The sequence below is a fragment of the Perca fluviatilis genome, chromosome 5, assembly GCF_010015445.1.
Source record: "Perca fluviatilis chromosome 5, GENO_Pfluv_1.0, whole genome shotgun sequence".
NCBI classification, from domain to species: domain Eukaryota; kingdom Metazoa; phylum Chordata; class Actinopteri; order Perciformes; family Percidae; genus Perca; species Perca fluviatilis.
Window position 1 is genome coordinate 14,904,020 of NC_053116.1, and position 144,179 is coordinate 15,048,198.

Genomic DNA, 144,179 nt, shown 5'->3' on the forward strand with positions numbered 1-144,179 from the left:
GTAGGGAGATGTGGTTAAAGGGAGGGGTTGTTTGGGTTCACCCAAAGGCTCGCTATTGCTCATGTTTGATAAGAAATACATTCATTTATCTTCCACTTTCTTCTGTTCTTGTGCATCACAGCTGATAAACTACAGCATGACTCCACCTACATAACAGTTAAAGAATAAGTCTGGTAAAATTCTACATTTTTCTTAAGGTCAACAAATCGCATCAAGTATTGTCTGTGCAGCCAAAGCCTGATTAATCTTACTCTTCTGTACTGTAGAGCGCCATTGTTGTATAAAAACTATAAATAAAAGACACCAATGAGCCACACTGTTGCACTGGATGACTGCCCTGGGCACTGTGTTTTATATTAAGTAGATCCCACATACACCAACCTGCTGGTGGAAATCACAGAAGCACCAAATGCGTATCAATCTGCAGCTGATAATGGTCCCAAAAATACAGTATTTGCTCTTATTTGAGAAAAGTTTGATATGTTTATAAATGTTTGTTTACTGTTTTTAAATTAGACCTATTATGCTTTTCCATATGTTCTGTCATAATGTTTAAATGTCAGGTGTTCATATTAAACGTGCCAAAGTTTCACACTGTTCTGAACTCTTTGGTTTCAACAGTTTTTTCTTCTTCTACTCTTGGTAGGCCTACAGCTATATGTAGCTACATGCTAACATCAGGGAAAACTGTAGTCTTGGTTGCAGATGGAAACAGCCTGGCTCTTTTCATGGTAACAAAATCAGCTTACTATCATCTCTAAAGATCCCTTATCAACAACTTACTGTATATCTTGTTTGTTTCACTACAAGAGTTTATTATATGGATCCCCGTTAGCTGTGCCCTTAAGCACAGCTACTCTTCCTGGGGTTTTACCAGTCCTTCTGTTTAAAGTATCTCAATGATGCAACTAACTCTAAGTCTAATATGACTCATGTGTGACTCTCCAGGCTCCTGGTAGTTTCATGCAGCAGCTGTTTCCCACAGATTTTGAACCACAATTACTGTAATTCGACCACACTCAGAAAACATCTTATTTAGAAATATTCATTTTATTTTGCATATTTGTTTTAAATGTGATGTATGGCTTGGTTTATGACTTTACTAAGGTGGTGTCACAGCACCGTGAGCTTTCAGTATCATCGCTAAAGCATCTGTCTGTATTGTACAGCTGGAAAAAAACAAACAAAGAAACAACTCTGACCAGTACAATGGGCTGGAAATGGAGCTCGGTCCTGACACTGGCATATACTGCATCGCTCTATTTCTCTCTTACTCAACTAACGCACAGAGAATCAGACACCAAATACACTCACACACATTCAGTAACATCATCACCTACATCCAAACACATTTACTTGATATGTATTGACAACTTTGTAATTTAGGTATCATAAAAACCAAACAATCCCCAAATACCAAATCCAGACACTCCAAAAGTTACGGGTCAAAAATAGCCTAATAAGCCACTGCAGGTATTTCATGTGATGACTATTGTGTTTTAAGTGTTAACAAAGTCTTTCTCTCAGTAATGTTCTAGCAGTAGCAATACAAAAACAAAATACCAGTGTTGTCTACCTCATTCATGCTTATCCTTTATCATCATAATTGCATATTCTGTTAAACTGATGATCACCGTGTTATGACTTGCCAGCGGTAGATAAAAGGAACAAAAGGGAGCACATTAAACATTTTGTTCATTTGAGATGAGCGTCTAATAAAAAAACACAAACTGAACCAGGTACAGAAAGAGAGAGAGAGAGATCTCTAAGGCCATAGACAGAAAGGTAACCTTGAAGAGGAGGAAATTGGACCTTCGTTTCTGAAAGAGGAACTGGCTCTCAGCTTGGCTAATATCCAGCATTCGGCTCAGTACCTTTAGAGAAACTGCAGCCGCAGCATCATGTCAAGCAGACATATTTCTCAACGTCTTTACCTGTCCGCTCTCCAGCAGTCGGCCCTGCCACCAACCTCAGCGCTGAGGGTCAGTGGTAAGACAAAAAAGGTCCAGAAGATTACTAGTGGTCTAATTCCAGTCCCAGACATCTACCACTTGTGAAAAACATTCAGATCATATGCTGATGACAGCAGCAATAGAACATTTTTCATCAATTATTACAACAACAATGATATATATATATATATATAAAAAAACAGGAATGTGAGTGCTTTCTAAAAGCCCTTTTGATTACATCACACTCTCTCCCTGTTTATCCAGTCTTATCCTGATGATGTCACAGGTCAACAGTCACGCTGCTTTGAATCATTAGTTCAGCAGCTGCAGCTACACTAAGAGCTGCTCACTGCATGCGATCCGGCTGGTGCAGAGGATAGTGGAGGAAGGCCTGTGGGGCGGCAGACATGGTGGTGAGTGCAGCCAGAGAAGGTTGGATGGCAGCCGGAGGGGTCGGGGATGCGGTGAGAGTGGGCGCCGGCGTGCCGGGGGAGAAGCTGTAGCTGAGGTAGCCAGCAGAGGGCGACGGGGAAGGTGTGTAGGGATACTGCTCCAGTCCTGTGGGGGCGTAGTGGCTGTAGGCGGAGCTGTAGTCCAGGTAAGGGGAGGCGAGTGCTGCAGCTGCGGGGCTGAGCTGGGACTGCAGCAACAGGCTGGGCTGGAGGAACGCCTGGGGGTAGACGTACTGCTGGGCAAATCTAGACAGACAGAGGACCAGGGGTTAGAGATTAAATAATCTGTCAATAACTGATGAGTTGAGAAGAGAAAATTCATCAGCAACAATTTTGATAATAGATACATCATTTCAGTCATTTCTTAAGCAAAAACACCAAAAAATGTCTTGTTCCAGCTTCTCAAATATGAATATTTGCTGGTTTACTTTGATTGTAAACTGAACAGCTTTTAGTTTTGGACAGGTGGTTGGATAAAACAAAACAAAACCTACTGTGCGTTCACAGATACACAACTCCACATAAGAGAGGACAAACGTGCTAAGTTAAGCCCTAATAATAACAGAAGTGTAATAGAGGAGAGTGATTTATAAAAATAGAAGAAAATTACCCACAAAGACCTGACCACATCCATATGTGTCTGAATATCAAAACTCTGATTGTGTGTTCAGAGCTGCCACTAATCTGATAATTACGTGTAATTTAAACAACAGTAACCAGGGACAGGCACACACACTCAGAGACATGCAACTGCAACAGACTGCAGTTTCTTCAAGAATTGCTTCTTTTCTTTATATCCCATTAAAACATTAAAATCGGAGTCCTATAAAGGCGTCCTCCTCCCCCTCCTTTAAGAGCAATTATCAGCACTGTTGCCTTAAAATAGACTTTCTCCCCTGTGTTTAAGTTTAATTAGCACACTGAGAAATGTTTAAAAAAACATGCTTTGTTCCAAATAAAATATCACCCATTCAAAAACAAAACCCTTAAATAACAAGAAATGTAATAACAATTGTTATTTCTGAAATGAATAATTTAAAATGTGGTCTTTCAATTGAATGCCTGTGCACTCTACAACAGACGCAGTGTATGAGACTGTTGATCCTCACAGCAATAATGAGAGAAAAAAAGTGCTCTACTGTCCTCCTGTATTCACTCATGCCCTTGCCTAAGGCTGCCCACTTAACCTGAACTGCCTCAGTTACATCTGGCAACAGCAACAGCGATCATATCAGAGGAACTGGGTTATGCTGCTTAAGTAAAAACAACAGAACATGACAGTGTTTAACACTTACACTCCCAACGCCTACAGCCAAACCCATTAACCTGACAGTAACCTTGTGATTGAGTCTAATGGGGTGATCAGAGCAGCAGGAGGTGGCCTGCTGCTGCTGCTTACCCCTAAACAGAGCCAGAACAGGGATCAGGTGTGCTTACACAGCAAATAGTGGCAGTGGGTCTGTTCACACCCACTCTGCTGTATACACAACACACACAGGTAAGTTACAGTATATACATATATCCCAAATTACCCATATGTTAGTTTTAATCTTCCTTGACTCTTCTGTGTGCGTATTTAACCCCTACTGTGTCTAACTGAGGAACCCTAAAGTCCCACAAATTCCTGTTAAATTTCTCCTCCACTAACTTCAAAGTTGGAGACAACATTTTCTGTATCTGCTTATTTTCATTGAAGCCAAACTTCCTACAACCTATAAGTGAGCCTTGTCCTACTTTAAACCAATGAGAAAAACACATGAAAAAAACCCAGTAATTCAGAAATATATTGTATGAAATAACCAAAGATTCTGTGTTTATGTGGAGAAAATAGGTTTACAGGCCTGGTAAGGGAGGCCTGGCCAAGAAAGCGACATAATGACGAAAGGGAAACCCGTAGACTAATAACATAAACCAACACATTAAGACAAAACACAGCAAAAGCTAATATCGGCTCCCTCCTCGACCCCTCTGTATCCCATCTCCTCTCACTCGAGCTCCGTCAGCCTCTCCCAGAGCAGAAGTGCAGTGTCATTCCCACGGCTGTGTGCCGCTGCTTGTGCACTGGCCTGACTGATTCAATGTGACAGCAGCATCGTATGAGAGGGAGCTGCGCCTCGCCTTTCTCCTCCCCATGCCTGGCATCGTTGCTGGCTGTCAAATACATATTTATATACACACACACACACACACACACACAGGGTTTATAGACACACATGCACGCAAACACATCAATTACAAAGCACACATGCCGGAAAAGTGAACATGCAAGTCTGAAAGAAAAGAATGTATTACACATTTAAAAAGGCTGTGTGTAGTCAGTTAAGCAGCTTAGAAGAGGATGTGTGTGTGTGTGTGTGTGTGTGTGTGTGTGTGTGTGTGTGTGTGTGTGTGTGTGTGTGTGTGTGTGTGTGTGTGTGTGTGTGTGTGTGCGTGCGTGCGTGCGTGTGTGTGTGTGTGTGTGTGTGTGTGTGTGTGTGTGGTAGATGGGGGGTTCAGACATAGCTGGGCTAATTGGCACAGCTGCATGGGTGTATACGCTCACTAACAGACCCACGAGAGCAGAATAACCTCCACCGACTCCACTCTCCCTCCCCTCTCTGGATTTACTCCCTCACAGCCAACTTCCTCTGCACTCCCCCTCACTGTCCTTCCTCAAAACCAGGCAGTTGGATAAAAGAGATACAGATAAATGTACTGAATGAGAAGAGGGTCGAGGTCGGGACCCCGTGGGCGAGGAGTGAGCGGGAGGGAGAGGAGAAGAGGGAGAGATGCTGAGAGTTGAAGGATCTGCCATCATATCCCTCATGCCTTAGGACAGCCATGCTTTTAATAGTTCAGTTCAGGGATGTGAGGAGGGTGAGTCAGTCAAAGAGACAAACACACACTCATGGAGACGCACACACATGACCCTCCGTCCTCTCTTCCTCTTTTGATAAACACACACACACACACACACGCACACACACACGGCTTGAGGGAGGGTGAGAGATAGAAAGGCCAACATCAGCACTGGACACTAAGCTCTCATATCAGCAAGCAGGAAAGACATTTTAATTAACATATTATACAAACAGGGCGACATGATGTAGAGAAAATGTGCAATAAGTCACATAAATATAAACATGAATATTATCATGGCAGTGTAAGACATGATACTTTGTATATGTGCTTTAAACCCTACACACAAAAAGATTTGTTTGTTGTGTTAACATACTGTCATCTAAATAATCTCACTTTCACCTGTTGCATATCAACAAGCATTTAAAAACATCCAGTTCTAATTCATCAACTAGAAACTAACAAGAAAAGATCTGAGCTTAGATTTAGATCACTTCATCAAAGTTAGGAGTTTGTTAAACATCAAGTATCTGCAGCTGCTTCGGAGTAAAGGTCAATAACCCTTTATTTTAACTTCCTTTTTTTGAATTCGCAAGCAGTATGTCAAAAATTAAATGGTTTATAATGCACTATAATGCAGTTGTAATCAGTTAAAAGGACATGTATTAATGTAGTTGTCAAACTTCTCCTGATAAAGCAATGTAATTTGTGTATAAACAGTTAATGATTATTAGACAATATATTGGTGTACAGTCTTACGTTGTCATACGTGTCTGCATGACACACAACATATTTATTCTTTATATTTATTAGATTGATTAATACATATAATACATAGACATATTTAAGTATTTAAACCTTCCTGCGAATGATTTATGATTGTGTATTAACAGTTAATAACACACTGTGAGGATTTGTTTGTGTGTAATTATAAATATTCGATATGATTGCAGCAATATTATACTGTGTTATCAATCATTGATCAACTGTTTATACAGAAGTTGTAGTTGTTGACAAATTCAATAATAAACATCATCATATCTGCTTACAACTACATTGTAATGTATGAATAAATAATTTATGGCGTGGTGTGTTAATGCTACATGCTTACTCATTACTGGCAGTCAAGAGGTTTTTACTGTGAAGCACCTGATGTCTACATGAAGTGTTGAGTTAGCCTGAAGTCACAGTTTGTAATCTTGCAATCTAGATTAGTATATTTTTATACAACAAAGCACTAAAATCCGGGAGCAGGAGCTGCCTTTCGACTCAAAATTCACATCACACAAACAACAAAAGGTAAGAACTTGAAAAAGAATCCAAATGCAAATCAAAATGTGTCATCTTTTAACAGACAACTGAACAAAATGGGAGCTTTCTGTGCAATGAAAAGCTTCCAACATGACCTTTTTTCATTGTTTTTCAAATTAGGCTTTTCACGCGACAGAAGTGCCTCTCCTAATTGGGTCCCTGGTTAAGAGAAATATACACTTGAGGATTCACTGTGTACCTAAATCCCCCAAGACAGAGAAGAGTGATAACTTCAGGCTGAGACAGAAAGATTATTTAGAGAGGGAGGAAGGCAGCCAAAACGGAAACAGAGGAAGAGTGAAAAAAAATCAGAGACGTAGAGAGAAAACGGTCGAAGATGTGAACGCATCAAAGGGGTCGACATGTTGTTTTATGTTTCACTGAGGAACATTTTTCTCTCAAACGACACAGCGTCACATGTACCACCAGCCCTAAAGCTTCACTGCACCCAGCCACAACTACACCCGGCCACAGGTGTGCTGTTAGTCTGTGCCACCCCTCCTCCCCCTCTCTGTTCCACTGCTTCAACAGGAAGTACTGCTATCCCTCCACATTTAACAGACTCACCACACATTCATCTCCTTTCTTTCTCTCAAAAAAAAAATAAACACGAGAAGGTTTTTTAATTTTTTTTTTTTTTGGAGCGCTAAAGGCAGACAGCAGGCAGCAATGGGCAACAGCCCTCCTCTTCCCTACTCTCCCACAACTCAGCAATACCTTAAAGCCACATTTGGCATCAGCCCGTCCTCTGTCAAATACGCCAAAGCAGAAGACAGGGCTGTGCTTTGTTTGAGTTTGTTATTTGTTTTTTACTGTGTGAGTGTCAGACCCTGAAGACCCCTGGGATCCCCACAGCGGTTAAGACGAAGGGGAAACAGCAGCAACAAAAGACCTTATAGATATTTAAAGGTATAGTTTGACATTTTGGTAAATATTCTTAATCGCTTTTCTTGCTACGGAATAGACCTGTCTGTTAAACATGAAGATACTGCCAGCAGCCGTTTAGCTTAGCTTAGCTTAGCAAAACAACTGGAAACAGGAGGAAAGAGTTAGCCCGGCTTTGTCCAAAGGCAAAATCCACCTACCAGCTCCTCTACAGCTCGCTAATTAAAACGTTACAGACATTAAACATCATCAGAGAGCTTTAGAGGTGTGATGAGGAGGATTTTGTTATGACAGAGTGGGATCTAACCATTTATTTGACATCAGTTTGGTATAGTATATGAGTGCTAAAAGGCACAGGAATAATTGATTATCGTCCATCCATCCATCCATCCATCCATCCATCCATCTTCGTCCGCTTATCCGGGGTCGGGTCGAGGGGGCAGCAACTCCAGCAAGGGACCCCAAACTCCAGGTTGGAGATATAATCCCTCCACCTAGTCCTGGGTCTTCCCCGAGGCCTGAGCTAATTGATTATAATGTGCTTTTTCAACCCCAAAACACACTTGACTCATTTCTATAATTGTTGGAAAAAATTTAAATTGGGATAAAAATATGAAGACTTGAAATTTCATTTTAAACCACATGTAGTGAGATTAAGTGTGAATTCTCGGGATGTACCAATATCAGGACTGATACTGACCTTATTAAGCGAATATCAGCCAGATGTCCATATTATAGTACATAGTTTGTTTTTAATTCTGTGTTTCAGTTCAGTTTTCTTTATCAATTTACCTGTTTGTTTCCTCCTGTATGTACTGTGCATGTTTTTTTTGTCCTTGAAATGTTTTGAATATTAGTTTATGTCACAATTAAAACCAACAACCTATGTTAATAATATTCATGTATTTATATGTGAATGAATGTAAAAAAACAAAAACAACAACAATCGCTGATGTCTTGTCACCTTACATAAAAATGTAAGTGTAGTATAAACATTTTAAATTAGGAAAAAGATAGCACTGGTTTCAGATAATCAGTAATCTGTATTGTGAGAGAAAAAGCTGGATCGGTACATCCCTGGCTCCTGTTCTTTACCAGCTGCACAGGCCTGTTTAAAACCTAAGATATAGCTTCCTAAAATAAAAGTCCTTCACTTTGCCAAGAAATGTTTGAATCTGACTGCAGTCATACTGATCATCTCAAAGACACATCTAGCCTCAGAGCAGAGATATTTGAGCGAGACAGCATGCACTAAAACTGGAAAAGAGAAAGATTTGACAGGGTGTACGGTTTATTTATCCCTTATTTAAACATGTAATTCGTGTCTACTTTGTAGAAATTAAACGACAGAGGGGTGCCAATTAATTTAAAGAATTAATAATGCCTCAGGTCTCCTTTAGACAAAGAATAGATATTGATTAGTTGGCTTTTCAATTTACATGTAGGTGGAGAGACAAATAACAACAGTGACAATAATTTAACATGTAGAGAGAGTTTCCTGTTGAGAAAAAGTACTCTTTCATTCACTCAAAGCTCAACACATCTCGCAGCTGTGCAGTACTGAGATCTCCTGAGGTTACAGTTATTGCCAAAACTGGTATCGCTTCTTCTTCTTCTTCTAGATTTTCACCCAAATACCCAAAACGTCAAACAAACTGACTCAGTTTTACAAGATACATCATACACAGATTTTGCCTTCAGAGTGTGTTGTGTTGAAAAGAAAAGCTAATTAAATGATTAGTTGATTAAAGCGGAACTCCATCCATTTAGCATTGCAATGCCACAGAGTTGTTGGACATGTGAGAGATAAGAAAAAAAGTTTGAAATCAGAGCAGCAGAGGAGCAGATATCCTGACTTTTTGTTCCCTAGTATAGGTCAAAATCTGAAAACACTGGTTCCAACAATACAACACAAGTCTTTAGGTGTGTGTTAATGATTTGTTTTGAGGATTTGCTTCTTTTCTATATTTTACATATTTGTAAATTGAATATCTTTGTGTATTTTGGACTGTTGTCCGAAGATGTCACCTCAGACTCAGATTTTTTACTATGTTCTGATATTTCATAGACTAAAGGATTAATCAATGAATCAAAATATAATTGACAGATTAATTGATGATATAATCAATCATCATTAGGTGCAGACCTAAATGTGTTTCCACACTGATAAACAAAGAGCCACCTTCTGTGTGTGTACGTTGGCCTTACAGGTGTGTTAGTTAGTTAGTTAGTTAGTTAGTTAGTTAGTTAGTCAGTTAGTTAGTTAGTTAGTTAGTTAGTTAGTTAGTTAGTTAGTTAGTTAGTTAGTTAGTTAGTTAGTTAGTTAGTTAGTTGTCACTGCATGAGACTATCAATCAACCTATCATCGCTCATTTATAGACTCATCTGGGTCAGCCTCAATTCCCTCATCACTCATTCAGAAATTGAGGACTGCAATATTAATAGCACTCAGAACAGTTGAGGTTTTTAATGGACTTCTCTGTAACCGCTGGATGAGAATTTGTCATCCTGCAGAAAGTCAGTGTACAGAGCTCTTTTTCCATAGCACCACACCATGCATATTCCTTAAAAACGCCTCTAAAATATAGAAGATCCAGGCTGGAAAACTTTTAGACCAAAACATATTTTGCACTCTTTTCCCCAAATAGCAGATATTTCATTGTGAAAGACAACACGCCCACATACACAGAACAACAGACAGCTATGATACTGGTTGACAATATCCTCATCTAAAAATCACATAAACAATACTCATAGACCGAATATCTGAGTCAAGCCTCAGTAGGTGTTGTAGGGTTCAACCTGCAGTGTTTCTCTGCTGTCTGTAACAGCCCTGGGAATGAATCATCCTCCATGTTTCACTCAGCAACTGAGTCATTAAGGTTTCCTTTTGAGTTCACACTGAAAATTAAGAAAAACTGGATGAGGAGGCAGAACGCCGGTCACATGTGGATTACAGCAGGATTCCGGGAAAGTCAAGATCCTGAGAAAACCACCAGCACCTCCAATGATGCCACTGTTTCGGCTCTCCAGAACATTAGGAGGAAAAGATCCTCCATCATGGTGAATGTAATGCAGTGGCAGCCTTACGCATCTGGGGGGCCCGTTTCAAAGATTAATATGGGGCCCTACCCACATAAAAGAGCAGAAAAAAGCGAGGATTCCAGTTGGTTTGTCTCAATGGAATATTTTCGTTATTCTGTGCACTTTCAGCTCCATGAACAGGCAGCTCAACATAGAAATAATACAACCTAGGCCTACTCCTTTGATTAAAACTGAAACAATTATACAGTGTCTTGCTTTGGAATGAGCCTCACCCTTCTCGGACTGCAACTACTCTGCTTAATTGAATAGCGCAATATGTATCTATCAGCTGTCTGAGCTGACATAAAACAAAACAGCTCAAACGTTCCCCTCAACTTAAATTAACAAACAAAGCAATGAAAGAAAAGTGTCTGAATGAAATTAAACTTAATTACAATGATGTGCTCCACGCTATTTCAGCACCATTGGGGGAACGCTGTAACAGTCAGCTGCAAACCGGTCTGCAATGTTATACTGCCATTGCCATACTGACATATATTGTGATGTAGTACATTTTCTGGGAAATCAATTGAGAGACTGTTTTTGAATGAAATAACCAGACAGGAATGTATGTTCTTTGACAAATTAAATACCTGACAAATCAAGGTGATGTATTTAAATTGCTTATTTTGTCCGGCAAACAGTCTAAACCCCAAAGATATTCAGTTTGCTGTAATCAAATCGTTACATATGAGAAGGTGGAACCAACAAGTGTTTGGTATTTTTGTTTGAATAATGACTAAAACGATTAATTGATTATTAAAGTATAGTTGCCTGATTGATGGACTAATCATTGCAGCTCTAATAACATTGCTGCAAAACTCAGGTAGAAATTTAGTATTTCCATAAAACAGTCCTGATCATTGATTTTCCACACTGCCTGCCTACAGTGGAATACAGTGGTTCCCAACTTTTTGGTTTTGAGTCTTTAACACAAAGTAATATATACTTGTGATCCCTCATCACAGGTTATCTGTGTGTTATCAGCAGGTAAATCGAAGAGTGGTTTTCCATTCTCAGATTGTTTGATTTAAATCCTTTTTCAGAAACCCGAAGAGGTAAACTATGCAGTATTTCACAACGCAGTTGATAGTCTACTGTTGGATTCCACGCATTAATAGGACCACTGCAAAGCTACAGACACAGGTAGCTTATGTGATCAAGCCGTGTTGTACTTTAAGAAGGTTTGCAGTGAAAGTGTCTTTCCTAGTTGTGTGTTACTGCAAAGGAGAGGACAACTGAGTCTTCCTTAACAGTTTCTTCCAATCAGAATTCTTCATGGGCATTAGGAGAAACCAAAATGTGACCAATCACAGTTATTGTGGTCTCCGTGTCGTACTATATCTCAGTGGCGGCTTTAGCCCTGGTGTGTAGTTACCTTTATTAGGCCTACATCTGTAACCCATTAACACAGAACTATGAACTATGAAGATATGATATAATGTCTCTGCGTGCATGAACATGAAGAAAAAAGAGTAGAGCGATAATGGCAGCAGTGAGTGTGTGTGTGAAGCGGGATGGGAAGGGATGCAGGGAAGTTTGACTAAATGGCTTGTTGCCTCAGTAAAGCCCAAGTCATGCGCGAGAGAAATTCAGATTTGAGCGTCTTGTGTGTTTAATGGCCCAGAAAGAGAGAGAACAGAAGACAAATCAAAAGGCACAGATAACACATCTTTGAAGCATCACGTGCGCTGTATGGCATGGCTTTTTGTTTTCTTTCTTTCACATTGCAGACTGGCATTAACTGTCACATCCCGAGTGGAGAACAGGAGCGAGTGCTCACAAATGTCAAGGACGGAGGAGTGAGATGTATTGTGTTGAGGAGGAGGCAGGTGAGAGAGAGAGAGGTTGAAATAGAGGTATTGATTCTTCTCCGTCTTACCCATATTGCCTCTGAGCCCACGTAGGATGGACTTGCTGAACTCCAACAGAGAGACCTGCAGACAAAGAGAAAGAGAGGCAGCAGTGAAGAGGGATATTTTAGCTACTGGCTGCACAGACAACGGGAGAGACGGGCAGACAAGGACAGAGCCGATTCTCTCTGCCTCTGCGCCTCTGCTTGTTTGTCTCGCAAGTATACTGAGGTATCTGTTATTCCCTTGGCATACACACGTGCTCGACACACTCAATAGACACACAATAATAATGCACTCTATTGAACACAAACATCTGTGACATCCCTGCCTCCAAAGTTCAACAGGAATCAGCTGAGGCTGAGTAAGAAAGGAGAAACGTATCCTCCTCCTCTCTGCAACCTTCTCTGACTTCATTTCAACATTCCTCCAGATATTCATTCCTCTGTTATTCCTCCTCTTACTGTACAGCCATGACTCCATCACCACGCCTCTTTTTGTTCAAACGTATATCTAAATGCACAGTTTTCTCCTTCACCAGCACAAAGAGGAGACAGTGGTACTGTTATTTCTTGCTCTTGACAGTCCCATCCCCTCCTGCTCTTCTTATTCTCTCCCTCTCCTATTCTCTCTCACACACAATAACAAAATACCAAGCGCTGCCATCTCCCATCAGCTGCATGCTTGGGGAATTGCATCGCAGCGTTGGCCACAGAATAAGGACACACAGTCAGTTGTTGTTGGCGCCAGTGTTTGTCAATCACACCTACACTCGACGGTATTTCAGCCAGCGAGCTTTAAATGAAGCAGCGAGGGAGAGCTGCTGTCAAGGTCTGGTGTGCAGCGAGATGTCGGAGGGGAAGCATAAAGCGTGTGTGCTGGTGGTTAACACTGAAAAAGCCCGGCGGCATGAAAGCTGTGCATAAAATCAAGTACACAAAGAGTGAATGTATGGTGGGAATGAGCAGAGCCAGTTGGCTGAAAGGAGCATACCAGTGGTTTTGCATGTTTAATCACACTAACCACAAATGTGTACACACAGTTTTTAGATTGATTGATCTTCCAGGCAGCTGTTGGTTTCCATTCATTTTAATGCTGCATGAAAACCACCATCAACAGAGACTTGAAGAGACTCAACACTGACCATTTGGCTTCCTTTATTTTTTCATCAAAGTTAAACTATCATCCTTCAGTAATGTCTCCACAATTAAAAGAATATTTTGATTACTTTCCTTGTGTTTTCCTGATGCGATATTTGAGATTTGAGAGCCAGCTTCTGAACACCAAACCTTTTTAATGCAGGAATCTATAACATTCATCCAAAGACATCCAAGCTGTTCCAGGTTGTCTTCCAGATTTAGTCTCCCTAGACCATGCAGTAGTTTGTGAATGCAACACTTTACCATTTAACAGTAGAAAACACTATCTTTAACTTAAAAAATACAGAAAACTTCAAGTTTACTGCGGTAGACTATGGCTCTTGAGTAAGCCTCAAGTCTCTGTAAGCCATTGGCTACCTGGATGTTAGGACATCAATTCATCAGCCCTATAAAAAAGGAAACTACATATTTTATAGATTTCCACTAGGAACCAATGGGGTTTGGGACTGAGTGCATGTGCCACAAGGTAGGGAAGCCAGAAATTATTCAGAAAAGACTATCGTTTGGGGTTTGTTTACAATAAAAAAGTAGAATATCACCACCAGCCTTTACATGATTTGTAGGTATTTGGCTAAAACAGAAAGATGTCCAGAAAAAAACTGACATGATTCTTTACGTCCTGTGTGTTTAGCAGTAATTTAACACACTTACTTGTCTGCGAGCTGCGAGGCTTTGCTCCCAGGTACGCCAGGTTCACATTGGCCTTCCTGCCGTCGATGATGGGGTTTGCGTCTTTGCACGCCCGCTCTGCTGCTCCCCTGTCCACCATGGTCACCTGTTGACGGTGTCACGCCATTACTGATTAATAATCACTCTTTAAGCTACATAATTGCATGTAAAATCTTGTCTATCCAGTGTTTAAGTAGGTATTCCAACATAATGAAGCACCAGAGCTAGAGCAGGGAGGGGCGGCCCTGAGGTAGCTGCTGTCCTTGTCTCTCCTCGAATGATTCAATCTTTTTGCTAAATGCGTGAGGAGACACTGACTTCACCACATGAAGACAGCCATCAGTGTGTTTTAATGCTTCCAGTGGAGCTTATGTAGGAGGCAGATTTTTTTTTTTCAGACTGGGCTGCCAAGGATGAGATACTGGAATCTACCTTGAGGGAGTGAGTTGAGGAGTGGGCAGATAGCAGTGGGAAGGGGTGGTGAAGGTTAACACACACACGCACACACACACACACACACACACACACACACACACACACACACACACACACACACACACACACACACACACACACACACACACACACACACACATCAGTTACATTTAATGGTAAACTACAGCTCCACTACCAATAAAGGGGACACTAAAAGTAAAACCAGTCCCGCTTCCTTTCGTTTTGCAGCATCAGACTCAGGACTCTTATGCAAACAGAGGCAGCGGATGGTTTAGGATTGCCGGGGTTCAAGAAGCTGCTGCAGGGAATTAAGACAGTTAAAGGGGAAGTCAGGGATGAAATGATCATGCTGTCCTAAAACAACTCAACACAACTCTGGTCGCCTCAGCTGGCTATAGAGGCAGAGATAATTTGAACTGCTTCATGTAAGTCCAATCACACATCAATAATGTCTTCTTATCTTTTTGTCTTTCACACAAACTCACAGTCACTCATAGAAACAACCAAACACATCCTGGTAGAGGGGGGAAGGGGTGCATGGGAGGAAGTCAAAATGAAACTACTGCAGCCTTATCTTGCAGAGCCAACTGACATGTCACACCTCTGTGGCCAAGGACACCCTCTCTCTTTCACATTTTCTTCGGCACATAGAGCAGCTCAGTGTGTCCTTATGCTGTCCACTTACAGTCCTACTGTCTGTATACGTATACTGTGCGTCTGTCTGCGTGCTCATTTGTTGCTAGCATTGGGACCGTAGAGATAATTGATGACACACTTATGAGAAATAATCTGCTACTCATGCTTCAAGCATGTGACTGCCACCACCAGACACACTGCACATGGCTGCTGCTGCTGCAACAAAGTGGCAGTGTGTCCATGGCAATATGGAAAATATAGCCTAATACAATTAACCATAAAGATAAAGTCGGTTCAAACTCATTACCGGCTGCTACAGACATGATCTAGTGCAGTGGTCTTCAATGTTTTTTAGGCCAAGGACCCCTAGCTGAAAAAGAGACGGAGCAGGGACCCACTACTATATATATTGTATAAAATAGTGTTGCATATTAAACTGGGCCTACAATAACGTGTAGGGCAGACTAAAGACTTTAAACATACATTGTTATGGTGCATACAGTACCAAGCTTTTAAAAATAAAAATTGTTGGCATATTCATATATTTATACATCATGTTTTAATGTTGAAATGTGGCACAGTGAATACTTAAGCTTAACTGTCTGTATCTGTGGATAACTACCTTAGCTATAGGCCAGTAAGCCTATCATCAATGTTGTGTACATAAAAAAAAAACATTTATCTTTAATAATAATATTTAATACTTTACTAGTAATAATGTATATTTTCAGACATATTTTCTTTTTAAACCATGGATCAGTAATTTGGTGGCCCACTGCAGCAACTCTGAGGACCCCCTAGGGGTCCCGGACCCCCCTGTTGAAGATCTCCGATCTAGTGTGTTCTCAATCCCATGGCTATCCAATTCAAGCCAGAGTGGCTGATAAAACCTTAATTAAACCCCATATTTCACTCTACATTTGTTCAACTCTTGATTTATTCTACGAGAACACAGCAACATAAATTAACTCACAAAGCCATATCCTCTGGACTTGCCCGTCTGTTTGTCTGTGATAACCACCGCCTCGTCGATGTCCCCGAAAGTCTCGAAATATTTCCGAAGTGAAGCGTCGTTGGTGTGGTACGGCAACCCGCCGACAAAGATCTTAGTGTAAGTCGTGTCTTTCTCCATGGTAGGGTGCATTATTTCTAACGGAACCCCGACCAGCTGGCCTAAAAACAGCGGTGAACTCATGCGGCTTGAGGAAATAAAGAGGAATAACACAAAGAAAACCAAGAAAGCAGCAGAATAACTTTACGCTCCTTGGTCACCGAGAGGCTATAATAACGATATCAGCGCGCCCATGGTTAAACGGTAAAAGACGCAGCCTCCAGTTCGCACACAGGTTCTGGATGTGTAGTCCTCCTGACAGGTGTCTTGGAACCTCATGTCGCCTGTCTCGGAGAAAAAAAAAGCAAAGTCTTGCCTCGGTAGGCGCGTCTTGCATGCGCCCACTTCGCGTCTGGCCCAATAGACGAGCGGTGCGTCTTTTCTATTGGCGCATCCCGCCTCCTGCTACACCCTGCTTCGCGCACGCGCACGCGGACACACACACACACACACACACACACACACACACACACACACACACACACACACACAGGAAACCCCCACATAGCAACTGAAACACTTCTGCCAATAACATGTAGACACAGTTTATTAATTTTATATCTACTGTAGTGAAGAGCATGCCCCAAATGCCATTGTAAATATTGCAAAAATATGAGTCATAAGAGATTATTTATATATATATATATATATATATATATATATATATATATATATATATATATATATTTCACATGGTTTTGTGGAGAAACTGTCTCGACTGTAGCCACTGTAGATTGGGAGGAGGCAGTGAAAGCCCGGATCAAAACAGCTGATAGAAATTCAATTAAAAAAAAACATTTCCAGGACTCAATATTACTGGTTAAAATTACACAGTCCATGCCTCAATCTTTATGATTTTATATAGGCTAACAGTAAAACCTTCATCAGAGGGGTTTCTGCCAGATTAGCTGATCATGAGTCTGGCAGGGCACAGCTACATATGGGTAACTCTTGATATAAAACAAAATATTCTGAAAGTTATCTATTCATTAACAAAAGGGTTGTTTTTATTTTTGTCCAATCTTTAACTTTCAAAAATTGTTAAGGCCCATGGAGACCAAACAGACAGAGGAATAGGTTAGTCTCAACTTCAGAAGAACGTCAGCTAGATTGTGTAAAATGTCACCATTTTCAGTATTTGGCAACCTTGGTGTAACTGGGGGTTTGCTACTACTACAACAAGACTGAGTCTACAGCTACGCTAGCAGCATTTGCTAATTACTGCTGAACACAAAGCACAACTGAGGTTGGTGGTAATAACATTGGTTTATGACCAAATACCTGCAAAACTAAAGTATTGGGACAAATTGAAATTTAAGTTAGCCAATTATATTTGTTGTTGTTTACCACCCACCAGGTCCGTATTCAGAATTTTTATCTGAATTATCTGAGTTCTTATCAAGCATAGTCCTTCAATCAGACAAAGTACTTATTGTAGGTGATTTTAATATCCATGTGGACGATGACCGCAATAGCCTTAGTACTGCTTTCAATTCACTACTACATTCAATTGGTTTCAGTCAGAATGTGCATGAGGCCACGCACCGTTTTAACCACACCCTCGACCTTGTGCTAGAATATGGAATCAAAATTGAAGATTTAATAGTATTTCCGCAGAATCCTTTATTATCAGATCATTTTTTAATGACTTTCGAATTCCTATTACCAGACCATAAGAAATTAAATAAAAGTTTCTACACTAGATGCCTATCTGACAGTGCTATAACTAAATTTAAGGAAGATATTCCAACAGCACTTAACTCAATGTCGTGCCTTAATATAACAGAGGACCTTTATGTTAACTTTAGTCCCTCCCAAATTGATAACTTCGTAGACGCTGCTACGGCCTGCCTACGGACAACTTTAGACTCGGTCGCTCCTCTAAAAAAGAAGACGATGAAGCAAAGGAAATTAGCACCTTGGTATAACTCCCAAACTCGCAAATTAAAACAAATCTCACGAAAAGAATCTCGTGTGGATTGGCAAGATAGTCTGAAAACCTATAGGAAGGCCCTCAGAATTGCCAGATCAGACTATTACTCAACACTAATAGAAGAAAATAAGAACAACCCAAGGTTTCTTTTCAGCACTGTAGCCAGGCTGACAGATAGCCACAGCTCTACTGAGCCATCGATTCCTGTAGCTCTGAGTAGTGACGACTTCATGACCTTCTTTAATGATAAAATTATAACAATTAGAGATAAAATTCATCACCTTTTGCCCTCAACTTCTAACAGCTCACCATTGGGCGCAGGACGACTGGAGAGAACAATAAGACCTGATACATACTTAAGCTGCTTTCATCCTATGGACCTTCAACAATTAATGTTAAAGTTCTCTTCAGCCAAGCCAACTACCTGTCTCTTAGACCCTATTCCAACGAGGCTACTTAAAGAAGCACTACCTGTGGTCAACACCACAATATTAAACACGATCAATTTGTCTTTATTAACAGGTCATGTACCGCAGTCATTTAAAATAGCTGTGATAAAACCTATTCTGAAAAAACCTACCCTCGATCCTGAAGTCTTAGCCAACTATAGACCTATATCTAACCTTCCCTTTATCTCCAAAATCCTTGAGAAGGTAGTCGCTAACCAACTATGTGACTTTCTACATAGGAACAATCTATTTGAAGATTTTCAGTCAGGATTTAGAATGCATCATAGCACAGAGATGGCACTGGTGAAAATTACTAACGACCTTCTAACTGCTGCTGACAAAGGACTTGTCTCCATACTTGTTTTATTAGATCTTAGTGCTGCATTCGACACTATTGACCATACCATCCTGTTACAGAGACTGGAACACTTAGTTGGCATTAAAGGAATCGCACTAAGCTGGTTTAAGTCCTATTTCTCTGAGCGATCCCAATTTGTTAACATTAACGATAAACCCTCCAAGTACGCTAAAGTTAGCAATGGCGTTCCACAAGGCTCAGTGCTTGGACCAATTCTATTTTCCTTATATATGCTTCCTCTAGGTAATATTATTAGGAAACACTCAATTAACTTTCACTGTTACGCAGACGATACCCAATTATATCTGTCAATTAAGCCAGACGAAAGTGGTCAGTTAGCTAAACTTCAAGCGTGTATTAAAGATATAAAATCCTGGATGACCCACAATTTCCTGATGTTAAACTCAAACAAAACTGAAGTTATTGTGATGGGACCAAAGCACCTCCGAACTTCATTATCTAAAGATATAGCTACTCTGGATGGTATTGCCCTGGCCTCCAGCACTACTGTCAGAAATTTAGGAGTTCTTTTTGATCAGGATATATCCTTCAATGCCCACTTAAAACAAACCTCAAGAACAGCCTTTTTCCATCTTCGTAACATTGCCAAAATTAGGAATATCCTGTCTCAAAACGATGCTGAAAAACTAGTCCGTGCATTCGTTACTTCTAGACTAGACTACTGCAATTCCTTACTATCAGGTTGCTCAAATAAGTCCCTTAAGACTCTCCAGCTGATCCAGAATGCTGCAGCGCGTGTTCTGACGAGAACTAAGAGAAGAGATCATATTTCTCCTGTATTGGCTTCTCTGCACTGGCTTCCTGTGAAATCTAGGATTGAATTTAAAATCCTCCTCCTGACCTACAAAGCTCTAAATGGTCAAGCGCCATCATACCTAGAAGAGCTCTTAGTACCTTATTGTCCTAGTAGAGCACTACGCTCCCAGAATGCAGAGCTACTTGTAGTTCCTAGAGTCTCTAAAAGTAGACTGGGGGCCAGAGCCTTCAGCTATCAGGCTCCGCTCCTGTGGAACCAGCTCCCAATTTGGGTTCGAGGGGCAGACACCGTCACCACATTTAAGAGTAAACTGAAAATCCTCCTCTTTGATAAAGCTTATAGTTAAGGAGTGAGGAGTTGCAGCGTCCGCCTAACCAGCCCATCTGCTCCTCTTCGTAGTCATCAGTTTTATTTATCATATAATCAATAATATAGCGAGAGTAGAGGGAGGCAGGCCAGTACAGCCCGATCCGGTTGGGGAGAGTTCTAGCCCGACCAGGCACCTCTCTTTAACCTGCCTCTCTTAGTTATGCTATTATAATTCTAGATTGCCGGGGAAGTTCCTTCCTTCCTATGACACACTGAGCTGCTTTCTCATCTCTGTTTTCACTTGTTTCCTTTTGTATGCATCCTGTCCCAAAAATGCTTGTTACTAATCTAGCTCAGGGGAGTTTACTCCCTGGAGTCCATATGTTTCTTCTTCGCAGAACTATGCTCTGCAATTCCCTGCAATTCCCGGCCGCGTTCTGCTGCTTCCTGCTGCGTCCTGCTGCGTCCGCCGCATCCACCCATGCTCTGCAGCGCCACGTTACATCCCGCAACGCCCTGCTGTGATGTTCGTACGCACAGAGTAGTCAGGATCCAGTATAGGAGACTGCACTACTCGGTATGACACAACGTGCCCTGCTATGACATGAACTTCCATGATGACCTTCGAAGTCACTGTTCCATTTTCTTTAATGTGACTATTATTTGCCACTGTTCATCACACTTCCAACTGGCCACGTCAGACACCGCCTACCAAGAGTCTGGGTCTGCCGAGGTTACTTCCTAAAAGGGAGTTTTTCCTTGCCACTGTCGCAATAGCCACTGCTAATGCTTGCTCTTGAGGGAATTACTGTAATTGTTGGGGTTTTGGAATTTATAGAGTGTGGTCAAGACCTACTCTATCTGTAAAGTGTTTCGAGATAACTCTTGTTATGATTTGATACTATAAATAAAATTGAATTGAATTGAATTATGAAAAGTCAGAGATCACATAATGGGTTTCAGGTCATCCTGAGGGGAACATGACTGTCTGTACCAAATTGTATGACAACGCATCCAGAGTTGTCGAAAACTTTAACTATAAAAACCCAGAAATGTGAACCTGCTGATGGCACTAGAGGAAAAGTCAGAGGATCACCAAAGTCAGTAGGATTCATCGTCTGGGGAACATGAATGTCTGCACAAAATTGTATGGCAATCCATCCAGTAGTTGTTGCCGCAGATGAGGCTAAAAAGAATAAAGGGTTACACTTTACTTGAAGGTATCTACATAAGAGTGACATGACACTGTCATGAACGTGTCATAAACATTATAAACCAGTCATAAACGTTTATGACATAACGCTTCTGTCGTTAAGTGTCATTCGGTTTTTGTCATGACAAATTAGGGTTAGGGTTCATGTGTCATGACAGTGTCATGTGTTCATGACACTGTCATGTCACTCTTATGTAGAGACCTTCAAATAAAGTGTTACCAAATAAAGATCAAATGGTTTTCATTTATTAAAAAAAATTCAACACATTTTTCTTTCCCATAAAACGCATAAAATCATCACAGCATAAAACACAGATGAAAGACAAATTGCCACTGAATGTCAAACCATGTGTCCAGCTACAAAGGGTTGAGTAAGTCAGCCAGTAACCTGGCTGCCGATGCTAAACTGACAGACACGGTAATTTCGATACAAATCACACTCAAGTCTAAAAAGGAAAGTTATTTAGAGATAGACTGAACGGGCCGACGGGGTTCTGTAGGTTTGGTTACAGTAACAGCAGCAGCAGGGTTTGGACAGCCTGGAGGTCTTAGATCTTTCCATGGGGAGCAAAATCATTAAAAGAAGGGGAAGAAATGGGGGATGATTGATGACAAAAGCTCTCACAGGGAAGGTGACCAGTTGCAGGGAACAAACAGCAGATAAAAGCCAGTCTGCAGATGGCAGCCGTCACTGACAACAGTCGTCTGCCACACAGATGTCCTTCACACTCTAAACTTCCTCCACACACACACACACACACACACATCAAGTCATGTACAAAATGTACAAATGCACGTGCAAAAAGACAACAGAGACACTGTAATGTTTAAATATAAATTTGTATTTACATAGATATTAACATCAACAAACAAGGTAAGAAAAAGAAATGCAATAGTATTTTACATCCTGTAATAATGACTGTTTCCCAGATGTGTTTCTCTTTTCTTTAGCTCTAACGATGAACTGAGAGGAGTTTCTTTCCTTTAAAGCAAAACAGACTTTTTGCTTTTGTTTAAATATGTAGATTTCATATTCTTCATTGAGATTGGGGTTTAAAAAAAAACATCTCCAAAGTATTATTCTGAGACATAATGACATCAATCATGAAACCTTTTCATTTTAGAAAATCTCGACATTCTCTTGTGAAATAACCGTTTGCAGCACCACAATTCAACTGGCCATAAGTTCTACAGAAAGGAAGAAACAATCACAAACAAAAACTCAAACCACCTCAGCAGAACCAGACTCGTCTCTACTCTATGTCATACAGATGGGGGATATCATATATGCAATTAAACATATTTAGTTCAATGTATATTATAGGTTATGTACGACAGTAAAAGCACACATGAGTACTTGCACGATCTACGTCAGGAACGGTTTCTAAGCACTGCAGAATGACAAACAAAAATCTTTGGATTGAGCATGTGTTCAAAGCTAGATTTCTCAACAAAAGCATCACAGGAAAATCCAATAAAAATAAAAGGCAAAATTAAATGTCACCTGTCATAAGATTGACAGGTAATTTAGGGATTCCAACTACTTCATGTGTTGCTTTCATCACGATTAAACATCTGTGAATGAACCAAAAGGACTTATGGACAGTTATACGGTGGGGCTGATTTCTAAAGTCTTGTATCGGAGGCCGAACGTTCGTATCTGCAAAAGTCAAAGCACAGAAAGTCACACATGGAAGCATGAGGTTCGGTTTAGAAAACATCAACCCCACATTCTGGTAAGACATCTGGGCCTCTAGAAGCCTAACACAATCATGTGTCAACTCTGTATAGGCATATTTTGTGTTTCCTTTTATTTGTCAAAAGAAAAATAATTTATTTAGAAAAAAAATTACACACTAGCACCTCTTTAGCTAAGACTATGCCCTCAGAAAATAGTGCTTTCTGAGAGAAAGAAAGTGGCAGTATGAAAGAAAATCTACACGTACTGCTCACAAAAAGGAGGTCCTTCCTTTCCAACCGATGGTTAAAGTATTGAAAATAAAAGCTGACCTATGATGGATTAAGAAAATTACACTTTTAAATATCAAGCCTTACAATCTGTGCAAAAACAGTATGTGACCTACAAAAGCTTATATATATTTATTTATAGTACATTTGAAGCTTATTTACAATTCATATTCACAGACAAAAGAAAAAAAAGCTCCAAACAAGACATCATGTCTAATACTGCAGTGCCGTCGCTTTGAGTAAATTATACTTTAGCTTTGTCCTCAGAGGAAAACCAGGAGGAAGGAATATTGCTAGAAATCTAACACACACACTTTTCTCTTACAGTGGGAGCTACTATAGACATAATTTCATAATTGGCAATCAATTTTATTTCTGCACTTGACAAGTAACACTGTAAATTGGTGCCAGGTAACCAAAATATCTGCAACAATTGGATTTAAAAATTACCTCTTGAATGATTAAATAATCACGGTAAGGAATCTGTATAAATATAAGTGGTGTTATGAACATTAATTGTCCATTTGTTTCAAGAATGATTTTAAAATGACTTAAAAATTGTTAATTTCTCTGGTTGTAATAAATCGGTACCACTGAAGATGATAGCATTGGATAAAATCTGTGCTTACTGCCTTTCTACTGGTTCTCACTTTAGAACAAAGATCATCAAGGTTACCTATTTCCAATCAGCCCCCATTACCCAGAGAGGAAAAGTTGGAACACACACACACACACACACACACACACACACACACACACACACACACACACACACACACACACACACACACACACACACACACACACACACACACACACACACACACACACACACACACACACACACACACACACACACACACACACACACACACAAAATAAACAACTGCTGCTATGCATTAATTCTTGGGTAAAGGCCTCTATATTGCCACAATCCTTTTGATGTTGGCCTTTCCTTAAAGTGCAATAAGCCAACAAGTAATTCACTCGTACTAGCCCAGCAGCATCCTGGAGGACGAAACAATGTGCTACTACTGCTTTATGACATTCATCTGAGTGTCAAAATCTGATGGTTCATCATCTAGAACCGTGTTTACTTTACGTACGCAGAGATCCTCCAGGAGCAGCAGAGAGATGGCGGGTAAAAACAAAAATCCCACAAAGTTCAGAAACAAGAGAGGAATCCTACATTTTAAATCTGAACACAGTTTCGTGGTACATTCGACAGAGGAGAGGATGTCTTAACACGTTCGTCCATGTTCATGTTTGTGATCGACTCAAGTGTCTGTCCACCTTCACTGTTTGGTCCAGTGAGCGACGTGTGTTTACTGAGGCGCACACACACACACCGCTCATAAAGAGAGGAATATTAAACTACGGTCTACGAGAGGAATCACATCTATCTGACTGTTTTAGGATTTATGTGTGTGTCACAGTGTTTCTGATTTTTATGAACACTGCGTGTTTTCATTTCTGTTTGTGACAGTCTGTCTGTTTTCCCCATGTTGCCAGACTGCCATTACTGGCCGTGAGTCCAAAGGAAGTTCACTCCCCCGTCTGGTGGGAGTGCAGCACTACACACAGACACACACCGCCTGGTCCTCCACACACACTCCAGTGCTGCAGCCGTGTCCTATCTCTGAACAGAGATCACAGTGAGACGAATGCTTCCGTCACGATGCTCAGCAGTATTTCTGGATTGAGAGGAGGAAAAGAGACAAAAAGGTGAGGAAGTGAAATTGACCAAAAGCTTCGTCTGTCCTCTAAACCAGCTACCAGAATCAGACAGGATAGGTTCACACATTTGTCCATATTGCCCATGTGTACATTGAAATGGTTATTGGTGATTTAATTGTTCCTTATGTCCATACTGGACGCAAAGAAATGTCTTCTTTTAGTCATTTCAATTTAAGCAAGAGGAATAAATCCTCAGTCCTCAGCTGAAGTTAATATAAAACTTCAACAGTCTGGGTTGGAAAATAAAATGTCTTTTTACTACAAAAGTCCCTCTTTGTGTTTCCACAGACAGTAGACATGTTTCCATCCAAATGTCGAATTTTAACTGAACTTCCAGAAAATCGGCAAAAGAAAATGTGAATTAATGCAGGTTTTGATCCACTAACATTATGCAAATATTAGTAGTTGGTTCATTGAAATAAACAGCCGGTGGCACTAATTCTCCAGTTGGGTGCCATTAAACCATTGCAGAAGAAGAGGACACAACGAGATGCTGTCTGTATTGTAACATAAACTTGAATACATGTGAACCTGTCCTTTAAGCATTCAGACTCTCCTCCCCTCTTCACCTACCTGATCAGGCCCCATCGGCATGCGTCCCATCACCATTGGGTTCATACCCATCTGCCCTCCCATCTGGCCCATGTGACCTCCTCCTCCACTGGCTGGCATGCCCCCGTTCATCATCATGCCCCCATACTGGCCTGGATTTGCCTGTTGCCCAAACTGCTGCTGCCCCGGAGGTCCCTGCTGGCCAAACTGCTGCTGAGGGTACGAACTGGTGAAGGAGAGCGACAGGAAGGATTGATGGGTTTAACTGTACGCATTCAAGAAAAGAAAAACTGAAGCCAAACTTTATCCCTTATCTGACAACACAGTGTTGCAGCACCTGTCATAAATGGGTTTAATTTCATACCTGTTGCGTGCCATGCCTCCCTGCGGCCAGCCTTTCATATCTGCCCCCTGGTACATGGGACCGCCCTGCGGGTGCTGCTGCATCATGGGGTTTTGAGGCCCCAGGCGGCTGGGCATCATGGCGTTAGAAGGACTGCCGCCTGATGGGCCGAACGAGGGGTCTCCCTGCTGGCCCATCCCTGTGGAGAAAAATCATGCAGCCTCAACTCACTCCTCTCTCCACAGGAAATAGATAATACACATGGTGATAAATGAAGATAGAGGATTATCCTGTTGCCTGGGAGTGTGTTCAGATACTAATAACAATATTTGGTCTGACTAAAAGAAAACAGAGACAAGGGAGATGTACATGGACAGCCTTCTGACATTTCCTCCCAATCTTCTTTTTAATATGACAAACGTAAGACCAGAACCTTGCACTACACAGACTAACCACCAGGGAGCAGCAGTATTCTGTGAGGCGCTGGTCTCAGTAAACTCACCATAGTTCCCACTATAGGCGAATTGCTGGGGGCCCGGCTGGCCCATGTTTGGCCCTCCCATAGGGTTCTCCATGCCACCAGGAGCCGTAACGTTTGGAGGGGGACTGAATCCTCCTGCGGCTGCGGCAGCGGCTGCTGCCGCATGCTGCTGCTGTTGCTGCTGCATCAGCATCATCATGCGCTGCCTCCTCATCTGCATGGTGACCATCTCCCTGCTGCGCTGAGCCATCATCTGAGCATTGAGGAAGCCTGGCTGCATGAAACAAACATAATCAGAGAGTTTGAGGAGGGTTGACTTTTGTTATAAATATATTTTGAGCTTTAATAAAAAATATAGGTTATAAAATATACAGTATGTAATGTTAAAGAAATGGTTGGGTGATAAGGTCTATTACGCTCTTGGACAAAAATCTGTGCCCTGCAGGTACTTCCTGCACTAGCGGATGAGGTTCAACCTGCCACATGATCTGTTAAGTCTTGATTCTAAGCAGTCCGTTCTCTGTACGTCCATCAGTGTCTGGTTTAAATTGGCCACCAAACAGGACAAGAATGGACTACGACGGACAATTAGGTCTGCTGAAAGGATCAGTACTTATAAAGTCTTAAATCACAAAATCAGTATTACACTGATTCATCTGTAAGATATAACCAAAGGGTTTTTGTCATCTACCTGTCCTCCCATGCCAGGCTGCATGCTGGGCCTCATGCCAGGGTTGCCTCCTGGGTTCTCCATCTTCATGCCCATGCCCTGCCGTGTCTGATTCATGAACTGAGAAAGGAAAAATAAACATGCAACATAAGATGGAGGAGCAAATGTTACTCTGACCTTGTCCCACTTGTATACCGTATATTTACGGATGAATTATACATATATGCGTACATAGATGGTGCAGTTAGAAAACAAGAAATCCATTGTATGACATGTAGGGCAAAGCAGATTTATTTATATACTTCAGCAACAAGGCAATTCAAAGTGCTTTAAATTAAACATTAAATAGCAGTTAAAAAAAAAATCACAAATTAAAGAGACTATAAAAACAGCTAAAATAGAATAAGACCGTCAAAAAACACAAGAATAAAAGTTAGTTTTTGTAATTATCCAGTGTTAGAACACAACATACTAACATGGTTAGATTTGAATTAGTATCTAGTATTGGGTCAACTAGGAAATCATCTAACTGTTTGCATGTAAGCTGACAAATCAGTGAGCTTCCTGTTAACATACCTGCTGTCCCTGCAGCCTCTGTTGCAGCTGGAGCCGCATGGGCTTGTTGGCCGTCATCATCCTGGGTCTCATCATGTTGGCACGAGGGTGCCCCATGCTGCCCATTCCACCCATACCAGGGAAGCTGCCACCTTGGCCCATCTGAGACAGCATGGGCCCAAACCCACCCTGCTGGGCCTGTCCCTGCATGGGGTTCCCTCCATAGCCAGACTGCATAGGCATGGCGGGGGGTCCGGGATAGCCCTGTCCATAAAGAGGCTTCTGGTCCAGCACCATGGATGTGTCCTGCCCTGGAAAAGGGTCCAGCTGCTGCTCACTTCCCTGGTTCTGGAGCAGACAGTATAAGAGGACAAAAGGAGAACTTTGTCAAACCTCTCCATCTAATTGATTAATTTCCAATTGGTTGGCTCTGTAATTGTCTTTTTGTAAGCAGCACAGTCAGATCCCTCTGGGCTCATCTATCTCCCTTCAGTGAGAGAACAGTCTGAACACGGTGAGTCATGACTGAAATATCTAATGCAAAGATGAGAGTCAGAAGAGTCATGACATGCAGACTGGTCATTTCTCTTTTCACTTTACTTCTAGAGGGATCTAGAAGAGCACCGAGCTGAGAGTGTTGTTACTTTATCTCTTTACGGCTTTTCTGATGACCTACCTGGCTGACGAGGTCTGGGATGCCCAGGGCTCGGTCTATCTCCTCCAGAGCGATGCCGTCTGTGTTATTCAGCAGAGAGTCCAACTGGTCCAGAAGCGCCCGCTCGTCGCTCTGACCCTCACTGGTGGTGGGAGGTACCAGAAGATCATCTAAGGTGTTTCCAAACTGGCGTCTAACACACACACACACACACACACACACACACACACACACACACACACACACACACACACACACACACACACACACACACACACACACACACACACACACACACACACACACACACACACACACACACACACACACACAATGAGGTTTAGTATAAACTCCATTAGCTCATTGCAGCTAATCAGGAATGAATAGAGATGTTGCAGGATGTAGCACTGACCTGTTACCCTCCATGCCCATTATAGTGTCCGGCCAGGAGGGGGACTGGTTGGGCTGGCCCTGCTGGCTGAAGGGGCTCATACCCATGCCCATGTCAGCAGAGCCTCCTAAACCACAAATATATTCAATTAATATACCTACAGAATGACTGGTCATCATGGTAATTAGGATGAGTGTCCAAACATTTTTGGCCAGCTAACGGCCTGACTCAAAGCAATGCAAGGTCGGTCCGGACTGAAATATCCCAACAACTATTAGATGGATTGCCACAAAATTTAGTACAGACATTTGTGTTTCCCTCAGGATGGATTGTAGTAACATCTACATGTAGTATCATTTGAGAAAGGGGCTGGTAAAATAAGATTTTTGTCTCCTTTCCGATCATGGATGTGTAATGTGATATAGAAAATAATTTAGGGTTTGATAATAAAATGTGTCTGTTTCCATGAGTGGAATAAAAACAGAAAGAATGTGAAATGAACTTTAACTGTACTATATTTTCACACTTCTCCCAGCTTTTTGGTTTACATAACTGTGTCTATGATAATTTTTCCAACACCATCAACACCTGGAAACAGTATGACAGACATACCCATATCCATGAGCTGTTGCTGCAGCATAGACCTGGTGCCTGGTACGCTGTTGGAGCGGCCGACCATAGGTCCTGACATCATGCCCTTACTATTGTTGTACTCCATGCCTGGGCGCATCATGGATGGGTGTCCTGCGGAGCCTACTGGGCTAGCACTGGAGCGGGCAATGCCCCAGTCCCCTGACCCCCCCATGGGAGACCTCTGAGGAACCATTCCCCTATTCATTGGTCCTGGTAAAACATAAACCCCAGATGTGCATGTGTCAGTATCATAAAAGGTTTTAAGTAGCAATGTGGCCCAGTCTTGGTCCTCAATATTTGTCATCTTAAATCTGTGTCTTTAAATTTTAAAAGGTTATCTGATAATAGGAAACAAATTCAAAATAGTCAGGGTCCTGAACTTGGTAACACATACTCTAATAATAGTGACAGGAGGAGGCTGAGAGATGAGAGAAAATGTGCTGAAAATAATGTTAGGCCACTTGAACACTCACCCATGTTTCCTGGGTAGCCATCTGGGCTGCCCATCATGTTCTCTTGCTTGATAAGCATAGGGCGTCTGCCTGCTCCTACAGGCCCAACAAGAGGCTTCCCTTCCATGGACATGGCCCTCTGGAAGGGCCCCCGAGGTCCCGGACCCATTCCTGGACTCCCTGTACACATAAAGTATAAAGTCATTGGTCAAACCATCTTTCTCAAAACTAGGGAGAATACTGTATGTGTTGCATGAGATCAGGGGTGGGTGATCAGGGATATCTCACTACCTCATTACCCCTCTGGGATTTAGAAAATATTGATATTGGGATTTTTCACTTTTCATTATGCTGTGAGTAATTGATGGATTCATGGACCATTTTATAAGCATGAATGTATAAAAGAGTCAAACAAAACATCATCATGCGATGATGACATATATAGTTATTTATATTCACTGGCATTTTATATTCATATGATGTCATGACACATGCCCTGCATGTAACTGCCACTTTCTAGAGTCATTGGTCCTTCAACCACTTACCCTGCAGGCTGTCGTCAAGGCAACCCTGGGGTTTGCTTCCTGTGTCGTTAGCCCCTCCACCTCCAGCTTGATCCGGGTAAAAGTCAGAGCTTGAACCCCTCAAATCTCCAAGGATAGACTCCAGGTTGTGCAACTGAACATCAAAATAGGTTATTAAATTAGTTATTACGTAAAAGGCTGTGAAGATTCACATTCAATAAGATCAAAGGCAAAAAAGTCAAAGTGCAGTTGGTGTAACATGTCTAGATACATTCTGAATGGCTAGCTCAATGTCAATAACAATATTATAGTTGCAGTTATTTCATCATGTTTTAACAAAGAAGCAATCTTACGTCATCAGGTGGCTCTGACTTGATCTTGCTCTCAGGATGTTCAGGGGCAGGGCCAGGCCCAGATCCAGGCCCACCCCGTGCAGGGCCGCCAGCGGCCCCCGGGGCTCCCTTCCCATCTAGCTCTTCAAGTTTAGGCTTGACATCCACCGGCTCTTTGGAATCATCCTTGTTGAGGAGGTAATGGAGGAGGGCGTGGGTCTTCTCCTTCTTGGGGCTATGTTGCTCCTGCTTGGGCTCTGTGACCCCGGCTCCCGATCCTCCTGTCCCAGCCTCACCGCCCTCCTGGCCCCCCAGTGTCACCTTTCCTGTAGCCTCGGCTGTGATCTTAGCTACTTCATCTGGGGTATTTCCATTTTGAAGAAGCTTGTGGAGGATCTTGTGCTTTTCTTGCAGCGAGCCTGTGTAGTGGGCGGGCGATATTGATGTTGACACGCCCCCTGGCCCGGTGGTCTGGCCTGGATTGGCTGAAGAAGAAGAGGACACCCCAGTAGATGATGGGCTAGTCATGCCTCCAGTGGGGTCCTTACCGTCTGAGCATGCAGGAATGCTGCTGCTGGTTGATGGGGGTGGTACAGGGGGCCCTTTTGACCCGCTGCCACCTATTCCCAGCTCCTCAGTTGGGGATGTCAGCAACTGCAGCAACTTCTTATGCCCCTTACTGTCTGGCACCCTCCGAGGCGGTTCAGAGTTGGCCACCCCTGCCTCATTGCTTCCCTCTCCAGACTCTTTAGTCGCTGTAGCTGCCTGGCTGTCTGGTCGGTCTCCAGAACTCTCAGCCTGAGGATGCTGATGATGGTGGTGATGGTGCATAGGGTGGTGATGGTCGCTGGGCCCAGGCCCTAAGCCTCCTGCTGGGCTTTTGGAGCCATCTTGGCCAGGTTTGGCCTGCTGACTGGGCTGAGAGGAAGAGGAGGAGGAGTGGACACTGGGAGAGCTGTCTGGTTTGTGGGCTGGCGTGGGCGACGTCAGGGTTGAGGGGAGGGAGCTTCCTACTCCTTCACTGATCGCTTGTAGGGCATTTAGGGAGCTGCTTGAGAAAGTGGTGGTGCTTCCCCCACTGACAATGCCACTCATGGGAGAGTGTATACCTGGAAAGGAAAATATAACTCAAATCATATCAACAAGTCAATCAATTTAAAAACAACCAATGCTTAATTACCAGATATTGCTCGACTTACCTCCAGGGGAGAACTGGTTGGCGCCCATCTTTGGGCTTCCTCGGTTCCGGGGTGACATCAGGAGCCCCTGCTGGGGGCAGCCCATTCTCGGGCTTCCAGAAGGGCTGTTAATGCCACTCAGCCCAAACCCTCCGCTGCTCTGAAACGGGGGCTGCTGTGGGTGCTGCTGCATGCCTTGTCCCGGGTGATTCATGGGACCCATCTGATTCATCTGATTCATGTGCCCCACCTGATTCATCTGCCCCATCTGATTCATCGGCATCATGCGGTTGCCCATGCCTCCACCTCCACTTCCTCCTCCACCGCTCCCTCCGTACATAGATGCGCCTCCCATCGGTCCCATGTGACCCATGTGGCCCTGCTCGTTCATGCCGTAGCCTCTGCTCATGCTGCCCATGCCTCCCATGCCCATCCCCCCACTGGTGTTCATGTTCATTTGGGCATTCGGGTTGGGGCCTCCCATGCCGGGTTGTCTCATAGTGTTTGGCATCATGCTCCCACCCTGAGCTGAGCGATAGCCATTTGGTTCCCTGTGTGGAAGGGAGACGGAAAACGAGCACAAGGTTTGAAAGAAATGCAAAAACCTTGAAAGCGCTGCATCCTTACAATAACTGCTCTCAGGCTTTAGACGCTCTATAAGTGCAAATAAAATACCAGTTCCAGTTGTCTTCTCACTATTCACAGGACGTCAGTGTATAAAAGGTACTTCAGCTGCTACTTCAGCTATTTGTGTGGTATGAATGCCTTGGCTGCCTCGCATACACATTTAGTGCATTTTTTTCAAGACATAAAATGAAACATCACTTTGCTGTGTCTGAACGGAGTGTTTGCATTTTCAGTTTCTGACCTTTGTAGTAGGTGAGTGGAGATGAAGCCTTGCGGCTCGTTGCTCATGGGGTGACGGTACAGTTTGCTCTTGGTCTGGGCTGTGACTGGAGTGCCGTCAGACAGGGAGAAGCGGTACAAGGGTGTCTCAGCGTGACCCTGCAGGAAGGCTGCACAGACAAGACAAAATGACAAATTAACACCCTGAAACACTTATCTGATAACAGAGGTCATCAATCACTACCTTTATGTTAAAACCAACTCTGTGATTACAGTGAAGATCAATGTTGTAGCTCTTAGACATTTGTATTCATGAGATCAATATTGATAAACTAATGCATGAGGGGTGTACCGGTATGTGTGTTTATATATTCAACCAGTAGGTCTCATTGAGATTCAGAGTTTCTTTCTGAAGCAAGGCCTGGCCAAGATAGGTAGCAACAACAAATTAAAGAGAAATTATTTGATTTAAACTATTGCATTGTAAGAGAGAAGATCGAATACACAACTTGGCAAACACAGCGACATCCTGATGATTTTGCCTCCAGCTCTTTCATTTTGGATTTAACAGGGCTTTACAGTATGAAGTTTGAAGTAGTTCAGCAGTTGATTCCGTGTGTGTGTGTGTGTGTGTGTGTGTGTGTGTGTGTGTGTGTGTGTGTGTGTGTGTGCGTGTGACCAACCCTCATGGTAGTGCCGTTTGTGCGACCAGGGCTGCCCGTCACTGTGCTGAAGGAACATCTGAATGCAACGCCTCAACAAATCCTCCCAGCCTGGACGCATTGACGCTCGCAGAGAGTTCTGGTCGATCTGGATCAGTTTACCTGTCAGGGAGGACAGAGGGAGGATGAGCGGGAGGGAAGGTTACAAGGAGACGCATGAAGCGACGAGTCAAACCTGTTCATGGATAAACAATTAACACCTTGGCCTGCTTGAACTTCTGTGTTTGTTCAATGGACATTTAGGGTATGCAGCTCCTCACCTGAGAGCTCATGCCGGGTATTAAAACTCTCCGTTCTCTCCATGGCTGTCACCCGACGGGCCACACAGATCATACATGACTGAAGGTCTGCAGGTGAAAAGAAGAAGAGAGTCAGTATGTGTCGTGATCATTACATGTGCTTCAGTCATTGTTTTTGTTTTGACTGAAAATGCTTTTCTAGCTCTCTCCTGCAGATTTTCAAAGTAAGACAAGGCAAGGCAATTTTATTTGTATAGCACAATTCAGCAGCAATGCGATTCAAAGTGCTTTACACAAGACATAAAGACAAAACAAATGTGAAAGGATTTGTACTCTTAGTATCAGGTGTGTGTAAACAAGATGAATGTTCCTATATCATAGAAAAAACTTGTGGTGGTGGTGATGCTCCTATAACAGAAAGACCAGAATAATTGATTATTTTTTTATCTTCGTCTCTTCTAGTATTTCTCGCTCATGTCCAAAATGTCCTACACACAGAAGGAAACAGTTTGTCTCTGAGAATCACATAGCTAAAAAAGAGAAAAATTTAAATGAGCTTCTTATAATGTACCCAAGTCCCTCCAAGTGAGAAGCAACAGATACATTGTGAAACTACACAGTGGCTGCTTTGCAGCTCGTATTTTTAAATCAGATTTTCAACCAGTTTTGTTTTTTAAATTTGATTTTCACTTTCTTTTAAAGATCCCCTCCAGATAGGTTTTAAAATACTGTAGTTCACACTAGATGTGATGTCACAAAAAACCTTTTAGATTTAAGGTGACCACAAAGAAACTTCCCTCCTTTAGCAGATAAATGTGAAAATTAATTCCAAGTGAAATAACAATAAGCAAAACACATTTTGAGTGGAGGGGGGCTGCAGATAAACACAGATGAATGTTTTTTGAAAGACTTAAATAACGACTTGTTATAATGCACTAAAAGTGTGTCAATTTTGGACTGTGCTATCGTACCTTCCCCCTCCTCGATCATGGCCTTGGGCTGGGTAAGAGCAAAACACTGCATGGTCTCGTAGCGTGGCCCTCCTGGCCCATCCTCCATGGGGCCGTGGGCGTGGCCAAACTTGACCAGCATCCGGCAAGTGAAGGTGTGACTCTTCTGTCGGGCTGCCTCGCTTCCCCACGACACTCCATTTACTAAAAAAGAAAAGAAAACAAACAAAAAGAAATTTACGCTCATGAGTACAAATGAAATGAGCATGTCAGTCCTGGGACTGAAAACCAAATATAGCTATGAATGGATTGCCTGTAATCAGATGCCACAACAGCTCACACCCTTTTCCTGCTGCGGATACACACGCACACAAACAAACCACACTGCAACATGTATTTTTTTTCCTCTTAAATTGAGAAGCAGAAGCCTCTCCTGTTGTGCGGATGCCTGGCTAAATGGACCATGGGATTAATGTAGCCAAGGTGTCGATTTCCAATATCTCTCCCTCTCCGTCTGCTCTGCAACGGGCAGAGGCCAGGGACACTCAGCCATCTATCCTCATTTAAGCCCTGACTTCTCATCACACACACACACACACACCAACACACACACACACACACACACACACACACACACACACACACACACACACACACACACACACACACACACACACACACACACACACACACACACACACACACACACACACACACACACACACACACACACACACACACACAAGACAGGGTCACCTTCACAGGGGAGAGGAAGAGAGAGAAAGGGGAGGAAAACTTCAGAGAGACATCCAACTGTCCTCCAAGGTCTGTGTGAAGCCTTATCAGGGGCCTTGAGTTGGCCGGAGGTTTCTGTCTGGCAGGTGCAGGAAGGATACAAGAGAAGACCCAGGAGAGTGAGACGTGTTGGGGGTGGGGTGGGGGTGTGAACTGATAGTGAGAAGTGATTTAACAAGGCCTCTGGACAGAGAAAACGCAGTACAGTTGCTGGGGCCAACATCTCCCATAAGACAACAGAGAGGCAAGGCAGAGGGGTAAAAAAAACACACAGGCCAACAACAAAAGCTCACTCCATGTTTTGTGCACAAGTGTGTGTCTGTTTTTGTTAGTGTATTTACGAGTGCGTGTGCGTGAGTGCACGAGTGTGTGTGTGTGTATTTAACTGTGGCCGGCGTGGTCAGCGGTCATCCCACAGGAATGTGCAGCGAGAGTATTCCATTCATGGGCCCAAAAGATAATGAAGGGGCAGAGCAGCAGAGCGAGACACAATGAGGGGTGGGTGAGCAGAGACGGAAACAGGTTGAGAAACAGACAACCACAATATTCGTCTTAGTAGGCAGCCGCACTGAGAATGAATGAGGCCGACAAAGAGTGAGTTGAGAGAGGCACGAGGGACACTCGGAGGAAAAGTAGATAAAGATGAGTCTTAAAATATAAAGAGAGTGAATGAATAAAGGAGTGTGCAGGGGAACGGGAGGAATAAGTGAGAGAATGTGTCAATGACATGTCAGAGCTGCCACTGCTTAGGAACATTGCTGCGGAGTTAATCGAGTAGCAGGTTCAGTCGAGCACACATATCCATAATTAATCAGCTTTATAAATAGTGACACACACACACACACACACACACACACACACACACACACACACACACACACACACACACACACACACACACACACACACACACACACACACACACACACACACACACACACACACACACACACACACCACCTTTGAAAAATGCAGTCCTATTGCTGACATAGGCATGTAAATATCCACAATAATACACATACATACACAAATTGAATTAAGTAGAGGAAAGAGTGGAGGTGCATTATTCAGCAGTAAGTAGTTTCCAGATGGCTGCCATGGGATCTGAATAGAGCTCAGGCCTGTTTTACACTGTCTGGACCACTGAGTGTGACTGACAGCTGCGCTACGCTCTGCCTGCTTAGCACCGAGTGGGTGGGTGCTCCCGTGCACATGTGGGTTTTGTCAGGTTTGTGTGTGTCTTTCTGAAAAGCTCTCATGCACATGAACAGGCTTCCCAGGAGTTCCTCATTATAGCGAGAGAAGGAGTTAAGAATGGAGGAGCATGAATAAATAAGTGAGTGAGTTTACGTTGATGTGTGCGCGCAGAGTTGTTGTAACCTCTCAAACTTTGTTTTAGACCTCGGCCCTGTGGAAGATGTCAAGCAGGGTTTACTTCTGAGCAGATGTGCAGCTTCCCTGTGAGTGTGTATATGTGTGTGTGTGTGTGTGTGTGTGTGTGTGTGTGTGTGTGTTTCTCTCACTGTTGGTCTTGGGCAGGTTCTTGTGAAACTCCTCCCTGTCGTCCTCATGAAGAATATTGTACACACTGGTGTTGATGAGCTCCTCCTGTTTGTACTGTAGGTACTGCGTCACGTTGTCAGACACAAACACGATGCTGCCCTCCCGGTTCACCACAAACAGGAAGCCGTCCAGAGCCTGAGAGCACAGAGACAGGAAGTCACCACCCGCACAGTCACAGGCTGATCAAACCTTCAATAAATATTTCTCCGATCGACCGGGGGTGCAGCGCTGGACTAACCTGCAGCAGGAGCGGCCCCAGGTGGTCCTTGTCAATGACCCCCTGACCTGTCGAGGACACATCTGACTTCTGGACGTCGTCGTCGTTGGATGAAGCTTTTCCTGCAGGAGAGGAAAGGGAGGGGAAAGAGACAAAATGCATTACAAAAAAACCCCACCACAAACAGCCATTTCAAGCCCAGCTACCTACAAAGAAGCATAAAAAAGCGCAAAGGAAAAGCACAAGGAGACAGCAATGATACCTGAAACTAGAGGAAATAGCCAGTTATTCACTATTCTAACTGCACCAGCAGGGGGCAGCGTTTCTCAATCTTCACTTTGAAATATATATATTTTTTTAATTTAAAACTACAGGTGAGGAGGGAGAAGGACGGAGGCAGGTTTCTCTGAGGAGCCCGTCAGGAGGAGTAGAGGGCTGGGAGCATGTGGAGCAGGTAGCAGCCGTCCTCTTGCTTTATATTCAGTGTCAGACTCTGAGGGACTGTCTGGTAGGTTGGGGCTGAGAGAGAGAGAGAGAGAGAGATTGAGAGAGAGAGAGAGAGAGAGAGAGAGAGAGAGAGAGAGAGAGAGAGAGAGAGAAAGAGAGAGAGGGAGAGAGCGCGGGAGAGAACTAGAGCGGCTCTGGAAGCTGTAATGGTGCAGGGGCAGGAGCTGAGGCACCTGAATTAATGGAGGGGCTGAGGCTGAGAGAGGGAAGAAAGACAGAGAGATAGAGATAGAGATAGAGCGAGAGCGAGAGTGAGAGTGAGAGAGAGAGAGACATACAGAAGGACCGGAGCTGAACTAGAGGGATGTGGATGAAGAAGATGTTGACAGAACACGGCTGGCGTTTGGGTTGTTGTATTAATGCAGGGCTTGGTCTGAGAAAGAGGCGGGGGCTGCTCGGCTACAGGAATCATTCTATCTGATTAGCTCCCAAGGGGCACAGATACCCACACAAAGAAAAAAAGCCATTGCTGCCTATATCCAGGCACTGTGAAGTTAGGGAGAGAAGGACTGAAAGAAATAGGGAGAGGAAAGAGAATGGACATAAACAAAATGAGCGTGAAACAGAAAGAGAGAGGCTGCACTCCATCAGTTCACTCCATATCTTAAGATGCTGGAAGCAAACCTGGAAATGCTGCAACTGATGGTGCGGCAATACAGATGAGAGGGGGGAAGCAGAAGAGGAGGAAGATGCAAGAGCAGAGTACATTACATCCAAGTGAGATGAAAAACAGGAATGATTGTTGGAGAAAAGAGCAAATATGAAGACTGGCAGAAAGAGCAACTGAAAGTGAGGAACAGGTAGAAAGAGAGAGACAAGTCTAAACGCCCATGTCATTTCTGTCTTCACTTCCTGTAACTATGGCAACCTGTCAGCAGCCAGTCAGGGCCAGCTGTAGCCTCTTCCCCTTCCTGTCGAGGTGGCAGACTCTGGCTGAGCCGAGCAGAGACACAAGAACAAAATTCACCCCTGATCTCGTGAAATACACCTTGAATGGAGAAAAATGTATACTGACACGCAGGTCTGAATGCAAGAGTAAAAATATGTCCATTCTGCACTGACGGTGCATCTGCAAAGCAAGAATCTGAGCCTGGAGCTTTTTAAATTGTTCACTGTGGAAATGACCGCAGCATAAAGGAGACAGAAGTATGACAATGGCAGCTGTAACAGAACTAATAATTTGGCAGTTCAGCAGAATGGATGGGCATGTGATTACCTGCAAACGTCCAATTAAACAGCCACTGGCGAGGGCAGCACACAGCTGTGCATGCCCAACACACACACACACACACACACACACACACACACACACACACAGAAACACACACACACACACACACACACACACACACACACACACACACACACACACACACACACACACACACACACACACACACACACACACACACACACACACACACACACACACACACACACACACACAATATTTCCTCCCAAACAAAAACAGTTGAGGCTGTGAAATTTGCTGGAGATGAATGACTGATTCGTTCTTGCACCTGGGCTCTGAGGAGGCACACGTGTGTGTGTGTCCAGCTGTCTCTTCCTCCTCATCACCTTTTTCCAATGTTTCCAACACACCCTTCTCACCAGCCCATCTGACCTGTCTGGCTCTAGCTCTTACTGTAGCAGCCGTCAGGATTTGAGACAACTGTGTCCACTCACCCTGTTCTTTGATCTGGCGGATCTGGCGCACCGTCTCTTTGAGGATGGCACATTTGTCTGGTTTGACGTTGAAGCTGTCGATGTCGCTGAGGTTGGCAGAGATCAGCTCCGCCAGCTCCTCTATGTATTTGCTCTCCTGCTCCCGTCGCTTCCTCTCACACCTGCAGAAGGCAATGTGCAAATATTAAAGCTTAGCTAATGCTACTCCACTTCTCTCAAATTGTCAGTTCTGTTCATTTATTTAAAAACAATGCAGAATGGATGCAATAGTAGTTGGTTTGAAAAAGCAATGGGTTGCCTTTTGGGCAAAATGCCTTTTAAGAGTTTATCCAGCAAAACAATTCCAGCAGATGTTTTTATTATAGCTGGAGCACAGTTACCGTATTCCTGAAAGCTGCACCTTCCAAATTGTCATTTTTTAATTTTGGGTTTTGTACGAATTAAAGAAATGATAACGTGTTAATTACTGAGAAATTTGGACAGAACAGTTTGCAATCTTTATGCTAAGCTAAGCTAACCAGCTGTTGGCTATATATCTATTGTACAGACATAAGAGCAGTATCAATCTTCACATCCAACTCTTGGCACAATTGGCGTATTTTTCAATGTCTCACTTTGTTTTATGACTGTAGATTATGTATATGCTCTTTTGTGTAGTATAAGAGTTTTCTTGGTCTTTTTATGGTGCCTGACATGTTCTATAAATTTGTGTTTTGGAGTCAACATGTAGTTGTATTTTATTAATTCCAAATTCATGGTGAGAGAAGATTTTAAACTTAATTTAAACTTTTTTAAAATCATGAAGTTCAGTCTACGTACAAAATCTTCTCATATTTTTGCACACATCTAGGTTCTTACTCATCACAGCACAGAAAGGAGCCACATGGCCAGGCCTCAAGAAGCCACTGACCTAGTAGCCCACTTTCCCGCATTTCCTCTCTCTCATGCTGATCAGACACACTCACCCCAGACCAGGCGTGTCGCAAGTGGAGAGCTTGCGTTTCCGGTTTTCTGAGCTCAGAGGCTCCATGGAGTTTTCCCCCAGTCCGCTCATCGTGTACACATATCAGCACCTGAGAGGAAGGAGCACACAGACATACACAGGTATAAATAAGGAATAATACAGGCAGAGGAGGCATTATATAGTCCCTTTTAGCCCTTCAGCTCTTATTTTACACGTAATTGTGAAGGGAAGAAGACATGGGAATTGTCCTTTTGAACTCAGCAAAAATAACCAATACAGAGGCAGCTTGTAAAGTGGGTACAGTGCAGAATAGTATACAGTAGAGTAAAATATGCTTATATCATGCAAATCGTATTCTCTTGGCAGAGACTGACAAACATAAACATGTCTCGTCTGCCTCCTCAGAAAAGAGAGTAAGCATGTGTGGTTGTTTATGTGTGTGTGCATGTACGAGTTCATCAGCTCATATGGCGCACACACACACACACACACACACACACACACACACACACACACACACACACACACACACACACACACACACACACACACACACACACACACACACAGGATTAGCAGTGTCTCTGATGATAAGCCACGCCGCACAACTAACCCAGTTAGACAGCCGTCTGTCTCCCATAATGCATCACATTTCGTCTCCAGGAAGTGAACTGATAAAGGTTGTGGGGAAGAGAGGCAGATGGGACGAAAAGAGGCGAAGAGGAGGAGAAAGAGGAGGAGGGAAAGGAGGAGGAGGATGAAGAGAAGGAACAGAAGAAATAAGGGAGGGAGGAGAAACCGGTGCTGTAAAGTAAGCTCTGATTGGTCAGTTTCTTTGCCACAGTGACAGCAGCTGACACTGGGGAAAGGTAGGAGGGAGGGAGGGAAAAGAGGATGGAGGAAGGGAGGGAAGAGAGGAAAGTAAATGAAGGAAAGAGAGAGCACAAATATAGTGGGAGACAGAGGATATACAGAGGAAATGCAGAGGAAGAAAATAATACAGGGGGGGGGGGCAATCAGAGCGGAGAAAAGAGGCGGAGGCAGTAGGAGGGAGCAAGCTGAGAGAAAGAGAGATAAGGGCATGTCAAAGAAAGACAGAAGGTAAGGAGAACAGGTAAGAGGAGAAGAAAAGGGGAGGAATTAGAGGATATGTAACATTCAGACTGTCTGGTGTGCGTTTTGAATGCATGTGTGGCGCACAGAGTGGGTTGAAAGCTTCCAGTACTCCTCTTAACCTTCACAGCCAGAGCAGCTTTTTCATTCCATTGATTACATGGTTATCCTCTGACCAGAGCACTGCCTCTCCTGCATAGCAAATCAGGCCAACGGCAGGGGAGAGATGCCGGCCTGTTATTTAATCACCATGCACCATCATCTCATGCTTCTTCTTGTGGGTTCAGAGCAGTTCATGAAAACGTCTGGTTACGTTCCTATTTTGTTTTTGTTCTTGGATAGAGACCATTCTAATCTTCAGTCGTGCGCTCTTGGCTCGCAAACAAAGATGGTATCCGGATGGTATCCGGCTAAAAACAAGAAGTGAACACACCTTCCTATTGAGACAGAATCAATGTGAGGGCTTGCTTTCATGCATGTCTTCAAGACCAGGTAAAACACAAGTATATTCCCTTGCAAGACAACAACAGGGAAAACTCATGTATCTCCTTAAAGCAAGAGATGCTCTGAAGACGTGCCGATCCTTTTGCTCAATCCCTCCCGCTTGAGTTTCTTTCAAATTTCTCTTTTAATCTCTCCCTCGAGTACCTCCCATCTGACTGTCTGCCTGACTGTCTCGTTGCCTTTGTCTGCTTGCCTACCTGCGTCTCTTCTCGCATATCCTCCTGTCTGCCTCCCTGTGTGCCTGTCTACCTGCCTCCCCCGTCTGCTGCTCATCGTTAGACAAAACCCCCGCTTGCTGTTGTCTGATGAAACCTACCACAAGGGAGACAAGGAGCAGAGGAGGTAAAAAGCAGAGGGGGAGGTACAAAGACGGAGCCAAGAGCCAAAGCAAAGTGTTTGAGTGAAACTCCGTCTTTGCTCCTCAGACGATCCAGCCCGCCTGCCTGGCAGCCTATTGATGGAGTTCTCAAAGGGGGAGTTGCTCTAATTGCAGAGTGAATGAGGCGGCCCCAGAGAATGGTTGATTAGGAGGCTGCTGAATGCCCCAGGGAAATGGGTCACCTCCAGCCTGGCGCGGGCCGCCCGCTTTTCCAGTGCAGGGAGAAAGTCAATTACACGCCACAGGCAGTGTGGGGCCTGGTGGCAGAGAGGTAGCGGGGCTGTGGTGGGCACAATATAGCAGCAGGGGGCAGTGGGAATGAGACGCGTAAAGAGGGAAATGGGAGCGGGTGATGGCAGTATGGAGGGCAGCAAGAGGGAGAGGGAGGGAGAGATGGGCATGAAGATGACAATTTAAGGGAGAAAGAGTGAGGTGTAGTAGATGTGTGAGAGAGTGAGTGCAGAGCAAAAAGTAGAAAGTACCTTAGCTTCTCTACACCTTGATAAGGAACATTTTGAATTAGAGCAATAAGAACATTTGAAATGAAACTCTGGAAATCACAAAAGCCTTGGCTGAGGTGGAAAAGATATTGAGAAAATGTACAAAATGATGATGAAAACAAGAAAACAACACATATGTCGACAGGGGAAGCATGAAAATTAACACCTTTATTCCTTGCATTTATACATAAATAATACAAGGAATTGACCATTTATAGCAGATAGTTACAGTATACTGTTATATGTGAAGAGAAGGACTCTTTAAGAATCCAAGCAGCAACAAGGAAGGATTCTGCTGGAAATACTAGTCCAAACACATACAGAATAAAAGAGTACATAATGGAAACACACTTTAGTTCTCATGCACCTTCTTTTTGTGCCTAACATTTACCCTGATCATTTGGAAGCACGCCTAGCATGATAACAAAGAGCTTAAAAGAAAATTGAGATGGAAACAATTGTATGGAAATTCAGTGGGAAAGGAAGGCATCATTCATGACACCACAGCTAAGAGCTAGACATAAAACAAACATATTGCCCACGCCATTCGGCTCCAAAACAGCTGCATGTTTATTTAAGTATAAAGACCAAATCATATAGTTGAAGATGACTCAAAGGCATTAATCAGGGCCAGTGACAATAGCGGAAAGCTGTTAATCAGAGTGCTTATTAAGCGGCAGCTGCTTGTGGCTCGGCCGGAGAAACAAATAAGAACAGGACAAAGACTGAGCCGTCATGGGAGAGTCTTCTGTTCTCCTGCTGACATGTACAGGTGAGTGTAGTGTACCCATGCAGGTAAACAGCTCTGGAACTTTCACACTAACTTTGACCCGATTCTCCACCCTGATCTTGACCTGAGCGATTTCAAGGGGTCACTGCCTTCATGCTGACAGCTGACCCACATATTTTCCGGGTCATTAGACGGGTGTGAAAGGAGGATCACACAGGTCAACAGTGCTGTGGCATCACTTGGGGTGATGTGAAACTCCTGCTACAGGACAGCAGCCTGCCGGTTACCATGGAGCCTGAAGCCCAGTGGGAGCATTGCTCACCGGGGAAGCACAGACTTTATGGCAAAACCAAAGGAAACGGTTCACCTCATAAACTAGAAAGCATGCAATCCAATCCCAGTTAGGTTAACATGCTACAGGACAAACAAATATCCCCTTGATGAAGAGGACTTCTTGTTGACCCCCTGACCTTCCTCTTGCATACAGGAAATATAAGTGTCTATCTAAACCGCTCTTCAAACATGGAATAAGGGTTAGGCGATAATTCAATAGGATACTGATATTGACCATAAACTTCTCGGAAAATGCTATCTGAAATACCTGAGGGGAGTTTCATTTGAAAATTGCAGTTTTGGTTTTAGAATCATTAGAAACATTACCACACAGTTTTATGTGATTAAATGGTTAATGGATGGTAAATGGACTGCATTTATATAGCGCTTTTCTAGTCTTAGAAACCACTCAAAGCTCTCAACACTACATATACTGGTGGCCGAGGCTACCATACAAGGTGCCACCTGCTCATCAGATAAACGTTCACAGCCATCAGGGGTATTTTGGGGTTCAGTATCTTGCCCAATATACAGTATTGCCAAAACAATTTTAAAATATGTCTATCGTATATATTGTCCTATATTGTTTCTATCGCAATGTCGAAAAACACACACCAAACTGCGGTACAGCAATATTTACATCACTTGGACGATGCTTCACGTTCTGATCCTTGCCCATTATGTTCATTTTGCACTAAAGTTCTTTATGAAATGAGAGAATACTCCGTACTTTTCATTTGTCAAGTATTTAATTTACACAGGAGTACAAACCATCTAGTTATAACATGTAGATTATTTATTTATTGAATCACCAGAAAAAATGTTAAATTGTGATCTATATATTGTTATCGAGATATGAATTGACCTATATCAGGATAGAAGATTTTGGTTATATCGCCTGGCCCTACATGGAATATGTAACATTGCTGGCCTCATTTAACTGTTAAAGTGACAGCTTTTTGTCTTTCAAACATAGGTGTCTTTCACATAAATGTTCCTAACTTACAGACATCAGAGGACAGAGGCACAACACTTGTGGTGTCGTGTGATATTCGGAAGGTTTGTTCGTATTTGTTTATATATGTAAGCATTTTACTGGACATTTTTTTAATTTCCTCCATACAGTAGAAATGGATGAAAGTTGAAAACAGGAACAGAGTGCTGCTCAGGTTATTATTGTGCCTGTATGGGTAGCAAAATTATCATTATGTTGCATGTGACATTTCAGTCTCTAGAAATTATGTTTTGTTTTATCTATTTTTTATTTCTTTGAAATATCACAAAATGTTTGATTATAGCGAAAGGAAATTAAGTTTGCAAAGAGATTTTATTGTTTCTAACAGTAACTCTGTAAAAGTTTAATAGAGTTTGTGGATTAAACATTCAATATTAACTAATAATTCCATGGATATCAATCAGATAACAATTGTTTTCTCAAATTTTAACACTAAACTAGTTCTGTTTTTAGTTTTTGGTAGGTGGGAGAAAATTTCCAACATAACTTTATATCATTCTTGACATCTTTTAAAACTAGGGGTGTGCACTGTACGGTACTTTTTCACTCTGAATGTGTGTTTTTTTTATATACTTCAATGTACACAATTAAAAATAAGGTGCAATAAGAAGAGCAGGGCTTCAATAACACCGGTGAGTTAAAGTAATTCACTAGCAGAATATAAATGCTTCTAAAAACTGAAAGCAAAAAGAGGTTTTGGAAGACAAAGTGGAGAGACGACAGACTTCCCACGACAGTGAGTCACAGCAGAAAAAAGCTCCATGCAACAAACAAAAATGTGTCAGAAAGAGCTACTGAGAGCAGACAACAGAGTGCACAGGAAATATTAGCAAGAACAGACCATCTAGATTTATCTTTAATCTGTGTTAAATCTTAGTCTGTACACAGGCAGGTTGATTTCTGTCCAAGCATCACCAGAGAGTTTCAAGGTTAACAGAAAGATGTTAAAATCTATTGAAAACCTAAGAAATGGTTAGTTCCCTGTGTAAAACAGCGGTTGGCTGAGTATGTTCATTCACCGCCTCACAAACGCTGAGATGGCAGAACTGTGGCACTAACTGACATCAAACTTCCAGTGTGTTTGTTTGACAAGCGTCTCCATTCTTTCCTTTTTGGGGGAGGAGGATAAGACTGTGAAGGCAGGGCGGTCTGGGCAAGGTTGCTGGTTGTTGGCGACAAAAGTGAGGAGGTGATAGGAAGGCAGAGGGAGGGAGAAAGGGGGAGGGGAGGTGACAGTAAGTAGGGCGAGTGTGATGCAAATAGCCCTGCAGTCGCCTCGCCCGCCTACCTGCGTGCCTGCCAGCGGCTCTTTCATAATCTCTGTTGACAAAACAGAGGCACACTGCCCTGGCCTGGCCATGTAAACTCACACCAGTGACATGACACAAGCTGCTTCGCTTGGAGTACTCATGCCATGGACAGTCTTCACTGCTTTATAAAGGATGAAGAAGAAACTGGCTCCCAGTTTGCCGTCTGATCTGATTCTGCCGATTTAGGTTTTTCTAAGCCAGTAGAATACATTTTGCAATTCATTGAAGAAGCAACTGAAATGTCTTTGGGCCTGTTCTGACCTGGTTTTAGTGATCTGATCACATGTGGACAGCTCTAAGTATGTGTGTTCCCACCTGGCAGCAGAATGGGTCTCCAAATGCGTCTTGAGTGACCACTTGTGATCGGATCTCGCTTCCCCGCTCTATATGCAAATAAACACGTAGCCTACATAATTTCCGTTTGCATCTAGGCTCGTTTGTGTGTGTGTGTGTGTGTGTGTGTGTGTGTGTGTTCGTGAATATAAATGTCAGTTGTTCCTCTGAATCATGACAAATGAAAAAGCGCTGCCCAAAGTCTGTCTGTGTGCCGAAATAAGCAATCTACTGACGGGCATTGGGACCTGTGCAGGAGAGGGGGAGGGTGGGGGGAGGGGGAGAGGTTTTTAAAAGTCTTGTGCATTTGTTGTGTCTGCTTTATTTTATATTTCATGTTTGCTTATAAAAGTCGTTGTTAAGTTACAGCTGATAAAGACTCAACATTTCCTGATTTTGCTGCTTCATAATAAAAGCTTTTAAATAACAAAATAACTAGGGACCTTTATTGGGCTTTTATTGTGAAGAATTTATAAGAAAATTAAACCGTTTTGCAGTCGCTGCTTTGACCACTCAGGCTCGCCGGCTTTCTCCAGAGCTATCACAGCGCAGTGAAGATAGGTCTGCAATGCAACATAAAAAAAAAAAATGATTTCTCTTTGCTCATTGCTCCCGAATATGATCATAAGCCTCATAAACGGGTTATTCATGTCCATGCAAACGCACTCTATGAAAAAAAGCTGGAGTAGACTACTATGCCACCGCCCGACGCAAGATGACACCTGTGATCCAGTGCACAGCCCACAGCCGGAGCATAATCCGGTTTCCCCGACGGCCACCAAATCCCACACACAAGACCAGCAAGCCGCAGCGTTATATGGCAGATGCAGCCAAGGCAACGTTTGGGTTTGTGGCAGAAAAACATTATGACAAGAGGATTGTGAAAGAAATCGAGATTGTGCGCAGCTGGACAACAGACTTGCTGAGTTACACGCGAGCGCACGCTTCAAACCACTTTCAATTAATCTTCTCCACCCCTGCCCCACTTATACAATAAGAAGCTACTCTTTTAATGTCTGTGTCTTAATCAGTTGCATGTTTTCATACAAAATGAGCTTTACACAAAACCTTATCACAGCTGAATATTTCATCAATGTAGTGTTCAAGCCTACATTTTATGTAGTCTTGATTTGGATGGTCACTTGCATTTAAAAAGGTTCTTTAAGTAAATTGTAGCAGACCACAGTCAACTTAAATCAAGTAAATAATAATAATAATAATAATAATAATAATAATAATAATAACATAAAATAATCTAATTTCCCACATCATAGTGGCTAATTAGAATGAAATGCATACAAAAACATATCTTAAGTGATATATTACCAAGACATACGTTTAAAAATATCCGAGACGCATGTCAATGATCATGTCATGCAACTGCTGAATTAGAGTACCGGCACCTTTTTTGGTCCAACTCAGAACTGGGAGAGACTGATTCATGCCAGGCAGAGACATGAATCAGAGCTAAAGAAAAGTCAAAATGATTCATTTGTTTCAGCTGGGAACAAAACACTGCACCACAGTTCCTGAATTAATTCAAAAGTGACCCAAAATCCAAAAAGTGAAAATGATGTAACCTGCTGAAGGTATCATCAGGTTTCTACAAAGGGTAATTGTCAGGTTCTGCTGCAACTGAATTTTCAGTTCTGCGATTGGCTGTTTCTCACCAAAATGCTGAGACTCTCCACGTGTTTGATCTGTACAGGCATGTACCTTTGACTTTTTATTCAAAGAAACAAATGCTTTTATGCCCATCCAAGTCTTAGAAGAGCTCCACCTGCCAGTCACCTAACATTATCTGTGGTGAACATAGACTTTTTCTTTTCTTTCATTAACTCTTTGTGGAAGAACCCAGGAGCTGCCTGCCCCTCCTCATCTTTATCCTCTCTAGTTTTCTTCCTAATCATGTCCAGTATCTCCTCTGCCTGGAACTCGACTCTCCCTTCTCTCCTCTCTTACCGACCTCACTCTTCACACAATCACTCCTGCTATCTGTGCAATGGCAGGGTGTCTGCAAAAGCATGTGTGAGACTGCACGTGAACGAAAGAGAGAGTGTGGTTTGGTTAAGTCTAGGCACATTTACTGTATGTGTGTGTGTGTGTGTGTGTGTGTGTGTGTGTGTGTGTGTGTGTGTGTGTGTGTGTGTGTGTGTGTGTGTGTGTGTGTGTGTTGTTGTTGTCACCTGCAGACAAGGGTAAAAGATGAATGCTCTCTTTCAGCCTCTGTGGCAGGTAGAGCAAAAAGAATAATTTGATTTCTCCCTCTTTCTCCCTGCTGCCTTCCTACTCTTCATTTTCTCATCTGCCTGAAAATCCTCTGCTCAACCCTCTTTGTTTCCGAAACTATTCCACCTTCCTAAATCCAAGCCTTAAACACAAAACAACTTGATAATACATTTGCTTCAGAGAACACAAACTGTTCTCTGTGTTCAGGTCAGGAGGATGTTGCAAGAATGTGGCAACAACAAGAAACTGTCTCTGGCAAACCGCTCAACCTAAACCCAGCAGGCTGTTACCATGCCAACCATATGGGATGTTAGCCCACCTTATGACAGCGCCCGAGATGATGGACGATCAGATCCCCCCTCCCCTCTCTCTGGGGGTGTGGTCCTATGTGGGCTGGTCAATGGAGTCTGGAGGGAAAAAAAAGAAAAAAAAAGAAAAAGTTTACACACACAGTGCATGTTCATTATGGTGATATTAATGAATAACAAGCAGCATTATTAATCAGCGGCCTGAAGACACATGCACAGGAAGCTGCATTAACAGCTTAATGAGCAGAAGGAACTGTGAGGGAGCCGTGCCTTTGCTATGTGCTTTTGTCTTCATAACGGGTACACACGTACAGAGAAAACACACCGTGCATTAGCATTAACATATACACCCGCTGCCACAGCCAGACCAACTGAACACACACACACAAAAAAAGGGATGTTGAGACACAAGTTTTACAAGAAGCCAAACCGTAGAAACCTGAAAGTGACGACAGCATAAGATCCACAATTCAGCCGCTCAGACTAGCTATAAAAAGGTAAAAGAAAGTGCTTTTCCACTAAATGTGCACTCCTGATCCATACAACTGAATTTAAACATCAAGCCTTTATTGGCAAATATCTCCCATGCTTTGTGGATTCTGAGCAAGATTACAAAAACAAACTATTAGGCTAAATCACCGCTCTAATCCCAAAAGCACATAATAGGCTAATTTGTGTCCATTTAGATCCTGATAAGAAACATTGTGTGTGTGTGTGGGTGTGTGTTGGCCACGCTGAGTTGTTGTAGTAGCTCAAGTGTTCTGTCTGAACAATCATAAGAGTGTAACCCGTGGGGGTAAAGAGTGCGTAACCATGGAGAACGCTGGGCGTTTCCATGACACCCTGTCATCAGTGAAGCACGCTTTCAGGATGTCTCATGTTCATCTGTCACTGTGCCTGAATGTGTGTGTGATAGAGATAAAATGTAGGTTACTTTCGTTTTTTATTACCGGTATGTGTGAGAGCGTCGTGTCAGAGCGCACGTTTACAACCAAATATCTGAACACGCTTACATGAGTGTGTGCGTGTTTGTATGGCTGACCTCATGCCCAGCGTGCCTATGCTGTGTATGTTTACATTTGTGTGTGTGTGAGAGTGTGTGTGAGCGTGTGTTAGTGCGCCATTCACCGTCAGCGACCTGACCGCTGGCTGCACCCATGATTGGGAGCAGATGGGGGCTGTTGGGGTGTGCGTGTGTGTGTGTGTGTGTTAGAAGGAAGAAGTCAGAGGAGGAGGGGGGGGTGGGTGCTCTAGTTTAGGTGATGTATGGACTCTCACACACCAACAAAGACCCTCCTTCAACCGATGTGTTTCCTATTAATTGAAAGGGGGGGAAAATGGAGCCAGAGAACAACTGCTGAAGTGGGAAGGATTTATAGCTCAGCTGTGACAAAGAGTAACGGACTCCATTTTTTGCAAAAGTTGGAGGGGGGTGTTGTAGTTCTCCTCTCCGTGCACGAGCAGGAACAAGAGAGCCGTCAGTGCGATCATTACTACTCTTTGTGCTCACTTTGAAACAGCCGTGAAAATCAGAGCGAATAAAATGGTAGTTAACAGCATGTGGCGTTGCTCATACCGGCGTAAAGCCTTGAATATAAAAGCAGTGTGAATGAGCCCAATATGCAGAGGTTGAGTCTATGAAGAAATGTTAAGCTCACACCGCAGAGGCCTTTTTACAGTTCGCTCTCATCCATTCAACACGTCCGTTGTACTCTTCAATTACTCGACACCAAAGTGCCTAACAACCTTTTACTGTATGAATGTTTGCTCGATGCACTTGAGCAACACAATCAATATCTTACACTGCTTCCTCTTGTCAAAGAAACACACTTTAAAGGATGCAATAAAGATGCAGCCAGAGTTTACATTTTACAGAGGATGTGCAAGCCATTAACTTCATGAACTTGAGCTGCTCAGTAAATCATCAACAGTTATAAGTGGCAGAGATCTCATCTCAACGACAATTCTCCATACGAGCATAAACAACTGTCAGAGAAGCTGATTTAACTCAGTGGTCAGTTTGTTGTGACGTTTGGAGGGATTGCTTCCCCTTTCCATGTTACGATAATGCAAAACTCACAGATGAAGAATCAGTGTTTCCTGGGCCTTTGTTTCTAAGCTGCCTTATATTATTCACTTAAAATTAAATCTCTGTTAAAGCTGATATTTGGTAATAAACTTGATTTGCCCGCATCAGCCAAACACAATGCAAAATCATGCAGTGAAGGCAGAGAAAATGCATGTCAAACACAGGAAAAACAGCATTTCACATTAACTGAAAGGAACTTATGGAAATATTTGCTTAAAAAATCCACAAACTACTGTGTAAGTGAACAGGTCTCATTTACTGATTCTTTCATTGTATTACAATGTTTGTGTACATACAGTAGAGCTGTATGATTACTGCACCTTCATTTCACTTTAATTGCTGTGATCTTGAGGGAAAACAGTTGAAATGTGGCGCAAATTGTGAATGTGTGCCTTGCCAGATCACATTGTGTTGCAGCAAAAGTTGAGCCAAGTTCAAATTTTCTGCTTATTTAAATTATTGAGAAGACTGAAAATGTATTCCTCAAAGGTCTGCATCTGATGGTGCAGTCTGTCACCAGGGCATAGAAAACTTTTGTCTCTTTGCTTTAAACCCCCAAATATCGATCAAATATCAAATATCAGTACCAGTTGCTTGCTCTTTTCTAATAAAAAAGAAAAGTATTTTGCCAAACAGGAACTGGATCCCCAATGGACCTGACTATCAAAAACCAGTCCTGTGAACATTAAAATGTTTTTTATTTGCGTATACTTAAACACACCCTTTAAAAAAAGCGTTGATGTCCAGCCAAAAGAATCTGCCCCTTTAAGAAACATCTTCAGGCGACTGATAGATAGGCAAATGGAATTCAGGCACATCCACTAGTTGTTTCTTTGTGAGCTTTAAGCTTTCCCTCTCTTCACCCCCTTCTTCCTACTGTCTCTCTTTTTTTACAACAGGATTTTTCTCTCCATGTGTTCGTCTTCTGTAATGACTGTGAATAAGGGAAATTGTGCGTGCTGGCCAGCATACACAACGGCACAGTGAAAAACGCATAAAAGTACATTGTGTGTGTGTGTGTGTGTGTGTGTGTGTGTGTGTGTGTGTGTGTGTGTGTGTGTGTGTGTGTACTCTGGGTAACTCTGCTTTAGTTTTGCTTCACCCAGACCCTTCCAACAAACCCAGCACTCACACTGGGGCAAAATAGGAGCCAAGCCACATCTTGGCACCTCGCCACCCCTTAAACAAATCAGACCACAGAGGCTAATAAAAAAACTCCAAGTCCAAAGCTGGCCTCCTCAGACGAGGGGGTACCAAAGAGGGGAGTCATTCTCAGCTACCCCGCTCCGTCATAAATGAAGTTGTACCAGACAGAGCGCTGCTTTTCAACTCGGACAAAAAGTACCAGTCTCTCCACTGTCTCCATCATCATCATCCCAAAACCCTTTTCTTTGCTGTTCAATAGCGCTTTGATGTTATATTGTTCTTAACTAGCCTCCCTTGAAAAAAAAAAAAAAAAAAACACTCATCGAAAACAAATGGCTTCTTAGATCAGTGATAAAGTGAGCGTGAACTTTCCATCTTTAGACCAATTAGGGCTATCGTAGCACACAGCCCGCTGCTTCAAACTTTACGCTTCAGAGAGGGATAAGAAGGGGGTTGAGGATGAAGAAAAGCATAGGGAAAGCATCTGGCTCAGGCGAGAAACAGGCCAGGCAGGTCTAAAACTTAAAACTCATCTAGCTATCCAGGGTGTGTCTGCTGTAGACTGCCATCAAACATGCATTTACATATTCAAAAAAAGAAACGGGCGTTTACATGAGTCATCCATTCCAAGAAGGTAGAGGAAACCAAACTCACAGCACACTGCACCACGCTACAGTGTCAAAGTACACGACAGTGAATCTGAAGTCACACAAGCAGCTAACTAATTTCTCAGAAAGAACAAACCGTAAAAAGAAATGAAAGAAAAATGATTGCATTAGGGTTTTGTAATAACAGCTCAAGGCCACTTTAAAATTACTTTACGGTGCAACATCTGTTTTGAGTACAAGCAGACACTCAATGTAATAAAACAGGCAATTTTCTTCTCTTAGAATTCACAGAGTATCAAATACTGTAAGACCATGTTTGAAGATCAAAAAAATGAGGGGATCACTGTGCACACACACCGCTAGTCCAAACAAATGCTTTATTTCTGTTTATATTCTTATTTTTACTTATTAACTTAGTGTACTATTGACAAAACTTGTGCTACCTGACTTTGTGAGCCTATAAAGCTAATTTATTTCAGTTTGGTCCAATATGGGGCAAATATATAGATACAGTATGTAGAGTAAGTTACAATTTAGACATGCACACCATGGTAGCTATGCTTATTAATTACATTTACATTGACTTACAGTAGTGGAGTGCAAAAAAGATAGAGAAGGCTTTGAGCAAGATCTGAACATAACAAATATCTTTTATTAGATGGGTAGCCATATAATCTTGTACATTCATGGTGCCCAGGAGATGGCTCTCCTCTGACTTTTTCTCTAGCGCCATCATGAGGTTCACATTTGAGTTTTGACAGAAGTATATCAACAACTATTGGATGGATTTTAGTGCAGACCTTCATGTTTTACTCTGGATGAATTGTAATCACTTCAGCGATCCCCTTACTCCATATAGCGCCATTATCAGGTTAAACGTTGGCAGGTGTCTGTTAAGATCATATATACTAGGAAATAGCTGTAAACTGCATGTAATGGTGGCAGCGATACTTACAATATTGTATTCTTCATTACTAGTTCCCTCGCTTCTGAGAACTGACCTAAATATGAGCTAAACTGATGACAAACATTTGAAAAAACAGCATCTCGAGCGTCTATTTTTTTTATTATTATTGATCATTCTGCGGTGTCCTGAAATAGAAATAAAGGACTTGCAGAAGGAAACAACACCGCACCACATCGTGGCATTCTTCAGCACCAGTTTCTCCATTATTTTTTGGTACTGAGGACACTCTGTGGTATGATAATGCTGATATACTGATGGGTGACAGATTCAAAGATAAAGCTACAAAAAAAAAGTGTTCAAAAGCCACCAGAACAGCTTTAGTGTGGGAACTATTACTACACCCCTTGTAGCCTATATGGAAGCATCTGCATTTAATATGTTGCTCCATTCATTAAGTCAGGTTTTACCTTTAATTTGTCACCCGTCAGTAACATGAGCTACATAAAATATAAAATGCTTATTTTTCTTTGTCAAAACTTCATGAACCTGCAGTAAAAGTTCAGGGTTTAACAAGGTTAATGTTGACACTGTTTGTGTGTACAGTAAATTAGTGTTTCAGCTTGTGTGTCGTCACCCAACAGATGAGTCTCCATGCTACCTTCATGAACATTCTCCATTAATGTGAGCTGCACTGTATCACGGTAAATGAGGGATGGCAGAGGTCATTAAAAAGCTTTGCTGAACTGTAATCCTGCAGTCAAACCCTGACAAGCATACAAGTGTGTGTTATCCACAACAGCTCCTGCTACTTCAACCCATCCACGCTCTGAACATGTGTGTAGAGAGGAGAGAGACTATAAGAAGAGATGGATGCTTCCTTATGTGTTAAGTGATGACAGTAATGTTGCTAAGCAAACAAACAGCCCTGATAATATAGGGACAGTACTCCACACATGTCCTCATCCCTCTCCTTCAGCTTTTAAAAACAGTCACACACTGATTTTGTTCTGTCATTAAAGGTGTGAAGATATCTCGGGGCCAGGACATGTACAGAGCGCTTTAAGTGCAACATGTAGGCTATCAAAGTCACAGTCTAACATGCCTGCATAGTCAAGCAGAGAACTGGGTTAAATAAAACGCCTCATTGGAAACCATCAATTATTCAGGAGCTGTACATTATCATAACATTTCTGTGAGTTAATTAACAATGAACTGAGAGGCAGGGCTGTCATATCTAAAAGCGATGAATGACTGGAGCTTTGGTAAATACTTAAAACATTCTTGTCATCACAAAGAGTAAATTACCTAGTTACAGGCCTAATGGGGTAGAGAAAGAAATGCAGCGAGATTGCAGGAAAACAGTTGTCACCTGCTTTTAGTTACTGGGTGTGAAATTAATCAAAATGGAGGTAAAAAGCAAGCATAATGAGGCCATATACTGTAGTCTGAGGAAGGGGATAGTTTTCTTGACTGTTGATTGGTGTAACAGGTCAATCAATAAGACACGCCCCTCCATCTCTAACCCCGCCTCTGATGGTCATTCTGCTGCCACAGCAACAAACAGCAAAACACATCTACCTGGATGACCTCCAGTCTATACAATAACCGATTACTGATTACTGTAAATGTAGTAATTTTGTAGGTTAGAAATAAAAATAAATAAAAATAATGGCAGATTATAAAATCCACTCAAAAATGTATTTTGCTTATCGTTACTTCACTTGGATGTTTGACCATCACTGTGCAGAATAAGGAGTTTGTTTTGTTGGAAGTTTCTCTGTGCTCAATAACTATTCTGAAATTTCCCAATGGAGGCAGTAGATGCACTTTTATTCTATTACTTTATTATTTATATACATCTTAAAACATGTCTGGAGAGGATCATATTTATGTAAAGCACTTTGAACTTATTTTTATTTATGAAAGGTGCCAATATTAATAAAAATATCTTATTTAATTTGTCATGCACATTTGTACTGCAGTAAGGGAGTCTGTGTTCCTGGGCATTTCAGCTTTTACAGAAAGTGTAAACAGCATAAGCAGTAGGTTTTCACTGTGTTGCATTATGGGCTACGGAGGCTGCTGCTGATGAGGAGGAGATAGGCATCTTGGCTTCTGTTCCGATTAAATACTTCCTGTATGAGAGTAGACAAATGGTGGGTCTTTAAAAGTCTTCACTTTTTAATTCTGTAGGACAGACAACCAGCTGCTGAACATTTAAATAATCCAAATATTTTATTCAATAACACTCCAATGAACTGAGCTGGAAATATCTTATCATCTTGTCTTGTTTTAGTTGAGGACATTTTAAAGCGTTACAGTCATTTTAAAACTCATGCACTTTTGCAGCTGCCAAACACAAAATAATTCTGACTGTCAAATACATAGTGGTATCAAGCACTGGCACAGCACACAGTTATCCCACTTAAGTCCAACAAAGGGTGAACATAATTTCCTATAAACTACTATGTGATTACTCCATAGTTATTATTATTATTATTACTAATCTCAGAAATGCTCAGACACACTGACTGTACTGCAGGCTGTATATTCACTTTTTATAAGATGACCAACTAAAGGCAATACATCATATGATGAAACACCATCATGTTGAATCTCCAGTGTAAACTATGACAACCTTGTTGTATAATTCACTGAGCAGGGATATGTATGCAGTGGTGCATTTAACTCAAGTACTGAACTTACGTACAAGTTTGACGTTCTTTACTTAAGTATATTGTATCCATTTGTAGCTACTTTATACACCTAATCCAATAAGTGTCAGAGGTAAATATTTTACTTTTTACTACATTGATTCAATAGCTATAGCTACTAGTTCCTTTGCAGATGACGATTTTAATTAAAAACATATAGTATGATAAACTAATTAAATGATACATCGTTAAAGATTAGACTAACTAAATAAATCAATCTATAAATTAGTTACACTTAGCTCCACATTAACTAGCCACAACAATAAAATGGGGTTTACACCTTATTTTTTCAGTAATAGAAATGCAATAATGAAATACATTTAACACTCACATGGGCAATTGCTGCAGAATGAGTGCTTTTATTTTTGATTTATTTAAGATTTTGTAAAGGATCTGAGTAGTTCTTTCACCACTGTATGTATGAAATAGAAAATAATTCTGTTACCGTCATTGCACAGCATTGTACGAAAGCAACCCTGAAGGTGCATTCACACATCAAACAGTAATTAAAAAATAGAGAAAAGTAAAAAAAAATATTTGGTGACAACCAGGAATTAACCTGTGCCAAAAGTCAGGTGTGAATGGTCAGTGTCCTGTATGAAATGCAGGGTTTGTGTGTGTGACAGTGGTGTAAGATTGAAAGGTTGATATAACGGTCAATAAATAAATGAAACTTTGTGGAGTTTAAAAAGAATAAAAAAAGGAGTGTGAAAGAACAGTATGTCAGTGTAAAAAAATAATTGAATGCAGATGAAACTCAAGCACAGCACTGCTCGAGATGTCGATGGAGAAAGAGCATTTCTTTTGCTGATGCATGGGTGTGACGATGAGTGAGTGTGTTAAGAGTGTGTGGATATACTGCAAGACTTTCTTTAGTGGGAATGGGGACATAATTGGTTCAATAATACCCTCACACACACACATCAGTGTGGTCTTAGCGAGAGAACACCTTCTTCTCCTCCACCTCTACTTTCCTCCTCGCCTCCTTCCTCGCGCTTTCCTTCTCCACAGTGACAGTGAGGAAGCAGATTCACCACAGCACTCCCCCCTCCCTCCCACCCCTCCTCCCTCTATTTATTTGCTCAGAGTCCAAAAACTGCACAGCACAGGGAAAAAAAATGATGGGGGGTGGGAGGGGTGTAGGAAGAAGAGGGAAAAAAAGAGGGAGGGAGGGAGATACAAACATACACTGCAGATTCAGCTGCACACACGTGGATGGGACACGCACGCATGCACACACACAAACACGCACACACTCCTGGTGGAGCATCTAAATCACATTAGCTGGCTGTCTGTCATCCATCACTCCCACAGACAAAAATCACATGCCAGAGAGGCAGGGAAACTGCATGGCAACATGCATAACCACCCACAAACAAACGCGGTCACAGAGCAGCCGACACACCTTGAAACCAGACAGCAGCGTGCAGGAGAAAGCAATCCCTCCTTACACACAATATTCCCCAATCAAAAATCAACTTGCATTCACTTGCACGGACATCACTGTCAGCACACGTCAACCGTACATTTGGGGGATCCACTCATTCTCCTCTGTGCTCTGCTGCTGCTCTGTGCACTTGGCAAACTTGCATTAACATCAGAGAAAATCAACAATTCCAAATAACACAATGGGGGGAAAAACATACCATTGTTGCTTTAAATATTTAAAGCGGAAGGAGCTAAGCAGGAGCAGAGCGACATCTTGAAAAATATATATTTTTTTTATCTGTCTGTATCAATCTTCTTTCCCATTAGAGGGGGATGGGGCCCTTATCTAACTGCGTGTTTGTTTTTGTGCGTTTGTGTGTGCGTGTAGACCCAAATATTTGTTGGGGGTGCCTCTTATCTTAAAGATGGTGTGGGGTGCATGTCAGTAGGGTGCATGTTGAGTGTGTGTGTGTGTGTGTGTGTGTGTTTTATCTAATGGGCTTTTTGAGTGAGGTAATTAGCTGGCAAGATTTAGAAGAAGAAGGAGAGAAGAAAAGGTTTTGGGGGGCAAGACAAACTTGATGTGTGCTCTATACATTACGAGACCATATGGTGCCCACTGTGCGGCAGAAGCAGGCAGAGCACCACAGCGCAGCTCTCATCCACTTGTCTATCGAGCCAGTCTCTCAGCTCACACTCAGTTCTCCCTCCCTCCCTCTCTGTCTTGTTAACTCAATAACATCCACAGCCTCCTCTCTTAACTCACCATTTTTTTTTTTTTTTTTTGGCAGGGAAAGCAAAGAAAAGAAATATTTCAGCCTTCCTTCTTATCCAGCTTCCTCTCATCGCAGACGACCGGCTCTGGCTCTTGTCTCCTCCACACCTTTCCCCGCTAAGTGCTGTGTGCACTCATCGTAGAGCTTAATCCGAACCAAAAAGGATTATTTCAATCGCATTAAAATCTGAAAACTGACAGCCCTCTGTATGTGCCATCTGGCTGATGACAGGCATTGAGGCTATGTTTACACATGCACGTGTGCAGCAAGAAGAAAGAAGAAAACACGAAAATAACTACTACATCCTTACAAGATTCCAGGGAGGTAGCAATCAAGTTTTTTTGGCCCTAATTTGAGTCGTTTAATATTTGGTATCTGCCAGATACACTGAAATAAAAGCTGTAGACTACTAAATCTGACATACATTATTTTTTACAAGCTACTTGATCCAAATACTGAAGGTTCTACTTCAAAAATATTAAGTTTAAATGGTTGATGTGATATGAATAAAAGTTTACCTGGGAGAATGGGACTCCTGAAACTGATGTGACCTAGCCTGACAAGCCAGACCCACATCCAGATGTTGGGTCTGGGAACTCACCATTGACGGAGCTCAATCCGAGGGGCGGGATAAACGGTTGTCTTTCAAATTCCCTCTGCACGTAATAGGCTAACGCTACAACCAGGCAGATCAACGAAGAAGGTAGCGAAGCTAGTTGATAGATTAAACTTTTGCCGTATCCGAACGGCAAAACGTACACATCTTCCTTTTTTTAAGAATGACTTCTGTGCCGTTCTTTGTTCTTTTCTCAAAGAAAAGCTTGACTCCAACTCTTCTAGAAGACCGCTGTTCCCAGCAGCAGCAGCCATAAGCCCGCCCATCGACGCTATACACGATGTGATTGGCCTGACCAGAATTTGGTTTTTCCTCTATCTGCACCGTTCAAGATCAGATTCACAAAGGATATTATGCTAATGATATTACAGTGCAAACACATCCATAACGTTTTGCAGCTGAGTGCAATTTGCCCTTTCTTTGCATCTGATTGTAATTAATCTGTGGCGAATATAAATGTTGCCTTTGCGCCAAGAACACCGGAGGGAGAAAATCGCACAGAGAAAAATCAAAATGACATTTTCAGACCGCAAGCTACAGGTCCTGACCAATGAGGTGCATTCCTTAAAACTTCAGGCAAGGAATTTAAACGTGACAGAGACACCGTATTTGGGTTTTAATATCCCAGTTTGTCAGTGCTGTTGGTGTTTTAAAATGAACCTTTAAACTTTAAAAGAAGATGGCATGATTTAAAGCGGACACCCCTCATAAATACGCTTCATTACCACTAACTCTCTGAAGACGCTAATATATTTCCTGTTACTCCGGGTCACTGTTTTGCACTGAGGCTCATTTGCAAAGAAAGAAGCCATTTTTTTGCGCCAAATGTATGCACATTAGATTAGATTAGATAATACTTTGTTCATCCCACAATGGGGAAATTCACTTATTACAGCAGCAGTTTTTCCACAATAAAAACAAACAAACAAACAAACAAACAACCAACCAAACAACAGGCAATGTGCAAAAAGTACTGAATGAATGTAAAGTGGCATTATATAAAAAGTATTTAAGTAAAGTAAAGTGAGGTGGCCATAGTGTGAAAAATATTGTAATGTAAGTAAGCAATTGATGTGAAATTAGCTTGAATAATATGTAATTAAATAACAGCAAAAGTAATTAACCATAATATAAATTATATTTAAGTGTGACCATAATATAAATAATATTGAAAAAGTAATTACTCGGAATGGAAAAATATAAATACAGATGGAAAAATATAAATACAGATAATAACAAAGATATACATAGAGCCATGATGAGTGGTGGGTAATTGAAACAGGAACAGAAAACAACTACCATTACCTAACATTACCTAATTTTAATACGTGCAAACAGCACAGAGGCACCAGGATGCTATTTGCTTGTCAGTGCAACTAGGGGTGCATTTTATCCTTTGTGGGTGCTTTGAGAATTACAGCGTTTCTTTTTGGTTTTATCTGTGCAGGTTTAGTGACCGGAAAAGCCGATCAAGCCTTTGCTGAAGTTGTATACATTGTATACAGTGGTGTTAGAGTGGAGCTTCTTCCCGCACTTAAGATCTTTGGCTGAGTACACACACCGGCTGCAAAGAGCATGTTAACCGGACAAGTCAAATTTTGGCTTCCTGTCAAGTTCCTCACAGAAATAACATGCAACCAGTTCTTTTAACTGGACCGTGAAAATGTCATTGCTGCTGCTACGTGAATGTTTCGTACACTGAGCTTTGCTAATGTGAAAGAGAGAGGCTAAGAGATTTGTTAGCACTGTAGCTCATCAAATAATGTACAAAATTAAAACACAGAAGAGTGCAGTAAAGAAGGTATCAGATTTTGATCACTTCAGCAAATACAGATAGGTTAAAGATACTGATACTAAAGATCGGTTCGAGACATAGATCGTCTACTTGTGAACAGCAGCAACAATTACAGTAGACAGTACTCCAACACACTGTGTAGTTAAGAAAATGCTAATGGCCGAATGCAGCTGCAAGCCCACGTGCATGCACGCAGCATCAAAGCAGTAAGCGAGAGGGATGCTCTTTTAGTTGGCTCATGAAATCATTTATTTGCACACACACACACACACACACACACACACACACACACACACACACACACACACACACACACACACACACACACACACACACACACACACACACACACACACACACACACACACACACACACACACACACACACACACACACACACACACACACACCCCCAGCCGTTTGATGTGTAATGAGAGAAACCATTAGCAGTAAAAATGGGCTCTCCCCGCCCTGCCGCTCAGCAGATCTTAGTCAGAGCCACAGTTACATGTCTATTTATACATTCACTCCTCTTTAGATTTTCTTCATCTCTAACAGGGAGCAGTTTGTGTAGCACACAGTCAAGAAGGCTGCATTCCTCCTGCCCTTCTCTCCCTGTCTTCTTCTCCTACTGCTCCTCTCCCTCAGTCTCTACTCCCATCCCCCCTCTCTGGTTGTCTCCTCCCTCTCTATACCCTTCCCCCAGCTCTTTCCTGCTCTGTGCCTCTCCCTCCCTCCCTCCCTCCGTCTCATCAGGCTATATGCAGCAAGGCACAAATTCATAGGGGGAAAGAGAGACAGCAAAGGAGAGCTGGAGCGATAGGGTGGGGGTGGGGGTGGGGGGGGTTTGAAACGGAGAGATGGTTTGGACTGAAAGAGAGCAAAACAAGAGCGGATGACAGACTAATGGGGAATGAAGGGGCGAGAAAGAGACAGAGAGAAAAAGTGAGAGAGGGAAAAGGAGGAGGGATGGGTGGGTTGGTGGGAGAGCAGCGAGGAGGAGGAGGAGGAAGAGGAAGAGGAGGGAGACGCTCGCTCTTGCTACAGCGATGGGCGTTCCTCTCCCGGTTCCTGTGAGGTCAAAAGTTTACCGTGGTTTTAATTTCACCTTTCCACAGCCAATCAGAACGCGTCTCCTGCTGCTGGGGGAACTTTGACCCACTCGGAGAATTTGACTGTAAAGATCTAAAGCGCGCCTCTGCTTCACCACCAACAACGCTCGGGTTTTCTCCTTTTTATATTTATTCCCATCTTTTCTAAGCAGACATCCCCCTGCAGGTTTATTTGTCCTTCATTAGAGAGGACAAAAAAAACCAGTTGTTGTTGATCTAAGGGGATAGCGAGAAAGGGAATGAAAAATAGAGGCTTTATTATTTTTTGTTATTTTTTTGTACTTTTCCTCTGCTTTCCAAAACAGATGCCACCTAGACCGCGTGTGGGTCGAAAACCACAAGATCAACAGCCTCTCCTTTGGGATGAACAATGGACGCCTCGGCACTAACACACAAATCCACAGTCCATGTTCACGTCACTTGATCAGAACAACATACAAATACTCACAGACCAAGTGCCCCGCAGTGTTGGTGGGTGTAAGAACCTCTGTGTATGTGTGTTTATATGTGTGCAGGCATGTGAGAGTGGAGAGAGTGCAAGTACTGTATGTGTCTATGAAGGGGGAGGAGGCTGCAATTAGATCATAGCATCAGAGAAGGGAGGGGCGGCTCTGCAAATAGAGCGAGCAGAGTCGGCATGGCTGGCGACAGTAAGTAGAATGGCTTCAAGCCTCTTGTAAAGGAGACTAGTTCGGGTGTATGTATGTATGTATGTATGTATGTATGTATGTATGTATGTATGTATGTATGTATGTATGTATGTATGTATGTATATATGTGTGTGTGTTTTTTCCTTTATAGCCTCTTCATCACCGTCTGTGTGTGTATGTGCGTGTTTGATTAATTTACAGCCACGGCCACTGAAGTAGCTCCCTGTTGTTCTATTCTCCCCATATCAACCACACAATTGCCCCCAACCTCCTTATCCTCCTCCATTCAACTGACACACACGCACACACATAGACACACACACAGTATAGCCAATAGCCACCTTCCACCTAGCTGACTTTCTCTTCACTAGATGCTAGATGTTCATAATGTTCTTACTGTCAACAAATCCCATTATAGCAAACAACAAATATATACTATTATCAGGTATTTTCTGTGTATCCAAAGCCTGATATATCTTATTCATCTGTACCATAGTGTGTTCATAGTGCTGAGTTCTTTTATTGTTAAAAAATTCTTAAAAACACACAAATGGGACGAATTGTTGCCTTGAGTGACATGTTCCCTCATTACCATGAACATGGGCACTTTAGTTTATTTTCAGTCACTCCCACATACACCTAGCCTAGAAATCTAGACACACCTTAGCGGCAGCAAATGTAATTTGCAGCCAGGGTCAGTCTAGCAACTCTCCATCGGCTTGCGAGCTGGAAAAATTCTGGTCAGGCCAATCACATCGTGTATAGAGTCGGTGGGCGGGCTTAACATAAGGACGGCAGAGTTGCGACGGTTACGCGTGAATTCCTTGCTACTTGAAAACTAAGAAGATGGCTGCTGCTGCTGGCGAACAGCTTTCGAAACGGCTTTGGCCGTGACTCTGGAAGATTTGGAGTTAAGCACTGAAGTCATTCTTAAAAAAGGAAGATGTGTTCGGAGTTTTGCCGACCAGATACGGCAAAAGTTGAATCTATTAACTAGCGTTGCTCTGGTTGGCTATGAGTGCAGAGGGAATTTGAAAGACAACCGTTTATCCCGCCCCTCGGATTGAGCCCTGGTGAGTTCCCAGACCCAACATCTTAATGTGGGTCTGGCTTGTCAGGCTAACATACACCGACCTGCTGCTGTAAACACACAGTAGAGCACCAAATCCACAGCTGAAAATAGTCCCAAAAATACACTATTTACTCCTTTTTAGTAACTTTTGCCAAAATCTACAGTGGCCAGTTGTTTAAGGACATTACATAGCCTTTTTAAATCATGGAACTATATACTTATACTATACTGTATACTACAGTATATGCAACTATATACACACAATATTGATGATGATGCAAAATTTGCAAAAAGTACTTGGATAAAAATCCAGCTACCGACAGCCAACCAACAAGTAGAGAATTGCCTCTTCACTAAGATTTATCATTCCACAAACACCAGCCATTAAAACCCCTTAAGTGTCTCAAGTAAACGGATCACCTTACATCTCCCCCTTTCTCTCCAAGTGGCATTTCATCCATCTTTCTCTCAATGCTTCATTCTCTCTTTTTCTGACCAGTTCTCAGGTGAGACAGAGGAGCAGTGGTGTGTTTTGTGGCAATGTCAAATTCAGGTGGATTGATAATGGTAGCGAAGGTGTGAGAAGACACTGCAAGCAACTTCCTGTTTATTATCAGTCCAAACCACAATGTGAGCACGTGCAAGTTTTTTCCTGAGCTTCGGCTAAAGTTAGTTTCAAAGTCATATGAGTTAAAATATTGATTTGCAAGCACTTTAACCTGACTAAGTTGCTACAGTAAAGTGGTCTCTTAACACTTTGAGGTATCGAGGCCTCAGTGTTACCCCAGGTTTTACGATTACACAGTTAATGGACTGTTTGAGAAAAACTTGAAATGTAACAATGTCAACTGCATTGGCCATTTTTCTGCGGCTTGAAATCCCCCAACCCCTCCCCCCCCCCACGTGGCAATAACACCAACAACCTCTCTTTTGAGCAGAAGAAGCAAACAAACTGTGAAGCAGACGAAAGCTTGTAAAAAAATCAGCATCACCGTGACACTAACCCTTAGCCAGGACCTTGGTTTGTTTTGTTGGTAAATAGAAACTCTAAAAGCGCTCAAGAACAAACACACCCTGCACAGTGTTTGTCATAGCACCATAATCACACAGTAACAAGTTGCTCAACCCCCTCCCCATAACTCCTCCGGCTACATTTCTGTTCTTTTGTGCAGCTGAAGTGTGTCAGGACAAAGGTTAAATGCAGAGCAGTCACAAATTAGTACTGACTAGTGTGTGTTTCTGAGTAATGTGGTGCAAAAGTAAAGTGACAGAATACATACAGCAGGCAGCAAAGCAAAGAATAGAATCAGTGAAGAATTGTTTGTATGTTAGCTTTGTAACCAGTCTCCCTAGGTTCACCAATCAAAGCTTCTGAATGTGTTTAACTATTTCGCACAAGGTTTCATACAGCCGGACGGCCAGACGGTTCTCTGAAATGACTAAACTCAAGGTGAGACATACAGTGCGTTTACATGCACAGCAGTAACCGGGGTATGGTCTTTCCCCGGTTAAGTGAATAAACGGGTTATGCCAGTTCTCCCCGTATACACGAGCGGGAAAGAATGGGAAGAATGACGGGAGTAACTCTACCTCCGGTACAGTAGGTGGCGCTCTGCCAACACACAACTGGCTTTTTCTTCCGGTTGACCTATGTCAAAATAACACCGACCGGCCACTAAATTAGTAAAATTTAACAACTTAATGTTTCATTCACACACTATTGTCACAGTGTAGAAAAGCACAGTGCTCTCGACAGATGACTGAAAACTTGTTCGGCTCATTATATCTGTAACCGGTGTCGCCCAGTGCCGGGTGGAATTAGCAAGCTAATGTTAGCTAGCTAACATTTACATTAGCCAGCGGCCGCAGCAGGGGCTGCTCGGTCCCTCCGCTTTTTCACCGAGACACAGTGTTGACAGCCCCGGAGATGGAAAATCTGTTTAGCCATCTCCCGCTGTCTGCTGCTGCCTCGGCGGGAAGTAAAAAAGATGGACCGCAGGCTCTTTGCTGCCGATTGCCTGCTGATTCGGGCATCGCTGTTTTGACAACGACTACGATTCACAGCACTGACTGATTACTTCCGGTTTAAAAAACATTCCAGCGGAGTGGGGAGAAGCAGTGCATACGCTTAACCCAATCATACTCCGGTTTAGGTGTATACATGATGGGGCGACCTCTAGCTCACCCAGTAGAGTGTGCACCCCATGTAGGCAGCAGCCTGGGTTCGTATCTGACCCACGGCCCTTTGCTGCAGGTCGTCCCTCCTCTCTCCCCTTTCCTTTAAACTATCCTGTCAATTAAAGGCCATAACAGCCCAAACAATTACTGCCTCCCTCATGCATGCAGGAATACCCCAGTTACTGAAGGAGTTCTCTAGGTCTGTTAACCAGGTTATGAGAACTCCGATTTTAACGGGGTAAGGTGTTTACATGGCGTTTGAGAGATCGGGGTACTGCCTTAACACGAATATATATATATATATATATATATATATATATATATATATATATATATATATATATTATTTTTTTATATTTATATATATATATTTTTTTTTTTTTTTTTTTTTTTTTTAAAAAAGGTCCCATGGCATGAAAATTTCACTTTATGAGGTTTTTAACATTAATATGCGTTCCCCCAGCCTGCCTATGGTCCCCCAGTGGCTAGAAATGGTGATAGGTGTAAACCGAGCCCTGGGTATCCTGCTCTGCCTTTGAGAAAATGAAAGCTCAGATGGGCCGTTCTGGAATCTTCTCCTTATGAGGTCATAAGGAGCAAGGTTACCTCCCCTTTCTCTGCTTTGCCCGCCCAGAGAATTTGGCCCACCCATGAGAGAGAGACATCATGGCTTTCAAATGAGCAAAGTGGCAGTTGGTCAAGGCCACACCCCCACCCTCCACTTTGCCCCCCTCCTCTCTCCTCCTCAATAGCTACAGACACAGAAATGGCACATCCTAAGGAAAGCTCATTGTGGGACTGGCTCTAGTGGCTGTAATTCTGCACCATGGCTGAATTTCGGGAAAGAGACTTCAGATACAGTATTAGGGGACCACTAAGGTCTATATAAAAGCATCCAAACAGCACCATGTCATGGGACCTTTAAACTGCATGTAAATGCACTGACAGAAACTGGCAGGATTATAAACTGTGTGCTACACGTGAGTTCCTGTGTACCGCAATTACTTGCTGTCGCTTTTGGAGACAGCAGGAAGTCAATCAAAAACTCCAGTTCAGTGATTTAGATTTAACTTACTACTGACAGTTTAAGCTTGGCTGTTTCCTGTTTTACACCACTTTGCTCCGATTGTCATTCTGATTTTGATTTATTTTTCTTTTAATTTCTAGCAGACTAGGCACAGGAAGTGCATTGCTGTCTACCGCCGGTTAAGCCCGTTGTGGCTAAGCTTGACAGCTAACACTTCCCGCAGCTGCTTCTCAGCAAAAGCCAGCTAAATCAAAAAGAAAATTAGTGAGTATTGCACAGTGGACTTCTATAGCAAAGAAGCAAAACAATTTTTTCAAAAAGATAGGATTAGAACGCCTTAAGGTTTTCACTGTGAAGCCGCTGCAGGAAGATCCGTGGAATTGGGATCAGAAGGTGAGGAGAGAGTGTGAGAAAACACTAAAGCTCATTTCTGTCTGACAAAAGTTAAGAGTATGATACACATGCAGAAAAGTTTCTCAATTATATATTTTTTTATAAATAGCTTTAAAATAATTGAAGACAGACCCCCTCCCTTTCTTTTTATACACGTAGCTTATTTTGTAAATCAAAGCGCTTACTTAATGATCATGGAAGTGGTATGAAGCTGCTTCCCTCTATTCATTGTCCCAGATTTCTACAACTTAAAGTGATAAGTGATACAACACCGAAAAGAGATGCAACAAAAATATTTTTTAATTTAACTTTTTTTTTTTAAGTAAGTGCTGTAGTATTACTAGCAGGAGACAAGTAATAATTGAGGCAAGTTTGGAGACATTACCTTATTTAATCATTAAATTAATAAATATTTTTGTTGTATCTCTTTTTAATGTAGTAATTTGTAGACGGCCCTAAGCACTCGTCAAACTGCACGTAGCAGCAGCAGCAACAACAGAGAGCAGAAGAGAGCAGGTAAGTGTTCATAAACTTCTGGTGTACTTACAAACTTTCCAATCCATCGTTTTATGAGAGCATAACCTATATGTACTAGTGTATAAGTTTGGTATCATTTCGGACATTATTAGTGGGGTCATTTACGAGATACAAACGTGGGTCCATTAGCCCCTGTGCTAAGCTATTCAGCTGATAACGCTACTCTAGCTAACTCTCCCAATGTTAGACCCAGGTGAAAAAAGCTTCTGGGGGCATGTTTGGCTCGAGGTCATGGTGCAAAGGACCCTAGGGTGAAATTACTCCGAACCATCACTTTAACCCTACAGACCAGAATACAGGAACAAAAATTAACAACTTTTGCAATATGACGTCATGCTGCACTGGTAAACCAAATAGATGCAAGCACATATTCCTGGTAGATTACTATTTAACGTGAGGAGGGTAGCTGTACGCTTTACCTCGAGTTTATTACGAGCGAGGAATTTATGTAAATTATTTTTTGTCAGGATAACTTCCTCAAATTGTAAAATCCTGTCTACTGCTGCAAAGTATTTGCCATCTTGGATCATATTTCATCTTCTCCATGTTTTTTTGTTTGTTTGTATCACAGTGCTATTTTGGGTCTGAACGCCCGCTAAGCACATGAGCACACCTGGCTAGTCGCTGTGGGCACAGACTTCCAGATGTTACACACCAGTCTGATCATATGAAGAGTTTCCCAACACTATACTGTAGAACACTTTGTTCTTTGCTGAACACCGCTGACCAGAACTAAAGGTCGAACTAGAAGTGTCCTCCAGGTAAATTATTAATGACTTGTTTTCTTTTCCTCCCTCACCTCTGCTCCTCCACCGTCCGTCTCCTCTCCCCTTTCTCTGCTTTGATTATTGTTTTCTCACTCTGCCTCCGTCTCATCCCCACCTTCTCCTTTTCCCTTCCCTCCACCCTCTCTCTAGTGTGGAGATGGTGTTATTTTTAGCCCTGGTGAGATAGGGAGAGAGATCGTGCTGGGCCAACACGTACTCTCCACAAGGCCTTGACTGGAGACCTGTCACCAACGTGTGAGAGAAGAACAGTTTTCAGTTAACACAGTGTGTGCATGCGTTTCCACCTTGCATGTGTTTCCTGTAGTATCCCATAGACCTTAAGCTGCTTTCATTCGAGTAGACAGTAAAGTCCCTGTGATAACAGACATCCACCCTAAATAAAAGGTACAATTTGTGTTGCAAATGTAAACAAAGGGCAGCTGCGCCACCAAAACTCAAAACAGGATTACATCAGTAATGTTCAAATGTGAAAAACAATATAAAATTGTGATGGGTTAACATTTCTTTGTGGCTAAAATTGAGATGGTGATGATTCAGTGTGATTGGGGTTTAAAGGGTTCATCTCCTGCTTTGATTTTTAGGATCGTCAGCCTTGACTTTCGCACATGCAATCAGCTTTTTTTTCTATTATCTATGTGGTTGCCAGAGCTCTGATGTTGTATTGGTTAGCATACAGGTTCATGGACCAGTTCAGACAATGTAGAGAGTTAAGTTGCAATCTTAGCCAGCGTTACTTAAATGGCCGTCATCTTCTTGTTGAGGTGTTTAAACAGGTCATCTTTGGTCTTGTGGATTAGAGTCCGGATCGGGCCGAATTTTTCTGTCCGAGGCCGGCCCGCGTCCGACAGAGCAGTAACCGAACCCGGCCCGAGCCAGACAGGTATTAAGAAATTTGTGTCCGAGCCCGACCCGAGCCCGACACAGTTAAAATCTCATTTTTTTCCTCATACTAATGACACATGTAGGCTACGTTTGTTTGTGTGGAAAGCCCGCTTTTGTTAAGCAACTGTAGGAAGGCATTTGGAAATGTCAACAGATGAGCGCATCAGCACACACGGGGCAACAAGCGCACGTTAATAAGCGGTTGCCTTATCGCGCTGATGTGACCAAGCCCGACCCGACCCCGACCATAATTTCTAAATATCTGTCCGAACCCGGCCCTGGCCGTCGGGACCCGTCGGCCTCGGGTCGGGTATCCATGCCTTATTGTGGATGGCATTCAGCACGTCAGCAAAGTTCACCCGTTTGTTAACAGTGCACAGCATGGATGAAACACGTTGATTACATAGATTCTTTAGCTGAGAGTTTGAGCCTGCCACCCATCAGTCAGTGGTGAATTCAGCCATATCACATTATGGTTATGGGAAGCAGAATAGAGAAGTTATTGGAGTGCACATTAGGGAGTTAACGAAAGCACAGACACACCGGCCATGTTGATCAGTTAACACTTCAACGCTGCCAGCACTCTTTGATGATGCTATATTATACCTGGAATTTATACACTCAACACAATTACAGATTTGGCTTTTAAGTGTTATTGAGCAAGACATTAAATCCATACCCACTAAAGGGGGACTGAAATTGAGTGGGATGGGGGGAAATGAAAAGGGTATATTAAAATCAGATCAACAAAACAGAAATATATCTACAAAATATACATACAAAACATAAAAATACAGGAAGATACATTTCCAAGTGTGATCTTTATCTAAAAACATCCCGAATCGCAGGTTGTAAGCCCTCCTCATTCAGTTTCCTAACCAGTATGAATATACTGTTACGAGCAGATGCTACTGAAGTGTTGGCAGTGTAAAAAAAACAGTGAAGCATCTGCCTTGGTCAGGCAAACTTAAGGTGATTTGCAGTGGCGTGGCATGTCATTCAAGTCACAATGATGCAGCAGCTTTGATTTGTTGTGCTTTCTGTCAAAACAGGATATAGGGATGGAACAGAGAGGAAAACCAATCTGATCCAATGGGAGATCAGCTATGGAGACTAAAAAGGAGTTATATTTAATGGAAGGGACCAAAGAGTAATAGTTAAAAAATCTGTGTTGGTTTTACTTTTGAAATTTGTATTTTACTACACAGTACAACGCGGGTATTATTTGTCTAAAATGAATGCATATTATATATAAAATATATATTATTTCACATCTGCCCTCCTGTTAATCCATAGTCATCAATTTAAATGGCTGCGCCCGCCCACACACGCGCACACACACACACACACACACACACACACACACACACACACACACACACACACACACACACACACACACACACACACACACACACACACACACACACACACACACACACACACAGGCAGGTTTTCACAGGAGAGGAAAAGGCAGCATTTCCTCCATCACACTGCACCTGAATCTACCAGCGATGTCAGCAGTCTGTCAGTCAGTCTTCCATTAGTCGGGCTTGATCAGCTCAATAAACATCACCAGCAGCCTTCTAGATCTGCAGGCAAGCCGAAGCTGTTCACCTGATGGTTACCTGAGTGGGCAGCTGAGTCCAACGGGAGATGATATTTCATCTTGGGCATCGTGTCTAACTGAGACACAGGAACATGCACGTATACACAGCGAGAAGAAGGAGAGTCTTAATGCAAGCGAAGCCTTCTTTTTGGATAAAGTCTGATTTGCTGGACAACACTTCAAAATACACAAACAACCGCTATAAAAAGCTCCCAAAAGAGGAACACGAGAAGAACCGGAATCTGTGTATCACATTGCATCAAATCAATATTTAAATTCTGGCCCCTTTTCCTCTAAGGAGAGCATGCAGATGTCACTGCCTGTTTACTATGACTCGGATCTCACAGGACTAACAGATTCAGTGAGGGAGGGAGGCAGTAAAAGAAATGAGAGAGGTGGGGGAGAGGAAAAGCTGATTCAACCAAATACGCTCCCTCCCCTCTGCCTGAGCATGGAGGGCTTCTTCCTTCTTCCCAGCTTGGCAGAAACAGGGGGGTGAAGGTAGTAACTGCAAAGTCCTCCATCCACAGCAGAATGTGAAATTCAGCAGTTTGACTAAAGCCTGAGCCTGCGTCCTCTCTGCATGTCATGAGCACGCTTTTAAAAATCTCCTTAGTCATATGTTTCACTGAGCTGTCTAAACGTCTCTTTCACAAAATGGGATTCATTGGGGTTAAAGGCATTGATAACAGGGGCATGTGAGTGGAGGGGGGCAGTGAGAATTTCTGCTCATTGCTCACCGAGCTGTTCGTTCCCTCCGCTGCAGGCCGCTCTGCTCAATATTGCTCCAAGCTCAACTCGGATTTCACCTAGCTTCGCTCAAATCGCTCACCACTCTACAAAAAAGAAAAAGAAAAATAGCTGCGTTGTATTTATCACATGAATGGCACCTGCCCTCCCTCCATGCCACCAGTGCCCGGAGCTCTGCCGGCAAAAAGTCCACCAGATGACGGGCCAATGGTGGCTTGGAGGGAGGGCAGGCGCCGTTCATCTGCATACTGCTTGCACTGCAGAAAACAGAGACGGGCTTGGTCAGACTTCAAACTCATGGTGTTAGCGGTACCGGAGGGAAATTGGAGCAAGATGGAGCGGGAGATAAGGAGACACTCCAACTTTTTTTTTTTAAATCCGCTGTCCACTCCATCCAAAACCAGTGGTGGAATGTAACTATGTACATTTACTCAAGCGCTCTACTTAAGTACAAATTTGAGGTACTTGTACTTACTTAAGTCTTTTCTTTTTATGCCACTTTCTACTTCTACTCCACTACAATTCAGGGAGAAATATTGCACTTTTTACTCCACTACATTCATCTGACAGCTTTAGTTACTTTACAATAGGGGTGGGGGGAAAAAATCGATACAGCATAGTATCGCAATTTTTTCCGTGGCAATACTGTATCGATACACAGACGCCAAGTATCGATCTTTTATTATATATGTGTTGGTCAGTTTGTCTGCTTGACAATCCCATTATGCAGCAATAAAAATGAAGTGAGACGAACAAAAAAAAAAAGTATCTTTTTAGATAAAACAGATATTGACAAAGTTTAAGTTGGAAAAAAGGTAATAATTTGCAATTTATCGCAGTATATTGCAATATCTTTAAAATCGCAATAATATTGTATTGTGACATAAGTATCATGATTATATCGTATCGTGAGGCCTCTGGTGATTCCCACCCCTACTTTACAAGTTACGATTTTTGCACACAAAACACATGTAGTTATAAAATACAATGTTATTATTCTACTACCCAACAATATAACGGCCAACAGCTGAAAAGAAGTGTTTTAATGCTCTTTTTGATGCTTTTTTGGACACTTTTAATACTCTGTTGAAAGTGGCAAAAAAGGGTCGAAAGAGTCACTTTTAAGGTTTCCAGTTTCTAAAATGTGAGGATTTTTCTGCATCAAGTACTACTTTTAATACTTAGTACATTTTACTTAAGTACAATTTTCAAGGCAGGACTTTTACTTGTAAGAGAGTCTTTTTTCAGTGTGGTATTAGTACTTTTGCTTAATTAAAAGGATCTGAATACTTCCTCCACCACTGTCCAAAACATGCTTTGATTGATAGCACCTACTGAGGCAAAATTTTAACAATTAATAAAGGGTTGGGGGCTGTTGAGAGTAGAGCTGAGAGAGAACCTACACATTGAGTTTCATACCATTACTAAATGGGTGAAAATGAATTTAGTAAAGAACATTGCCTAAACTAAATGCCTTAGCCAGATTTATTCTTTATTCCGTGCTGATGTAGCTAACTGAGGAGGCTAAATAAAAAATCTTCTGTTATTTGAAATAATGCACCACACTTCTTTTGCGAAAAAAACTAGTATGTACTGGTTTGGGTCATAGGTTTAATAATGTCAAGTGAGCACTGGTCAATCTTATGATGAGAACCGTTCTCTATGGACGAATCAGGGTTGTAGGCGGAAGTACACAAGCTGCCATTCCTTTGGTAGCACCTCATTTGTAAACCTGAGTACCTTTGCCCAGAATTGTGTCCAGGAGATCCTGTGGAACTGGTTATATGTTAAACACAAGGTCATCAAATGTTGGTAATTTTAAGGTTATAATCTACAAAACTTTAAGTAAATAAAAATGTAGTCCAGCTAGGCGTCTTTTCTGTGGTGTGCGGTTATCAGCTACTTAAACAACAAACTTTGGGGAAAAAACTTAAAGCTTCTGCTACATGAAATCAACTTCCCACTTTTGTAAATCACCATTATTATTGAAACCTCCTGTTTCAATCCGATTCTGAGTGGCTTGTAGCTTGTTCAGTTAATACTGTTATTTTGAAATTTGTTTTTATTGTTGTGTTGTTCGTGTGGACCCCATGAAGACCAGTGACTAGCTAATAGGGATCCAAATAAAGACTCAAGAATACAGCAATTACTAAAGTTATTGCTCATGCAAGGTGCCGATGTTACAGTATTGTAAATGAGCCTGACAGGAGGAACGGATAAACAAGCCTCTGTGACATCACAACACCAACAGTGTGACCTCGGGGGGGAGGCAGGGGCAGCCAATCAGATGAATCCGGCTTGGCTGGCCTGCTGCTCCACACCAAGGTGACGAGGTGGGGGTAGCAGACCTTGGAGTGCTCTCCTGCTATCCTGAGATGAGTGATGCTGCCGTTAGTGGCACTGGAAAGAGGAGCTGGTGGATGGAGATGGCGGTGTGTGTATGTGTGTGTGTATGTGTGTGTGTGTGTGTGTGTGTGTGTGTGTGTGTGTGTGTGTGTGTGTGTGTGTGTGTGTCAGGAAAAGAGTGATATAGGAGGTGTGGCGGTTGAGGGACGGCAGTCACGTAACAGCCGGGTTCAGGCAGAGTTGAAGCCACTTGCTCACTGTGCTGCAGCTGGTAACATTTACCTCAAGTCCTACCCCATAAATGTGTGTGTGTGTGTGTGTGTGTGTGTGTGTGTGTGTGTGTGTGTGTGTGTGTGTGTGTGTGTGTGTGTGTGTGTGTGTGTGTGTGTGTGTGTGCAGCTAAAGGAGCTCTAAAAACACATAAACTAAGTCTGGATTTTTACAATGGAAAATAAGTAACAAAACAGAACTCCCCTTCTTAGACACACACAAACCCTTCTGAGGACCCCTTTAATAAGCATCCATTACCTTACAGCAACAAGAAACATGAAACTAACCTCCTCCGAGCCTAAAATCCAGCTATTCTCTGCCCAGGGATCACAGAAAGGTGACAGATTGCGTTATCTTACTCTCTTTTAAGCAACGATACACATACACATCGCCCGTAAACCATCACGTCACTGACCACAAAAAGCGACACGATTCCTCCCTGGTCTCCCTGAAAAGTTGGTTTGTGAAAATCCTATGGGCTGAAATATGTGTCACCAGAAACTGAATTTGAATAATTTATATTTGAATTGCTAAAATTGAATAATTGCATTGAAAAACTGAATTTGAATCACATCATTTGAAATTGTATTGTTTAATTTGAATCACTGCATTGAAAAACTGAATCTGAATAGTATAATTTGAAATTGAATTTATTTGTTTGGAACTGAAGTCCAATAAAATTAGATCCTCACTGAAAATTCAACTCTCTATGCATCTTCAAATTCAGTTCTCACAATTCAATTTCAAGTTACTGTGACAGACATCCAGGTAGTTGAAGTAGGATGAAGGAAGAGCAATTGAGCGCAGATTGATAGATAGAGTTCAGTAGCACAGATACCAAGGGGGTGAGCGAGCCTGTCAGTACAAGATCCGTTCCACCTGCGCAATCCGTTCTGCGCATGTGCAAGATGTTCACGCATGTGCTGTGGTACGAGGATTTACGACACTACCCAATCTGTAACCTCCAGCTAACGTTAGTTTGGCTAATAGCTAATTCGGCGGACCTCTAGGTGATTATAGCGGTCTGCCGTTAGCCTCCACCGGGAAGCTAACGTTAGTTTAGCTAACGGTTAATTTGGCTAACCGCTAGCTGATTGTAGCGGTCTGCCGTTAGCCTCCACAGTTAAGGTAACGTTAGTTTAGCTAACAGCTAATTCGGCTAACCGCTAGCTGAGACAGCATGTAAACTTTAAAAGACCCTCAAAATAAAACTTGAAAATAAACGTTAACATATATAACAGCTGTTACGTCAGTTCTACTTGTGCTCATTTAAAATACAATCACTCAATACTTGTCTTTATTGTTATTACTGTGAAGTCTTAATTTAGCTGTAGCCTGCTTTTCCCATTATGTTTGACTTAACGTTATTTTAGACTGAATCTAGCTGTCCGTTGTGCCTGCACGATCCGTTCTGCGCATGCGTTATTTTAGACTGAAGGCTGTCGGCTAGCGGTTAGCCGAATTAGCTGTTAGCTATCCCGGTGGAGGCTAGCCTGAGGCAGGTCGTAAAACATTATTATCATCTGTGCATACGTCATGGCATACGTGTCATCTTGCACATGCACAGAACGGATCGTGCCGGTGGAACGGATCGGGTACTGACAGAGCCTCCGCAAAGCGTAACTCCTATGGAGCCATTTTGATGCTAATAAGCCATCACCTGCCGTTAGCATTCCATTGACTGCCATTCACTTTGATAGCGAATAACTTTACATCTGAAGCGTTTAAAGACTTGATTTGTCCATTGTTTATTTCTAAAGAAACATGACAATGTATAAAAGGCTCCATTACCTTGTATCTCACGTTATGGCTCCGTAGCTGACGTTTTTGTAAAAATAGACTAACGATTGTGTCATAACCACACGACTTTCTGTCGCATAGTAGAGGAATTACCGTTTAGTCAGGAGAAGCTCTCACGCAGAATGACTTGCATTAGCTGTTTAAGTTTAATTATTAATGTTAACTAGCATTTTAGTTAGCAATAATTAGCCTGTGCCTATGTTATCTCCTTACATATACCTACGCTCTCCGTCTCTGCAAGATTCGGAATGATTGAGATTTCTCTTGGCACAGCTACCAGAAGACTTACAACTTTCAGACAGGTTGCTCACCTCACATCTACGTCGTCTCTCTCAGTTTGCAGCTGCGCAGTAATGCTCAGCTCTCACCAAAAAAGTACTAATAGACTTCACTGGTCTCCGTGGGAAGTCTATGGCGTCGCTTTGTCCATTAATTGTACTGTCTATGATAGATACACAGGACTCCTCTTCGGCCAATCAGCACCTACTTGAAACTTGAAACTAACTTGAAATTGAATTTTGAGAACTGAATGTGAAGATATATAGAGAGTTGAATTTTCAGTGAGGATCTAATTTTATTGGACTTCAGTTCCAAACGAATAAATTCAATTTAAAATTATACTATTCCGATTTTCAATGCAATGATTCAAGTTTAGCAATTCAAATTCAAATATAAATGATTCAAATTCAGTTTCTGGTGGCACATATTTCAGCCCATAAAATCCTGCTGAACTCTGTGTGCACCCTGCAAATAACAAAAAGAGAAAAACAGAAGCAGGAGAAGAAAACCACCCTCCATATTTAGCACATGTTGTCTTTACACAGTTTTGTGGCAGATTCAGGAATATGTAGGCAAGTGCTTATCTGTAACCATTGCTAACAGTGGTCTGCTGCTATCTCGCCTTCATGTATTTGCAGAGCAGCAATGTGAGTGAGGTTTCCTAAGGCTCCTACACTGTGTGAATTCCATAGACAGTATTTAGAATGGACCAACAGATCCCGTTGCTCTGGACGGAGACCAGTGAAGGATATTCGAAGCACTTTTCCGGTGAGTGCTTAGCGTTACTGCGCAGCCTCCAACTGAGAGAGACGACGTAAATGTGACGTGAGCAACCTGTCTGAAAGTTGTAAGTCTTCAGGTAGCTGTGCCAAGAGAAATCTCAATCATTCCCAATCTTACAGAGACGGAGAGTGTAGGTATATGTAAGGAGATAACATAGGCACAGGCTAATTATGCTAACTAAAATGCTAGTTAACATTAGTAATTAAACTTAAACAGCTAATGTAAGTCAAAACTGCCTGCGAGCTTCTCCTGTACTATACATTAATTCCTCTACTATGTGACACAAAGTCCCGTGGTTATGACACAATCGTTAGCCTGTTTTTACAAAAACGTCTGCTACAGAGCCATAACGTGAGATACAAGGTAATGGAGCCTTTTGTATGTCGTGTTTCTTTAAAAATAAACAATGGACAAATAAAGCCTTTAAACGCTTCAGATGTAAAGTTATTTCGCTGTCAAAGTGACGTCAAAATAAATGGCAGTCAATGGAATGCTAACGGGGGGCGAGTGCTTGTTAGCATCAAAATGGCGCCATAGGAGCTACGCGTTGTGAGGAGAAGTTTACCCCCTTGGTGAATTCTGATGCTCCCAGATAAAAGTTGACAATCATGAGTGAAATTAGGTAAATTTTAGGTTGTCAATTTAAAACAATGGCTTTCAATTGCACTGAGAGATGCTGATGGCTGATTTAGAGCTTTGGTGACCAAAAACAGCCTGCGTCCAAAATTTAGGACCAAATTCTCACATTGTCTACGACGACCTAAAATTGTCTGATTGAGCCACTTTAATATTCTAAAAACTTGTTAAAACTTTCTATCCCAACATTGTGATGTGCTTCTCTGAACAATTACTGCAAAGTGAACATAACGTGATTGATGAATCATTTCCACTTCAGCTTAATTAGACTCCAAACTCGTTTCGTGGTCAACGTATGTTGCCTTTATAATGTGATGAACCACCTCTGCTCTTTTTCTCTTCAGGCTAATGCTATTAAACTATTTTTTTTCCAGGCAGGAATGTAAGTTTTGCTTTCAGCCGTGCCTGCTGTCCCAACACTGTTAATATCACGATAAGACAAAATGTTAAGCACATCGTGATTTATTTCAGTATTTTCACAAATTATATGAAATGACATAACCCTATTGATGACATGTCTCTGCTTGCATATTTTTAGCCTTGCTAGCAGCATGGCTGTAGTGATGGCAATGTCTTATCGGTCCACTACTTTGGCTGTAATATCTCAGCAGCCACTGGATGGATTACCATGTCATTTTGCACAGACATTCATAGTCCCCAGAGGATGAACCCCACTGACTTTGGTAACCTTCTGACTTTTCATCTAGTTCCACCATCGGGGCGAAATTTGTCCAACACTTTGGTTTATGACCAAATATCTGCAAAACTAATGACATTCCCATCAACCTCAGCTGTACTTTGTGCTTAGTGTTAATTAGCTAATGTTAGCATGCTAACCCTCTAAACTAAGATGGAGAACATTATACCTGCATTACATCAGCAAGTTAGCACTGTCATTTTGAGCATGTTGCCATGATAGTATTAGCATTTAGCAGAGTAGCTAGCATGGCTGTAGACTCTTGTCTTGTTTTCTCTATTTACTGCGTGGAGCTACAATTCACTAGGTATTCATCGCCTGACATGCTGAGGTTTTCTGATACAGATTGCGACCAAGATTTTATTTGACCCAATTTTGCCCAGCGTGACATACGATGAACCTGCAAGATTGCTGCTATCACACAATGTGTAGGGGCCTTTAAAAGGCACAATGTGTGCTGTACTGAGTCCAGTCAAACATGCAGCAGAGCCCATGAGGGATGCTGCAGCCCTCTGAGGAGAGGAGGTGGAAGAAGCCCCAGGTAGCCTCACAGCAATGCACCATTAGAGAAAGGAAAACACAAAGCTAAGCTCGCTTCTTCTCCAGCCACTGGATCCCTCTCTCTCCCACTGACCAGCTAAATATTTTATCAGCTGGCAAAAGAACCTACAAGCCCCAAGGCCAGGGGTTCTTTTTGTTTGTTTCTTTATTGAAGAAAGTGTGTGTATGTATGTCGATATGTGTGCGTGTGTGTGTTAGATGGGGAGGGGACAGAACAGAAGTGCTTTTGATTGGTCACTTTGAAGTAGTTTGTCTGTTTCTCTTCCTCTCTTTATCTCTCTCTCTCTCTCTCTCTCTCTCTCTCTCTCTCTCTCTGTGTGTGTACATCCCATGTGCAGCACGCTGCTCAGTTCAGAACTGGATGAACGACCTTGAGCAGGCGCACAGGGCTGTGTTGCCATGGCAACGAAGCCTCGCGCAACCAGTAACAGCTGGATGCAACAGCACTCCCTGAATTTTAGCGGGAGTCGCCACGTTAATAAAACGACTCTCCACGTCTCCTCCCCCCTCCCCTCCTCCTCACTATCTGCCCCACCTCCTTCATCACACACACACACACACACACACACACACACACACACACACACACACACACACACACACACACACACACACACACACACACACACACACACACACACACACACACACACACACACACACACACACACACACACACACACACACACACACACACACACACACACACACACACACACACACACACACGTGTTTAGCTTAAGTGCTATGATTCAGGTGTAAAGAACAAAGTCCTGGGCACCAGCTAACTGCATACCACGAGAAAGAAGCACAACGAAGAAGAAAAAGACTAGAGGAGGAAAAAAAGACAAAAATCAAGAGTGAACCACAAGCAAAACACAGAACAGGGAGAAATGCACCGAGATGGGCACTTGACATTCCTCTCACACAAGAAAAAGCTCTCAGAAAAATAAAGCAGCAGAGGACATGAGCTGCACTGAGGCATTCTGGGGAAAGAAAGGAAACTGAAACCGAGGAAACGCAGTCAAGTTGACGGTTGTTCTGATGGTGCATCAGCTCATCCCTGTTTAATATTTAGTTATTCCATTATCACAGACATATGTATAAACTACTTTACAGGTCCTCACTGTAACTTTCCCCCCCAAAAAATGTCTAAAACGCAAAATACATTTTTCTTACTGACAAAACAAAGATCAATTGGATCACCGGACACACCGAATAACAAAAATGAATGACGCAACTCTTCTCAGATCAATTTCAGACGACAGCAAGGACATGACCTGTGTTTGCTGTTACTGAACGGGTCAACGCCTTTTGACCTAGTTTCAAGACTCGTTCCAGATCAGTGTTTAACAATACAAACATTAACTTAAAGATATAGTGCATAGTTTCTGTCTCCCCCACGAGGAATTCTAAGTATTGACAACAAAACTGTCGGCACGTCCACATAATACAAGCCTTCCGTGATCGTGCACCACCCCCACCCCTCCTCCACACAGTTACTTGTAACCAAAGGAGGACAGGGAGGATTAAAAAAAAACATGATGGACTCTTCAGAAGACGTAATTATCTTCACTTGATTTTCTGCGTGCGAAAGTCGGCGGACGACACAACCTTCTGAACATAGCCATACTGAGAAATACAGAGAGAGTTGTGTGGAGCGGATAGTCTTAATTAGCTTTGTATCAACTCATTTGGCAATGGCTTGAATGTTACGGACGTTCATTAATATAGAAAAAGTTACGCACTAAAGCTTTAATAACAATAAAATGTAACAATTTATACATTGCAGGGTTTTTTTCCATCATCAATTAATCTGTAAAGTAAAAAAAAGGTGAGAAATGCTCATCATCAGTCCAAGATGATATCTTCAAAATGCTGGTTTTGACGGAGTCTGAAACTTAAAGATAATGAAACAGATTGGCTTTGGGAAACAACAGTGAATAATAACTTTAGGGTCACCAAGGAATTACTAAAGAATTAGTATAACCATGTCCCTGGTTTAAGGAGACATTTCTAGCTAAAAGTATAATGTTATAAGTTACAGGTATATCAAAATATAAAGTTGTATTGTTTACCTTGGTTTTATTAGTGGAGGTTGTGTGGCTTAGCTTACTTATACAGTGGCATGGACGTGATACAATGTATTAAATATATGCTCATTGGGCTACTTTATTAACTCGCAATAAAACAATACACTGCGCAATACAATTTAGTGGCATGTAAACTTAATTTATTCCAAAGCACACAGGATTTTCCACCTTAACATGTGATAACACACGTCATTTTCCACCATGCATCATGGCGATGGAGATGGGTCCCAGCGCCAGAGGTGGGCCCAAGCTTGGAGCTCTGCAGCGGGATACTATTGCAGCTTAAGTACAACCCTTGTTGCATGCCGTTCCCCATCTCACTCCCTCAATGTAGTGTGTAGAGTATCGCAGCAATTTCCTTTTTTACGGTAAATTCAACACTTTTAAATATTACAAAAATGCAAGCATGATTGTAGAAAGTGGGTTGTTTCAAATGATGAATTTTTATTTCAAAAGAAAATAAATTTAATGGAAAGATACTATAGAATGTGGCTGAGTTCCAAATTGCATACTTTGTCATTTTACTTATAGTATGTACTGCAGCTGCCCTTACAAAGTATGTACTGTTGCATGCACTATGCATACAATTGGGACATAACACTTCATCACATTGCACCTTGAACCTTGACCCTCTTGCTCATATATGCTGCGCAAAGGATTGTGGGTCAGAATGGCAAGAAAAGCATGCTGGCTTGCATACTGCAAAATCTGACTGGATGCAGTACATCCTGGTATTTTTGGCATACGGCATTAGACGTAATATATTACATACTAAATATTTTTCTGGCATCCTAAATAGTACGGTAGTATGGGCATTGGAACGCAGCATTGAGTGTAGAAAAAAAAACTAAAATCAAACCAAAAAAACATTCAAATACATGCAAAAATGTCACATAAAAACAAACTTAAAGTTGCTTTAATCAATATTTTTTTACATTGTATATATTGTATATATGTGTAATATGAAACCCATTTAGAATCTTTCAATTCATTGTTTTTGTTTTACGATCCACAACTTTACTATTCTCAAAATAGCAGCAGGTAGCTGCTTGCAGCAAAATGCTCTGATAAACTGACAGTATGCTTCCTGCACGGTCAAAGTTAGTGAATAGCTGATGAACACAGTGAAGCATTTAGTAGCTAAAGAGTCAGATACTTCAATTGGAGTTGAAGTATCTGACAAAGTTGGTAGAGACAGAATGAAAAGGAGATTGAATATTGGACTTGGAATCGTCAGGTGGCTATAAAACGAAGAGATAAACGCTACTGTTGCTCCAAATCTGCTGTATTTGTAAATAAGCAACTGTTTGCTGATATGGTCACCACATCCAACGTTATAGATAATATTATGTCAGTGCTGTGGCCAGAAAAATCAAGTTTAAGTTGCAATGTTAGCAGTCATTATCAGTAAGCACTTGGACAATGAAACCTATTTGAAAATATTTTAAAAAAGTAAAAAAATTGTATGATGTATGTATATTTATTTTGGACTCTGTAAAAGAAAAGATATTGCAGGTTGTGTCAACACTGAGAAATGATGTGTGGCACCAACATTTCTTCATGTATCGTCTTAACTCATGAAAGCCCGTCAGCTTCTGGCACAACCACTAGAGCATCGACTCCAACACACACGCATGCACACCACAACTGACAATAAGATCAGCAGCATATAGGAATAAAAAAGGAAACTAACATTTGTATTATTAGAAGTAAATCCTTTTTTCAGTTTATCTGAGTGTAAACTACTTAATGCATTATTGGGAGGGAGAGACAGAGGGGGAGACTATATATAACAAAATGATCAACAAGTAATTAAGATAATCTTGAACACTTCTCTAATGTTTAAAAAAAAAGTTAAACAAATAAAACAGAAAGCTTTCAAAAGACAGTCTGTGAAGGACTTTCCTTAATAGTTAGGTGGAGAGTGACCTTATCAGCCTTGAAAGCAGGCAGCATGTCTTTTTTTTTTGGGGGTGGGGGGGGGGGGAGGGTTAAACGGGATGTGGGTAGTATTTCTGGTTTCAAACTGTTAGCTGTATGATAAAATAGAGCTCATTTGGGTGTCAAAGCTAAAGCCAACACATAAATCCCCTGCCTATCTCCAATTCATTATCAGAAGAGCAGCAGCAAAAAGTGTCTCTTGATAACTTTGCAGGCAGGAATGCTGGTTCTGTGGTTTCTGGCTTCAGAGGAAAGCCATAAAGGTTGGCAGATATTGACTAAAAATAATATGCAAAATCATTCTAGTAAGAATTCAGTTTTTGTGTTTCCCCTTTAAGCTTACAGAGGACTTATAGAGGGATTCAAACACTGGTCTCAAGCACTACTTTTAAGGCCAAGGAGCACTTCCCTAACTAACTACTAACTACTATTAGTTTGTGGCGTTGCAGGTTGCGTCAGGAAAATCCCCTTTCAAGAATGGCACATCCACTGTGGAAGCCGGTCCTGGAGGTTATCAGAGTTTAGGCTAACGTTAGCCGCTTTTTCCTGCTCTCTATCGGATTTCAGGAAGTTCACACTCCAGCTAACCCAGCAAACCCAGCCAGCAATACACAAAAGAGCGCTACGTTTGCCAAACACACGGTAAATCCTTATCCTAGAAGCATTTTGTGTGGTAAGTAGGGATGGGGATCCTTCATTTTTAATGGATAACAATTTCGAAACTGTTTAACGATCAGAGTCTTTATCGATACCATTATCAATACTTTTCTATTATTTGGTGAAAAGTCGAGACAACAAATTCTTAATCTTAACAGAACTAGGGGTGCAACGGATCATAGAACTCACGGTTCGGATCACGGTTTTCAATTTTCGGATCAGCAGAAAAAATGGGGGAATTAATGATTTATTAATGTAATAACTTTAACTTTGAACAATAACTTCTTTCACCAGTGGATTACTGTTAAACGGGATGTGCAGCTTTAACCTCAGAATGTTAGCAGTGTTTAATATATGTAGCTATCAAATGCATTTTTAAGACCCATTTTTTAAGATTCCCATTTTTAAGTCAGAAATCAGAATCAAGTACCCATTGTTTAAAACTTATTATTTATATATACATTTTATATTACTTTTGAGCTATAAATCTCCCTTTTATGCTAATTGTATACTTAATTTTATTTAGGAAGAGCTCTTGAATGGATGGTTTCCTTTCTTGAATTTAAAAAATGTCTCTCTTTTCCTCAAAACAAGGTATTGGAAAAACTATTGTCTTGGTATAGATGTCGAAACTCAAAATATCAGATTGTCATTGGTATCAAAAAAGTTACCTAACCCTGGTCGTTTGGGACAAGTCTAGTAAGACCGCATCAAATCAAGTGTGTAGGGTATTCACCGCTCAGACTGGAGATGTCAGAGTAAAGGACAAAAATAAGTGAGATTAAAAAAAATAAAAAAGACCCCTCCTCCACAGAGTGAAATCAATGAGAGCTGGTGAAGACGCATCGGAGAGGGTCGCCAACAACAACTGGACAGTTCAACTCACTTCACTGCAGTTGGGGAAGGCAGGGGACAGCGAGAGAGACCTACCACAGAGAGAAGAGAGAGAGCAAAGAATGCGGTCTGTTTAAATAAGAGAACTTCCTCATTCCACAAAAGATTTTTTTTTTTTTTTTAATTACAGATCAGAGGCTGTAAGAAGTTTAAGAAAAGACAGAAAAGACAAAAAAGCCAGGTAGAATTCCAGCAAGAGGCTCCACCTGAGCCCCTCCCCTTATCGGACACACCCCCTCACTCCTCCACACACACTCACACACAAACATAGAGCTTCCCAGGCTGGTGTGTGATGTCCTGCCGTCCTCCCGCTCAGCCTCGTGAGCCCTGACCCCAGCGCCTGACCCAGACACCAGCATCCCCTGCTAACCTCTTTCCCCCCATTCAGCAAACATCATGCATCACTGTCACCCTCCTCCTCCTCCTTGTCCACCCATTCATTTCCACCATCCGCTTAGCGAAGACCCCTCACGGGTCCAAGCAGCTTGCCCACACCCCTCACCAGTCTATCTTCCCTTTAATTCCTTGTGAGCAGGTTGTAGGCGTGTGTCGGTCTGCACCGTGTGCAGAGACTTGGGCCACAGAGTTGGCTGTAAATCTGTCAAAAGAGGGTTGCCATGGAACGAGACAAGAGCTTCTCATCACCTCACCCGGGCAGCAGACAGACAATTCAGCCGCAAGAGCTGAAACAGTTAACGATACGTCGATCGATAAAAAAACGAATCGCCAACAATTTTGATAATCAATTCATTGTTTAAGCCCTTAACAAGCAGCCGCTTTTCAAGAGTTGACAAACTATAAAATCGATTGAAAGCAGAAAGAACAGTGAGACAAGAACCTAATATCACCACGACAACTTCTTGTAATAGGAATGCATACAAAACAGAGCAGTAAAATAAAAATAATAGGCAAAAAAAATTTTTTTTAAAAAGACCTCACAGTAAATTTTCACCATGATTGTGCCTCAGTGGTTCAGTACCACTTTGGCTAATTCTGACCTTTTGATTGTAAACCTTTCAGGAGAAAACAGAAGAGTAATCATTTTGTATTCTATGGTTGCAGCTTCTCCAATGTGAGTATTTGCTGCTTTTCTCTGATTTATATCACTGTAAACTGAATATCTTTGGATTTTGGACTGTTGGTTGGACAAAATACGACATTTGAAGATGTCAACTATTACTCTGGGAAACTCGGATGGACATTTTTTTTTTTTTTTACAATTTTACATTATTCATATTTTTTAAACTATTTGTTCACATTTCATAGATGAAATATTACAATTATCATTAGTTGCAGCCTTATTCAGCCACAACGCCAACAGATCTAAATTTAAACACTGACTTCAGTGTAATTAACTCAACCTCACATCCCTTATCTGTCCACACTTACACACAAAACCATCAGCATCGCTTCCATTCAACTACTGTTTACACACACTGAAGGGTAGACTGCTTTTTTCCAGTGTGAGCAGGTATTGTAATAGGGATCTGGTGTCATACTCAAGGACATGGTGCTTTTCATGCACACACACACACAAACCCCACACTGACTGGCTGTTTCAGGGATCAGACCATGGACCTTCAGGGTTATGCACAGGACCACGTTGCTGCCCCCTGCAGATATACAGTGAGACAAATTATTAAGGATGAATCAGATGACAGGAGGATTGGTGTATGATGGAGACCTAAGAGGGAATAACACGAGCACAGCGACCATTCACTCTTTCACCTCACATTTATAGGCAATGCATGCCCCATTCAGTGCACCGACTTGCACACTGGAGACATACAGTAGAGTCAGTGCACTTTTTTTTTTTGTATCTCTCAGCAGTCGGGACCCGAGAACGCAGGCTGGTTGACAGACAGTTAGTCTGCATCGTCTGCCTCCTCCCGTATGGCATATGGCAACAAAACCAGTCAAATACACCAGTAGCCTCTCTAAAATATGACGCAAATGGCACACAGTTGAGCATGTCTGCATGCACTTGATCAACAAACATTTCGGTCCAGATTCCCTAATATTGCGACAGCGTCAGGCTCAGCTGTCGTACAGTTCCCTCCCGACTATCACGGACAGGCGAGAGAAAATAGTTAACTATCATCCTGTTTGTGTTTGTGTGTTTAAGCGTGTGTATGCGAGTGTTCACGTGTGTGTGCTCTCCCCAAAAAAACTTCCCGGTGCTCTGTACCTATCTGGAAACACTTCTGTGATCCCACCAGCTTGTGCGTAAACTGGACAGCTTTGCGTGATCAAGTTAAGTTTATCCCCCAAAAAATCTGGTCCATTTAATTTGCAGTGCTGACAAACAAACAGGACACCTAGCGTGCACTTCACCGCCGTCATGAAACAGGTTAGTAAATCTTTGCTGTCATGTACTAAATGACCATGCACTGTGCCCTCTCCGCACCGTAGCGATGCCAATATTGTGTGTGCACTGAAGCTGGGAACAGAAGTCAGTACATTTCCGTCCTCTATCGAAATGCAAACCAAAAGCAAAGTCGCGTTAAATTAGCTGAATGATAGCAAACACGCTGCACGAGCTTACCTTGTGGACGTATCTCTCTACCGGATCGATAATTTCTTCTTTACACCATTAACTCTCCGCCATCTTCGGCACTGTTTGTTTAAATGGGAAACACTCCCGAAGCCCAAGAAGCCAGTTCTGTAAGTTGAGGCGTCGCGGGGGCTCCTGGGTAAAGGAGTTCGTTCGAATGAAAAGCCGCGCTTCCGGGTGCTTCGTCCAACCAGGATACGGACTACAGGCAGACTCCACCACGGCAGGGGGGTGGAGGTAGGGGGGGAGGGGGTGGACGTGGGGAAACAGGCTGTCTGTCTAGCAGCCTACAGACGGATGTCAGCGACGAGACCAGAGCAGAGAGAGAAGGCACGGTGTGTATTTTAAGTTAAATGAAAAGCAAACACTCAATTGTTTGCTTCGTGGGGCCCGGAGGATGAAAAAAGCACAATTTCCAGACTTTCCACTAAGGCGTTTGGCTGGAGGGGATGACACAGAAACGTTACACAGCCTAAAGTTGAGAGCAAATTAGGACGCGGTGGTCTTATCCTTATCTGATAATGATGAGTTGGTATATTTGGATGAATTAAAGTCTCGTTTATGTGCCAGTAGAATTAGTTCTACCCTTTAAAAGGACCACCAGTGGTTTTTCACGTTTTAGCCAATTCATTACAAATCTTCCACTTTACCTCAGCTTACCGTAAAACATGCATTTCTGTTTTAGAAATGTTGATGTAAACTACACGTCTACAGATCCAGTTTCAATTAATGTCCTTACATTATTAGATTAGATTCAACTTACTTAATTGTCATTGCACAGTGTACAGGTACAGAGACAACCAAATGCATTTAACCATAAGTGCAAAAAAAAAAAAAACAGTGCAGTGCAGAGTACTAATGTAAATATGCACGGTGGCGATATACATATATTAGATGGGGTAGGGGAAGATATGAATAAGCTGTATACAGTTTAAGCAATATTCGTATGGACAGTGTGTAATGAATACCCTACACTAAGATACAGTAGGCTACTTGCTTTTATCTTTTTTATTTGCTCTATTGTTATGCACCAATGTAGCCTACCAAAGCAAATTTCTTGTATGTACAAACCTGGCAATAAACCTGATTCTGATTAATCTATCACAGTAAATATCAAATCTGGATTTATTTTTTTCCACATTATTGTCAAGAAGTATCGCAGTGCAGAGTTTAAAAATCAGTTGGCGCTTTAATGACAGCATGCACAAACAATGTCAGTGACCAAAGTTAATGCAGACTTAACTAAATGTAAGCAAGTTTCAAGAGTCTGTTCTTGATTTTCATACTATATAGAAATTACTGTAAACCAACTGCTGCCTAGAATGGTAGAAAAAAACATACACAACTGTACAGAATATCAGCAAAACATTTTAAGTATACATTACTTGTAGTTATGGAACTAAAATGTGCAAAAACACTAGTATTGGCGTTTAAATTTCATCTTCAAGTGCCATATTTATAGCCTAATAATGTTTTAGGGCTGAAGAGGTAAAACCATCCAATATTTCACAAGAAAATAGCAAAGATAAGAGACTTGCAAATTTTATGGAGCAGGTGTTTTTCATATTAATAATCATCATTGAATAATACATATGATTCTGAAATGGGCTATTACTGAAAAAAAATATATAGGCTACTCTAATACTTTTTGTACTTTAAAGTAAAAAAAATTTAAATGCATAACTTTTACGTGTAACAGAGTATTTCTCCTACTTTTACTTAAGTAAAATATCTGAGTATCTTCCACCTCTGCGATTAATCTATTATCAAATAGGTAATGTTCTGTCAATCAAGTAATCGTTTTATCTCTAATTCATCAGTATTTTCTTTTTCCTAAATACTTGTAATGTAAATATTATTTTGTAGACCATGGAGTTGTGAGTAAAATGTGCGATGGTAGCAATATGTGCAACATAATTAATGTGGCATTAAGAAATAGGTTTTAGATCATTTTAACATCAAAGGGTGAGAAATGTTATCATTTTTGGTCTTTGTAAAACAGAAACCCTCAGCTGAATCACTTTGTGACAAAAGTCCCCAAACTCAGATATAACCAATTAATATGGCACACTTTAGTGACTAAGAAAATAATATTTTTTGTATACTAAAATCAAGATGTTAGGGGCATTTTATAGTATAATGTGCTTCAGTATCTTGTTGTTTTTCTATCAAAATTCAGGTTTTCCTTCCTCATGAAGCAAAAACAAATGCCAAAAATGCTAAAATGTCACTTCACATCCTGCAGGCTTTTATTCTTTTTGTTTTTTTACAGGAGCCAGCCTTCTGTGAACATGGTTTGTTTCACCGGAGGGACTGTGGCTCCTTCAGGCCTCCTATCTCTTATAGATGAGGTCCATATGTGGTCTCCATATGTGAGCTGGCAGGGTCAGCGTGGAGCAGTGACGTCGGAGCCGGCTGGCCTATGAACTGGGACACGTCGGCACAGTGCCCTGACTGCTGCCAAGATATACAAGGCAGGGACTGATAGCACCAAACTGGCGTCTCAAACACACACACACACACACACACACACACACAGCGAGTAGGCTAAGGATCCTGTTGGGTCAGTGACAGTGGTAATGAAAGAAGATGAGAACAGGAAGGTGAGAGAGAAGTGAGACAAGATGATGAGATAGTCGAGTTTAGTTTAAGACAGTTTATGAATCACAGATAATGATAAATGGTGCCTATTGCCTGAAGAGAAGGGTAGCTGGGAAAACCTATAGGTGTTAAAGAAACACAACGTATGAAAAGGGGAGAGACGAAGCAAGTGTGGAGTTGTCAGTGTGATGGAGGAGAGGAAGTGCTGTAGCTCAAAGGAACACAGAGGGAGTGAAAATAAGGTAAACGCATACCACCTTTGACTGGAAAAGTGAGGGAGGGAGGGCATACAAGACAGAGAAAAGAGTAAGAGACTACTGAGAGTACGAAGATGTTGAAATAGGGTTGTGGAAAAGGCTTAAAGCAATTAGCCTCATGGGTCAGGTATAATTCATCAGGCAATACTAAAAGAACCGCTAAGGAGAAGAAAAATGTGATTAGAATATAACTCAGAGAGGGATGCAAAACTGTGAATGTTCTTGAAAAGCAAAGATTACATTTGTAAGATCCTGAGAATTTAATTTCAGTAGGGCTACAATTTCTGAGGGAAATGTGAATCAATGTTCAACTGCTCATTTTACAAAAACAACCGATTAAACAAATGTGTATGCTTAGTGTTGCACTGTAACCCTGTAATACACACATTCACACACATGCACACGGACACACACACACACACACACACACACACACACACACACACACACACACACACACACTCAGAGACATACTTACAGGGATAAGTCCTAGCCAAAGGATTTACAGTTTTAAGCCTTCTTTAATTTAAATTAGACTTGGAGCACATTTGAGACCATTGGCAGGCTGCACTGAACCAATGTGTAAAATCTAAATGCAGGTATAAGGTGAGAAACTGTTATCTTGTATGTGTAATGGTCAGGATTGAGTTTGATATAAATTGACAATGGCAGAGAGAAGATACTGTATGTTGGAAAGCTGTGGCATGTTGTAATGCATGACCACAACACCACAAAAACATATAACAGAGAGTGTATTGACTGTTTTACATTACTATCATTAAAGAGTAACTGAAAGCAGCACTCCAGTGTGTCAGTACACTGTGACATCACTAAAGCCCCTTCCTCACAAAAACTCACTAAATAACATCTGGCTTTTGTCTTTAGTGGTAAAGGTTACAATCGGACAAATGAGTACAGTAGTCATGGGTATTTATCGGCTCCAGCTCTGGTGATGGAAACATGACACCCGGATGGACACGCTAATCTTTGCCTCTTTTCCGGTGCAATGCTATGACTCTTTGTCATCTCAGACACAAATTCCATCTGTCTCCGTGCAAGCAGCGTTCGAACATCAACCAAATTAGTCAGCACCGAGTTTGAAAGAGAGACTGAATAAGTAACAGATATAAAAAAAAAAAGTGACCACCGTAACATTTTCACTGGCCTTCATGCTGCTTTCTAGTGTTTACTAACCCTGTTTTCCAGCACACGCGTGACGTTGAACGTGACACACTAGAAAAACAAAACAGAAAGGCATACTCTTCTACTGTCAATGGGAAAGGAGTCTATCGCCTATTTTTAGCAGATTTTCCCACGTTTCAAAACCCTGCATGTGCTAATTTTGGTGGGAAAATGGTTGTACGTGTGCAACAGAGCACACTTCTCTCCACACCCAACCACATCCCACTGGTGGTCTTTAAAGGCTTGATACCACTACACTTCTTTTATCTTGGAGACGATTTTCTAACTAAAATTTAAATGTTCTAGATACAGTAATCATTATTTTTATTAATGTCTTCCATTTGTTAAAGGACCATAACAGTATTTTTTTTTTGCATATTTTAGCTACGCAACTACAAAGTACAAGTTGATTTTCATTCCGTATGAAAATGAGAGGAAACTAATAGCTGCCTAGAAGGTAGAAAAAGACATTACTGTATGATTTGGACAATGGTTGGCAGTATTGTAAAGCATGCTTGTACTAAATGGGCTAAAGCAGGCAGAACCACTGGCATGATCCTTAACAGACATCACTTATTCTTGGGTTATTCTTAGTACACTTTAACAAAATGATTTTGCATGAAGCGCAAAGCTGCAGTTGGATTATTATTGGAATTGAGACCTTTTGTTTCAGACCTTTGCTTTACAAATAATTTCATTAGAATATATTATTGGGAAATATTACTGGCTTTTGAGACTATCTGCCTGCTATGCCGCTATTGCATTTTGGAGTGAAACACTTGTATTCATTAGGCCTTTTCCTGATAAAGTGAACCAGTGGAGAATTGTTTTTCTATAGCCAGCTGGCTTCAGGTTGCAGTTCCACAATATTTAAAACCACATTATTATGGTACTTATTGTCGATCATTTGGAAAATTCCATATTGTTGCCTGAGGCTAAAAGAAAACGGAAATGGCAGAAAATGAAATGTAATGTGAAGAAACACATGCACGTACACACAACCAACAGAGTCACTTCACGAGCCTCAAACTGTGTCTTCACAATTCGACTTGACCATAATCCTCAAAGATGCAATGAAGCACACTTACTGCCTGATATCAATCTGTTAAATGTTTACAGTGCTGACAGAAAATGATCATGTTTTATTTACCAGCATACAGTTTATTGTTAGGTGAGAATTTAGGGGACTGCTGAGAGAGTTGTGGGAAAGTCAGAGGAGGAGGGAAGCTGATTAAAATTCTAAACAGGTAGGGACGAGGCTTCAGGAGAGTAGTGGAACAGCTACCAACATGCACACGCACACACACACACACACATACACACATACAGATGTGTGAGAGAGAGAGAGGGACAGAAAAGAGGCAACCCATATGCAGAAAATGCTGTTGCAATTATATTAATCGTAACAAAAACACCAAACATTCCCTAGTTCCAGCTTTGTCTTAAAATAACTTGTAGATAAGTCAACAATTAAAATAATCGTTAGTGGACTAGGTGAATACATTTATTATACACCTTAATGCTTGCCTATGATATGTTTTTCTTAATATTAGTTTCCACCATCAGCAGCACCTCTGCCCAATTTGGACTCTGAAGCTGAAGTGACGAGGGTTAAGAGGTGACCTCGACTCTGCAGACACAGTTCGACGTTGGCTCATTTGTTCTTGCGTTAATATATGTAATAATGTATAAAATTGTATTGTGAAATTACATAAAAGTAATAAAAAGAGACAAATAAGTAACGATAAAGGTGGAGCTGCAGGAAACAATTGGTTTGTCATCATGTGCCATATGCTCCTGTCCCATTTATCCATCACCCTCTGCCTCCATTTCTGGTTGTGAAACCTACCTCACCATCATCCAATGCAAAATCAATACAACATGATTGAACAGATAAAGCAAAAACGGGGGCAGTTGTAGAATCACTGACTGGAAAGCCTCAAGGGACGATAAAGTTTCTGTTTGGAAAAACAAAACCCTCAAAGGCGGCGGAGGAATAACTGAGATGGAGAAGATGGAGCCTGGCGTTGTGTGTTTATCGTCACCGTGGAAGAGTGCACGGACTGAGTGTTACCAAGAGAGTTCAGGCAACGGAGGAACAGATGAGACTGTATAAACACACGTGACCCTGCTAGCGCTGTCAGCTGTCCCAGTTACCGGCTGGGCCATGTGTGTGTGAAGGCACATGCGTGTAGGTGTGTTAAGATTCATGTTCCAGATGCACAGTTTTTTAGTGCACAGCCGCATGCAAATACACAGAAAACATTCCACACTGTCTAGAAGAGGACGAGCATAAATCATATTCCCTCTACATTTTTGTTGATTTCTGTGTTGCTCACGCCTGAGGCAAAAAAGGGACACGTGCTGACTCCATAACTGAGGTCTTCACTAGCTCACACTGCAACATGACACACAGTCTCATGTTCTGCCTTTGTCTTACAAACAGCTGTAAGGACTCATCACAATAGTACAAAAGCTCTTAAAAAAACATAATGTCCACATGTAGGTCAGTTTATTAACTGCAAAGCTATTGAGAGAGCACAGAACAAATTCAGGCTGTATTCAATGCAGGTTTGAGAGCTCACACAGACAGCTTTGGATGCGTGACACAAGTTTTAAGTGCAACATCCTGATTTTGTGTGCATTCAGTGTAACATGTGATCTCATTTTCCCCAGCAGTTTTGGCGCAGGAGTTTTTAGGAGGACATGTCTATATGCTGGCTTTTTAAACATATATCTATGTATTTTACTGTTGTGTCTGGAGACAAATGACAAAAAATTTTATATGTGCAATATTAATCTGCCCTTTTTCAGAAAATAGCCATTGCTTGAGGTTTGGTGACATAGTGACTACTTACAGGGCTAGTTGGTGTGTAGCTGGCAAACTAACGGCTAACACACTCAGCGGCGCCCCCTGAACGTTTCATAGGGGTGACCAGATGGGGCCACTGAAAGTCTTGGGGTGGCACACAAAAACCAAAATATACCAAGATATGTGCAACAGGATATATCCAACAAATGAGGCCCTGGTTCTTCAATTCTTTCTCAGACATTTATTTCACTCAATTCTGTCCCTGGTTATTCTCAGAACTTGATCTGTGCTTTTAAATCTTGACTTGAAGACTGATTTCCATTTAAATTTGTTTTATGCTCTTTCAATTGTTTTGCCATTAATGGACTTCCACACACAAGCAGTAATGTTTAGCCTCATAGCCTTTTGATTATTGTTTGTCTCATATTGTTAGTCTTCTTTTCGCCTTTCCCTCAATTTTGCATAAAAAAGTAGTTTGCTTTAGGGGCAATCTCTAGCTCACCCAGTTAGAGCATTCGCCCCATGTTGGCTGAGTCCTGCAGCGGTGTAGGGTTTGAATCTGACCTGCTGCCCTTTTCTGTGTGTCATCTCTCTCTCCCCCTTTCATATCTATCCACTTTTAAATAAAGGGGAAAGCCCCAAAAAAATAATCTTAACATTTTTTTTTTTTTTTACTTTGTTCTAAACTGACTTGCCTAATTGAAACAGTCACATAAACATAAACGTGCACACACTAAATGATAGAAAGCTGGCTATTGAATAAGGTTGTGGAAAAAGCCATTTAATAAAGGGTGATGCTGGATGAAAATATACCTAACATCCCATTTTCAACCCATCCAGTCATTAGTCGCTTATTCATCTCACTGTTGTCTATAGCCTCTTTTTTCACCTTTCCTCTGCATCTAATTTGCATTTGCTGGCTCTGATGGACACTGATAGGGCACTGTTCTCCTCTTCACAACACACACACTCTTCCATCCATTATTGCACTTCGTTCTACTGTAAATCATAGCACTCTGCTCGACAATGCTCTCCGTATGTCTGTTTCTCTTCCTCCCACTTCCTTTACCATTTTGTTTTCACTCCCTCCGTCTGCTTTTCATTCCCATGCCTCTGATCCCTCCAGATGTTTTCACCCCTGCTACACTCTGTCCTTCATTGGTCTACACCTGCTACACACTCCCCTCTCGTCTGCTCGCTCACAAACAGCCGTGAGGTCACGAACGTCTTAGATCTCCATCGTGCTTCATGGGTCACTGCAAGTAAACCTGGCTGGGAGAGCAGCTGCTGCCCAATTTGCTCATTTGGGACAATCAACAAAAATAACACATACTACTAAGAGATTACACAGACACACACATTTACAAACACAAAGACACACACACACACACACACACACACACATGCTCCAGTCCTGCTAATTGTTGGCTATTAGTCTGAAAGTCTGGGATTGCATGTCTTATTAAATACAGAATTTCAAATGAGCTTCGTTAAATAAGAAAGTACTCCCCTTTTAATGAAGCTAATTTATATGGAAATTACACATAATACTGATGATTCAGCGAGAGATTTATCCTCATTGGATGAAGGGGAAGAATTAAAGAAAAAAATAGTGGAATAGTGATTTTTCCCCCTCGCCTTAGCTAGTTCCTGCTGTTGGACTCAGGTCATGTACGTTTGGGTTGAGGATACAACTATCATTGTGCATGTGTGTGATGGAGAGAGAGAGAGTGTGTGTGTGTGTGTGTGTGTGTGTGTGTGTGTGTGTGTGTGTGTGTGTGTGTGTGTGTGTGTGAACTCCTGTCCTTGTGCTGACCCTGCAGAGCTCCAGCCTGCCTCTCTAGTTCTCACTGATCCATCATGCTGTCTGATTGCCCAGAGAAAACCCATTACTCTGAAACTACACAACACATTAGCACTGAGCTGCAGGTGTCTCTCCTCTGTGTTGTGCTCATTCCTCACCATCCATGGATGCAGATGTCATGTTTACAGTGACCTACCAGTCAAATTGCACAAGTCAAGGTGGAGGTCTCCCATCTAAAATATACTCCCATATTTGGATAAACAAAGTGCAAGCTGTTTGCTTCATTCTGTTCATACTAAAGTCCGTTTAAGAGTGTTGAGTTGCATACTGTGTGATAAGACAATCTTTCTGTCGTTCTCACTCTGAATAGTGATTTATTAATGCAGGTCTGTATGCAGCTATGCCCCTGCAGACTACTGCTGTCCCTCAGGCAAAAAGCTCACCGTTGCCCCCTGGTGGTTATTAGCAAATAAGTAGGATTTGGACAATATTTCCTCATGTCTCCTGACACCATCCTCAATGGGTATTATAAATGAAAAATGTTTAAAATCCAGTCAGCTCCCAAATATATCCTAGAGTGAAATAGGTGGAAAGGTGAGCAGGAGGTGAGAGAGGGAAGCCTAAAAAAAACAAAACTTGTGTATCCCTGCTTTGTCAATGACATTGTTTCTGCTGGTTTACCTTAGGAGTGGGTAATTATCTACAGCTCTTATAATTTACTGTGTACTTTGAAACTGCAGTGGTTTTGCATGCATTATTATTATTATTTTTTAAACATGAAGTTTCCATGGAGACAGTTCTACTACTCAACCTGTGGGCACAGGGCAAAAAAAACATGTTCAACAAGTTTGTTTAATGAATAAAAGCTTTATTCAAACATGAAATAAAAAATACTGACAAAGAAAAATGATCAGAACTCACGAAAACTTGCATAAATATATACCATCAGAGCAGTTCAGAGACAACATATTTGAAAAGGAAATATATTGCAACAACTATAAACAAGCAGCAAAAATAAAAACAAATTAAGGACGATGCAGAATGAATTAATAGAATACAATAAACGTATCTCTGGTGAGCAGGTCTTTTTTTTGTTGAAATGCATTAATGACTGTTGCCACCTAGAGGTTGCTCATACAGTTAAATCACTGCAGCCTTTTTTAGTTTTCAACAATAACAAAATGCACACAGTTTGAAATCGAGCAACTGTAATTTGTAATTCATTGAGAATCAATGCAGAAACAGCTCAAGTGAGCAGTGTTATGGTGCTCAGACATAATGCATATTTTGCAAAACAAAAGTGCATTCCTGTGGGCTTATACAGGCTATTGTGTCTCAAAGCAGAGGGGGTTGTGAACTGCAGAGTAGCTCATGTTTCAGAGCCTAAACGTCTGCCGATTGTTGTAGTGTGACATCTGATGAGCGAGAGAGGCCTACAGATGGTTTCACTCTGTAAAATGTTCGTTCCACATTTGGGCCTATAATCACAAATACTGAGAAAACACCGGCAGGACTGGAACAAATAAGACACTAAGTTGTGCATTTGCTCCTCAGATACTATATTTAAACTGATGTGTGGATGACTAGTGTCAGTATGATGGTGTACTTTACTATCATAAAACATGTAGTTGTGATAGCTGCAGTGTATACACCTGCAGCATAGTGTTAACTGAGCACTGTTATACAACAGAGTTCACTTTGCTCTAATAAGGCCATGACGTTAAATAAACCCTTAGGCTAAATAAATGTTTACACTCATACCACAATGTATATCCACGCTAACAGTTCAGCAAGCTTCATTCTTATATAAAAAACAATTCATATCAATATGGATGCAAAACAAATATTCACACGTGTACTGAACAACAGTGAATTTAACAGTGAGTTTCCCCTCTATAAAAATAGCTTAAAAATCTGACACATATTTAAGTACAGTGTAGGGTTAAGTCAGTTTTTTTTCTCTTTTACATCTGAGACAGTTTAATAACAGGCTGGTACACAAGTCCTCTGCTCCTCCATCCCTCTCCATATGACACGGCCATACACAGACATAGGACGTTAAAGACCAAAACCCAATAAGGAGTGCTAAAGGGAGCAAAAATGAATGGCATCTTCATATCATCCCTGCTCTGGACTAAGACTCCAAACTCCAACTGTCTGCAGACAGGTAGTGTAGTCTTTTCTGCACAGAGCTTCACATGCACAGTGGTTTAGTAGTAGAGCAGTACTCCAGGTCCAGGAGAGGAAAGAATATGGCCAACAGTACAATACAACAGTGTGCTCCATAGCAATGTCAGGATCATTGAAAAGGTGAAGCAGAAAGGACAAAACATGCCACATTTGACAAACAGAAATCACAGTCTCTCTCACACAGGAAAAGGGCATCTGAGGGGCAGAGACATTGAACACATAAGCATTTAGTAACCGATAACCTATAGAACATACACCAATCCACAACTCAGTGTTCCACATAGATAAGCATGTTGGGAACTGAGACAGGCCCAACCAAAGTGAAAGGAAGGAAAGGATAGCATTGTGAAAAAAATAAAATAAAATCAGGGCAGGAGTCAATGAACAGATTGTCACATTTCATGCTCTGCACACTACGCAATAATTATTTTACGAGACAAGCAATAAACATTGTTGTCATCCCCACCATCATCATCATTCACGCCCAGTTAATTCACATTCACAGTAGGCAAAACACTACTGCACAGTGCACACACACGAGTAAGTGTACAGGCATACAAACACATCCCCTTAAAAGCACACCTCCCAGTGCACCGTGGGATATAACTAGTGTAAGTGGTGGATAGCTTGTCCCCTGATACCCGAGAATAAAAAAGCAAACAGAGAAGGAAAACAGAACGCAACACAAGCAGAACGAGTGATACAGTACAAACCACTGACATTATAAGGACACTTGAAGAAAGATTGGATTGTTTTGGATTAACTAAATGCAGTTGCCATGTACCACTGTGTTTGCTGGTTACAGCTTGTCAAAGCATATAAAATAACTATCTGTAGTATATGGCAAAATAAATAACTCAAACATTTTGCAGCATTTGAAAAAAGGCCACTGAATGCTTGTGTGTGAGAGATATGCAAACTCAACAGCACAGGTAGGAACTAGCCATAAAGTCTTTAGCCTTAAACCGTCATGCATTGACATTACCATATACAAGACTGAATCACAGCCTCAAACACAGTTTCTTGCTTAAGTTTCCAATCATGCCATTATAAAAGGTTTAACTGTATGCATACAGTACAGCATCACAGGTTACAGTTCAGCTTCCTCTTGGTAAGTCACCGTACCTGGACGAGCCCCTGTAACAGGCCGACGCTCATTACCAGGCTAGTGATAAAAGCAAACAAAAGTACAAAAGTGCCTCAATCCTGTAACATTTTGGATTTCAAAGGCAGAGGCTGTCAAATAATGGCAGTAAATGATCAAGGAGTTAAGTACAAGCTTCAGTTGTCTGGCTGCAGCTATGCCAAATACCTAAAATAGCACAAATATTCCTCTGGAGCGATTCATTTAGGGTCTTTTCCTGACAACAGCAGAATACACAAGAGCTGTCTTACAGAGCAAGAAAGGCTTTATTTTGGGTCAGTGGCTTGTTTCGTGAACTGAATAAGGCCCAAACTTAAAATGACACCCCACACAGTTAATATGTACATGAACAAGTTGCCCTGAAGTCAAAATTCACTTTTCAAGTTACTGTGACGTTAACTGATTCAATTTCAAATTAGTGAAGAGTGACTCAGTTTAAAGAACCCGGCGAGTGATCGTAGTTTTACACAAAAGGACACTTTAAAATCTATCCTGTTAAAGCATCAAACCCAGCACTGTCATGCCAGCATCCAATCTGCAGACAACCCAAATTAATAAGAAACATTTCTAGCTGACCGTAACACTGAACTTTTTCCAAAAAGAAGTTTCAACCCCTAAGGGGCAGTAAGGTAAGGTTTCTTAGTGCGCTTAAACATCGGTTTTTGGGAGCAGTAGACAAAATTTGAAGTTGTATAAAGACATTATGTCACATTAGTTCACCTGTTCTTCCATCTCTATGAAGCTTTGGCTTTTCTTGCCCGTGGTGATGTTTTATCCTCGGACTTCACAACCCCATTGGCAGCACCTCCTGACAAGACAAGTGGTTAGAAACATTCCTGATTAAAGCGATTTCAGATATAAATGTTCAACAATAAGAAATATTACAAAAGACTTCTGAAATGAGACATAAACTGAAACACAGGTTTACATTATGTCTACATTTGGTAGACTGACCAGAAGCTCAGGGTTCTTGAACACTCACCCCTTGTAGGCTCCCTTTTGTGAGGCTTGCTCTTTGGGCTGACCGCCTTCTTCTTTGACGCCTGGTTCTGGCTGTGCTCCCTCCACTTTTTCAACTGGAAGTTAATGAATTTCCACATCATCCAAGCCTGTGTCAGGCAGATAGCTGCCAGACAAGTCATCCTGAAGGGTTGGGAAGACACATTTTAAAAACTACAAAATTAAAAGTGATTTAACTTGAGAACAGGAAAACCAAACTTTTGTTTTTAAGTTTAATGTTTGTAGTAAATTAGCTAGGTACGAGACATTAAGGGCTCTTCTTGTCAATTGCCATCTGGACTTGCCTTATGGTGAGCACATTGAAGTTGCCTTCTGCTAGGGAAAAGCCCTGGTTTTCTGTACGGGGCAGCCCGAAGCCAAACGTCAGAACTGAGAGTGTGAGGGTGAGGAGGCGGGCGATGACAAAAAGTAGAGCCCACAGAGTAAAACTGTAAAAGGAAAAAAAAGGATTTTTATCAAATCAGGTTGGTCAAATCAGAAAGGCATAAAATGTTAATGGGGGGAAAAAAAACTTCTTTGTTAGATGAAAGAAAGCAATACCCCTTCTGCTTGTTCTCATCACTGAAGTAGAAGAGGCGTGAAGCATGGAACAGGAGCTCCACCAGGTAGTGAGGGACCAGCAACACCAGGCCCAGTCGGTGGAGGCTAAACAGACGGGATGCAGAGAGAGGGACAGCAACATAGAATTAACTGAGGACAACTCAGCATATGAAGAAAGAGAGGAGACAACACTGAACACTATCAGCTACTCTTCTTATAGCTAACCTGGCTTTGAGTTCAAAGATGATCTTTATGGGGTTGTGTGAGGACAATGAACGAAAGTCAAATAGGCTGATAACTGAGCAACTACTCACAGTCTATCACTTGAAGAAAAAAAAAACAATCACTCAATTAACATAGAGATACTGCGTAGTAGGCTATTTTAACGTCAGGTTGTCAGGTAGCGTCTGAGTTGTTAACTCATAATGATGCACTAATTGTTTCCTTATACATTTTACTGCAATAGCAAAAAGTAACACTGCTTTACCCATTTTATCAGGCACTGGTTTGACACACTTGCAGTCATTGTCAGGATAAGTGAGATCTTTGTGAGAGATATACCTAGAATACGTTAATGCCTGACAAGGTGTCCATTATGCTTCTTTATTTCACCCTCAAGAGCATACGCTCAGAAAAATGAAATATTTCACTCACTTTAAGACATAGGCACCAGCGATGTGGACAACGTAAAGGCAAATGTAATAGAGCTGGCGGGGGATGTCCTCCTGTGGAAATAAAACAAAGGGAGAGTTTGTGTTAGTAACAGCAGCAGCATCAACTACCACAAACAGTAGTTTGCTGTAAAGGACGACAAAACTTTTTTTCATGTAGCATTTTTAACTTTGGACATGAACTATCTACGTATGCTGTGGATTTTAGTCGCTTTATTTACTGTGTAGTGACACATTCTTGAGGAGCAATGGTTTTCTTTAAAGTTTGAATCCCTTAAAATGCAGCCTGGACTCATTAACCACCTTTTAGCATCAACACTATGATACCACCAAGAAAAAACATGTCATCCTTGCTTGTATTTAAGTAGTGCAACAGAGGTGCGATTGTTCCCAGCCCCGACATGCTCTATATTCCACATCTGCACAGTCCTCAGCTGATTCCTCAAGGAGGCACATGAAAACGCCAGCAGGGATTAGCAGTGTTTATAGGGGACATTAACCGGCTGAGGTATACAGTAAACACCACTGCACTCATCATGGGTTACAGACTGCAGAGGCTAATGCACAAAAACGTCGACGACAATTAGTAAAAAAAAAAAAAAGTATCGTATTCTGATGCGTTACTGTTGATACATTGGAAGGCGGGACCAAAGGACTCAAGTTCTTCAGCACTTCATTTGTTAAAAAGTGATATGGTTAATGTGGCTGTAAAACCCAAATTCAAGTTGACGCCTTTTTCCTTCACTTGAGCCGATGTGCCATCTCACACCTGCAACACAAGACCACAGTAACTTGCTTTCAAGTATGACATTATTTTAATTTTTTTTTAATGACCCTTACCTTCCGAACTTTTTGAAAGTACAGCTCAGGAAGTGCATGGAGCCAATAGGCAATTTGGCAAATGTAGAAGAACTTGACCTGGAAACTAGATAGACAGGTTGGCAGAGGTGAGAGCCTGGGTGTTATTTTGGCAGAAGTTATATCATAACAATATACAATAGGTCATGTTGTGCATGGTGCACTGTTGTGTAACTTCTGACATGCAAGTACAAGTCAAACCAGTACGAAAATTGAAAGGAACCATATCCTGATCTAGAATCCAAAACATGATCTCTTATTAATATATGACATTAGCTTGGACTGTGATATTAAACTGTGATAGAAGATAATAAGATGAATCCCAACCAGTCCAAAGAACTGAAACATTACAAGTGCATCATGTATTTTAAAAGAAGGGCTGAAACTATTATCATAAGCTCAACATACTTCTGAATGAAAATACTAGTGGAACTCATTTGAAATTGGAATTTTGTGTTCACGATTTGTAAATTATGAGCTTCTGATGTGTAGGAGTCTTTACTTACACCATGTGAGTGTGTGGGTAACCCTCCCATAAAAAAGTAGGATTTGTTGCAAAGTCCTCCTGTGAGAGGAAAAAGAGACACGGTGTAAGATAGAGCTTAATGCAGGTTGGGACAGTGTGTCTCTGGGACTCCTGACTCTCTTACCGCTGTTAGGATGCTGCAGCCCCAGATGAAGGAGAACAGGTAGAACGCCGCGAGCTGTCCAGACTCGTTGAACTTGCTGTGTTTGGTTTTTGACAGGTGCAACCTCCTGTTCATTTTCTGAAATTAAACAAAATACTACCCAAGGTTAAACACATTTATGTCACATATTGGTGTGGGGGACATTTAGTTCCTTCTTTTTTTATTGTCATATAAGTATGCGTCACTTTTTTTCCAATTACACAGATATTTGTAGATTAGTTGTCACTACTTGATTGATGAGGTTAATTATAGAACACTGCCTGTTACGGAGTTATAACTGTCACAGCTCTAACATTAACTGTAGTCATCAATCAAGTAGCTGTGCAAGTTTTCAACTTTTTCCTTCTTGCACAAATGTTGCAATTTTTAAATGGATAGCTTCACGTTTTTTAAGTCTGTCTTCAGTCCGGGGACCTCAGGAAGTGGTGTGGGTCGTCTGTTATTGCAGGGTTAGTGTTTTGATCCATGTCAAAGTGCCCTAGCGCAAGACACGAAATCCCAAATTGATGTATTTTGTACACAGAACGAGGATTTTGTCCCCCCCATCATAAACCGTAAATGTATTAGGAATGGCCAGTATGAACATCAGGAATACAGGCCTACGTCACGCAACAATTGAAGACCGGAAGAACGTCTCTGAGTGGGGATACGGCTCTTCCGGTTAGCTTTTTACAATGGCGGAGCCCGATAGATACTGCTGGACCAAGTCTCTCTGCAACCTGCCTGAAGTCACCTACGACGATGTGGTTCGGATTGTAAATGAACACCCTCAAAGTAAAAAACATTTTGAAAACGGCAAAAAAGACAAAAAAGTACAAGACAGTGTACAGAAACTATCGTAGACTTCAATGGTAGAAGCTCGCTCTAGCCGTTCACGGTTTCGTGGGTATGGTAAACGATTCTATGGTAACAGCGAGTTGGGCCAATCAGCAATGTTGCTGTTACGCTTAGGATTGTGGGTAGTGTAGTTTTTCTCCATAGGATTGTGGATAAAACATGTTTTTCTTAAAACAAGGTTGATTTCATACAGACTTCTAGCTTCTACAGGAGCAGAAACTTTCATTGCACAACCACATAGGTCGTTGTCAGTCTACCTCAGATGATTTAGACATTATGGCTGACAATCTAAATCCTTATGGAGAAAGGGACTGTTGACCGGAAGTTCCGATTCCCTACTCCGCGTTCCGGAAGCAGGAAGTGTGACATAGGCCTATTACAATCTGTTGTTACAACCTTGATGTTCACACTACTGTTTTAAGACAGACGTGATAAAGCGTGATTCCATCCTTTTAAGAGACGGATATCTGTCCTTTTTTATTTAAATCCTTGAATGTGGTCCATGCATAAGGTTTTTATTTTTGGAATAAAAATATCTAAAAATATTTTTTTCTATTAATGATATCCCACCAGGAACTGAAAGACAAAAAATGTCAGGAAAACATCTTTTCAGTTATTATGCTTTAGTGCACATGCAGCTGGAAAGATTGGACCTGATTACCGTCAAACAGCTATCCAAATCTTAGTCATGGACCAGAACAGAGCAAACACACGAGGCGTTATTTGATGATTTAGAAATGAAAAACTAGACGGACACATCTGACATTGTGCAATCTGACAAAATAGAGGCGGAGAGATTCGGTTTCTCTCATGCCGTGTTTATACACTTAAGTAAAAGGATCAAAATAATACGCTGCTGTGTGCAAACAACAAACAATGTGAGCCAATAGTTACGGGTGCTGAGTTTGGATATAGATGTACTCACATCGAGAATATATTCTTGTATCAAGGCATGAAGGATGACCGCAATAAGCAGGTAGAAAAACACAGTGGCCACATCTTTAGGTCCATACTGGTAAAGGTTTACTGGATCACTCTTCTCATCTGCAACAAAAGAGAAACACAAAGTTAAAACCTTAAGGCCTAAACAACGGCTAAAGAGGCAGAATAAGCAACCAATGAAGTGCTGAGCTTTTTTTTAGAAAATCAGATGCAGTTGTTTACTTGATTTATCTTAAAAATACTGGAATTATTACTGTACACATAAACTTCAGCTCACCAAGAACTTGTGTTACGTTGTACTGGACTGTGATGAACATGATGGCAAACTTGGCTGTGACCTGGAACACAAAGAAAGAAACAGGATCAATGGAGTGATTCTGAGTCAGGGAAAGGAGTTTGTCACTGACTATGGATGTATTTTGTATAAAAGAAGCAAAGCCTTTCTGTTAATAAACCAATACTGTAATAAACGGGTGTATAATCGTCTTGGATTATCCCATGTTAATGTGTGAATCTTACTTTCGGTCGTGATACCATTTTTTAACAGGTGCACATATTCATCATTTAATGAGCGTATGTAATTAGGGAGGACTGCAGTGTCACTGCAAGATTCTAAATTCACCGAGTCCCATAACTGGGGTCTGGGGACCTCCAGGGGCTGCCTGCAGGGGCTCCCAGGGGTCTCTAGCAAAAAGTAGGTATATGTTAAGTTGCTACAATGATTCTCATTGTATCCAAATGAGTGTGTATCATGGGCTTCACTTCCCCCTAGGCATTGTTAATTATGTACTAAGTTTATAACCCATCTTTGTCCACACAGGTAAAGGTTCATTGAGACAAAATCTGATCAATTTTTACAATATTTTCAGTCTGGTGGCTGGGTTTGGGTGGGGACAGGTCAGTATATTGTTTCGTTTAAAGTCAGCTATAGTTGCTCTGTCCAACCAAAGGGCTGGTAATCAAAATGTGCAGCATGCAAGCAGACATTTAGCCTGACTATCTTGTTGCCAAAGGCACATGTATTGATTTCCTATTGAGGCAATGGATTAGCCGACTGGTAAAATGACCTGTATGCTGTGCCAGTGGGCCTCCTCGCTATCTTCTTTGGCACTGAGTGAGACACATGAGAAGGGAAGGAGAGAGACACGCTAGCGCCCTGCCCCTGGACTGCTGCTGTCATGTCAGCTAACGATAGTTAGCAGCAGCTAACATCACTCGGCTAACCACAGCTCCTGTCCAATCACACAGTACCTCGAACATCAGGCCGAGGAGGATTATCATGGCCAAACACGAAACCATGTCGGCGTGATTCTGGATCACAAACTCGTGGCTCAGCACCGGCGGGCTCTTGTTCTTCTTGCGGAACCCCATGGCTCACCGACGCGGCTCTCCCTTCTCTGGCTCTGGGCTGCCGTCTAGCTGGGATGAAGCTAGCTTTCCCCGCCGCTATACGGCTGCTGTTAGCCTGCGCGCCTCAACTGATGGAGGATGCTTGTCAAACGCTCCGCTGCGGTCCGTACGCACAGTGAACCGCTGCTCGTGTGTTTAAAAACAGTCATGAAGCTGCATCGCACCAAACCAAACACTACAGCACAACACCTACTTTTTCCCTGACTGGTAAAGTCAGATGACGGGCCCTCCCACTTCACAAACCCATTCATGAACCGCCCAGAGTCATTGACGTAGAAGGAGAACCCAGGCCCGTGGTGCATTCAGGGACTTCACGTAAGCGCTAACCGCCCTTGTTTGCTAGATTACTAACATAGATATATGGATTACTAAAAGTATGGATAGATGTAACAATATGTAATATTTCAGCACAATATCATCTGAATTGATAGATCTGATAGGAAATAGTATTGTACTTTAGAATATACAGTAGGCATATATACCAGGGCCCCCAAGAGCCCCAGGATTATAGTAATTTACTAGAGAATTGACACTTCTAACGTACAGTGATCATCTGAGACAGCTTCTGCATATTTACTTTTTTTTGCACAATTGTTTGAGCATGTCGTGTAGAGGGCTCCTGGGTCCTTTCTAGTTTTGGGGTTAATTCTAGTTTTAAGACCGTGTTTTAGTTTGTTTTAAGACCTTTGTCATTATAGTTTTGTTTATGTATCTATTTTATTCCATGATCACAAAGAACATATTGCTGAATAAAGTAGTGCTTCATAAAATTACAGCAAACTATTTGACACACTGAAAACCTGTTACTAGTAGATGAATAATGGGGCCTGACAAACAGGTTTCCGACCATGCAAAAGCAGGAAATAAATATTCTAATGCTCTCTCTTTTGCTTTACTGCGTGAACACAAAATATAAACTGCTGCAGGAACATCTCTGTATCGCAAAGAATAAAGATTGTTTATTGGATATGGTTGTTCATCACTTACAAACTTTCACTGTACATCACTCAAAGCTCCCAAAGTCAGTGATGAAAAAACAAATTGATATTTTAAGTCTGTTAGGATATTTAGAATTAAGAGGTAGTTTGTGCAATTGAATAATGCATTTTACTTTTTTAAATTGTTAAATTCCATTGTCAAAACAAGAGTTCGCAATGAACCTGTTTGTTTTTTATTATTTATTCATAGATGGAATTTAATTATACAGACAACACAAATTTGGCGGAATAATCCAGTAATATACATAATAATATATTATAACCTATAACACTAAAAATGATCCAATGTGCATAACAAGTATTTGATACGTGTACATTTTGCTGAGAATACTGTGCACTTTTTATACTCAAGTAGGATTTTGTATGCAGGACAGGATGAGCTGGGGACATAGACGATCGAATACACTATTTACTCGTGGGTGCATTTTTTCACTTCACCTGTCGTTTAACATTTTATTTTGGAAAGAAAATGACCGGAAGTTGCGATTTAATGTGCTTGAAAGTGCCCCCGTTTAAAAGGCAACCACGTCAATTAAGTTAAATTATGGTGGCTTCAATGCGTCTCCTCTTACTTGATGGTGATTTACGGACAATTTACGGAGAAAACCAAACAGTCAGGTAACGTTAATTAACGTTCACACGGTGTTCAAAATACACGATCCCATCATTGCTGTGACACTAACGTAGCTAGCTAGCTACTTACTGAACGTCTGTAATGTTTTCACTGCCATCAGGCGCGGTGTTATCTGGAAAGCTTAGCTATGTAAATACGCTACCGAAAACCAGTTTGTGTGGGTCGTTGTTTAAGTAAAGTGTTAGCTAACGTTAGTCTGTTGTGGCTTTAACTGAACCGTTAACTGGACCGTGCAATAACGTTAACGTTACCATAGTAACGGAGTCATTTTTGACATTTTCAGCCTAGTTCAAATACATCCATGGTTCAAAGACACAACTTGAATAAAACACTTTTAGTTCTTCACCACTAGAGGACAGTATGAGACAGAACTGGAATTCTGAGAGCTGCCCTCCCTTACACCAGCACAACGTGACGCAACTTAAAATCAGAGACGGTTTAAAAGTATAGAAGAACTTAGTTCACCTAAATAAAAATAATATCAGTACTACAACAGTTCAGGAATAAGACATATTAGCACGTACGTGTCTAAATATCGCCCGGCTAGCTCAGTCGGTAGAGCATGAGACTCTTAATCTCAGGGTCGTGGGTTCGAGCCCCACGTTGGGCGCTTAACTTTTACCCTCTCAGTCACAACCTCATAAAATTCCAATTGGATCCACTATATGCGACAAAAGAGGAGGCAGGGTGCTCAATAGTCATTATTGTGACCAGTAGTTTGTCTAAGATTTTATTTGATTGCTTTATATTGACTGCTCTTTCAATTTTTTAACCCCCTTTTACATCTATGGAAGGCCTGCCAGTGTATGCACTCTCATCTAGTGATCACAAAAACTGCAAACTATGTGTAGTGGAATGAGTGAACACTGTAGTTGCTTGTATTGTTGCTTGCTTGTTATATACATCAAACATTTTCTTCCTAATATTTAGACACCCCATCTACATTTTTGGGGGACTATTCAGTATGACATGAATTACAGCTATACAAATGATCAAAGAGTTGAGTCAACAACTGATTCAGTCAAATAGGAACATTGTAAGAAAAACATTATAGATTATATTTATGGCAGGGTTTGTACATTGTTTTTCTATTTTTCTGATCACTGAGTATTTCCCTGCTGTTGAATGTCAAAAGGACAACAGCATCTTGTGCTTTATCCAGCTGTGTTTAATTATTTATGATCACTGTTACAGCACAGACATTGAAGGGGTAACCTCTACACACCTCCTCCAGTGTTAAAATTGAAATTTCAGTATTACTTCTACTGGAGGGGAGATACATACATACATACATACATACATACATACATAAATACATACATAAATATATATATATTATATTTAATTTTAGTTTATTATATTTACTACATTTTACAACATGGGGATTGTTAATATATTCATATCTACATTTGAGACTAACTGGGCCATTATTTACCTAAAAACAACAGCGTGCGACATAAAAAGGCATGGCTTCCTCAAAGCTCTACATCTGTTTCCCTTTTCTTTACAACTAAACCATAAAAAGTGTTGACTGTATACATTGTCATTTTAGCAGCCTAATTTTCTTTTCTTTCTTTTTTCAGACTGAATTGCCAAAATAGGTGAGGAGCTACAGCTTCTCTTTTCTGTGGAAACAGCTAAGAGGGAGGGAGGAGTTTAAACAAAGGCCCTCTCCACATAAAAAAAAAATGGAAGCCATGGTGTCCTGCTCCTCACAGTCTACATGCTGCCATTTTACTTCTAAAGCCTTCAAATAAGACAACTACCACCAGGTTCTACCCTTGGAAGCTTCAAAACATTGTTATATGGGGTTTGTATGTCAAAAAGACTCACATTAATCATGTTATTTTGTGGTTTTAGGCCTAGCTCTCTGCTTATTTTTCTTCCCCTGTCTCTGACACTCACAGTGCTGCCCCTGCCTGCACTGAACAAAGATAATTATTCAGGAAACATTTCGGCCAATCAGACGCAGCCTTGTATCCTGCCTGTGAGGAAAGCGACCAGTCAGGATCTGGCTAACATCACTGGGGCCTGATCGCCTTGCCTGAAGAGCGGAGCCTTCCCCGGCTGAGGGCTGAGAGTGTCCTCCATGTTTTATAAGTGTTGACATAACAGTGTGTCAGGCAGCCATGCATCCACAGAGGTAAGCTCTGTCTTTTTTATCTCAACTCTCTGATAACAACATGGCTTCCTTCTTGTCGTTGTGGTGACTGTTGGTTTCTCATGATGAATGTGCACACCTTAAAAATCAGTTTAGTGTGCAGGAGGAGGAGCTGGGGTGGGTTGGAGGCCTCACCAGGCCTCTCTGCTCCACAGTGCTGAGGGTGGGGGGTTGGGTAACGACTCTCACCCTTGCTCTCTCTCTGTGTCTCAGGGTCACATGGGTGCCCCAGACAACCAGGCTGCCATACAGGAGGCAGAGTGGACCATGGCAAATCCTTTTCCTTTTTTATAATGCAAAAGAGACTTAGATTTAAAAATGGCACCCACATCTCCTTTTAAGTTGTGGCAGTCTTGTGTTGTAGCCTGGCAGAGAAAGAATGGGGGATGGGCAATGGAGGAGGAGGAGGAGTGTGGGGGGGGTATTATGTACCCTTTGCAAGTGGATTGCCTCTGTGCTGTTTTCTTGTGTCATGCCAGGCCGGGGAATAGACCTGGGGGGCAACAGATGTGCTTGTTAGGAGGACCCGGAGTGCAGGGCATAACTGAATACTGGTTTTCAGTCTTAATATTGTACATGTAAAATAAATTGTTCAGAAACTGAAAACTGTATGACTTGGTACATACTAAATAAAACCGTACTGGGATGGAGTTTCTACACTCCATATTGATGAGAGGATGAGCCTACATGAAGCAAACCTTTTGTCGAAGGGCGATCCTCTTCCAATTCTTCCATCAAATCTTTAGAGACAAGATGTTGGTACACAGGTTACTTCTATTTAAAGCCATAGGCCGTGAGTTTACGGTCCCGGGCTTCGTCCTCTCTATAGCACTATTGTGAAACTGCTTCCTCCACTCTCTGATCCTCAGACAGACAGTGGCCATTTTGTGTATAGAGAGCTCTTGGTAGCAGAACTCGAGCCTATCGTCACAGATCAGACAGCAGGGACAGAGAAACAACATGAGACATAACAGGTTTTTTACATGACACACGCCCTTGTGTGTACATGTTGGCATACATTGCAATATTTTCTCTTTTTCACTTATGGTACTCTGTTTTTACACAACATACATGTCATTAATACATAAGATACAGATAAAAATGCAGGTTCATAAAATATCAAGATATTTAATAAGAAATCTACACAAAGGCACAGTGTATGAAGAAACTCTTTACTGTTTGTTACCATTATATATTTGTCAGAGCACTGACTGTACATTGTGTCACCGTTTTAGCAGTCTCAGTTGCGTGGGGGAATCAAAGAATGTTTTCTTTCTCTTGTGGCCTGACATAAGATGCGTTTCATCTACACGACTTCCATAAAATGGTAACGTTATCAGTTTCCTCAGAGTAATTCCCTCTCTCACCAAAACCAGAAGTTTGACCACTGAAAAGTAATGAGTTAATCCAGTTCTTGTTTGAGCCTGTAATCTAAATCTTACATTGGTAGTTAGATATGTCAGCAATATGCAACGTCGTGGGGTTGGGACAAATCGTGTGGGCCTCCTTCTGAGGCAATGTAGCCACTAAAGAACGGCAGAGGTTGAATAGCAGAGCCGCTGAGTTATGCATCACAGCTATAAATATAATCTCCCAAAAGACCTTTTTCAAATCCCCCTGGTTTATGCTGTCCTAATCAAGAAGGGCAAGCTAAACCGAAGGAATAAAACCCATCTAATGCAGGGGGAAATCTCTGCATTGCAGCAAAAGTGCTTTTTAAGAGGAAGAGGGGAGCCTGCACACTGTGATCCGTGTGGCATAGCACCGCCGACCAATAATATTTCACCCTGTTGGCCCTCCAGCCAATTGCAGCTGCAGTTGAGGTTAAAGATTGACAATCGGAGGGAGAGCAGCAGGGAGAGCAAGGGCCTTCTGGAAAATTCCACAGCCATCTTTGATTCACCCTTTACAGCCTTATATAAAATACAGGTCAAATCTTTCTTTAATACAGGATATTCTGTGCATACTTGAAGTATAGTTTGGTGTTGATCCATTGTTTTAACATTGTAAAGGAGTCATGCTAAACCAGGCATCTTTTATGTAGTTAAATCATTATTTTATGAAATGTTAACTAGGATCTTATACCTTCTGCTTTTCTTATGTTTTTGTTGATTTCAGGAAACACAAAAGCTAATAGTATGCATTTTATTTGTCTGCATGTGTTTGGTCTTGTGAAAGCTGAATGTCTCTTGGTATTTTACAAAACCTAATATTCTCTCTGGGGTTTTGAGTAGCAGGGTAAGTAGGATGTTTTGTAGTCAATGGTATTAATCCCAAGTGTTTTCAGTGGCAGTTCCAGAGCAAGGCGTACAATAATGGAGTTTGCATTGAATTACTTTCCTGGACTGCCATAAAGGGAGGCCATTTATTCAGATATTTGTCTATTTGATGTCTAAGAAGAACTGCACATTCTTTAAAGAATAGAGAATAGCTCAGCCAGGATCTCAGTGTGGCTTCACAGTGATGGTCTCTCTTTCTTCAAAGTGAAATCTAATTATTCTATGACCGCAGTATTCAGGGAAGGAGGCAAGACATAAAAAAGAGAGATGAGTGCTTCTCATTTTGCTGGGTTTTCTCATGTCTCCCTCTCTTGTGTTCCTCCTCTGTCTTTGTGATCGGCCGTGAAGGTTTGTCTTGACCTAGCTGTGTTTTTGAAAATGTTGGGACTATAATCTCCACAGATCTCTCTGGTCCTCCTGCATGGATGTGCCAGTGCCTGAGTCTGAGCCTCGGAGTGGGGGATGGGGGAGAGGGGGGAGGGGAGCAAGCTGTGGCCTCCATTTTCTGTGAGGAGAGAACCCTTCTCGTCTCTCACAGGAGTGGAATCTAAAGGCATTGAGTCAGTGTTGTTTCCTTCCTGTCCATCAGGTACTACTTGCAGAGGGGAATACTGTCAGTGTTTTCTTGAACCCGCGTCTCTCTGGAATATATCCCAGAATCTGCTGAGGATTTATTTGCCTAAACTCTCCTTGTGTGACGGATCATAGCTCCTGATCTGAGAATGTCCTTTGGATCATACGTTTTTACTATTGGTCATCCTGTCTTCCTGGTTGTCTTGCCATAAAGTGTGTGTATATAATATAGGGCTGTGGCACTTTGTTCAGCAGCTCTGCCTGGTGATGACGAATGTTCTCTCTTTTCGGGGTTGTGGTACACGTAGCAGAGTGGCTTGGCTAACGTTGTCTTATTTTCATGTGGGCCTCGTTTGTTCACTCAGTCCGGAACAGGAAGGCCCGGGGGTGTGACTGCGACTGCTGGCAGGCTGAAACAAGATACCCATATGCCATATTTGTAAAGAAACTCTGCTCGACCCATGTTTGCCATTCTTCAAACAACAAAGGTTATGATTTATTTATTCTAACAGAGAATATATTTAGAATAGCCTTGATGATTGTGTTGGCTTGGTCACGTATATGGTATTTTGTCTGGTAGAAAGAAGATATTTTAATCATTGTTAAATCAAAGTTGTGTAGCAAACACCAAAGTTGACTTGGTGTTGAAACGAGTATAGGTTAAACGGTTGATGTGATCGCATTTTATCTCTTCTCTCATATCTGATTCGTTAAAGCCTTTAGGATATGTGTTTTAACCTCCCTATGCCTATTAGTGAACTGACATTTGATCAACTTTGTGTGGAATGTCTTTTGAAGGGTGGAGGAGGGGACATGAAGAGCATTCCTTAACTTTCAGAAGAGAAAAAGCTTATCCCACAAAATGTGTTTGACCTTTGAGTCATAACCTGTAAACCCATCATACTAGCTGGAAACCAGAGCTGCAGCCAAAGCTATGAGCTGGTCAAGTCTGTGACCTGTCAGGGGTCCTTGGGAGGGTTTTCTTCCCGGGGCTTGTGAATAAAGGCTACATCCTTGGAACAGGGCCCTCTGTTACTCTGACAAAGGAGGAACCAAATACTCAAAGGCTTTCATTTATCGCCAGACCCCCTTTATGCTGGTCTTTTTTTTTTTTCTTTCTTTTCTCTCAGAGGAAGTTAGATGAGAGCAGGATCAGAGACCTGGGAAATCAGGCTTTTTTCAGTGCTAGATCTGCATATTGGAGATACTGTATTCTTAGTTTTAATTAATGGATTTATGACATTAATATTGGCTTGTTTACATCGGTTTTGTAAACACAGCAGTAGAAAATACTGATTTTACAGAAAATGCTTATGTAACTCCACAATTATGTATATGTGTATATAATATATTTCCAAAGCTGCCAAATTTACAGACGATGAATAGTGATATAAACATAAGTTTGGCCAAGAAAGCTGCTTTAAATATACATGCGGTGAAGATTTGGGCCCAAAATATTTAGATAGACCTTGTTTGAAGCTTGTTAGATGGATCTCTTGTTATCGGTCTCCAAGAATGGGCCTAAATCCCTCAGTGTCATCCTGTTGTTACTGAAGAGGCTTGGGAGCTAGTAGAAACGTATACTGTTATCATCATGAGACATATGTCCCTCCACTAGTATGAACTCCCTCTGACTCTCTCATTACTATAGGTCTATTTACCATTTGTTATAAACAAAGCACAGCAAATATCACCTAGTCAGACTAGACTCTATAGCTGCAATGTCTCCTGAAGGACGGAGTTGCAGGGTAATAAAATGGCCCTGTATGTTGCTGTGAATACCAACATGTACTTAGCGGAGATGGGTGTTGCCATGGCGATTGTACCCATTCTTCCTCTTGGAACATTAAGAACATATTCAGACTTGTTTGCCACAGATAATGTGGAAAGGATTTGAACTTCGTTGCACAATATCAGCGATGTGCTGACATCAAATGAAAACAACAACAATGGAAACCTGCAGAGTCCCTATTGACAGATCCTCAGGGACCCGGGTGCCGTAGGTGGTGTTCCACTTGTTTACTGTTCTGCTGATATGGTTTTCTGAACACCCTTTCTGACTTTGTATTTGCCTCTCTTTCTGTGTGCTCTTGTTTGGTGCTCTGCAGTCTGGCTGAGGAGGAGATAAAGACAGAGTCTGATGTGGTAGAGGGGATGAATGCATCTGCACGATCCAAAGGTAAGTCTCTAAGGCCGAGCACCTCGCATTAAGAGTTAAAGATCTCAGACGTCTTAGTTTCAGAGAAGGTAGAGCTTATTTACTGTAAGTTTCAAGAGCAGGGTAATGCATTTTGTTGTCTTAGGACTGCAAAGATAATCCATTATGCCTGGCTGCCTGCCTGTTTAGAATTTGTTAAGTAGGGTCTTGTTAGTTCAGAGGGAGCCCTCAAGCTATTTGTTTCTGTAAAGTGGGAATCTAATATGTATAAGTGGCATCTTCAATAATTTCTTTTTATATCTGTGTGATTGCTGTCAGTACTAGTTAATGTTATCATGATGACAAAATTCTAAAAGCTCAGCACTGCATCTGACCATTGAATTTATGTCAAACCTCAAGCATGTGCAACAACACAAGACATAGCAAGCCAGCTAATATTACTTACTAGTCCAACAGAAAGATGGCCAGCTCGGCATCTGTCTTGCAGCCTTTTTATTTTGCAAAGCTCTCGTCAATGACTAAAAGCCAATCTGAGATATACTCTTGTCTAGTGGCCTCTTGCTCGGTCCTGCTCTCCTTTACTCTTCTTAGCCTCCCCTGTCAATGTCCTTTTCGGTTTCTTCGCCTCTGCCATGATGTCCGTAGAGGCTGCGGATTCCATTGCACGCTGGCCTGGCTCTGGTTATGGCACGACACCAGCGCTGGTCTCCACTCCACCCCTCCTCCCCGGGTCTGAAAACCTCCTCCTACCAGCGGTCCAAAGCTCCTGTGCTAGCAGTGTAAACATCAACACTCCCCTGGTGCTCCTAGCAGCATGGCTAACTGAGCTAACTAGCTACAGTTAGCAGCAGTCTGCAGTTAGCTTTACTTTAGCAACAAGTAACGCTTTCTGTCCATCAGGAAACCCCCTTAATCACAAAGAGTCATGGCAGAGCAGCCGGAGGACATCAGAGAGAGAACCAGAAAACATTTCCTCCATAAAATATGATGAAATTTCACCAAAATCCGTGGTAGTGCCTTAAAAAATTATATACCTTTCCGTGGAGATCCGACCCGCTCACCAAAGTTACATAGTGCGAGAACAGGCGTTCAGGGCGCGGAGTAAGAATGAAGGAGGCACCATTCTCCCTGTTAAAATTCAGTGTAGCATCAAAATGATTTTTAAGCTGTATTTTTAAGGTCAAATTGTTATGCAATGTTGCTTTAAATTTGCATTTCCTTGGTTTCTCTAAGCTCTTAAGAATGTGGGATGATGGTAATCATATATTATGGTTGATGATTATTTCCATCCTCTTGATTTATTCTAGGAATAGCTAAACTACGGTCATGGTACCCGTGTTTTAATCTTCTTAAGCTTGTTTAATGTGTTGAGTGCAGTGAACAATACAAGTCTATCTCCCATCGTGTGATGACCTGATTGTGTTTCCGCTTCCAGTCCCTGATCCACCGGGGTCAGTGGAACGACCAGTGGCACCACAGAAGAGAAAGGTGTCCAGTCCCACCCATTCTTCCAATGGACACTCTCCCTCGGACACCTCCCCGAGCCCTCTCAAGAAAAAGAAGAAGCCTGGGGCCGTCAACTGTCACAAAGACCAGGTAAGTGCTCCAGTATGCTCGTTTCCAGATCTGACGTGCTCGCTAAGGCTGTGAAGGTACTTGTTTTGACCTTCCACACCAGAAAGTGGAGTTAGCAAAGGAGATGGCGCCAAAAATAATCCAAAACAAAGACTGCAGGAGTTTGGACTGTTTTGTCTTCTACCCATGTTCCAAAGCACTTAATCACATTGAAAGGGAAAAAACCATTACATTACATTTTTAAACAAAAGGCTAAGGGCGCGCTTATGGTGTGAAGTGGGTGTGAATGTTTCAGAAATTGTTGACAGAGCTGTCCGACAAGCAGTTCTGATGGAGGTGTACTGTCACCTTTAGTCTTTATTTCTAACCTAGGCTACCTGGAAGAAGGTAAGACCAGGTGAACAAGACTAAGATAATTTTTTTTTAAAGCAAACTCTGGCTGGAGGCCAACTCACACTGCAGAGATCAATGCTCAATGAGGGACTTCCTTTTTTGGTTAAAAACGTTCCACATTGCCTGCGAGAGTAGGCCACCTTTGATTTTGACTGTAGTATACTGTCAGCTTAAAGGTGCTCTAAGCGATGTTGGGTGACGTTACTTCTTGTTGACGTTCGAAGTATTGTCAAGCAAAACTTAGGCTAGCTCGCCCCTCCCTCCTCTTCATCCCGTCCCCTCCCTTCCGTGCTTCCTGAAACAGTCATGAACGCGCATTGTGGAGCCTACGTGCTAACGCTGCTGCGGTGATGGCTCAACCAACTCCTTCTTGTCGGTTATGGTGGAACACCGTTTATGTTTCATGGTGCAGGTTGGCGCAGTTTGTTTTTGTTTGTGGAGCCTGGGCTATCTACAGAGACTGCGTTTTTCTTTTTCTTTTTTAAACGGTGTGTTCAGGGGACAGGCAGCTAGCGGATAGTGAGGAGATGTTTGCTGTATGTGACAAAAAATGCTGTAGCCTAAACGCGTGACATCGCTTTAGAGCACCTTTTTAAAGATGGACAAACGTGTATGGATGTTACCTGCTGTGGTCAGCTCACAGTGTTTGTTTTTTTTTTTAATATTTTTTAGACATTTTACATATTATCAATCACCTCTGGTCATTAATGTCCTGTCATTTTGCTGAATTTAAGTGTTATGCATTTTGATGATGTATGACTGATGCATATGTTTTCAGTATCTGCCTGCCAAATGAATGTGAATGAGTGATTCCCTTTTGCCCTTTAGTTCTCTGTTGAACTTGCATGCCATTAAAAGATAATTCTAGTGCTTTTGTTTAATATTTTTACCGGTGTTATATATGCTTTCATTGGCAAGTAAGCTGCAATTTAATTTTACCACTACTCGTGATTAATTAATACCAACACTGATTTGGTGTAAGCTTCAGACTTAAACTTAAGATAATTTTAACTGTGAAACATCATCTTGAGCTGTAAAAGCAGCTGCACCAGCTTCTATTCACCCATTGAATGTATCATCATGAGTACCAGTTGGATATTTACAAACCCCAATTCCAATGAAGTTGGGACGTTGTGTAAAACGTAAATAAAAACGGAATACAATGATTTGCATATCTTTTCCAACTTATAGTCGATTATAGGGATGCTCCTTTTATACCCAATCATGATACTCCCCTGTTTCCAGTTAACCTGTTCACCTGTGGAATGTTCCAAACAGGTGTTTTTTGTCTTTTGTTGCTCCTGTCCCAGCTTTTTTGGAACGTGTTGCAGGCATCAAATTCAAAATGAGTGAATATTTGCAATAAAACAAAGTTTATCAGTTTGAACATTAAATATATTGTCTTTGTAGTTTATTCAACTGAATATATGTTGAAAAGGATTTGCTAATCATTGTATTCAGTTTTTATTTACATTTTACCCAAAGTCCCAATTTCATTGGAATTGGGGTTTGTACGACAGAATCGTATTATGCATTGTGTTTACTCTCAGGTGAAAGATGAGCTATCTAAATGTACTGTTAAAAGAACCGCTGTTAAATCTGTTGGGTTCGTCTAGTTTGACTCACAGTTGAAACAGTCAAACAGATGTTCAGATAGTTTCCTAATTGCTTTAAAAAGTGCTGTGTTAGGTTTAACAATTTTACTACCCTCTATGCTGCTTCCATTGCTTACCCCACCACATGTCTTGTTTTTGTTGCACTGCACCTTTTTATGTTCCTGCGTGTTTTTGAAACCTGCCCCCCTGTTTCTCTTGCCTGCATTTCAGTCAGAGCTAAGACATGGTCCCTTTTACTATATGAAGCAGCCAGCACTCACCACAGACCCTGTTGATGTTGTACCGCAGGACGGCAGGAATGACTTCTACTGCTGGCTGTGCCACCGCGAGGGCCAGGTGCTCTGCTGTGAGCTCTGCCCCAGGGTGTACCACGCCAAGTGCCTCAAACTACCAGCTGAGCCCGAGGGCGACTGGTTCTGTCCAGAGTGTGAGGTATCTCGCAGAAGACGTGTATGTGTGTAGCTGTAAACAAATGATTGTGGCAAGGCACAATCTTGCTTGCTTAGTTGACAAAAGGGGTGTCAGACTATGTGCCATGAGCAGCTTTTAAAAAAAAAAAAAGGAACTAATTGGTGAAATCACCTGCTTTTGTCTACGGTTGATCCAAAAACGTACAGACCTCTTGGCACATGGTGTGACACTCCAGCAAGCTAAATGCTCACACTGCAAGTTTGAGAGATGTTAGAGGATTGAAGTTTTGATCTGCTTTTTAACATTAAAGGGACATTTAATACGTACTTCTTTTCATCAGCACAATTTTGAATATATGTACAAGCTAAATAAAAAAATAATCAAGTAATGTAAACTTTACAAAAGTTGAGATGTAAGTATACTAGTATCAATGTCCTTTTGCTTGATGTTTATTTTCATGATGTGTTCACTAATGCATTTAATCATTAAACTTTTTATTGTTACAGAAAATAACAGTTGCTGAATGCATTGAAACCCAGAGCAAGGCAATGACAATGCTGACAATAGACCAACTCTCCTACTTGCTCAAATTTGCACTCCAAAAGATTAAACAGCCTGGGGTAAGACTTGTAAAGATTCATTTTATGCTGGTTTAATAGGTGTCTTATAATTCTTCTGTGTGTAAGAAAATGTTTTGTATAAATCCCCTTGAGGCAAATTTTTTTGGGATTGTAAATAAAATTGACTTGACTGATCTTGACCTTTTTATATATATATATACAAAACTCCAGGAAATATATACAGGACATGAGACATACAAATTTTGGCTAATGCATATGTTTTTTTTTTTTACATTTGTCTCAAATGAGCAGACTGAGCCTTTCCAGAAACCTGTGTCTCTGGAACAGCACCCGGATTATGCAGAGTATATATTCCACCCCATGGACCTGTGTACTTTAGAGAAGGTAGTATTATTATTATTATTATTATTATTATTATTATTATTATTATTATTATATATATATTTTTTATTTTTTATTTTTTATTTATTTTAATTTGCACATCAAAATGGTACAAATTGAAAAACAATCTTTTAAAAAATGCTAAATGAATGAAAGGGACAACAGAGTGAGTGTCTTTACTTTGAGGACACATTAAGTAGTAACATAATAGAACAAATGTTGTCACAAGATGCCACTGCGAACAAAAAGTGTACAAAAGAGTACACTACAGTTCACAAGTAAAAATACAGATACAATACCCAAAACAAAGTATAAAACCATACTTTGTAGCAAGATTTGTGGCATGTTTTTTAAATTTTTATAATAAATTATTTTCATTGAAGTATCTTGTCTTTAATTTAGTTATTTTCACTTTTTAATAGACTATCAAAAAGAAAATGTATGGCTGCACTGAAGCCTTTCTTGCTGACATGAAATGGATCTTACACAACTGCATCATCTATAATGGAGGTAGGCCACTTTGACATAAATCAGTAATCCCTCTACTCTGCTCATTTCAAACTATAAATTAGATTGTGACTTTATTTCAGGTAATCACAAATTAACAGCAACTGCAAAAGTCATCGTCAAGATTTGTGAACATGAGGTAAAGAAGCTTTACTAACTTAATAATAGCAAAGATTCTGCAAATGCATCGGATTTAAAAATTAATAACATCTTTGTCATTTAATATGTATTATTAGATGAACGAGATTGAGGTGTGTCCAGAGTGCTATCTGTCTTCATGCCAAAAAAGGGACAACTGGTTTTGTGAGCCATGTGTAGGTCCTTACACTATCTTAAATACTATATTTATACATTTTGGTTTATATTTTAGATCTTTAAGGCATTGAATTATTTTGCTTTGTCCTTTAGAGTCAACCACACCCCCTGGTCTGGGCTAAGCTAAAGGGCTTTCCCTTCTGGCCAGCAAAAGCACTTCGGGAAAAGGACGGGCAGGTAGACGCACGCTTCTTTGGGCAACATGACAGGTGAGAGAAGCTTTTGAGCATATAGAGCAAATTGGCTCTATGTATTAGGGTTGTTGGACCAAAAATAAACCAAGATTAGTATCACGGTTATTCTAACTCAGTGAATGTTTTTTTGTTGCTTTGTGTAGGGCCTGGGTACCCATAAACAACTGCTACCTCATGTCCAAAGAGATCCCTTTCTCTGTTAAGAAGACAAAGAGCATTTTCAACAGTGCCATGCAAGAGATGGAAGTATATGTGGAAAACATTCGCAAGAAATTTGGGGTCTTCAACTATGCACCCTTCCGCACTCCCTACACACCCAACAACCAGCTACAGATGCTACTGGACCCCGCCAACCCCAGTGCTGGGACAGTGAAAACAGAGAAAACGGATAAACTTCGCTTCAACTTTGATATAACCGCATCTCCTAAGATGGTCCTCAGCAAGAGTTCCACACCCAGCGGCATGAGTCGGAGGGTCTCAATGACAGACATGCCTCGGTCTCCAATGAGCACTAACTCCTCAGTTCACACAGGGTCCGATGGGGAGCAGGATATGGAAAAGGCCGGCAGGAATCCTGCCTTCCACTACAGCACTGGAGAGGAATCAATGGACTGTACTGGTAAGTAAATGTTGGCTATAAACGATATATTTGTAATAGCAATGTATCAAATGACGAAAACATTTGTGACAGTGTGAAAGGGGTCGCTCGTAGAGGTGAACAAACAGAGAATAATCCCCCAAATCTGCAGCTGTCCCCCGGCTTTACTGAGCTTTATAGCGAGTTTCAGCACATTGTTCAGCTGTCCGGCCGGTTCAGGAGTTGGAGTCCAAACCAGAGCTAAAAGAAAAGGGAATATTAGACTTACATTTATCAGGTGGACAAAAGCATTAATCCAAATGAATAAATGATAATGTTGCCCTATAACTGCTGGATTTGTAAATGGGGAACTGTTAGCTAACAAGTTCCGCTTATCAACTTATATCAACTTAAAAGGTGATGATGTCAATGTTGTGTTCACAACTTGTTTCTGCTGCCCCAAAATGGCCAAACAAATCAGTTAATGCAGTTTTAAAGTTGCCATGAGTGGAGTGACACCAACCATTTTACATTTGTAATTACAGCATCTCCTGTCTCTGGGAAGATGGGTCCCGCAGGTAGTATGGCAGGCAGCCCGAAACCCTTTAGCCCTAGTCTGGTGCCCAAGCAGGAGAGGACTGCAGGCACTGGCGGCATACTCAATCTCAACCTGGGTCAGTACCAACAGTGCAAATATACTGTAATGATGTTCTCAGAAAAGTTAATCAACATTTTATCACCCTTATCATGTTAAAGAGTACTGAAATCGAACATTGACCTGTTTCTTTCAGATCGGGTGAAGGCTGAGATGGATCTGAAGGAGCTGAGTGAGACCGTGCAACAACAACAGCAGCAACAGCAGCAACAACAAGGAGCGTCGGCTCCCCTCCCCACCACAAAGAGACCCATCAGGAGTCTGGACAAGACTATTGAGAGCTGCAAAGCACAGCTTGGTACATACAGTACCCATTCACCTTGTGCTATTTTTGGCACAAAACTCTTTTCTTGTACTGTTCAAAAAAATCTTCCAATAGTTTCAAGAATATTTTATTTTGTGTGTTTTCTTGTAGTTTTCTTGTAGTCCAAACATTCTTTATTTATTTCTGCCGTTCTGTTTGACAAAAAGAGTTTTAACTAATAAAAAACATGTAATCAAGAATGTATGTTTCTCCATACAGGAATAGATGAGATCTCTGAAGATGTGTATAAAGGAGTGGATCACAGCGACTCTGAGGACTCTGAGAAATCTGACTCAAGTGACAGCGAGTATCTCAGCGACGAGGAACACAAGCCAAAGAGCTCCGCCCAGGACGACAAGGAAAAAGCAGAGAGAAAAAGGCCCAAAGCAAGCGCGGAGGAAGAGAATAAGGAGGGAGTTACAGGGACAGCTGATAAAGCCAACCCTGAACCCCTGCTCAAAGACAAGCAGGGTAGCATTGGCCCAGATAGGGACCTCCAGGACAAGCCCAGAATGCCCCAGTCTCAGCCTCTCGCTGACAACAAACCCAAAGCCCCAGAGGAGGGCAGAGCAGCTACTGCCACATCAGCAGCTGAGCAAGACTCTGATTCTGAAAGAGAGCTGGTGATTGACCTGGGAGATGAACATGGAGGCCGTGACTCAAAAAGAGCAAAAAGAGAGCCAGGGGCTTCTGCTGCCAAAACTCTCAAAGAGCCTAATGTTGCCAAGTTGGAAGGTGAGGCATTTGAGATACTGTATCCATTCTGTCCTCGTCATTATGACTTGTCTCAGTTCGAAGGACAAATAATATCCTTATGATGTTTGAACACGCACACAGCGAAGCGCAGGCCAGTGTGAGCTTCAATGCAAGTCCATCAAAATTAAAACGCGTTGAACAACTCTCCTCCAGTAAATCATGCTTCATTCACCAAATGCTTTCAGCTATCTTGTCTTTAGGGTGATGTCTGAGGCTATTATCCAGTTTCCTTATTTATACATTCCGTGAATCAGTGATGTGTGTGATAAATCACCAAATATACCATGTGTACAAACATTATCCTCACCCTTTTCTTAAAAATAATATTTACAAAAGTGGATACGAAATATACATTTTAGAAATATAAATTACCATGAATACATCACTTACAAAAATGAATAACTGTCTTTTCAGAATTGATCACAGACATACATACATTCATTTAATTTTATGCAATTTTTTTCCCCCTGTCAAAACTTGGCGTCTACATTACCCACAATTCAACTACCAACAGTTTGGTCCGGGATTCAGGTATTTAATGCTAGTTGTGGCTGATGTAGCCTTGAGCTGCTGGCCTCAAGCACCGTTAAGGAGCGGATTACAGAGGTCTTGGAAGCTCACCTATTTCTAACTCTACACCCCCAGATTTATTTTTAGTCTTCGGCCCCATCTGACCCTAACTCAAGCGACATACCTTGAGGCAGATTTAGTGCAGCTCCTTTTTTCCACATATGCAGTCATACAGACCAAGACCTGTAAACAGACTTTGATGTGTAAAAGTGGTGGAGTTCCCCTTAAACTAAATTTTCAATTCTGCTCTCAAAACTTCCCATATGGTCTCCAGTTGACTCTACAAAAATGATCTAATTCCTCATTCAACCCTCTTGGGCTTAAGTGTCCAATTTAGAAATCCAGAATGCCTCACACTTATGGAGCAATTTTTTTTTTTTTCTGCTCAGGAAAACTGCCTTCATCTGCTGCAGCCGCACCATCACGAGAAGCCGCCTCTAACCGGAAAGACTCTCTGCAACCCACCATCACAGCAGCCCTCAACCTTGTCTCCACTGCAGCTTCTAGTCAGCCCAGTGCCACCACGGCTACCAGCGGTTCAACCAGTGCACCCTCTCCTACCTCCACCTCAGGTTCCACAACATCCCCAGTACCTGCAGCTGTAAAGAAACAGCGCCCTCTACTGCCTAAAGAGACAGCTCAGGCAGTGCAGCGGGCGGTTGTTTGGAATCCAACCAAATTCCAGACGTCCTCTCAGAAGTGGCATATGCAGAAGGTGCAGAGGCAGCAGCAGGAAGAGCAGTCAGCAGCGCAGACACCGGCCCAGAGTCCGGGGCAGACGCGCAGCCCACAGCAGCTGCAGTCACAACAGCAGAACTCCTCCTCAAGTACCCGCTATCAGACCAGACAGGCAGCCAAGGGTATATACACCAGCCTAATCAATTCATCTGAACATTAAACTGCACATATTTAAGATGAAAATGTGTATTAAAAGTTGCATTATTTTTATTTTATCCCCTGCAGTGCAAAAAGACGTACCTCAGGGTACTTCCTCATCCACAGCTGCCCAGGTCACATCTGGCAGCTCCTCTTCTTTCATGTCAGGAGACTTGCAGATCCCTACAGGCTCAGCAGAGGTGGCTGCAGATATAGCCAAGTACACCAACAAAGTAATTTGGCCAATTTTATCCCACATAAATTGAATTACTGCTCCGTTCACTTCATTGTTACAGGATGTAAGTAGTTACAACTGTGGCCTAATATCACCTGTTTTTGCCAAAACTTTGCAGATTATGGACACAATTAAAGGGACAATGACTGAAATATACAATGATCTTTCCAAAAGCACATCAGGAAACACAATTGCAGAGGTACATTCTGGCATATAGACTGATGCTTATTTAATGTGTCATAATGGCAAACACTTGGCAAGTTTTAATCTGTGTATTCTTGCCACAGATTCGACGGTTAAGGATAGAGATTGAGAAACTCCAGTGGCTGCATCAACAAGAGTTATCGGAGATGAAACACAATCTCGGTAAGTTTTCCTGCTTCCAGGAATGTGTCACCACACTTCTGAGAGTTGATGTACTACTGAACCAGTCTTTTCATGAATGTTATATGAATACAGAGATTTCTTTTTCACACATGGCATGAGTTCCAAGTTGTTTTTCTTTTGTTACCCTAAATGCAGAACTGACGATGGCAGAGATGAGGCAGAGTCTGGAGCAGGAAAGAGAACGGTTGGTGGCTGAGGTGAAAAAGCAGATGGAGTTGGAAAAGCAGCAGGCAGTGGACGAGACCAAAAAGAAACAGTGGTGCGCTAACTGCAGGAAGGAAGCCATCTTCTACTGCTGCTGGAATACCAGTTACTGTGATTACCCCTGTCAGCAAGCCCACTGGCCAGAACACATGAAGTCCTGCACACAGTCAGGTAACAAACACTCACACTGCACTAGTGTGTCGAATATATATAGATATATAACGTTTGGGCAACATGTGTTGTTGTTTTATGTTGAGGGCTGTGATGCAGAGGCTGTCACACAATGGTTATTACAAATAAAATAAAAAATATTTATTGGCAAATGTAAATACTAAAAGCCACTGTTTTATTAGATTTTCAAATTATGTTGATTTAATGTAATCTACCAAAGATACTCAATATACAAAATATTATGCTCAAATATTTTATTATTCAATAATTCCATTTTTATTATTTAATGTGGATTTATAGGCAGGATAGAAGGTTACCTAAGGGCACTTCGTGTTTTTCTCAGAGCGGTCCTCGGGCTGTGTTTTCTCAATATGAATGTTTCCCCAGTTGTACGGTTTCCTGTTGCAGATTAAGCACCCAGTATTCGCTAAAATACAATTTGACATGTAGAACACATAGCAGTAAAGTTGTAAAGGAATATACATTATGTTCTCTGCCATCAAGATGGGTGATTTCCTGATGACCAGATTTATAGAAAGTTATTGGACTTTAATGACTGGGTTTTTCTTGTGCGTTATACAACAAGGCATAAATACGATGTCCTTGTTACTAAAATAGTTGATTAAGCAGATTATTTTTTATCAAAGATAATCTCTATCCATTTACACTTCAGTCTGATGTGAAACCCATTATTTTCAGATGGGTTATATTTTTGTTTATTTTTTGAAACCGACAAAAATGTTCTCATTCAATCTCCTCCACGCTTACTATATTTGGACATAAATATACTGTATATCTAGCAATTAATGTCATTCGTATAATGTACATGACACCACCCGAAACAGTCTGTCATCTCTGTTATTCCTCTTTATAAAGTCATCCCCACGGTCACCTAGCCCCCAACTACTGTAAACCCAAGCACTCATTCCTTCAAAGACTCGCATAATGTATCTAACCAACTGATAAAGTATAGTGTACCTTTGCATAGCTTACCTCACCATTGAGCTTAATAGACACCGCCTTGCTTCTAACCCAACCTAGACGGCAAATAATACAAACATGCACAGATATACAGTGTCCATGTTCTCATTTTATATTTTCCTTTTCCTTCCAGCCACAGCTTCGCAGCAAGAGCCAGAAGCAGAGTCCAACTCTGACCCTTCATTGAAATCTTCAAGCCACTCTCCAGCCACACAGACCCTGCCCTCAGGAGCGGGATCCATATCAGACAAAAGCAACTCTCCCACATATTTGGACAAGAGCAAGGACAGTGCTGGAGTTACTGTGACCTAACTGCTACACTACAGATACTCTCGCACATTTTGCAAGGCCGCTGTGGGGCTTGTCGTGTCAGACATGATGCGGCTTCAAACTTGGTGCTTAAAGGCCTGCGTGACAAATCACTTTGATTTTTCCATTCCCACGTGTACATCTGCTTGGTGGACTTTTTTTTTGGGTTCATCTCTCATTCGCAGTTATCACAAGTCTGTGTTCAGGTGGATTCACCATGTGAAAGTAGTCTGTCTTGAGAAATAAATGTGAGGTTGTATGTTTTCATACTGTAGTTTTGTTAGAGCTTTGTTACCACTTTGTTTCAAGTCTGAACAAGATTGTATCAACCCACAGAATATTTACACTTTTTCAATGCTGCTCTTAAGTACTTTGTTTTTATTTTGTTGATTGCTCTCCATATAATGAGACAAAAATAGCCATTGATAGTTTATATTCATTCATCGTGGTTCCATCAGAGGTATTTTGAGTTATGCAAGTTTCATCTTTGTTTTAAACCATGTCTGCTTCGTGTCAACCAAGATATTTTGAGCAATGCAAATTTAAACATTGTTTTCAACTATGTCCTTTTCATGTCAGCAGGGGCATTTTTGGCTCATTAATTTTGTATTGTAGTTCCACATTGTAAAGACCTACATAAAAATATCTGTGATTTATTCAAAGAACTAAAAAATGTAAACTGTACAAAGTTTTTGTAAGAAAATACCTGAACAATATTTATAGTGTTATGTTTTTATAGTATGTTTAATGAATTAACATTTCTATGTGTCCAAAAAAAGTTATTTGAAAATAAATTACTTCATATGAATGTCACTTCTTAGCGAAGCCTCTGTTTAACTGGTTATCCAAGGCTAATGTAAATCCTGATCAGACTGTCTAAGAACTGGGTAGGCATAAATAGAAACTGTATTTTGGCTGGATATTATTCCCTGTGAGCATGTCTGTTTTGAGCTTGTGTCTCGTTTGTGTTTACATACTGTACATACAATAAATGGACTCGTGAAGAAAAAATAAAAATGCTCTGATCAACCTAATACAGTGCATCTTGATTGATTCAGACCTCTTTCTATGGAAATGATCACAAATCAAACGATCACTGATAGAACCCTACTGTCTATGATAGAACCTTGATCAACAGGAAAGGACGGTGCTGCCCAATCCCGCCAGTGAGGAGTAATTCTCGCGAGATTACGAAACAGCAAGGAAGGCAGAGAAAATGGAAGGTTGTGCAAACCAGCTTGCTAGCTGAGCGAATCCAATAATAACTGGAAAGTAATCATTTATATCCAAGGTACGGTTTCAGTTTTCCTCAGGGTGTTAACGTACAAACGTGCAACATTTAATTCTTGTTGATAACATTGGAGACAATTGGCTTTGCAGCTCATTGCATTTATTAGCAGGTAGTGTAGCAGCTAGCGGCTAGCTAGGTGGATTAGGTGCATGCAGAGAACAATGTCGTTCGTCACCGAAATAACTCTTGAGTGTTTGTGTATCGTTGCAGAACAAGGACGTTTCGTTTCTGCGCTTTCACAGCCGGGATTTAGTAGTGGCATTAGTAATGTCTGGTGTTTCGCTTCTGTTTAGCTAACGAGCGTCTGTTAATTTTTTTAGAGTGAACTTCCCACAGAAGTATCACTCCTGTTGACGAGTCTTTGCTTAAATAAACCATCTGCACACCAGGCAGATTTTTCACCAGCCATGTCAATAGGTCAGATATTTAGGCCTTCACGCAACAGTCAACCAACGTTAGATCATGTCTGGGTAGATTTAGTCAATAACGCGGTCCGATACAGCGAAAAAATTAGAAATTGGACAATCTGGGATTAATGTTGACGTTAATTAGACACAACGACGTGTTCCCCTGTCGTTTAAATGCACACATTTGCTAAGCAACAAAACTTATATAGTTACACCAACGTAAATATGTGACCAGCTAGCGTTACACTCCTTTATTCTATAATTAAGTTATTAAATATATAATGTCTGCACTAGGGCTGAGCGATATTGCTAAAGTCTAGTATTCAAATATAGGTCATTTCATATCTCTAACGATATATATCACGATATAGCATGTTTTCTGGTAATTCAATGAATAAATCGTATATATGAAATAACTATATAGTTGTTTCACCTTCCTGAACAATCTGTTAAATTAAAGCCCCAGTAGCTCAAGTGAATGCAGTCAAATAGAACAGCCCTGCATTAACTCCTACCTTAATGAAGATCATAATGTTTATACCGTTTGTGGTCTTGTTGAATTACAAGAAACACCTCTCAGTATATTACAATTCAGCAATGCTTTAATCAACACCTCTAAAAACTGAACATTCTAACCTGTGTGAAGGTATGATGTATTGCGGGGACGTTGTATTAGACCCTATTCATTTTAGGTCAATGGCCCTAATGAACAGGCAATTGAATGTATTTGTACATGTATTAGAGGTATGAGTTTTTTGATGGTCGCTCACGTCTGCCTTCTCATACAACGGCTGATATTCGTAATCAAGTTAAACTGTTACGGTTTGTGGCTTGTTATTGACTCATAATCTAATGTTCTTAATGTAATCTTAATGTGTTTTCCTCCTAAATTTACCAAGGTGCAAAGAGAGACAAGTGGAATGACACTTCACATGTCCTGAAAATTAGGCTTTGCAAGCCATCTGCTCATTTGCAGAGGTACCTGTTTTTCTGCATTTAGCCCTCATCTAACTTGCCCAATAGTTAATATTCCTCTAAGCTTGTTTACTAACAAATTATATCTTATGTGTTTTGATAGCTGCCTATGGATGTCAGTATGGACCCAATGGAAAATAACAGTGATGCTAATAATTCAGGTAAAACCGTCATTTTAGTCTTTGAGTGGCATAAATGGGCAGACTGCAGATACACATGAACAACATGGCATCATGACTTTGCGTAAACATACACAGCACTTTCCTAAAGCCAAATGGCGTGTTATCTGTACGCATTTTGAGCTTTCCACGTGTATGTCTACGCTGTATTCAGTGGATGTAAACATACACCACGTGGCATCTTATCGCGAGAACCGGCCGTGCTATCGTGAGACCAACGTCACACGCTTAGGAAAACAATCAACAGTTGAGTTTAGGAAAAGAACATGAACAAGAAAACAAAAACGGTTGATAAACGGCACACGCAGGACGCGATCCCGGCTCTCCTGGGTGAAAGTCCTGTGTTTTACCCATCCACCACCCCAGCCACACTCCCTCTGCGGACTTCCATACTTTCATACTTCTCGCTACGGTGATAATTCACACATAATGTAGGTCAATGGAGGCCAAACAGCGTTGATAAACATGCTAAAAAGCGATTATGCGTCTTGATAACACGCCAAAATGGCATACAAATTGGTGTGTCATACATATGCCACTTAATGAGATTAGTCTGACATGAAAGAGATTTTGGTTCCCTTTTTATTCACCCTGTTTGTTGCTACCTTTCTCTAGAGGACCAGCAGAGCCAGTCAGAAGGGGCAGAGACGAGTGTTAGACCGACCATGTCTCAGGTTAAAAAGTCTTGGGGGTTCAGGCGGACAACCATCGCTAAAAGGGAGTTCTTGGATGAAATCGGAGACCTAACCCACAGTCCTCCAATCGTACGCAGAGGCAGAGGCCGCCGAACCAACCAGACACCCCTGGCCACTCCAGAAACCCACACAACCCAGAGAGCTTCTGGTGCAACGAGGAGTGTTCTAGATGACCTGGAGTGGTCTGCCCCATCCTCGCCTGTATCAGAGGAGAGCAAGCCAGCCTCAGAAGCTTCTGCAGGAGGGAGCCTTGACCCCAGCTTATGGCAAGATTTTGGGTCTGCCTTCCACACTGCCTTCTCACTGCTCGGCGGGAATGAGGGCTTGTCAATGGAAATGTCAGATGCACTGACAGTCCCTGACATTTTGGAAGCCACTGATGCCATTGTGACCCCTCCACAGGTTATAGAAGAAACTGAGGGGCCTGATAATATTGAATCTGCTGATGACATGGAGCTCTCACAACCTGTTGCTTCTGACAACGTGGCAGGAGGGGAAACTGATGATGTGGTGTTGATTTCTAGTCAAGAGGACAGCGATGACATGACTCTGATACAGATTAAGGAGCAGCTGACATCTAAAGCCAGGCAGGATGACACAAGACCTAGAGGGAGAGGTGGAAGAGGAAAGGCCAGAGGAAGGGGGAGAGGCAGAGGAAGAGGTAGGGGAAGAGGTAGAGGAAGGGGCAGAGGGAGGGGCAGGGCAGCGGCGCTTCAGTCAAGCATGGTAGATGATGAGGACAACGATGATGATGATGAGGTGGTGCTTGGATCCATCCATCCATCTGAGCACCATCTGCAGCAGTTGCAAGAGGAGGAAAAAGAAAATGATCCACACAGCCCTTCTGAAATAGAGATATCATCTGCTAACTCTGACATCACTCTGAGTCCTGCTCAGCAATCAAGCTCAGACTGCATAATCATAGACACTGATTTAGACCAGATTACTGATGTGACTCCTGGCCAGTATGATGATGCACCAGAGGAGGAGGAGGAGGAGAAAAAAGACTTCAAGAATGTAGGAGAGTTTTCAGGCATATCTGACACAGAGGGCTCTGACTCAAATGCTCTATACTGCATCTGTCGACAGAAACAGGATAAAAGGTATATGCTCATTTCTGTCTTTAATGGTTTGCATACCTCAACCATCTGTCAGTTTCACTTCCTGATCACTGCTGTTTGCTTCTAGGTTCATGATCTGCTGTGACAGTTGCCAGGATTGGTTCCATGGCGACTGTGTTGGTATCAGTGAGACACAGGGCCGTACGATGGAGAAGAAAGGGCAAGAGTACATCTGCCCCCCTTGCACTACAAAGAAGCAGAGCCAACTCAAACCTGAGCCTCACCATCAACCAGAGCCTGAGCTTAGCTTTCCTGAATGCTTGACACTAAGTCCTCTCGGTGAAGAACAGGAGGGACATGAGGAGCTGCAAGACCTCAAGGTTAGAATTTCATTTTGATTGCCAGTGATCACCAGATGGCTCATTATCCTTTGTCACAACAAAATATAAATAGCTTTTCAACTTGTTGGCAGCAGCAGCACGTAGTTTTTAGGTTGAATATTTCTCCATTTTCTGTATGACAGCAAATATGTGATATCTCATCACAGTATTATATTTGTATCCTTAGTAAGTATTTGCATGACAGAAGTTTGGTCTTGGGGTCTAAGATGAGATTTTGGTTTTAGGAGTCTGTATTGGTGGTGGAGGAGAAGCAGGAGGTTCCTGTGACGAAGCCAGAGCCTGAGCCCGAGCCCGAAGCTGAGATGGAGATGGACAGCTCTTTTCCTCTGTGCATTGGACCTAAGTGCTTCAAACAAGCCCTACCAGACTCTGTTTACTGTGGCACTGACTGCATCCTTCAGCATGCTGCCGTCACTATGAAGACTCTTTCTGGCCCGAAGGTGCCCAAGTCCAGAGGGCGGCCACAGAGAAAAGCTGCCATTGCCAGACCCACCGCAAAGGTAAGTCATTTCATCATGGAGACTGAGAAATTGAGAGAGACATTTTAAGTGTGTAGGCAATATATTCACTTGTTGAGTCTTTTCTACATTTTGTGTCTGATGTTAAATCACAGTGTGAACATCTTTCTATATGAAGTATCTTGATTTTTGACCTGTTTAAATATTTTCATCACAGGGTCAGAGGTCGGGTAGGATGTCTAAGAGATTAGCAGGAAAAGGTGAGGAGGAGGTGAAGGAAGATGATGGAGGACAGGAGGAGGCTGCAACTCCCTTAGCCTGCGACCCCAGTCTCTCAGAAGTTCAGGCCACTTCCATACCATCATCTAAGCTTTACACAGCGTGTACGTACCATTTGCTACTCATACACATTCGGATCACACAGCAGTTTACACACCATGCCAAAGGCATTACAGATTTTCCTTCTTTTTTGTAATGTGGCACTACGTAACACAATCACACACAAGCACGCACACACTTGGACGCATACATACTCTCTCTCTGGGATGACTAAGTAGCAGGGGTCAGCAGTGGGTAAGTATGTTCACTTTTATAGTTTTGTTGTCGATTCTAAATGCCCAAAATGTGCTGAAACAGTCTTGACTAGTCAGGATTATATTATTCAGCTAAACACAAACTCAAACTTAAACCAGTCTCATAACTGGTTTAACTGCAACACAGAGCAACTGTGTGTGGGGTAGTGCTGGGTAGGCAGGATGCTTTATCGTGTTTTGGTATCGGTGTATTGAAAGACTGCTCCAATGTTCAGTTTGTCTGGTTTTGCAAAGACCTCTTGCAAACTCAAACGGTTCCCACTGAAGAATATGTGTCAAGTCAAGGTTTAGAGTGTTCTTCACCATAGCCTTCAGTGCACATAAAGCATACCATATGTTTTCGCATGTTCAGCCCAGAGCCAACAGGAATATGCTCACATATACACATTGCTCATCATTTGAAATATTGAATCACATCTTGCACATTCTCTTTTTTATTATATTCTCTAAAAATGAATTTTAACAACTTTTTAAAGTCAGATACTCAAAAAAGTTCCTCAACTACCATCACAGATGTCTATACATCTTAAGACCTTGTGATACCTTTTATTTTATTTTTATTTTTTTTTGCTATTTGAAGAAAAAACTAAGATAGGGATTTTTTAAAAACATAATCCAACACTAAAGTGTCCACTGCATATCTGCTAAAGGGCTTTGGCAAGTGGTGGAAAGATAGCCAGCCAAAGAATGACTTTTCACACTAGGATCTGCATACTCCATTTTATTACAGACTATATACCGCATGCCTGAAAAGGGTCTATGCCCAAAGGTTTCTATTTATTAAAATGGAGTGCACATATCCCATTTAGGCTATTCTTTTCTCAATATTTAGGAAATGAGGCTAAATGGTGGATCTCACAGAATCCCTTATAACATAATTTTGTCAGGACTAGTTCTTGAACTTTGAATCAATCACAACCCAAATAAAATTGTTGATTTGATATTTACCATTTCACGGCACATAATAATTTTTTTTTAAACATTTTTTATTGAGATTATTATATTTACTTTAAACATGAACATTTTAACAAATGAAATGAATACATTATCCCCCAATCGGGGAAAAAAGTTGCCAAAAAATCTATGTAATTGACTCCACAAGTGAGCAAAGTTCTTTCATAACACATAATATAATTAACTTCTCTAAACAGTGATGCATGCTCAATTATTCAAGGTGTATTTTGTGTGTTTTGAAAAAGTATGCATCTTTTATCAGTCAACAGTGTTTGTAGATTGCTTAGTTAACTTCGTAGACATTTATATTAACAGCTACAGCCCCCAGCATTTCTTGCTCACAGCCACACCCCACGTCAAACCTTTGACAACATGTAACACGTCTGTACTACTGAATACATTGGTTTTGTGAAGCCTGCATAATGTCGTATTGCCACAATGTTGGCAAGGCACACCACTTCTTCAAAAGTTATGGTTTTCTCAAAGTGATCCATCTTTTCAAACAAGGACCCCGATGTTCAAGCACCAGCGCTTTCTTCCTACAGACAGCACAATTATTAGTAGTCTTATCTTTTTCTTTTTTTTTTGCAGTTGCATAAAACGTAACTGTGCACTTCATACATAAAACATACATTCAACATAACATTTTACAACTTTCCTTGTCCCTGTGTCAGGTTCAAATAACTTTCCATGTTCCTTTCCATCAACACAAACACACGGACACACATTCCTGGACCAGTCGTTGCATTGCACAAACACACCAATATTAGCTCAGATAGGATTCTCAATGAATAGGGACTGGGCAGCTGGTATGGAGGAGGAGAAGTTGACTACTTGCTGCTGCAGAGACTCAGAGGGGACTGGAGGATTCATCAGTGCAGATGCTAGAATGAGGTTCCACCTGGAGTTCACCAAACAGTGAACGGGAGATTTGTTGTCACATTTCCATGAAGATGATTTCGAAGTGTCAGCTGGCCACCTTCAATGCTGCATTCCTCCAATTCTCTGAGAAAAGACTTCATTCTCCTGCAAATAAAGAAAGAAAGAAAGAAAGCTTACAGTTCACCACACATGCATACCAACTTTAGAGATGAAGGATAGGCATCTTTTCAGTCATTAATTGTGTGGGTATAGTGGTTAAATAACCCTACTTGGGTCATATTAAGTCACATTTAGTTCTGTTAATAGGTGGAAAATAACAAATACAACCATGCTACAACCCCTACCCCTAAAATCTTTGCCTAAACACGCATATACATCCACATTTCTCTATATAATGATACAGACAGCAGCAAACATCTGTTTTCTAAAGCATAATTTCTGTGGTTTCCTTTTGAGCATTGACCCGGGGTCTGTTTCTGCGCCTTTTTTCCCCAACCTTTAAGACTAGTGTGGCATTTCAAATTTGAACAGCAATTTAACCGTACATTTACAAGTATAGTTTACTCGCAAGTATACATAGGCAAATGGTACAAACAAGGTACAGCAGACAGTGAGTCTACTGTTTGTGTCATATTTCAGAAAAACTCTGCTTTCCTGCAGTGAGCGCTCTATACTTCTTTTAAATCCTCTTGTCATAATGTTTTTTTTTGCTGCAAACGTTGCCTCGCCGTGGCTTCCTGGTATGGTGTGCAGGATTTGGTGATCATTGGGGCGGATGGATCGTGCCGTGGGCGGCGCACTGGATCACGGCTGTGCTCCTGTATCGGGCGGTGGCACACAACTTGCATCTTACTTTGGATCATCTTTTACTATTTCAAAGTGCACCCGCACTTTAGATTTTCTTTTTCCAGACATTTTCAGTTAAAGATTTAAATCCCTGCCCTCGGTCACGGATCATGGAAAATGACACTTTAAATCTGTCATGGAGCGGTCGGATTTATTCACACACCTTAAAAAGATTTATTAAAAGCTTCTTTCTTTGCACATTTTTATTTACAGCATTATATGTTGATATTTATATCATAACATGCTGTATATTAACTCTCTGGGAGAAAACAGGTAGTTATATGTAAAATGCGACATTGAGCACCCCCACATAGCCAAAATGACATGATCCTTGTTTCATAATGTCTCTGCGAAGATTCAACTGTGAGATTGGCAGTCGAATCAGGCTCCTTCTATCGAAGCATTGAATATTCGACTATTCAGGGTCACCCCTATTACAACTACTATATACATACAAGTAGAGGTGGAAATAGGAAATATATATGATATATAACATGTATAGTTTGTCAATTATTAGCAGACCATAATCATCAATATGTTAGTATGACACAACACCGATTTCTGCATAACTTATAAGTTTAGGTTTAAAGGCGTTAACAGCAGTAGCTGCATTTCCTAACATCTCATTTTAGTCTGGAAGCCTAAAACTTAAACATTTATAATACTGCCATGCATACAAAACCCTTTCAAATATTGTGAAAGGCTGTTAAAATCAAGCTTTATTGCTAGGTCAGTTTTAAAGGACCAGTAATAATCCACACACAGCACTGTAAATAGTGTCTTTAGAACTTCTTTCTAACGGGAAAGTAGTTCCAATAAAATCAGTAAGGCTAAGTGAGAAAATATTGTTATGTAATTTTGGTACACATGCACTGCAACTCTGAAATTAGAAAATTATTAGACGGACTTTACCTTACAGGCTAGTAGAAAGTATGTAATTTCTGATTGAACCATGTGTTAAAAGGGCAGGTCATTGTCTGGAGAATTAACAGCGTGTTGTAGTGTTAAAGTTCATGTGACCCGCGCGAAACCGGAAGAAAACAAACATCCGAGGGTGACGAAGAAGGGTCATTTACACGAAGATGCCAATGGAAATATCTAACTGGTGAGACTACGAGATTCAGGAACTAAATCGTGAGACAAATTTAAGGAACGGCAAGAGACTCTGTTTATGACCAAATTATTAACCGGCTATGTTAGTGCGGTGTAATCCGCATAATGTCCTGCCTCCTGCACGCTCTACCAAGGCGCCATGCCTCGCCTAAACCAAACGCAGTATTTCCAGTAAGTGAGAACGTGCCTGACACGGACAGTCTCCTGTTGTGGGCTAAATGTGTGAAAGGGTAACTTCGGGCAACGTCCGTACCTTATTCGTCGGACATTGTCCAGAGTCCATATGAGGAAACCGCTTTCGAGACTTCTGAAACTTCAATTTCTTTAGCTACATTGCCTGCATTTTGAAAAAAATGGGAAGTTGGTTCAAGAGTGAGACTGAAGGTGTGTCCACAGCCATTTCAGTTGGACTGTAGTTTTGTTGATCAAAATATCAAGATGTTAGTTTTGATTTTTACTGACGGCAAAAATAAATCACAAAACACTACAATAAAATAAAAACAAAACAGTGTTCTTAAACAACATTTACAATAGTTGTACAGCAGTCCATCTTAGTGATCACCTGTTGCATCTACCTCTGCTTGACGCCTCATGGAGCCAATGAGCCTCTGAATGTGCAGCTGTGGGTTGCTGCCATATTTCTGGAGAAGGTCCTGACCATGCTGCTTGCCCTGCGCATGCTAAGGTCACATCTCTGGCTGTTGTGTGTTGCAGCGCGTCTCAGAGGTTCACAGTGGGGTTGAGGTCAGGAGATGATGCAGGCTGAGACAGCATCTGCTAAACAGCAGTCCTCAGGGCAGGTGTGGCTTGGTGAACAGAGGTGTTGTCCTGATAGATGGTGGTGTCGCAGCACTTGTTGATTTGCTGCACAATTTCATCTCTGCATCACATGACGACATGGATCTCAGGAAACTAAGTGTGGCCTTTTATCAGAGTGAACTGAACTTTAAAATATGGCTTGTTTAAGATGACAGTAGTGGATATTGATCCTGCTGGACCACAAAGTCATCCTCAGTGTGAATGTGAAGTTGCAAGACTTCGTGCCTCACTGTATTGCTGGTCAGAGCTTCAGTCAAATAGTTTCTTTTCCATCAGTTTACGTAGTATAAAACATAATTTTCACTTCATCTCCGATAACAAATTTCCTTTATTTTTTTTTTAGATGCTTAAAGAGACTTTTGCACCTTGCCAACATATAACCTGAAATAATCTATTCAACAAAAGAATGCAAAGCATAACAACAGAATACAAACAGTTACAGTTTGGTCAAAGAAGATGGTGATGGGCGGATGGGTTTTGATTTTAAATTTACTACCATATAGTTTAAATTTGTTTCATACACTCCATGGACCAATATGCTTGCTAGGGTGGGGTGAAGTTTCCTTCAGTGATAGCATCAGTTCCCCCACCTGTTTTTTGACTCTCACTATTAGTGGGGGAAGTGCATAACTGACTACAGATCAAATCACGTAACATCGGGGAACAACTTCACCATTCAACAAATACTGTGGATAAGCAAGACACTATAGTCAAAGTCTTATTTTTGTTTTTGTTTTATTTAGTATTTTAGCGGGTTTATAATGGAAGGATGTAGTGGGATATAATTTCTTTAGTTAATCATCCACCTTGAGACTGTGATGGATAACAACCTGTAGTGACATTCCTTTGTATCAAAAGAGCAGTGTGCCTCATTTGTGCTTGTAAGTGACCCTGTAAGTAAAATATGTCAGGAAATCTTTTATTTTTATATACAGTACAGGCCAAAAGTTTGGACACACCTTCTCATTCAGTGTGTTTCTTTATTTTCATGACTATTAACGTTGTAGATTCTCACTGAAGGCGTCAAAACTATGAATGAACACATATGGAATTATGTACTTAACAAAAAAGTGTGAAATAACTGAAAACATGTCTTATATTTTAGATTCCTCAAAGTAGCCACCCTTTGCTTTTTTTGATAACTCCGCAAACCCTTGGTGTTCTCTCAATGAGCTTCATGAGGTAGTCACCTGAAATGGTTTTCACTTCACAGGTGTGCTTTGTCAGGGTTAATTAGTGGAATTTTTTCCTTTATTAATAAAAAAAGCAAAGGGTGGCTACTTTGAAGAATCTAAAATATAAGACATGTTTTCAGTTATTTTACACTTTTTTGTTAATTGTAACATAATTCCATATATGTTCATTCATAGTTTTCAATGCCTTCAGTGAGAATCTACTAATGTAAATAGTAATAAAAGGGAAACGCATTGAATGAGGTGTGGCCAAACTTTTGGCTGTATCTATATATATATATATATATATATATATATATATATATATATATATATATATATATATATATATATATATTTGATACATTCAGGAGTGAGGTTTCTTTTTTTTTTTTTTTTTAAAGCTTGTTTCTACATAATGACACTTGCTTCTAAAAACATGGGGAAAAGGATGAACACTAATACATCTTTTACATAAGTTAATCTGAAAGCCATGGACAAAGTAAAAGTACATTTTGGTCTTGCTTTCTGTAGTATTGGAAGGCTGTGCATACTACATGGAGCGGCAGCAATGAAAATAAATACCACTCCAGACACAAAACCAAAGACCAGGTTCCAGAAACACTCAAGATCTGTGACACAGCCTTCTGTGTTATTGTTGAACTTCAATCAGTGTTGCCTAACTTTTTTTTTTGGCCATTTCTGTGCCTTTATTCTAGATAGTAGAGTGATGCAACAAAGGTCCTCTTTCGGACTTGAACCGGGGATGTTGTGGTTCCTGGACGGGGTCTTAACCTCTAAGCCTCGGGGGAGGCCCTGTTGCCTGACCTCTGTGGCCAAGTACACACTGTACTTGATAGACACAAGAAACAAAGTGGGAGATGTTGACAGTGGGACCTACAGTGCATTTTTTCACATCAAGAAAACTTAATCTCATTTATCCAGAACTGTTCATTGTCATTAACAACACATTCTGCTCCACAGAGACAGAAGCAACACAATATATTAACATTAATAATTACACAAATAACTGCTTCTGAAATATTTTGGTAGTTTTATGTTGCGTTTTCTTCTTTCTTTTCTTGCATGTATACCTCCAAATGTGTTGTATATCAGCTTAAAATATTTGAACAGATGACTACGACAAATCCACAGACATTTAATGTATTTATTGAAGGCTGCACCATAATCACTAATTTATCAGTGTGAGTCAAAAGAGTTTGATTCCTCTCTTCTGCTCAAAACAGCAGGAGTTGCTGTTGCAAAGAGCCACTTCATTCTGCTTCATTGTCTTCCCCATCTGCCTTTAGTTGACATCTCATTGGTTGTTGGCAGGAAACTTGAGTTTTGTTCTGTGTCATTCAAGAAAAAAACACCCAATGAAACCCAACATGTTTAAAGTCAGTGAAAGGGAAAAAGTCGTCAGTCTTGACCCAGTTTTCCCATCATAGAATAATTTAAACCAAACAATAGGCCCGTTGAATTAATATTTTCCCAAATAACAACTTCTCTGAAAAAAATCCATACAGCATAGTATTGCGATATTTTCCTAGGCAATAATGTATCGATACACAGACGCAAGTATCAATCTTTTACTATGTATGTGTTGGTCAGTTTGTCTGCTTGACAATCCCATTTTGCAACAATAAAATTGAAGTGAGATGAACAAACAGAGAAATTTATCTTTTTAGATAAAACGGATGTTGACAAAGTTTCCTTTTGTGGGACATCATTTGAAATTGGGAAAAATTTCAAGTTGGAAAAAAAGGTAATAAATTGCAATATATCACAGAATATTGCAATATGTTTAAAATCGCAATAATATCGTATCGTGACAAAAGTATTGGGATGATACCGTATTGTGAGGCCTCTGGTGATTCCCACCCCTATCTGTTAGTATAGAAACCCACAAGTATTAGTTGCTAATGCTTTTAGTTTTGCTTGGTAGTGACACAAAATGTGTCATTGATTTTATTCTTAATGAAATTATTACTTTCTTTTCTGTAAATGTCATTCCTTCAAAGAGTGCACTGTCAGACATTGTTGAGTTTAGATTGATTGATGTGTGACCACATGATGTAGTGTAACGGATGTGGGGAAAGGGATGTGATTTCTGTTGATTAGTTTCAGTGATTACAGCAGTAACTAGCCAGTCTGGGATAATAACATTTATTTTATTGTGGGTCAGTGCACACATACTGACATGTCTAATGTTTAGTGTTGAGAGGAGAGCTGAGTTTAATGTATGTGGCTTTTTCTATGAGGTGCAGCCAATAAATGTCAGGTTTTAGCCAAAAATCTATTCTTGAATTTTCTCTTCGACATCCATTGCAGCTTTTTCTTGCCTCTTTTAAACCTCATTACTACTGTTTCTCCATCACATGCTCTCAACGCATTTCCTCTGCATATTTCCGACAGTTTAATAATTTCAATACCTCAACATTTAATTGTGAAGCACGAGCACCCTCTACTGGCCAAAAGAATAATGTGCAACCAAAGAGAAAACTACTGACATTTTCAGCATTCCACAGTTTGTGAGATTGTCTCCTATGTATTCTTAACCCTTGTGTTGACTTCGGGTCACATTGACCCGTTTTCAATTTTTGTTTTATATCCGAAAATATGGGACGTAGAAATGAGCGCTGAAAATGTGTGTAAAAGACAAATGTAACAATTTAAAACGTTGGAAAAAGCAAAAACAAACTGAAAAAAAGGCTTCAAAAACGTAAAAAAAATGTGTGTCCCCTGTCCAACTTTATAACAGAGATGTAAAATAGTGCAGAGTGTGTAACCCCAGATATGTTTTACCAAATATTATTCAAGTTTCCTCCGGCATTCTCATATACAAAGTTTTACCGTTGTTGAATTACAGAGAATTCAACCCACAGTTAAATGATAAAATAGACACGACCACAATGGTGCACCTTATTTGAAGTATGTTTTCTGAAGTTTGTGTGCTCCTAGAGTAGTATATATCCAGTGATATATATGTGGCTTGAATACAATGTATTGTACCAACCAATGTACTCTCTCATCCTGACGTACACAAATTCTCCAACTTCTGCCTACAACAATGAGATGGATGGATGGATACTTTAGTAATCCCATTGGAAAATATCTTAAATTAATGAGGGGATATTTTTTTTTACTGTACATATATACATGTGTAGTAGTGCAAAATTAAGTGTTACACTAAATTAGTTCAGTTATGAGTCAGATAATTTAAAGATGATGAAAAGTGTACGAGTCTAGGGTGAAAATGTTGGTATTAGTCTTTAGTCTGCCCCACTCCATCCTGATACAGAGGGGGTCCTTTAAGACTTAATACGAGACTGACCCCATTGTCTTGATATCTGTCCTTCAGTGAGCCATCTAGTGAAAGATGTAGGAATCAACACAAATCATATTATAAAAGGGGAATTTCCACATATTTGCCCACACATATTATTTAAAAGTCTTTTTACAGTGAGATTTAGTCTTGTGTGAAAAAGTAATGTAATGTTAAAAAACAACTGTTGTTAAAGGTAAGGTTAACATTTTTGGAAATTTGCTCATTTGTCTTCGGTGGGAGTTTGATAAGAAGACACTTACCATCCTCAAGTCTGTCTGTTAAATACAAGGCCTATAGTCATCAGCCAGTTGCTCAGTGCTTCAGGAGAAGGAATAGTGGCACATTATCCAGTGTAAACGGACAACATACTCTACAGAATAAATAAAAAAGCTGAGTTACTTGTTAATCAGTGAGCTTTAGAGATTCAGTTTCCCACTGTTTCCAGTATTTATGCTAAGATAAGATAACCTTCTGGTTCTAGCTTCATATTTGCGTACAGACATGACAGTTTTATCAATCTTCTCATTTAACTTTTGGAACAAATATATTCCCCAAATATTGAACTATAGTAGTAGTAGTAGTACTCATTGGAAACTCCGGTTTCAGTTCAGGATAGTTACATAACATGGAGGGTGTTGTGTCTTCAGATTTTCATTCTGAAAATGTTTAAATCACATGTAGTCCTGTGTTTGACATAATAACCTGCCGACTTTTATTAGTTTTTTTATTTATTTATCCTTTCCGAAATTCCTTTTGTATCTATATGTCAGACAAATACAACTGGAAAAAAGTCATTACAGTTAAAGACAGACATCAAACAACGAAATGATAGGCAATAAAACGCTCAAAATAAGATCAAAAAAAATAATATATCTGACATATCACCTGTCGTCACTGTGCAGCACAGGACTATTGTCTGTCTGTGGCACATGATGTATACAGTAAATGATGAATACGAGGTTTGGTTCTAATCTTGGAATGAGGATGTTGCTTTTCATGAATATTGAATTATTATTTATTGGCCATGGTATCGGCTCTACGGATGGCAATTTCAGTCTGACCACTTTGGTCCTGACTGAAATATTTCAACAACTATTGCATGAATTACCAAAAATATTTGCACAGACATTAATGTTTCTCAGATGAATCCAACTGACTTTGGTGATCCCCTGACTTTTCCTCTGGTGCAGCCATGGGGTTCACATTTTTGTTTTTTGTGAAATGTAAACTATTGGTTAGATTGTTGTGAAATTTGACACACAGACAGACACACACACACACACACACACACACACACACACACACACACACACACACACACACACATTTATGTCGCCCTCAGGATGAATTGGAATAACTTTGGTGGTTCCTTAACTTTTCATCTAGTGCCATCATCACGTCAAAATTAAAATGTGTGCAATACTTTTGTTCACTACAAAATACCTGCAAAAGTGAGATTCCCATTCAGCCTCAGCTGTGAACACCTGCTTGAGCA

The 144,179-nt window shown here is 41.3% G+C and overlaps 5 protein-coding genes and 1 non-coding gene across 21 annotated transcripts in view; 3 read left to right on the forward strand and 3 right to left on the reverse strand.

Moving 5' to 3' along the window:
- Positions 1 to 1,031: 1,031 nt before the first annotated feature.
- LOC120559597 (RNA-binding protein 38-like) lies at positions 1,032 to 16,753 on the reverse strand. The gene is made up of 4 exons (XM_039801430.1): positions 16,270 to 16,753; positions 14,187 to 14,310; positions 12,405 to 12,459; positions 1,032 to 2,650 (listed from the first exon to the last, which is right to left on the reverse strand). Exons 1-4 carry the CDS (start codon positions 16,489 to 16,491, stop codon positions 2,299 to 2,301), a joined length of 753 nt encoding a protein of 250 aa, XP_039657364.1. The 5' UTR covers positions 16,492 to 16,753; the 3' UTR covers positions 1,032 to 2,298.
- Positions 16,754 to 22,268: 5,515 nt separating this feature from the next.
- LOC120559456 (nuclear receptor coactivator 3-like) lies at positions 22,269 to 87,871 on the reverse strand. 8 transcript variants are annotated; one of them, XM_039801144.1, is made up of 25 exons: positions 87,741 to 87,864; positions 85,188 to 85,227; positions 72,229 to 72,324; positions 49,173 to 49,260; positions 40,409 to 40,516; positions 39,444 to 39,604; positions 37,272 to 37,372; positions 36,994 to 37,168; positions 34,697 to 34,879; positions 33,747 to 33,833; positions 33,448 to 33,588; positions 32,787 to 32,934; positions 31,940 to 32,469; positions 30,762 to 31,849; positions 30,430 to 30,562; positions 29,906 to 30,064; positions 29,412 to 29,642; positions 28,821 to 28,926; positions 28,430 to 28,601; positions 27,775 to 28,101; positions 27,220 to 27,318; positions 26,550 to 26,802; positions 26,069 to 26,246; positions 25,726 to 25,930; positions 22,269 to 25,109 (listed from the first exon to the last, which is right to left on the reverse strand). In XM_039801144.1, exons 5-25 carry the CDS (start codon positions 40,495 to 40,497, stop codon positions 25,098 to 25,100), a joined length of 4,578 nt encoding a protein of 1,525 aa, XP_039657078.1. In that variant the 5' UTR covers positions 40,498 to 40,516; positions 49,173 to 49,260; positions 72,229 to 72,324; positions 85,188 to 85,227; positions 87,741 to 87,864; the 3' UTR covers positions 22,269 to 25,097. The 8 variants fall into 8 exon arrangements, with proteins under 8 accessions (XP_039657078.1, XP_039657082.1, XP_039657075.1 ...); XM_039801148.1 differs by lacking the exon at positions 85,188 to 85,227 and adding an exon at positions 42,222 to 42,336 and having other exon boundaries at positions 87,741 to 87,860; XM_039801141.1 differs by lacking the exons at positions 72,229 to 72,324; positions 85,188 to 85,227 and adding an exon at positions 42,222 to 42,336 and having other exon boundaries at positions 87,741 to 87,871.
- A 10,070-nt stretch (positions 87,872 to 97,941) lies between these two features.
- Positions 97,942 to 106,976, reverse strand: zgc:113278 (uncharacterized protein LOC541528 homolog). Of its 2 annotated transcripts, XM_039801150.1 has the most exons (12): positions 106,548 to 106,976; positions 105,574 to 105,634; positions 105,280 to 105,398; positions 103,479 to 103,595; positions 103,335 to 103,393; positions 102,811 to 102,895; positions 101,954 to 102,024; positions 101,300 to 101,404; positions 101,044 to 101,187; positions 100,722 to 100,882; positions 100,460 to 100,547; positions 97,942 to 98,790 (listed from the first exon to the last, which is right to left on the reverse strand). In XM_039801150.1, exons 1-11 carry the CDS (start codon positions 106,665 to 106,667, stop codon positions 100,474 to 100,476), a joined length of 1,116 nt encoding a protein of 371 aa, XP_039657084.1. In that variant the 5' UTR covers positions 106,668 to 106,976; the 3' UTR covers positions 97,942 to 98,790; positions 100,460 to 100,473. The 2 variants fall into 2 exon arrangements, with proteins under 2 accessions (XP_039657084.1, XP_039657083.1); XM_039801149.1 differs by having other exon boundaries at positions 97,942 to 100,547; positions 106,548 to 106,975.
- Positions 106,977 to 108,196: 1,220 nt separating this feature from the next.
- Positions 108,197 to 128,541, forward strand: LOC120559459 (protein kinase C-binding protein 1-like). 8 transcript variants are annotated; one of them, XM_039801154.1, is made up of 22 exons: positions 108,197 to 108,322; positions 109,922 to 110,152; positions 110,246 to 110,481; positions 115,460 to 115,530; positions 116,945 to 117,105; positions 119,304 to 119,543; positions 120,011 to 120,124; positions 120,377 to 120,469; positions 120,889 to 120,976; positions 121,057 to 121,112; positions 121,210 to 121,287; positions 121,382 to 121,497; positions 121,626 to 122,101; positions 122,605 to 122,733; positions 122,851 to 123,012; positions 123,238 to 123,753; positions 124,734 to 125,204; positions 125,308 to 125,453; positions 125,574 to 125,654; positions 125,743 to 125,821; positions 125,978 to 126,217; positions 127,332 to 128,541. In XM_039801154.1, exons 3-22 carry the CDS (start codon positions 110,468 to 110,470, stop codon positions 127,508 to 127,510), a joined length of 3,510 nt encoding a protein of 1,169 aa, XP_039657088.1. In that variant the 5' UTR covers positions 108,197 to 108,322; positions 109,922 to 110,152; positions 110,246 to 110,467; the 3' UTR covers positions 127,511 to 128,541. The 8 variants fall into 8 exon arrangements, with proteins under 8 accessions (XP_039657088.1, XP_039657087.1, XP_039657089.1 ...); XM_039801153.1 differs by having other exon boundaries at positions 109,922 to 110,148; XM_039801155.1 differs by having other exon boundaries at positions 108,198 to 108,322; positions 109,922 to 110,148; positions 119,304 to 119,525.
- On the forward strand, positions 108,876 to 108,948 carry trnak-cuu. The gene has a single exon. It is a non-coding gene; the product is annotated as a tRNA-Lys (tRNA).
- Positions 128,542 to 128,687: 146 nt separating the features above from the next.
- Positions 128,688 to 144,179, forward strand: part of si:ch73-181d5.4 — a 37,707-nt gene continuing 22,215 nt past the window's right edge. The window contains exons 1-7 of the mRNA XM_039800884.1: positions 128,688 to 128,798; positions 130,105 to 130,183; positions 130,284 to 130,341; positions 130,975 to 132,157; positions 132,243 to 132,495; positions 132,741 to 133,016; positions 133,192 to 133,357. Of these exons, the coding sequence (XP_039656818.1) occupies positions 130,290 to 130,341; positions 130,975 to 132,157; positions 132,243 to 132,495; positions 132,741 to 133,016; positions 133,192 to 133,357 (1,930 nt within the window). The 5' untranslated portion in view covers positions 128,688 to 128,798; positions 130,105 to 130,183; positions 130,284 to 130,289. The remainder of the gene's footprint in view (positions 128,799 to 130,104; positions 130,184 to 130,283; positions 130,342 to 130,974; positions 132,158 to 132,242; positions 132,496 to 132,740; positions 133,017 to 133,191; positions 133,358 to 144,179) is intronic.

Coding starts and splice junctions, on each gene's coding strand:
- LOC120559597 (XM_039801430.1), bottom strand. CDS start 16,491: ATGAGTTCACCGCTGTTTTTAGGCCAGCTGGTCGGGGTTCCGTTAGAA. Junction 14,311..16,269: donor AGTCCAGAGGATATGGCTTT/GTGAGTTAATTT, acceptor CACCGTCAACAG/GTGACCATGGTGGACAGGGG. Junction 12,460..14,186: donor GCCTCGCAGCTCGCAGACAA/GTAAGTGTGTTA, acceptor CTTTGTCTGCAG/GTCTCTCTGTTGGAGTTCAG.
- LOC120559456 (XM_039801140.1), bottom strand. CDS start 40,497: ATGAGCGGACTGGGGGAAAACTCCATGGAGCCTCTGAGCTCAGAAAAC. Junction 37,373..39,443: donor CCGCCAGATCAAAGAACAGG/GTGAGTGGACAC, acceptor CCTCTCCTGCAG/GAAAAGCTTCATCCAACGAC. Junction 30,065..30,429: donor CCTTGACGACAGCCTGCAGG/GTAAGTGGTTGA, acceptor TTATGTGTACAG/GGAGTCCAGGAATGGGTCCG.
- zgc:113278 (XM_039801150.1), bottom strand. CDS start 106,667: ATGGGGTTCCGCAAGAAGAACAAGAGCCCGCCGGTGCTGAGCCACGAG. Junction 103,394..103,478: donor GCTGCAGCATCCTAACAGCG/GTAAGAGAGTCA, acceptor TTCCTCTCACAG/GAGGACTTTGCAACAAATCC. Junction 100,548..100,721: donor CAAAAGGGAGCCTACAAGGG/GTGAGTGTTCAA, acceptor TTGTCTTGTCAG/GAGGTGCTGCCAATGGGGTT.
- LOC120559459 (XM_039801151.1), top strand. CDS start 115,286: ATGAAAACAACAACAATGGAAACCTGCAGAGTCCCTATTGACAGATCC. Junction 115,351..115,459: donor TCCTCAGGGACCCGGGTGCC/GTAGGTGGTGTT, acceptor GGTGCTCTGCAG/TCTGGCTGAGGAGGAGATAA. Junction 121,288..121,381: donor ACTGGTTTTGTGAGCCATGT/GTAGGTCCTTAC, acceptor TTTGTCCTTTAG/AGTCAACCACACCCCCTGGT.